At 37.6% G+C, this 122,500-nt stretch overlaps 8 protein-coding genes and 2 pseudogenes across 15 annotated transcripts in view; 6 read left to right on the plus strand and 4 right to left on the minus strand.

Annotated features, from left to right (window-relative positions):
• Positions 1-9,986, plus strand: part of LOC127654466 (synaptotagmin-2-like) — a 58,608-nt gene extending 48,622 nt beyond the window's left edge. For all 3 annotated transcript variants that reach the window (XM_052141687.1, XM_052141685.1, XM_052141686.1), the window contains 4 exons: positions 1,147-1,314; positions 1,488-1,605; positions 1,951-2,084; positions 5,276-9,986. In XM_052141687.1, coding sequence (XP_051997647.1) covers positions 1,147-1,314; positions 1,488-1,605; positions 1,951-2,084; positions 5,276-5,491 — 636 coding nt within the window. In that variant the 3' untranslated portion in view covers positions 5,492-9,986. The remainder of the gene's footprint in view (positions 1-1,146; positions 1,315-1,487; positions 1,606-1,950; positions 2,085-5,275) is intronic.
• A 3,811-nt stretch (positions 9,987-13,797) lies between these two features.
• LOC127654408 (protein MANBAL-like) lies at positions 13,798-14,920 on the plus strand. 2 transcript variants are annotated; one of them, XM_052141568.1, is made up of 3 exons: positions 13,798-13,924; positions 14,154-14,316; positions 14,686-14,920. In XM_052141568.1, the coding sequence occupies exons 2-3, from the start codon at positions 14,167-14,169 to the stop codon at positions 14,791-14,793; spliced, it is 258 nt and encodes an 85-aa protein (XP_051997528.1). In that variant the 5' UTR covers positions 13,798-13,924; positions 14,154-14,166; the 3' UTR covers positions 14,794-14,920. The 2 variants fall into 2 exon arrangements, 1 of the variants encoding a protein (XP_051997528.1); XR_007971926.1 differs by having other exon boundaries at positions 13,824-13,924; positions 14,154-14,199; positions 14,680-14,788.
• A 3,274-nt stretch (positions 14,921-18,194) lies between these two features.
• LOC127654053 (nuclear factor of activated T-cells, cytoplasmic 2-like) lies at positions 18,195-38,420 on the minus strand. The gene is made up of 11 exons (XM_052141001.1): positions 38,307-38,420; positions 35,261-36,143; positions 34,497-34,665; positions 29,154-29,356; positions 28,193-28,365; positions 27,915-28,055; positions 23,269-23,324; positions 23,045-23,177; positions 22,592-22,840; positions 21,509-21,823; positions 18,195-18,511 (listed from the first exon to the last, which is right to left on the minus strand). The coding sequence occupies exons 1-11, from the start codon at positions 38,407-38,409 to the stop codon at positions 18,465-18,467; spliced, it is 2,472 nt and encodes an 823-aa protein (XP_051996961.1). The 5' UTR covers positions 38,410-38,420; the 3' UTR covers positions 18,195-18,464.
• A 3,532-nt stretch (positions 38,421-41,952) lies between these two features.
• On the plus strand, positions 41,953-51,963 carry LOC127654325 (E3 ubiquitin-protein ligase RNF182-like). The gene is made up of 2 exons (XM_052141451.1): positions 41,953-42,224; positions 50,223-51,963. The coding sequence occupies exon 2, from the start codon at positions 50,640-50,642 to the stop codon at positions 51,390-51,392; it is 753 nt and encodes a 250-aa protein (XP_051997411.1). The 5' UTR covers positions 41,953-42,224; positions 50,223-50,639; the 3' UTR covers positions 51,393-51,963.
• A 2,318-nt stretch (positions 51,964-54,281) lies between these two features.
• LOC127653785 (regulator of G-protein signaling 9-binding protein-like) lies at positions 54,282-56,446 on the plus strand (annotated as a pseudogene).
• A 178-nt stretch (positions 56,447-56,624) lies between these two features.
• LOC127653786 (E3 ubiquitin-protein ligase RNF182-like) lies at positions 56,625-57,307 on the plus strand (annotated as a pseudogene).
• A 279-nt stretch (positions 57,308-57,586) lies between these two features.
• LOC127654191 (ubiquitin-conjugating enzyme E2 C-like) lies at positions 57,587-62,948 on the minus strand. Of its 2 annotated transcripts, none has more exons than XM_052141260.1 (7): positions 62,916-62,948; positions 61,790-61,900; positions 58,591-58,618; positions 58,399-58,485; positions 58,064-58,268; positions 57,893-57,952; positions 57,587-57,753 (listed from the first exon to the last, which is right to left on the minus strand). In XM_052141260.1, the coding sequence occupies exons 2-7, from the start codon at positions 61,888-61,890 to the stop codon at positions 57,716-57,718; spliced, it is 519 nt and encodes a 172-aa protein (XP_051997220.1). In that variant the 5' UTR covers positions 61,891-61,900; positions 62,916-62,948; the 3' UTR covers positions 57,587-57,715. The 2 variants fall into 2 exon arrangements, with proteins under 2 accessions (XP_051997220.1, XP_051997221.1); XM_052141261.1 differs by having other exon boundaries at positions 61,790-61,926; positions 62,916-62,947.
• A 980-nt stretch (positions 62,949-63,928) lies between these two features.
• Positions 63,929-71,902, minus strand: LOC127654369 (deoxynucleotidyltransferase terminal-interacting protein 1-like). Its single transcript, XM_052141508.1, has 13 exons — positions 71,598-71,902; positions 70,117-70,187; positions 69,879-69,975; positions 69,698-69,796; positions 69,547-69,615; positions 69,389-69,445; positions 67,667-67,728; positions 67,545-67,590; positions 67,392-67,450; positions 67,165-67,225; positions 67,008-67,079; positions 65,871-65,926; positions 63,929-65,765 (listed from the first exon to the last, which is right to left on the minus strand). Exons 1-13 carry the CDS (start codon positions 71,658-71,660, stop codon positions 65,648-65,650), a joined length of 930 nt encoding a protein of 309 aa, XP_051997468.1. The 5' UTR covers positions 71,661-71,902; the 3' UTR covers positions 63,929-65,647.
• Positions 71,903-80,544: 8,642 nt separating this feature from the next.
• On the minus strand, positions 80,545-102,329 carry LOC127654104 (mRNA (2'-O-methyladenosine-N(6)-)-methyltransferase-like). Its single transcript, XM_052141097.1, is given in 17 exon segments — positions 80,545-81,702; positions 81,898-82,073; positions 82,191-82,284; positions 83,448-83,632; positions 83,745-83,831; positions 83,937-84,002; positions 84,004-84,113; positions 87,421-87,583; positions 87,666-87,765; positions 90,612-90,695; positions 90,795-90,942; positions 95,043-95,197; positions 95,301-95,440; positions 99,195-99,332; positions 99,439-99,563; positions 99,827-99,969; positions 101,949-102,329. Coding segments are annotated over 16 exon segments (2,163 nt in total). The 5' UTR covers positions 99,951-99,969; positions 101,949-102,329; the 3' UTR covers positions 80,545-81,434.
• A 2,074-nt stretch (positions 102,330-104,403) lies between these two features.
• The window catches only part of LOC127654162 (phospholipid transfer protein-like), a 19,108-nt gene continuing 1,011 nt past the window's right edge, over positions 104,404-122,500 (plus strand). Inside the window, exons 1-13 of one of the 4 annotated variants that reach the window (XM_052141210.1) lie at positions 104,404-104,596; positions 113,132-113,255; positions 114,941-115,040; positions 115,151-115,276; positions 116,629-116,784; positions 116,887-116,950; positions 117,235-117,298; positions 117,402-117,493; positions 119,452-119,628; positions 119,706-119,765; positions 120,945-121,109; positions 121,219-121,286; positions 121,914-121,956. In XM_052141210.1, the coding sequence (XP_051997170.1) occupies positions 113,147-113,255; positions 114,941-115,040; positions 115,151-115,276; positions 116,629-116,784; positions 116,887-116,950; positions 117,235-117,298; positions 117,402-117,493; positions 119,452-119,628; positions 119,706-119,765; positions 120,945-121,109; positions 121,219-121,286; positions 121,914-121,956 (1,224 nt within the window). In that variant the 5' untranslated portion in view covers positions 104,404-104,596; positions 113,132-113,146. Of the gene's footprint in view, positions 104,597-108,082; positions 108,221-111,697; positions 111,825-113,112; positions 113,256-114,940; positions 115,041-115,150; positions 115,277-116,628; positions 116,785-116,886; positions 116,951-117,234; positions 117,299-117,401; positions 117,494-119,451; positions 119,629-119,705; positions 119,766-120,944; positions 121,110-121,218; positions 121,287-121,913; positions 121,957-122,500 lie in introns of those variants that run through there. The other 3 variants (XM_052141209.1, XM_052141208.1, XM_052141207.1) reach the window with 3 other exon arrangements.

A 122,500-nucleotide genomic window follows, 5' to 3' on the forward strand; every position in this document is an offset into this window, starting at 1 on the left:
GTCTGTCCATCTTTCTGTCTGTCTTTTATCTATCTATCTATCTATCTATCTATCTATCTATCTATCTATCTATCTATCTATCTATCTGTCTGTCTGTCTGTCTGTCTGTCTGTCTGTCTGTCTTACAATCTCTCTGTCTGTCTTTTATCTATCTGTCTGTCTGTCTTTTATCTGTCTATCTGTCTATCTATCTATCTGTCTGTCTGTCTTTCTGGCTGTCTGTCTTACAATCTCTCTTTCTGTCTTTTATCTATCTGTCTGTCTGTCTTTTATCTGTCTATCTGTCTATCTATCTGTCTGTCTGTCTGTCTGTCTGTCTCTCTCTCTCTGTCTGTCTGTCTTTTATCTATCTATCTATCTATCTATCTATCTATCTATCTATCTATCTGTCTATCTGTCTGTCTGTCTGTCTGTCTGTCTGTCTGTCTGTCTGTCTTACAATCTCTCTGTCTGTCTTTTATCTATCTGTCTGTCTGTCTCTCTCTCTCTCTCTCTCTCTCTGTCTGTCTGTCTGTCTTTTATCTATCTATCTATCTATCTATCTATCTATCTATCTATCTATCTATCTATCTATCTATCTGCCTGCCTGTCCTTCCATCTATCCATCTGTTATTAAATCTGTCTGTCTGTCAACCTATCTATCTACAGTATCCACCTGTCTGTCTGTCTGTCTATCTATATATCTATCTATCTGTCTGTCTGTCTGTCTGTCTTGTATCTGTGGAGGTGTTGTCTCTCTCTCTCTGTCTGTCTTTTATCTATCTATCTATCTATCTGTCTGTCTGTCTGTCTGTCTGTCTCTCTCTCTGTCTGTCTGTCTGTCTTTTATCTATCTATCTATCTATCTGTCTGTCTGTCTGTCTGTCTGTCTGTCTCTCTCTCTCTCTCTATCTATCTATCTGTCTGTCTGTCTCTGTCTTTTATCTGCCTTTCTGTCTGTCTATCTAATGACAATATGCTCTACAAAATAAGATCAATGACACAACTCAGCAAAAACTGTTTTGATCATCTTTATGTAGCAATTCTCAAAGGAAAATGTATTCTGCACAACAATTTATGGCACCACTCACCAAAAGCAATTTGAAATGTCTTTATATATCAGTCTCCAGAGAATTATGTAAATTTGTCTCAATGGTTCCACATTAGATCGCTTATGAGGAGCTGGGTGGGAAGACGCTGGTGATGTCAGTGTATGACTATGACCGCTTCTCCAAGCACGACATCATCGGCGAGGTAAAACTTGCCATGAACACATTGGATCTGGGTAAGCCGATCGAGGAGTGGCGAGACCTCGACAGTGTTGAGAAAGAAGAGGTAATTATCAAATCATTTTATGTTATGATCAATGAAATCTCAAGAAACTAGTTAGATTTTTAATGCAGCTCTCGCTGTTATCAGCGGGTCCGCCTGAGGAAAACAAGCCAAAGTGAAATAAAAGTAAGCAAATTTGTAGATCACTACTCTCTCTTGATATCTACTCAATATAGCCTGAGAAGCTTGGTGACATCTGCATCTCTCTGCGTTATGTTCCTACTGCGGGCAAACTCACCGTCTGCATCCTCGAGGCAAAGAATCTGAAGAAGATGGACGTGGGTGGTCTGTCTGGTGAGGAATGAGTGGAGATGAAAGGCCCTAAAGACCCTGAGACTAGCTTTGGAATGTCATACAATCTTAATTGTTTATTACTACTTTATATATTATATATTAAATATTAAGATTGTCACAAATGTTACGTTATTAATGCAAAATGACACACTGATAGTTTAACTCCTAAAATGTTCATAAAATGTCAGTTTGACTGAATCATTAGAAAGAACCGGTTCATTTGAACAATTCATCGTTATTATTTGATCGAACAAATCAGATATCATTTCCTGAGTCACCAGCAAGAAACTCAATTCAGATTCAGTGTTTCATATGTTCAAACTCGTAATGTTTGACCTTTTACAGATCCATATGTGAAGATCCAGCTGTTGCAGAATGGAAAGCGTCTGAAGAAGAAGAAGACGACGGTGAAGAAGAACACACTGAATCCATACTACAATGAGTCCTTCAGCTTTGAGATTCCTTTGGAGCAAATGCAGGTACACTATGTGGCCAATCGATCTAATATGTGGATATTTTGAGATTACCCACATTTAAAAAAAAACATATACGCGTTTCTTCAAATTCAGGCAATTTCGTGTCCCAGGGGTGGGGGGTGACTTATTCACTAGCACAGCATTGTACAGCATTCACTAGCATTGTAACTAGTCCTATAGAAATGAGGTATTAATTAAATTACATTTGTTTGATGAGTAAAAATTATGTACCAAATTTTGAAAAATAACTGTAAACAAAAAGTAAAAGGGTCAATAATGAGAAGTTCATTAAAAAAAAAAAGTCTCGTCATTTTATTTAAATTATTCAGAAATCCATAAAAAAAATAGCAATTCACACAAAACAATTACTTTTATGGTGCATATTTTCAGTTTTTGATATTTTAACATTTGTGATATTTTTTTCCTGGGGTTTAAAGTTAAAATGGTTGTGTTGTAACAGTCCGGAGACAGTAATAAAACAAAAGTAAAAGTCTCATTAAAAGCTGAAATTCTTGTAAAAATAAATGTTGGCATGAGTAGTGCAGAATAATCTTTAAAATAAGATTAATATTCAAAAACAGTTTTGTCCAACAAATTAAAATCATGTGCACTGACGTGCGGTCTGGGTAGGCAAACTAGGCACTGCCTACCCTGCCAAAATTCAAAAATAAAATGTTTATTAAATAATAAACTTGTATTTGTACTTTTTATTCTTGTGATTTATATATGCAATATGTGTGTTATTCCAATTGTTTAGACGTTATGACAAATGTAGCAGTTACGCATAATCAACTAAAAACAAATGGTAGAATAAGCAGTGCTTTTACGGTCCATTCATTGCAGACGACAAGCGGAAAACCCATGTTGCGCATGCGCACTTCGATCCTGGATTCTTTAACATGTACGGCAAAAAGCACAAATCTGCTGTGCCTTTTGACGTAAATACGTTATGCCCGTAATCATCTCCGTTACATATCAGACATGGACCAATTAAAATCGAGATATTCCTGGACATTTGCGTAGCTAACGTCATTACACCACAGCTAGCGTACATGCCTAATCCCCGCCAAATTCAAAATGACAGCACCGGCCGTAATCACGGAATTAAGACATTTTTCCAAGCTCGATTTTAATTCCAAATATGAGTTAATTGCAAGAGGGAGGTCTACGTCAGCCTTAGATGGACTAGTACAGCAAAAGGGCCCAAAAATTAGCCGATCATTTCAAACTGATTGGTATGTAAGAAAAGATTGGCTATGTGGCTGCGCTAACAATCAGCGGCTGTACTGCTATCCCTGCCTGCTTTTTTCAACCAGTCAGACTGTTTGGACTTCAGCGGGATATTGTGATTTGAACAACCTGCCCGCAGCTTTAACCAAGCATGAAAAGTCGTCAGCTCACATCCAGTGTCAAATTACACTGAAAACCTTTGGAAAATCTCGGATCGACCTTGCACTTGACGAGCAAAGGAAGCTGAATATAACCTACCACAATGAAAAGGTAAAGGTTTTGAAGGATCTGATAAACGCGTAACATTCACGGTTTACGCGCGCGCGAGAGCGCACACGATATACATCCTGATTTGTACATTTCTTGATATGCCGCGCTTGTGCGTAACGTTCACTTTTATTACGTATTATTAGCTTAAACAATAAATCAGGTAATCTGGCTTTCATAACTCAGTGCCTAGCCTCTTTAAGACATCACCGCACGTCACTGATCATGTGGTGTTACTAACATCAAGGTAGCCATTGTGTTGTTTATGTTAACAAAAACAGAGAGGACCCTTTAAGACCCTCAAAGCACATTTTGTACAAGTCCTGTAGTGTAACCCTGAAAAAACTTCTTGATATTTTTGACTAAAAGATTTATGATTTTTATTAAAAATATTTTTACCTTGAAAATATGTTCGAAAACATTAAATATTAATTTATTAAATAATATATATTAATAAATAAATAAATAAAGATATATATATATTATTTTTGTATTATTATTATTTATTAAAAATTTTTAGGTAATATCTCAGTAGCAAGAGTGCAATATGGCTCTGCTCTGATTCGGCCGCAGGCACAGCAGTGCTGATTTAGGGCCATATCGCACAATCTATTTGTGCATGAAACTACTTTATTATGCGACGGATCAGAATCTGCTGTTGCTGGTTCAAACCAAACGATGCATCAAAGCCTTCATTAGTAATTCAAAAATGTCACTTCAGAAATAGTATCACGGCTTGTGCTGTTTCGAACAAGTTATTGGATAAACAGAAATGAATGTGTGTGCGTGCGTGCGTGTGAGTGTGAGTGTGTGTGTGTGTGTGTGTGAGAGAGAGAGAGAGAGAGAGAGAGAGAGAGAGATGAAGTGTATGCGATTACCTGTTGCCACACCCAAGCAGAGATTCTGTCAGCTTTCTGAAGATCAGCTTTCTCAGTGCAACAATAGCATCCAAGCAGGTGTAAATCACTGAGATCACATGATTGGCTGATTATATAATTGCATGAATAAGTAGGTATACAGGTGTACCTAACAAAGTGCTTGTGAGTGTACACATATACTAATAGAATAAAAAAATATATAAATACATTTACACCTCAGACCCTATTTGTTAATGACCCAAAAAATAAAAGTGCAATTAAATATTTATGTTATATATCAGTTAACTGCAATTATGTACTAAAGCAACTTTGAGCATGTGGATGAAACCATGTTGATGTTTGAACAAAATATATTTTTAATTTGGAAAATATATTTCTTTCAATCATTCAATTATAATATATATTCAAATCTATTTACAAAATGTTTCAGATATGTATAAGTTTTAGACAGAACATGTGTTTTTGTCAAGTGTTGGCCCGCATAGTCCCAACATCTATCATCAGACTTGTCAAAAGATAACGCACATTATCAAATATTAGACAAATTATAACTAAATAATGCATATAACAAATGTTCATTTAATCTCAGTTATTTTATGCATATTATATTTGCTATCATTAAATTGTATTATATACTATATACTGTATATCACAGTTATTTTTGGCATTGGTCATCCTGCTCTTTAGATATCAGTTTTGCTCATTAAAAAAAACATATAGAGTTTGATATGATATCATGTGATGGGAACGAGGTCATTACAATACATTAGAACTAGCTTGCCTGAATGATTTTCCTTGTGTTTGGTCTGTTTACCTTAGAAAATCCTTGTGGCGGTGACGGTCTTTGACTACGACAAGATCGGCAAGAACGATGCCATTGGTAAGATCTTCATTGGCAGTAAAGCCACGGGCACGGCGATCAAGCACTGGTCTGATATGCTGGCGAACCCGCGCCGCCCCATCGCCCAGTGGCATCCACTCCAACCTGAGGAAGATATCGACGGAGCTCTGGCTTCCCTTTTTGCCAAGAAGTAACTTCTCACATCTCAACTTGACTTACCAACTAAATAACCAACCTGCCATTGCATGACACCCCACACCCATCTGTACACACTGTGCCAGTTTGTTTCACATAATCACCAACAAACACTCAAATATACTAAAGAATATGTACATTTTGAGGAGAAACTGACAAAAATGATACCTTTGGTCCAAAAGTACATTCTCAAATATTATTATGCCACTGAAAATCTAAGGGATAGTGGCAAACGAAGTAGAAGCGGTGTTTTACATAACATGTCCTATCTTGAAGCCAATATTTTCCCATTTCTCCCAAATCTGCTAGATGTTAAAGGGATAGCTCACCCAAAAAATGACATTTATGTCCTTTAAATTTTCAAAAGTGCACAAAAACTGGAATGGATAAATATAGCAATTTCCATTTCGCATAGATGGAACTTGTGCCATTCATGTGCCATGTAGTTTCAACTGGATCGTGAGTTAATTTGTACATTGGACGGGAAATATTATTTTCTAGGTTTTGTTAGCTGGATGTGCTGGTTCTATAAGATTTTTGTGCCTCATAAAAAGTGCAAATATCAATGAGTTTTCAATCGATATATCTAACATGATTTATACATTTGGACAATTATTAAGCAATGATCATTACTTAACCATCCATTGTGTAAGGTTTGACCAAATCAAAGTAATAAAACTTAAATTATTCTTTTTATTTTATCTTATTACAGATTACTACAGTTTATGAAATTGAAACATGTAAATCGTTTTTTTTTAAAGAGTGAAACTAGTGAAAGACGTTTGTTTACAAATGAAATTTGGGCCTTTTGTTTAGACTTTTATCCATTTAAAAATTCCAATGACCCTAAAACATGATTTTGCATTGATAAGATAATAATAAATGGCAAATCTTTGGACTAATTATTCATAATGAGAAATGCAATATGCATTAATGTTAATTTCAACATTAATCAAGCATGGTTTACATATATGACATGAAGATATGAAGCCTTTTTTTTACTGTAATGCTGCAATTACAGTGCCAAACGTATATATTCAAGATATGACAATAATATGACAAACTGTGCCCAAACTGTCAGGCATCTTATACACTAAACATGGCTGTGAATGTGTAGTGGGGTCCTACAAATGAAACTTGCACTCATATACATTTGAATATCTGCGTCACTGCCTTGTTTGATTGGAGCAAAACTTACCCAAGTCCATTCAGTAAAGTCCACTCTCTGAGATGCCAAAGTATTAACTTAGTCTCCATTAAATTAGACGTTTAAAATAAAGCAATCCAGAGTGCTTAAATCTGTCCATTTAGTGTCTACAACTTCGCCTCCAAACTATGCTTGTGTAAATATGCATTGATCAGATTTGTTTCTACAGCATGTACCTATAAATTGATGTACATAGAAGCATGTTTTAAAGATAGAGCATAATTATATGTGTATGTGTGGCATTTGTTATTTTGATAATAAAATGTAGAGGGGGGAAAATACACTGAATGCACATTTTATGAAATTTCCCGTAAAGGGCGTATAAGATATTAATAGAGTTTTTCAAAAGACTTTTACATTTGCAATGGAGAATTACATGCTGTGTGTAACTGTAAAGAGTGTTAGACTAATGCTTGTGGTGTCCTTTAGAATTGATTTGCATCGAGTTATTTTGTATTTGGCCAGTCGAGATATATTTGTCATGTTTCTGTGTTTACTCTGTCCTAGTGATGTGAAAATATGAGAAAAATTTGTTTCAAGTTGTGAATTTACAAGGAGTGTCTGTTGGGGTGAATCTCACAAAACATTTACAGGTCAATTTTCACCCCAAAAAGTTAAAGAAAATTATTTTGAATATTATTTTGCATAAAGAAACCGAGGTCTATGTTTTGCACCGGTAAGATTTTTTGCATTGTGACTATTTTTATGACAATTACCCCCACCCCCAAAAAAAATATTTTTATTATTATTACTGCCATAATGCGATTATATTGGTATTTAGGCTATTTTTAAGATTTACACATTTTAGTTTCATAACAGATTTTTAACATGACAAAATAACAAATAAAAAAACACATTAAATTAATTTAGTTAAAGATTACTCAATTCAATTTGATGGCAATTTGTTATGTTTTGTATTTTGTTTGAAATTGTAAATCTTATAAATAGCCTAAAATATATTTTTAAGTGTGTGTCTGGACATATGACTTTTTAGTTTTGTTGTTGTTGTTGTTGTTGTTGTTGTTGTTGTTTTTGGTATAATGGAATAAAGTCCATTGTTCTCAATGGTAATTCTTATGGTCTCAATTTAAATAAATAATAAAACAAATAATTTTACAACACTTACTGTGATACAGTATTGCATTAAAAAATATTTTAATATAATATATATATATAAAAAAACATTTAAGTTAGCATAAATGAATGTATGTATTTTATGCATGATGTATAATTTAATATTAAATCATATTCTATAAATCAAATAATACATTATTTATTGACACAGGAATATACAGTAAACTATTACACATTTGAATCAAAATAGTCATTTAATTGTATAATATTATTATTTTATTAATTATTTTAAGATGTTATTAAAAATGACAGTAATGAGTGTCTAATGGGATAATGTGAAATAATGTAAATGCAAATTCACAATGTTCTTAAAGCATCAAAATTTGATCTATTAATCTGTTTCCTAACTTGTGATTTTGGTCTTTGCTATATGAAGTGCCCTTGGGTTCTTGAAAGGCGCTATATAAATAAAAATCATCATTATTGTCGTTGCGTAAAATGTCATTTCTAAATTTCTTTCTTTTGATTTTGGGGTCAAATATAACCTGGACATTTTTTGACAGATATTGTGAGATTCACCCATTCATGTACAGTGTGTAAACCACTTGCTGAAACTAGAAGCCATATGCATGAGCCCTCACTTGAGCTCATCGACCTCAACAGGAATATATATATATATATATATACTGTATATATATCACATATAATAATAACCTACACGCATTTGAGTCAGTTGTGGTTATCCACATGTACAATAGCATGAGTTTATTATGGAACAAGTGTACAATTGACAACCAGCTAAATACATCTAGGCAAACGTTATTTTATTGTGTTTTTTAGATATTTTCTTAGTACATCTTATTTTGGTTGTTGGATTTTTTATTTTTGTGGTTATGCATTTTCGATAACACTTTACAATAAGCATGTACATTTTCTAAATAAAATGTAACGTGAATGAACAATGAGCAATTCCTTTAAATTACACATTGTTGTGAACTAGCAATGAACAATAGTATATTTATGAATTAACATTAACCAACACTAATATTTATTGGCTCATGACAACTAACACGTGAGCTATTGTTAACATACACTCGTAAAAATATTTTAAACTAGTTTTAAGATTTATGCATTTCAATTCAATTACATATTTGTGTAAGATTAAATTGAGTAGTTGAACTAAATGTAATTAATACAACTGAAATGTAACTTGAATACATTTTTTACATGTACAGAGCCACATTTTAAAGTGTTATCAGATTTCCTTTCTATATTTTAAATGAATACAGCTGAATGTTTGTCTACGATTGACAAAAACATTTAGAGCGCGAGATGGATAAATGTATATTTTGATAATAATGAATCAGGAAATTCTTTTGTGGCCATTCCATTTAAATGTGGTCTTTTTTATGGACCCGCGTCCAACAAGTCTTAATGAGTTTTTCACCTTTTAACTCTTTGCTTTCCAGAGTTCTCGATCTTCTTTGAATGTTCAGTCTGTTGTATTTAATTATTTATTTTTCATATATTTTTTTGCATATTTCTGTTTCATTGAAGAGCCTCGGACTGTCTAATGCTACTTAGGAATATTCGTCTGCTTCTGTGTGTTGTACTTTGCCATATAGGACCAATGTAGAATAATGTCTAAATGTTTCTTCTGTGAACGTGAAGTAAACTGCAGGGGTCTAGTATTCCTCTGCAGAGCAAGCAACAAAATCCCAGTCTTCCCTGGGACACTGTGGATGCCAGTTGACTGGCCCCGCCTTCCCTTTCCGTGTCCAGACAGTTTTCCATTTGTTACATCTTAAAATTGGAGCATATAATCACAAAGACTTTCCCAATGCAATACTGCCAACATCTGCTTACTAACATGCTCTAACACTCAATGCATCCCACTGTGAACATCGTGTAAAGACTTTTCCAAAGAACTGAAGCCTTCCTACCTTTTCTATTTGTCCTTTGTGGAGGGTCCAGTGTTGTTGATTCCTTTTGTGGATGCTTTGGCATGCTTTCCCCCACTGCAAATTAACACATTGAACCCATGAAGAAAAAAAAGGAACGCCTTTCCTATGGCAACTCTTAGCCTTTTGTCATTCTGTACAACTAACAGTGTGAAAGCATTGATGAAAAGCAACCAGTAGAAAGTCTATCTGCAGATTTATCCATGAGTTATCAATTAGTTAATCATAGGAAATAAAGATCTTTTAAATAAATATTTCTTTGGAGTGGTGTATCTTGAAGGGAGCTGACCTATCCTGCAGTGCAACAAGCTACACTCTTTTATTATTATCATGCATGACACTTTTTGACCTCAGAACTGTTCAGAATATTTGTACTTTTGTCCCACTGCAGGACCATTAATGAACTAATAAAGGTAAAAATGTACTTTAGTACCATGGTCCCGTGAAAGAAAGAAAAAGACACATTTAATGAACCAGATATATACACCGATCAGCCACAACATTAAAACCACCTGCCTAATACTGTGTAGGTCCCCCTCGTGCCGCCAAAACAGCACCAACCCACATCCCAGAACAGCATTCTGAGATTATAGTTTTCTCATCACAATTGTACAGAGAGGTTATCTGAGTTACTGTAGACTTTGTCGGTTCAAACCAGTCTGGTCATTCTCTGTTGACCTCTCTCATCAACAAGACATTTCCGTCCACAGAACTGTCGCTCACAGGATGTTTTTTGTTTTTGGCACCATTCGGAGAAAATTCTAGAGACTGTTGTGTGTGAAAATCCCAGAAATACTCAAACCAGCCCTTCTGGCACCAACAATCATGCCACGGTCCAAATCACTGAGATAAAAAAAAATTCCCCATGCTGATGGTTGATGTGAACATTAACTGAAGCTCCTGACCCGTATCTGCATGATTTTATACACTGCACTGTTGCCACATGACTGGCTGATTAGATAATTGCATGGATGATTGTTGGTAGATATATATATATATATTAGGGCTGTTGATTTGACGCGTTAATTCAGTGCGATTCATTTGACAAAAAAATAACAGGTTAAAAAATTTACGCAATTAATCGCAATGCCCGCAGACCATAATAAGTAAGATTCCTGAGCAATGCAAGCTTGTAGTACCACCTGTTTACTCCAGAGGGCAGTAAGTGAAATTTCAGCTGTATGAGCAACACACAGTTTATACAGTGAACAAAACACTTCAGTAGGCAGAACAACACAAACATGCGTTACGTTCTTGCATTCAAAACACTTGAAGGAGCGCAAATGGGATCTAAGGGATCTCAAGATGTGTTTAAAAATTGAGTATTAAACTATATTTAACTTGACACAGTGACCTAAAAATTTATGTTTATGGCGCAACGCACCTGAGATGCTACACAGGCATGTCTGATGCAGGTGTCCTTAAACAAGCCCTCATAATAAATCTCCAACTGATTGATAAATTCACTTGTGTAATGGATTACTGTGAACTGTGTGTCAATGATTGACTTATGATCAATAATATGGTAGTAAACAATACATTGTATTCTAAAGCAACTTTTTTTATTGTCTTATTAATGATGAACTCTTCTGCCACAAGAATGTAATGCATTTTAATTATCTGAATATTTATATATATATATATATATATATACTTTTTATATATTTAAAGATAACTATGTATAATTATATATTGATATTGTCACGATTCTCTTGTTGTCTGCCCTGTGTTTCACTAGTCTTTGTCAAAAACTACACTTCCCACAATTCCCGGCCCTCATCACTGCCAGCCCTGTGTCATTGTTCTCACCTGATTGTCGTTTGTTATCATCATGTCTCCTGTGTATTTAAACCCCACTTTTTCTCCACTCCTGGTCGATCGTTGCATGTTTCACTGAAGGTGAATGTTTCAGAGGTTTTGTATGTTTTGCTGAATGTTGATGTATGTTATCGTTGCCCTTCGTGGATGTTTCCCCAGCCTGTGTTCTTCTTGGATGTTTTTTCGTGTTTTTGTTTCATTATTTCCCCTCGTGGATGTTTCTTTTGTTCCTGTTTGTTTGTTTGCCTTCACTTTTGATAAAATAAAGAACCCGCCGTTAGATCCCCACTCCTCGTCTGCCCTCGTCTGCATTCATAACAGATATAAATATGTATAATCATCATATATTGAATTATTGTTATATGAGGGGCTTTCTCGGCAAATATTTGTATATGCAATTAATCGCGACTCTGTGTAATTCATTCGATTAAAAATTGTAAAAAATTCCTTTCTTAGCAAAAGACAACAATTAAACGAAACAAAGATTTGCAATATAATAATTTTGAGGGATGAAAATAAGTAGAACAAATGCACAAATAAAGGAAATCCCATAACCCAAAAATAATTCCACTAATCATAATTGACACTAGCCTTTTAATCGTATTTAAAACCTGGGATGTTATAATGGCTTTTTTTGTTTCTCTATCATTTACACAGGGACCCATTTAGCACACGTACTTTTCCGAGATGTGTTTTAGATCTTTTCATCTGAAAAGCCTCATATCACAATCTAATGAACATCTGCTAAACATCTTAAAAGATCAGATTTACAAACGTTCTTAATAATAAACATCTGAAAGACATCTGCTGAACGTCCTTTTACATCCGAGAGGAAACGACGTATTGCAGTTGTGTAAACACTGTTAAAATAAAATAATACAAAATAAATATGTCTTCCAGATGTAATCACACACATCAAATATACATCTGTGCAAGGGTGTAGATTTGGCTTGAACATTGGGGGGATTACAGTGTGAATAATTTACATATTTCCATTGATCGTGGTTTAAATATGGGTTTTGAACTTGCTTGTTTTTATTATATGGGGGGGTTACCTCCCCCCATCAACCCTGGAATCTACGCTACTGCATCTGTGTGACGTTTGTGTGCTATCAGGGGAACCATCAAAACCAAATAAAATGATTAGCCTATGAAGGTTTCATGCAATGTATCACTTAATGCAGTGGATCCCAACCCTGTTCCTAGAGGCCCCCCAACACTGCAGATTTTGTATATCTCCCTTTTCTGACACGACCAATTCAGGTCTTGGAGTCTCCACTAACGAGCTGATGAGTTTAATCAGATGTCTTTGATTTGGGAGATATCCAAAATGTGTAGTAGGAACAGGATTGGGAACTACTGATGTAAAGGATCAGGTTTGAGTCCTTGAAGAGTATTCCCTTTCTAAAGCTCCTGTTCAGCAGTGAGGTAAACACCGAAACTCTAGCGCAAGGGCCAGACAAAGTGCCAGAATGATGTGTCGTTATTCCAAACCGTAGCCCTTCTAAGCGGCCTACAAGGTTCATAGGTGGTCACATGGGCGGGACACTTAAGAGGAGACAAGAGGCTGTTCTTTTTGAATGGATGTCTATGGAGGAGATTCTGCAGAGTGCTGAATAAACTAGTTTCATGAGGAAACAGCTCATCACTTCATGAATTGACCACTTGTAAGCTCATATTCCATATGTTTTAAACAAAAAAATACTTTTGGAATTAACTGAGTGGAGAGTTTAATACGGTAAATCGCTGATTTATAAGAGAACACATGGACATTTTTGCGACAAGTCGATGTCTGTTTACGGCTCGCCTCCTTCATTTGTATGGTATCCGCAAACGGTGACTTACTGTCGTAACACGCTAGTTGACCGTTACCAGAGACAATTTGGGAAAATTGGAATGCCCAACAATGAAACGCTAGAGTCAACGGATGTAGAAAGGAAGTCTCGCCTTACAGAAAAAAGTGCCAATCACCTTTTAGAAACAGACGTACCTTGTCAATCAACTCGCTGACGCGCATTTTGCGTGTCTTAGCATAATATTAGGTAAAGAAGCACATTTTATGATTCCAGCTTTATCCAATGTTATTGCTGATCAGATTTCGGTCTTTCCCCCATTCAAGTAAATAGGAGCTGCACTGACATGACAGCAAATAGTCTCCCGAGAGCGTTCCAAAGATAGCCGACAGTGGACTGACTTGCTAGAAGACTTTCCTGTAACGCTCTCTCTTATGATAGAGCCGCGGAGGTTTCTTTAAGTAAATAATCTCTGGCTCAGAGCGACAAGAAACAGATCGAGTTATTCGTTTAAAGAGACTGTTTGACTACTTCTTAAACTATTTCCCTCAACACGGCAAAGGCGATTCGTTTTGAAAGGTAACTGGTTTGATCTATAATTGTAATTATTAGTGAAATAATTCTTTGACTGCAATACCTGAACGAATGTCTGTAAATACTGCACTAGCAAAAAGTACTATGTTATTACTATATATACATAAACACACACACAAACACTGGCGGCCAAAAGTTTGGAATAATGGCACCACCACAGCACTCTTTCGTAAGGGTATATATTGTTGAATAACACGGTATGTTTCATCCACAGACACCAGAGCATCATGTCTGCAGATCTGGATCTTTCTACTCCAGAGGTTCCTGAGCCCACGCTCTTTGAGAGTCTCTTGCATTATGGATTATTTTTAGGAGCCATTTTTCAACTTGTCTGTATAGTAGCAATAATCATACCCACATCCAAGAGCCATGAACCTGTGTGAAGTTACAGTATCACAGATTTACCATATCTCACCACCAGTCATAATTACATTGAAGTGATCCAAATGATGAATTTTACTTTTTTCTGTTTTGTATTTACATATCTTGATGTTAAATGTTTTAAAATGCTTACAAAATGTGCCATGGTATTACCATGTTTCTTTGGGCACAGTACCATATGGTAATTCCCTTGGTTTTGGATACTACAATGTTAGTAATACCATGGTAGTCTTTGCAATACCTTCATTACCATCACACCGTCATTTAAGGCCTACCATGGTACTGTTAAAGTCATTTTTGTACGGGTTATGTTAGTAAAATTATGATGTATTTGTATATGTATTTCATCACAATTCTAGATGGAGACATCAGAACCAGCTGACACTCGCAGCGCCGAGCAGAACAGAAAGCCAAAGGGACCCGTTCAACAAATCCGACAGAAAATGAAAAAGGAGAGCAAGAAAAGGAGATAGAATATATACATAGTCACCAAGTGTGTACGATTTTGTGAGTGAAAGAATAAAACTGAGAGACAAAGACTGAAGGTGCAACACTTACCTTGTTTACGGACCAGGTGTGTAACACACTAATTCAAAATATTAGGCGTTAGAGTTTGTGGATAACTTTAAACAATTGCGGTTAGCCTTTCTTACATCATATGATTTAAGTTTGGTTGCTCGGAATTTTTTTGTCTACATCGAAATAGTGTTTTTGAGTATATCTTTGGTCATATGTAACACTTGTGGGGGTCAGTCATCTAAATGAACTGTCAACCATCCTTAATGCTTGTTGTCTTCATTGATAATTATTACTAGTAGCAGTAGTTAATCAAGTCATTTTTATTTGTATAGCACTTTACACAATACACATCGTTTCAAAGCAGCTTTACAGCAAAATAGTCCAAGCAGTTCTCAAATTACGTGCAAGATTGTTTGAGGCTCTTTTAACACAAAACATACACACTGATCAGCTACAACATTAAAACCACCTTCCTAATATTGTGTAGGTCCCCCTCATGCCACCAAAACAGTGCCAAACCACATCCCAGAATTGCAGTGACAGAAATACTCAAACCAGCCCGTCTGGGACCAACAATCATGCCATGGTCCAAATCACTGAGATCACATTTTTCTCCATTCTGATGGTTGATTTGAACATTAACTGAAGCTCCTGACCCATATCTGCGTGATTTTATGCACTGCACTGCTGCCACATGATTGGATTATATTAGGGGTGTCACAGGCCTGCAGAGTTTAGTTCCAGCCCTGCTCCAAAATGCTTTCAGTAATCTTCAAGCACTCCTGAAGACCTTGATTAGCCTCTTGAGGTGTGTTTAATTAGTGTTGGAGCTAAACTCTGCTGGACTGTGGCCCTCCAGGAACCGAGTTTGACACCCCTGGATTAGATCCAATTGTTTAGATAATCACATGGATGATTGTTGGTGCCCGATGGGCTGGTTTGAGTATTTCTGGGATTTTCACACACAACAGTCTCTAGAATTTACTCCGAATGGTGCCAAAAACAAAACACATCCCGTGAGCGACAGTTCTGTGGATGGAAACGCCTTGTTGATGAGAGAGGACAACAGAGAATGGCCAGACTGGTTTGAACTGACAAAGTCTACGGTAACTCAGATAACCACTCTGTACAATTTTGGTGAGAAGAAAATCATCTCAGAAGCGGGATGGCGCTGTTCTGGCGGCACGAGGGGGACCTACACAATATTAGGCAGGTGGTTTTAAATTTGTGGCTGATCTGCGTAAGCGACTGTTTTGTTTTTAAATATTGTTCTACAAAATATACATCAATACCCTGATAGCACATGTACATTCCCCAGACATCTATGTGATGTGTGCATTTACATATGGATGGCTTTTGCTAATCTGCAATATGTCTATAGATGTATGTCCATAAGTAGGATAAGACGCTCAGCAGATGTCTAGGAGATGTTTATGATGTGGAATGTTTGTAAATCTGATCTTTTTAAAGATGTTTAACAGATGTTAATTCGACTGTGATGCTTTCCAGATGGAAAGAACTGTTTATACCAGATAGCATACCAGGTTTGTTTAAGAGCATCATATAGACACATCAAATCTGCCCTGATTTTTACATCTGGAAGACGTATTTGTAACATTGTTTGATCATCTGCAATATATGTCATTAAGTGTCTCAGATGTCAATAAAACATTCAGCAGATGTCTTAGACACGCTCATGATTTTGATTATTTGTATATGACATCTATTTAAGACATTGAGCAGATGTAATAAGATTGTGATGCTTTCCAGATGAAGACATCTGGGTGATGTACTTGTGCTGCTCTCTGGGTACATTCACTAATTTCCTGATTTCATTTTAGGGTTACACAGAAAACACGTGCATCTCCGAGATGTCTGTTGATGAGCGTTTCATCTGGAAAGCATCACAATTGAATTAACATCTGCTAAGCATCTGGGGCAGTGGTGGCTCAGTGGTTGAGGCTCAGGGTTACTGACCAGTAGGTCGGGGGTTCAAGCCCCAGCACCACAAAGATGCCACTGTTGGGCCCTTGAGCAAGGCACTTAACTCCAGGTTGCTCCGGGGGGATTGTCCCTGTAATAAGTGCACTGTAAGTCGCTTTGGATAAAAGCGTCTGCCAAATGCATAAATATATAAATATAAATATATCTTAGAAAGATCAGATTTACAAACGTGCTAACTCATAAACATCTCAAAGACATCTGCTGAATGTCGTGTGTCTTAAGCTCTCAGGGTACATACACAAATTTTCATTTGATTTCACTTTAGTGTTAGTGGCCCAAATTCCTAAAGCAACGAGCCACTCACAATTGCTTCAAAACAAATGTATTTAAAATGCACTTAGATAAATATGTCTCATAAGGATTTGTATTATAAAACATTAATTGAGAAAATTGGCAATATATACATTGGCGGCCAAGTTTGGAATAATGGACAGATTTTGCTTGTATGGAAAGAAATTGGTACTTTTATTCATCAAAGTGGCATTCAACTGATTACATTGTATATTCAGGACATTACTGATGTGAAAAATTACTATTACAATTTGAATAAAAATGTCAGATGTTATCTCACATAGCATACCAGGTCAGTCTAACTGATCCAACAAAAGCTCAATGGGGTTTAGATCCATAACACTCTTTTCCAATTATCTGTTGTCTGTGTTTCTTTGCCCACTCTAATCTTTTCTTTTTTTGTTTTTCTGTTTCAAAAGTGTCTTTTTCTTTGCAATTCTTCCCATAAGTCCTCCTGAGTCTTCTCTTTACTGTTGTACATGAAACTGGAGTTTAGCAGGTAGAATTCAATGAAGCTGTCAGCGGAGGACATGTGAGGTGTCTATTTCTCAAACTAGAGACTCTGATGTACTTATCCTCTTGTTTAGTTGCACATCTGGTCTTCCACATCTCTTTCTGTCCTTGTTAGAGGCAGTTGTTCTTTGTCTTTGAAGACTGTAGTTAAACCTTTGTATGAAATCTGCAGGTTTTTTTGGCAATTTCAAGCATTGTATCGCCTTCATTCCTCAAAACAATGATTGACTGATGAGTTTCTAGAGAAAGATTTTTTATTTATTTTTTTTGCCATTTTTGACCTTATATTGACCTTAAGTTTCGCCAGTCTATTGCATACTGCGGCAACTCAAAAACAAACACAAAGACAATGTTCAGCTTCATTTAATTAACCAGATATCTTTCAACTGTGTTTGATATAATGGCGAGTGATATTCTTGCACCAAATGATCAATTTATCATGATTACTCAAGGATAAGGTGTTGTAGTGATGCTGCTGTCTAGATTTGATAAAAAATTACTTTTTCAAATAGTGATGGTGTTTTTTTTACATCAGTAATGTCCTGATTATACTTTGTGATCAGTTGAATGCCACTCTGGTGAATTAAAGTACCAATTTCCTTCCGAAACTGCAAAATCTGTACATTATTCCAAACTTTTGGCCAGCAGTGATTAAACAAGATAAACTAGACCTCTGATATTACCTCAAGTCGAACGTCCCAACTGAAATCATTATTTACCTGTGTACAAATCATAGATATGAAAAAAGCCAGTATTTTAAGTACATATCAAGGCCATCAACAATCTTCATTGTGTCGCTTTATTTCCACAGTTGGCATCAGCGATCATTTTTAGGAACGAGGTCCTTTCTTATAACTGCATTCACTGTGGAGAGAAATGCACATAAAACTTTTTATAAGTGGTGTTTACTAAGGTAAGCATATTACTAGCTGATTGCTCATGCTTAAAATTAGGATCTTGAACAAACCCAAACACTAAATATTAAACTTCGGGTTGTTACTCGTCTCATTTGTGCTACATTAATGATAACTCTATTAGACTTTAAAAATTCTCACCTGGAAGACTAAACAATAAAATGAGCGAAATAAATCTCTTAGACTTTGACGGAGTGACCAGCGCCACATAAACACCAGAATATAAGATATGGAAAGTGAGCTCTTTGGTCCAGCTATTGGTCCAGATTATATTTTGAGCGCACAAAACTTTTCTGCGCGTGCAAGATGAAATTTTGACACACAAAAAGTTGTTTTGTACATGCTTGAACTCAGTTTTATAAAGCAATGTATCTTCTTGCAAAGATAAATTCATTTTGAGCAAATGAAAATCAATTTTGCGCTTGAATAAATTTGATTTGAATGTGAATTTGCACCGAATGCTGAAATGTATCTTTCTCCTCCTACCCACTCTGCATGCAATATAACTTTTTGCATGCTCAAAATATAATCTTGCACATGGAGAAACATTTTTGTGCACTCAAAATATAATTTTGTGCATGCAGAATTGTGGCACAAGTATAACTCCATAGCCATGAGGCTTCAGTTGCAGTCGGTCTGTGCTGTAACTATTCACTAGGTGGCAGCAGAGAGTTGTTACTTATTTTTTATTATTACTCTTGTTTCCTGTTCTGCTGAGTCTAAGTTACAGTGGGCTAAAAAAGGAACATTTCTGTCTATATTTAGATTTCGAGGACACAAGGGGTTAGCTTTCACAGGTTTAATCGGCTTAAAATAGACACTAAAGCATTGGCGTCACGCTTTGTACCGCCTACAATAGCCACCACAAATTAAAAAAAAAAAAACGTATCTTAAAATTTGGCTTACTTCAAGTATTAGCTATACAAGGCAAGCTAGCATTATAAACAACACGATTAGTGTATTCTTTGTGCTTTGTAAATGATCAATACTCCATCCTATTTGTCTCTCTGTATGTGTGGTGGTATGCTAAGGCCTTGCTAGAACCTAAGGCATTGACCCAATTAGTGTAGTCTGATGAGCGCATGCATTAGAGAGTGCAATGCTGGAACACACTGATCTACATTTTGTGGGTTCCTCCACGAGTAAACAGGCCTCAAAAAGAAAGTAACAAATGGCAGCACGATGCATCTCTTGTGTATTCAGACAATTGACATGGCTTCATAGTGTTCTGTAGTGTGACTTGCTACACTCCATCTAAAACTATTTAAACAGCTTGTTCTATATTCCTTTATAATTATTCTGCAGTTTTATGGCCTCATATTGGCTGAGAGACTACATAGAATATTTATGCTTTTAAAAACGTATTTGTCACACCACAAAACTAATTAATCGAACTGAAAAAGGGCAATGAAAGGCATATTCTAGTATTCTAGTTTCAATGCAAGTTAAAAGGATAATTCACCTAAAAATGAAAATTATCATTATTTACTCACCCTCATGCCATCACAGATGTGTATGAATTTCTTTCTTCTGCAGAACACAAATTCTGATTTGTGAAGAATATCTCAACTCTGTAGGTCCATACAATGCAAGTGAATGGTGACCAGAACTTTGAATCTCCAAAATAATCGTGAAGGTAGTGTAAAAATAATCCAGAAGGCTTCTAGGCTGCAGAAGCGATATGACAGATATGGGTGAGAAAAAAATCAATATTTAAGTCGTTTTTTTTACTATAAATCCCCACTTTCACTTTCACATTATTTTTTGGCAATTTGCATTCTTCGTGCATATTGCCACCTACTGGTCAAGGGCAGGTCATAGATGCAGATTTATATTGGGGAAAAAAAATTTAATATGTAGTTTCTCACCCACACCTGTTATATCACTTCTGAAGACATGGAGTCTTGTGGATTACTTTTATGCTGCCTTTTTGTGCTTTTTGGAGATTCAATGTTCTGGCCATCATTCACTTGCATTGTATGGACCTACAGAGCTGAAATATTCTTCTAAAAATCTTAATTTGTGTTCTGCAGAAGAAAGAAAGTCACACAAATGGCATGAGGGTGAGTAAATGATGAGAGAATTTTTAATTTTTGCATGAACTATCACTTTCAGCTCAATCGACAGCATTTGTGACAATGTTGACTACCAAAAAATAATAATAAATTTGAGCATCCCTCCTTTTTAAAAAATCAAGGTTACAGTGAGGCGCTTACAATAGAAGTGAATGGGGCCAAATTCTGGAAGGTTTAAATTCAGAAATGTGAAGCTCAGAATTTTATAAATGCACTTACATTCATTCCTCTGTTAAAACTTGTATATTATTTGAGCTGTAAAGTTGTTTTTAATCACCGTTTTTGAGGCGGACTACTAAATTACTGGTATTACAAGGTCTACGGCATAAAGCACATAACTGGTAATCAGAAGGTTGCTGGTTTGATCCCCACAGCCACCACCATTGTGTCATTGAGTAAGACACTTAACTCCAGGTTGCTCCGGGGGAATTGTCCCTGTAATAAGGGCTCTGTAAGTCGCTTTGGATAAACGCGTCTGTCAAATGCATAAATATAAATATTTATATTTTCTGATGGAAATGTGAGTGGTTGCTATGCGGTTGCTAAGGTATTTTAAACAGTTGCCAGGCAGTTCTGGGTTATTGCTATGCGTTTGCTTACTGGTTGCTAAAAAAAAGTAATTGCACACATTTCATCAACAAGTGGCATTATTTGAGGTATCAAGTCTGTGGCACAAATGGTGCAGCGTGTTACACAAAATTTAATGTATATGGTTAAGGTTTTGTTTTTTCTAATTCCTAACCCTATGCATGAGCAATAGTGAAGCTTCTTTAATAAATGCCACTAAGAAGACACTAATTAAGCACATTATTATTTATATATATATATATATATATATATATATATAGCATTATCAGAGGACTTCCACAAACCATCATCAAGATAGGCTTGATCCAGGTTCTCCTTTTTGATGGTGACTCTCACAGGACTGCTGGTTCTCTGATGCTGTACGGGCAGGTACGTCTGAAGGCTGTGGACTGGTGGAGACCTTCCTGTGGTTGGAGAAGCCCTTGAGCCGTACGCCTTCTGATGGCCCACAGCGGAGCACATCTCTGAGATATCAACAGTTGGAAACAAAGAAGCAGCCATCTGGATTGCGTCACCAGCCATGTTGTGCTGGTAAGTGTTGGGTCTGAAGGAAGACAGTGACGTAGCAGCATGTGTGGGCGCCATACACGAAGAATGACCTGGGACAGTGGTATAACAGTCAACAAAAACAAACTAAATGAGAACATTTTTGTTAACTGAAAAATGTACACAACTGGACAAACTGAAGCTAAACTCAAATAAAATCTAAATGACAACAAATCACTTAGTTTTTTTAGACAAACAGTTTATTATAAAATATAAAACCTTTTAAAACGCTCCTTCGTTAAACATGAAATTGGCATCATATAGCGGTAAAAGTATTATTCAGTTTCCAGTGTGCTGGTAGGTCTTGCGCACAGTGCAGGGTGGTTTTCAGTGCGTAATGCAAAATACGTTGTTAACACAGTACGCACACAGACTGGCACGGATTGTTTTTCTAGACATGCGGACAGTTCATGTCTATGTGTGCTTGGCTTTGACTGTGCTAGAAGAGTATCACAAAGCAGTCGTTTTGTGTTTCCAGGGTTTTTTCTTGGGTGTTCTAGGTGGTTGCAAGGTGGTTTCTAGGGTGTTGTTAGAGTGGTTGCTTGCGTGGACATTGCTAGGGTGTCCAGGATTGTTTCTAGGGTGTTATGTGTGGTTGCTAGGGCAGTGGTGGATCAGTGGTTGAGGCTCAGGGTTACTGACCAGAAGGTCAGGGGTTCAAGCCCCAGTGTATGTAGTGCATACACGTCAAACTATCCGTATGAACACTGAACATTGAAAACGTTGAAAAAACTCACACAGTGAAAACGAACAAAAATTCAATTAAATCGAAAGGACAAACTGAAAATAAACAAATTAAATAAAACTATAATGACTCTGACCTGGGGAGATGGCGTGGTCTCCTGGCAAAGCGTGATCGAGCTGGTAGTGGATTGGTTGTTGTTGAAGGTGATGTTGTGGGCCAGTAGGGTACATGCCAGGGTGAGATAGCAGGCACGAGGGCCCACTTGGCATGATGTGGCCATCCGTAAGATGTCGAGGGGGCGGAGACACCCTCATGATGGGGCGTACAGGACAGCCTAACTGTGTGTACTGATATTCTTCGACAGGCTCGGCCTTAATCAATGGCACTGGAAAATAAATTAAATCTGACATCAGACAATTTAAATTTGTAAACCAGGTGTGGTGCAACGAATCATTTGTCTGTCCACACTGAAAGCAAATATGCTACATGATGCCATACAATCACAGCCAATCAGAACATATTTGCTGTTTAATAAACAGTAGTTATGTGGAACATATTATTTCTTACATAACAGGAGCAAACGTTTCACCTGAGAGAGGTGTGTAGGTGAAGTGTTGAGGTTGGCTGTGTCTCTTCTTGCCGTTCAGCACGTGAAAGTTGACTTTAACAGGGTAGTAGATGTTGGGGTCCCGATAAGAAGGAATCTCCAAAAACAACAAGTTCTAGGAGGAATGTAACTTACATTAACCATTTAAACCTCGTGATTATAGAACACTTATCATTTCTGTGCTCCAAATAATCCAAAGTACTTACAGCCGTGCTTTTGTCTCTGTAAACTTTTGCTTCAGCATCCCAGATTTGTAAATCAACTAAAAACAAAAAAGAACAGTCATTAGAATGCAGATAGACATGCATGTTCTGGGTGCCTGCAAACGTATTGCTAAGTGGTTGCTATTATGTTTTTTTGTGGTTACCAGGGTGTCCAACTTGGTTTCTAGTGTAGCTGCGTGGTTGTAAGGGCATTGCTAAGTGATTGGGTTTGAAGGGTTGTTTCTTGGGTGTTCTAGGTGGCTGCCAGGGCATTGCTAGTTGGTTGCTTAGGTGTCTTGGTGTTCTGTGTGTTTGACAGGGCATTGCTAAGTGACTGCTAGGCTGTCCTTTTTCTTGAGTGTTCTAGGTGGTTGCCAGGGCATTGCTAGGTGGTTGCTAGAGTGTCCATGGTAGTTTCTAGGGTGCTGCTAGTGTGTCCTTTGTGGCTACTTGCACAGGTGTTACTTGGGTGTCCAGGATTGTTTCATGGGTGTTCTGTGTGGTTGCAAGGCTGTTGCTAAGTAGTTGCTAGGATTTACAGGGTGGTTTCTATGGTATTCTGGGTGGTTACCAGGGCATTGCTAGGTGGTTTCTAGGGAGTCCACGGTGGTTTCTAGGGTGGTTTGTGTGGTTGCTGGGGAATTGCTAGATGCTTGCTTGGGTTTCCATGGTGGTATCTAAAGTGGTCTGGGTGGTTGCCAGGGTGTTGCTAGGGTGTCCAAGATGGTTTATAGGATGTTCTATCTGGTTTCCATGGCATTGCTAGGATTTCCATGGTGGTTTCTATGGTATTCTGGGTGGTTACCAGGGCATTGCTAGGTGGTTTCTAGGGAGTCCACGGTGGTTTATAGGGTGGTTTGTGTGGTTGCAGGGGCATTGCTAGGTGCTTGCTTGGGTTTCCATGGTGGTATCTAAAGTGGTCTGGGTGGTTGCCAGGGTGTTGCTATGGTGTCCAAGATGGTTTATAGGATGTTCTATCTGGTTCCATGGCATTGCTAGGGTGTCCAAGGTGGTTCTAAGTTGTTCTGTGTGGTTGCCAGGGCATTGCTAAGTGGTTACTAGGGTTTCCAAGGTGGTTTTTCGAGTGTTCTAGGTGGTTTTCAGGGTGTGGTTAGGTGGTTGCTAAGGTGTCCAGGGTGGTTCTAATGTGTTCTGTGTGGTTGCCAGGACGTTGCTAAGTGGTTGCTGGCATTTCAAGGTGTGTTTTTGGGGTTTTCTGGGTGGTTGCTAAGGCATTGCTAGTTGGTTTCTAGGGTGTCCAGGGTGGTTTCTATGGTGTTCTGTGTGGTTGCCAGGGCATTACTAGGTGGTTGCTAGGGTGCTATGTGGTTGCTTACTGGCACAAGTCAAAATAGCCCACCTCCAGATCTCTTTAACATTCGGGTTCCTCTAATGTAAATTTATGGGATTTATTTCACCTCTTTTATTGCTTGCCAGGCAAGCACTTCCCGATCATAAGCAATGTCTGAGATGCAGCAATGGATAAATTATTAGTCAATCAAGTCATTTTTATTTTATATAGCACTTTTCACAACACACATCTTCAGCTTTACAGAAAATGATGCTGTAACAAAAACATTATGCTGTTAAAATCCTCATTGTGTGATTATAATGAATAACAATATTCAAAATCATGCCTTAAAAATTATCAGTCGTCAGGCCCCCAATGAGCAAGCCAAAGGCGACTGTGGCAAGGAACACAAAACTCTATAAAATGTAGATTATCTTTCATACACACTAACCCAACCCTAACCCCTGAATTCTGCATTCATAATATTTCATGTTTGAAGCCAAAGCAAATACATGACCTACAGAGAAAGTGTCATGCTTACTGGATAAGCTCACTCCAGCCTGGCCGAAAATGTCATAAAAGCAAATTGCTTCAGCAATTGCATTTTTCATCTCACATTTGCTTTAATGTCACTATCGGTTAGGTTTATGTTGAAGGTTTAAGGTAGGGAGGTCACTTTTGTTGATTTAAATGCATTTTAAATAGATTTTAATTTGTATGCGATCAGTCTCATGAACTCCCACACTCCCGCTGCGTTGCTTGTGTTCTGCAGCCAACACTCTCAGTACAGGAAAGAGTCTTTGTGCATGTAAATGCTATCTCAGCAGCGCAAAACCACATCCGCTTGCATCAAACTGCACACCTCAATGGAAAGTGGCACAAAGAACTCTGCTTGCATCAGAAAGAGTAGGCTGACTCTATAGGCTGTCAGAGTTGTTACTCTTCTATAATGTAATTGCAAGAATTGCTGTTCTGTGATATAAAATCTCTTTGCGGGATGCTATCATTCTAAATACTCTTGATATTTTGGACCATTTCTGGTGTTTTCCACAATTCATTCAAAGCAGCAGTTCACCCAAAAATGACAATTCTGTCATCGTTTACCTATACAAAACAATTTGACTTCCTTTCTTGCAGAGAACACAAAAAATGGTTATCCAGCAGAACATCCAAGCTGCTTTTTTTCCTCCATATGAAAAGTGAACAGTAACCACAATAACGTCCCTTGTCCCCATCCAATTTCATTCTATGACAGCATTTTAATTTTTGCATGAACTGTTCCTTTATTTCTCTCTTTACATTTTGCATTTTATTTACCTAATCATTTTATTTAATCTCATTCTTTGCATCTCATTCCATATGTTTATGTACATATACTGTACATGTCTTCTGTAAACACTGACAACAATGTTTTTAAGGTGCTATGTAATGAAAGTTTTACTTGCGTTTAAAACAGGTAAATGTATAAGAGCAGTTGACACATAACATGTCCATTATCAAAGTATATCAAGATTTTAGGTTCAAATTTATATGAAGTGTATATGTTTGACGGTTTTGTGAATTTTCAACCATTTTAATCATATTTTTGCCTTCACTTGTTCATTTTAAATGGTCCTGCTGTGTGACAAATGGATTAAATTACAAAGGTTATTGATGCTGCATGCATAATAATTGTAAAAACAAAGGCAAACTACAGTTTAAATTAGCTTAAGGACACAACGGGTCAACTATCCACATGCTACGTTTGGTTTGTGTAGGTTTTGGGGTTTATGGCTTTCTGTTTAAACACTGACTGACAACCCAGCGGGTATGTATATGTGCATCTGTGTGTGTTTGTGCAGGTTGCTTTTCAAAGATTGTCTCTTTTTTCACTCGAGCGCTGTTGCAAATGTTGGTCAAACCAGACTGCAGTAGACTGCAAACCGGAGCTTCACGGTTCCCGTCTGGACCACCATTTTTTCAGGATATGCAAAGCACATCAACACGACTTCAAACAAATCGTATGCTAATTTTGCTCCACAGGTGACTGATAGTGCATGGAGAGAAGTCAAATATTAAAAGCTGTATAATGGTTGGAGCAGTTAGCATGCTACAGCTAAACATTCTGAAGATCTGTTTCCATGTTTTGTTTGTCTTTCAATAATCCTGTTATTCATCTATGCAAAGTGAGATTAGGATCTGCCAGACTGAGTTTAAACAACCACTGGTTGATTTTCACTGAAACTGTAGACGTACATCCACATAGACTGAAATATAAAGGAGAAGTGTGTACTTTTTTGATGTTAAAATGCTTTCTCGTATCACAGCTTAATATGTAGAGTCAACTATTGTATATGGAAGTTCATTTCCTCAAATACTGCTCGTTCAATCAGCAAACGTGGAGAGTATTCGGGAAAGCTGTTTGAAAACAATGCTTATTTTTGCAATTCCATGTGGTGGCACATCAACTACACACTTCAGCGTTAAGTAATTATTCCCCGATAACTTCCCCTCCTCTGTAGCTTTCAAATCTCATTCCTGCATGCGTAAATGTAACACAGACTCAGGTTGATTGGGATCCATGAGCAGTCTTTTATTTAAGGGCTGGGTTCAGGTAAATAAACAGGCAAGGCTCAGATCTGGGGCAGACTGGAGTGTGGAGGCAATAGAGCTCGTAGTCAGGCAGGCGGAGGATCGGGGCAGGCAGCAGATATCGAAGACGGGTAGACTGGCGTAAGTGACAAGGGCTGGCGGCAGGTAATCGTGGTCGTAGACAGGCAGGGTAAGAACACAGGAGATCAAGTAGCAGGTTGATAATTAAATGCTCAGAAATGCAGCCGGAACAAACAAGACTTCGCAGTGAAAGCACAGACACGCGTGATTTAAATAGCGTGGCGATAATGGGAAACAGCTGCGTGCAATCGAGCCAGGTATGTGGGGTTAGGGAAGTGTGGTTAGAACTCGGGTGAATTAGATCTCCGGTGGCCGGTTGAGGAGGCGCCTTCACCGGTGTTCGTGACAGTAAACATGTCGTGTCAATACACGTTTGCCAAGGTTTGACGTTAATGACAACAAACATCATTGTTCTCTCGTGTATCGTAACCATGGTTGAATGGCGTACGTGCAAATGAGATTTTAGTGCAACATGGAAGATGGTGTTTTTGTCATTTTTTGAGCTCAACAGATTGTGGTCACCATCCACTTTCATTGTATGGAAAAGAAAGGCATCAACATTCTTCAAAGTGTTTTATTTTTTTGTTCCATGGAAGAAAGAAAGCCAAATGGATTTTTAGCAACATTAGGGTGAGTAAATGGTGATAGGATTTTCATTTATGATTGTTGCGAGTGTGACCCTCTTACTAACGCTAATTTTACTCACCATGTGCCTTCTCAAAGAAGATAACTCTGGACTCAGGAGTGAAGTTCTGGCCCCTAAGGGTCATCTGCAGTCCACCCAGAACCGAGCAGTGGTCCACGTCCTGACACTCTACCGCCGGCTGTTCGTGGACCGACCTCTGAGCTGTAACAGACCCCAAAATAATTCAAGTATTTAATAGTGAAAGTAGCATAACAAAAGCAATTAAATTAAAGGAATGTTCCATGTTTAATACAAGTAAACTTGTAAATTGTATTTCAATGAAAAGTTTTAATACTAACAGCACTCAATAGTCTGCGAAGCCACTTGGAGAGAGAGCCACTGGCCTCCGGGTTGAGGCACATGGACGCGGAAGACCAGTTTCACTCGAGTGTTTTTCCGTCCGATGTCTGTCTCTCCTTTCTTCAACTCTATGTCAGCGTTTCTCAGTTTCAGGATACCCGCACAGTCAACTCTAAAAATGCGAACACACATTTAGCAGGCTAAACTCACAAAACAATTACAAACGCAATATAAGTCGACCATTGTGTGCGACAATTGCATGGAAAAAGTCATACGGGTTTCGGTGTTTTTACAACATCGTAATCAGTGGTGGATTTAGGCATGGGCGACATGAGCATGGCCCCCCCTCGTCAACAACTTTTGGGGCGTTCATCCCCAATCACCCCCTCCCCACCCACCCCGATCGTAATACTGACATGGCGAAATCGTAAGATTGTGTGACTTGCGTGTACAAAAAGGTGCGACTTTTACTTCCAAAGAGACCAGTTAATCAACAAACAGAATTTCAAATCGATACAAAAAAGGCAATACATTTTAGTTAACCTCATATCCAACACTTTATTTTAAGAAAGGTAACATCAGTGAACAAATTTGGTTACTCGTTACATATATATTAATGCAATAAAACTGACAGATGTACTGTGTGTCAGACACCTGTAATACGCTTCCCTCGTCTCATTCCAAACCTCAATATTTCTTACTTCAGTGGTAAACAAAAGCTATGTATTAAAACCGCTAAAGTCGTAAAGGTCGTCTGTTTTTTCATGCGAGCCAGCTTGTACGATTTCGCCATTGTGTTCTACTATTACAACTTCTCACGAGACCGGTTTAGAATTACAATTTTTGACTAAACTAAATTACACTGTAGATACTTGGCCAAAAATAGTTTTCAACATTTTCCTATGAGAGAACGGATATATATGGGGATATACAGTATGTGATACATCTGAGCCCTCTTACACTGCGCGCATGTTCTCCTTGGGTTCCAGGGGCACCTCTAGAACTTTCGACCCGTTCAGTATTCGTTCTTGACTGCTGGTGGTGACGGTCTTGCCGGTGATGCGGTGGACTTGGTAGAAAGCGTGCGGTCTGAGGTTCCTGTCGTCAGACGTACCGATGAAGATCTGCAGAGCTAGCGGCTCCGTCCCCGTGTACCCTCGTAACTGAGACAGATCGTTAACCACAGTTAATATCTGCATGTATTTTACAGTACAGTTACAATCATCAAAACTGTAGCTACTAAGATATCTATCATCCAGATAGAACATATTTTATCCTTCTATCTTTCTATCATCTATACAAAACAAAAAACAAAACATCATACGACATCACATAACACTTAATGTAACACGTTATATGTTATGTTATAATATACTGTATAACACAACATCAAATTTTACATATTCTATGTTATGTTATAACATATACTACAACACAATACATAACCTAACACAACATAACATCTAACATAAAACATAACATATCATAACACTTGATATGTTGTGATATGTTATTACAACCACAACATATAACACACAGTAACATCACATAACACATTATATGTTGTTATATAACACATAAAACTACATATAACAACATATATAGAGTAACAAAAACACATAACAGAACATAACAAAACATTTAAGAGCATATAACGTGTTTTTATAATGCAACATAACATCTAACATAAAACATAACATAACATAACACATTATATGTTGTTATATAACACATATAACACCATATATAGAGTAACAAAAACACATAACAGAACATAACAACAGATAACATAACATTTAACAGCATATAACGTGTTGTTATAACGCAACATAACATCTAACATAAAACATAACATATCATAACACTTTATATGTTGTGATATGTTATAACAATCACAACATATAACACACACAGTAACAACACATTATATGTTGTGATATAACACATAAAACTACATATAACACCATATATAGAGTAACATAACAAAAACATACTGTAACTAAAAACACATAACAGAACATAACAACAGACAACATAACATTTAACAGCATATAACGTGTTGTTATAACATATACCACAACACAATTAATAACGCAACATAACATTTAACATAACACATTATATGTTGTTATATAACACATATAACACCATATATAGAGTAACAAAAACACATAACAGAACATAACAACAGATAACGTAACATTTAACAGCATATAACATGTGTTATAACACAACATAGCGTCTAACATAAAACATAACATATCACATAACACGTTATATGTTGTGATATGTTATAACAATCACAACATATAACACACACAGTAACATAACACATTATATGTTGTGATATAACACATAAAACTACATATAACAACATATATAGAGTAACATAACAAAAACATACTGTAACAAAAAACACATAACAGAACATAACAACAGATAACATAACATTTAACAGCATATAACGTGTTGTTATAACATATACCACAACACAATTAATAACGCAACATAACATTTAACATAACACGTTATATGTTATGTTATAACATACAACTCAGCATATAACATACAATAACAAAAACATAGCAAATAACACATAGCATATTATATCATATTATATTTTGTTATACAGGTGAAACTCGAAAAATTAGAATATCGTGCAAAAGTTCATTAATTTCAGTAATTCAACTTAAAAGGTGAAACTAATATATTATATAGACTCATTACAACAAAGTAAGATATTTCAAGCCTTTATTTGATATAATTTTGATGATTATGGCTTACAGCTTATGAAAACCCCAAATTCAGAATCTCAGAAAATTAGAATATTACATGAAATCAATAAAAAAAAAGATTTTAAATACAGAAATGTCGGCCCTCTGAAAAGTATAATCATGCATATGTACTCAGTACTTGGTTTGGGCCCCTTTTGCATTAATTACTGCCTCAATGCGGCGTGGCATGGATGCTATCAGCCTGTGGCACTGCTGAGGTGTTATGGAAGACCAAGATGCTTCAATAGCGGCCTTCAGCTCTTCTGCATTGTTTGGTCTCATGTCTCTCATCTTTCTCTTGGCAATGCCCCATAGATTCTCTCTCAGGTCAGGCGAGTTTGCTGGCCAATCAAGCACAGTAATACCAGGTTTTGGTACTTTTGGCAGTGTGGGCAGGTGCCAAGTCCTGCTGGAAAATGAAGTCAGCATCTCCATAAAGCTTGTCTGCTGAAGGAAGCATGAAGTGCTCTAAAATGTCCCGGTAGACGGCTGCGTTGACTCTGGACTTAATAAAGCACAGTGGACCAACACCAGCCGATGACATGGCTCCCCAAACCAACACAGACTGTGGAAACTTCACACTGGACACAAGCATCTTGGATTGTGTGCCTCTCCATTCTTCCTCCAGACTGTGGGACCTTGGTTTCCAAATGAGATGCAAACTTTGCTCTCATCAGAAAAGAGGACTTTGGACCACTGAGCAACAGACCAGTTCTTTTTTTCTTTAGCCCAGGTAAGACGTTTGACATTTGAAGCCCATGTCCAGGACCCGTCTGTGTGTGGTGGCTCTTGATGCAGTAACTCCAGCCTCAGTCCACTCCTTGTGAAGCTCCCCACACATTTGAATGGCCTTTTCCTGACAATCCTCTCCAGGCTCACGGTCATCCCTGCTGCTTGTGCACCTTTTTCTTCCACACTTTTCCCTTCCACTTAACTTTCTATTAATGTGCTTTGATACAGCACTTTGAGAACATCCAACTTCTTTTGCAATTACCTTTTGAGGCTTTCCCTCCTTGTGGAGGGTGTCAATGATGGTTTTCTGCACAACTGTCAGGTCAGCAGTCTTCCCCATGATTGTGAATTCAACTGAACCAGACTGAGAGACCATTTAAAGGCTCAGGAACCCTTTGCAGGTGTTTTGGATTAATTAGCTGATTAAAGTGTGACACTTTGAGCCTACAATACTGAACCTTTTCACAATATTCTAATTTTCTGAGATTCTGAATTTGGGGTTTTCATAAGCTGTAAGCCATAATCATCAAAATTATATCAAATAAAGGCTTGAAATATCTTACTTTGCTTGTAATGAGTCTATATAATATATTAGTTTCACCTTTTAAGTTGAATTACTGAAATGAATGAACTTTTGCACGATATTCAAATTTTTCGAGTTTCACCTGTATGTTATGTTTTAACAACATATAACATAACAACAAAACACATACAATAACGTAGTATAAAACATAATACAAACACATAAGATAGCATATAACATAATATAACACAAAATAACATATATTATTATGCATGCTATATGTTGTTATATGTTATAACAAAACACAACATAAGAAATAACACATACAGTAACAACATAACACAAAACATCATATAACAACAACATAACATTTTGCATAACGTGTTATATATTATGTTATAACAGTATATAACACAACAACATAACAGGTAATAACAAGGTAATCCATCTTTACTCTGGACTTATGATGTAGATATCCTGTTGTAGCTATGCATACCAGCAGACTGAGTGGTTTAGTCAGTGTAGGTGAAATGACGAATTGGCTGAGCGATAGCAAAGACAAAAACACAAATCCTCATTTCCCTACATGTGGACACAGCACAATAACAGGGAAATATCATAACCACAATCATTACATTATCTCTCTCTCTCTCTCTCTCCCCCTCTTTTCTCTTATCAACCTCTTCAACGACAAGGTCTCAGTTTCACCGAAACGCTTTCACGTCTTTCACTCACACTCACAAACGTTTGTGAACATTTTCACATGCAGTAATTCTCTAGAACTCTCACATTCACTCACCACGCATCCTTACAATACAACGAACAACTCCCACTGATTTTCTCTTTCTTATAAACACACAACCGCAAGTGGCTTTGTCCTAGTGTTGCCACTTTTGAAGTTTTAAAATAAGGTACACTTAAACTGAATCATGGCCCCTAACCACATCCTCCACAGTTTAAGTTAATATGCGTTATTAATAAAAATTGCATATCCTTTCTTATATGCTAAAATTAGAAATTTCCGAACCCATGAATTAAAAAAAAAAAAAAAAAACATAATTTATATGTTCAAAATATATTTATGTATGCATTTTTTTGATGGTTTATACATATGTTATTAATCATTTTTATTTATTTAATTTGTTTATTTTTTTCCTTAACCTGTACTTGTCTTTATGATTGTATTCATACATTGTTTGATCTTATTGAACATTTATATAGAAATAAATCCACAGTTTTACTGCCATTTGTGGACTTTTTAGACGGTTCCTTACCACACCCTCCACTGTATTGGCACGTTTAGCACAATGTGTGGACTTTTCAGACGGTCCCTTACCACACCCTCCACTGTATTGGCACGTTTAGCACAATGTGTGGACTTTTCAGACGGTCCCTTACCACACCCTCCACTGTATTGGCACTTTTTAGCACAATGTGTGGACTTTTCAGACGGTCCCTTACCACACCCTCCACTGTATTGGCACGTTTTAGCACAAAGTGTGGACTATTCAGACGGTCCCTTACCACACCTACCACAGTATTGGCACGTTTTAGCACAATGTGTGAACTTTTCAGACGGTCCCTTACCACAACCTCCACTGTATTGGCACGTTTAGCACAATGTGTGAACTTTTCAGATGGTCCCTTACCACACCATTCACTGTATTGGCACTTTTTAGCACAAAGTCTGGACTTTTCAGATGGTCCCTTACCACACCCTTCACTGTATTGGCACGTTTTAGCACAAAGTCTGGACTTTTCAGATGGTCCCTTACCACACCCTCCACTGTATTGGCACGTTTTAGCACAAAGTGTGGACTTTTCAGATGGTCCCTTACCACACCCTCCACAGTATTGGCACGTTTTAGCACAAAGTTTGGACTTTTCAGATGGTCCCTTACCACACCCTCCACAGTATTGGCACGTTTTAGCACAAAGTGTGGACTTTTCAGGCGGTCCCTTATCACACCCTCCACAGTATTGGCACGTTTAGCACAAAGTGTGGACTTCTCAGACGGTCCCTTACCACACCCTCCACTGTATTGGCACGTTTTAGCACAAAGTTTGGACTTTTCAGACGGTCCCTTATCCACAGTAGTCTATCAATGATAAATTGGCGATCTTAGACCGTGATGCCCTCTGAACAGCTTAAATACGTGACAACAAATTGCGTCCCATATTGATTAAAAATGGGACGCATCATTTTCCCTTTAAATACGAGACGATCCCATATTTTACAGGACGGGTGGCAACCCTACTTTGTCCTCAAATTACCTGAACAACCGGGTGGCCTCCAGAAGATGCTTTGACAGCGCCTCTACTGCCCTCTGTCTCGTAGTGGGCTCGGTGGTGTTGTCTGGGCTGAACCTCAATTCTGAGCTCATACTGATCAGCACTGCTGGGAAGAGGCCAGTCCAACGCAGGCAGGGCAGCTACTGGTACACTGAGGATTAAGATATTGTTTAATCCATCACAATAACCATCACAGTTTATTAAAGTGAAATAAATAGGTTCTGGGAGATAAACATCCGTAGGGTCATGACTAACATTTTACCCTGTTGCTATTCTGATCAATTTTATACATATTGCTCAAAGGTTTCATTGCTTATGAGGCTTAATGGAATTTTCAATAGTGTTTCTTTTAAGTATCAACTTTCAAGTATCAACGTTTCTCCTAAAATGTCTTACAAGAAAGAAAATAGACACAAATGAGACTGTTGACATACAGTAAGAGTATTGAGCTATACAAGTAATGTGAATAGCATAGCTTAGATCATGTGGTCTTGGGAGAATTTGATGAGAAATGTTCATATTGAGATCTCAAACTTTTGATTGCAGATTTTAGAGTATCAGAAGAGATCTCAAATGTGTCTCAAACTGAGCTCAGATTTGCCTGAATTCCAGAGGAGACACATGTGAGATTAGTGAGGTGTTTTTCTCAGGAGAAAGTCTGGGAAATAGAGCCACCGCTAAATGAAAAATCAAAAATGTTCTGTCATTAATTGATCTATAGAGTAATTGATCTGGTGTTTTCATACCTACAAACCCCTGTGAGAGTCTGACTGGACCAGTCAGCTGGCATGAAATAGCAAGACTGCATTGTGAATTCTTTCTTCATTTCCGGCATGGCTGTGAACTGGCCTGCTTGGCTTTCTTTGTAGACAGAATACTCTGGATTTGGCCGGACAATCTTGGTGGCAATCGGTTTTGCCAAGTTGCTACTAAGGTTGCTCAAAGAATCTTCCAATTTTGCCAGATGTCCACAAAACTCCAGAGGCTCATCTGGCCCAAAGTGTGGACTTTGAGATCTTTGGGTCTGGTACTGATCGTAGGTGCGTTTGCCCTGTGGAGAAGCCGACCTGGAACCTGGACGTGGGGAAGATGATCGGCGGTCCAGGAAGGTCTCTTCGGTGATGCTAGTGCGAGGGGACGTGTTAGGAGAACCAGACGCTTGGATGGCCTGAAGCCTCGGGCAGAGGTCGGCTTCAGTCACTCCAACCAAACTTCCTCCACCGCCAGGAGAGATGCAAGGGGAATATGTTCCAGGGGAACATCCATCCGAGTGCCAACTAGTAGAAGAGTTGCTACTAGCCGGACTGAGGCATTGGCTTTCCCTGTAGGGCATGTCATACCCGGGCACGGTCAACATGGGGCGATCGATGTCCAATGGGGTGGTGTGGACATGGTCACGATGATGATGCAGGTCAGAACAAGTGATCTCAATTCTTGGGCTGTTGCCTTGGAAGGCACCAGGGTGGGTGGTGAGTGATGGGGAGAGCCCATATGATTGTCTGAGATCAGATTGCTCGTAGGTGAGAAGGTGAGAGAGTTGGGCGACCGACTCATCGCCGTATAGGTCTTGATGAATACAGGGGGACGTTCGATTGATGTCATGGTTTGAGGGAACACCAGATTCATCAGCTAAAAAACAAGAGTGAAAACACATTAAAGGAATATTCCGGGTTAAGCTCAATTGACAGCATTTGTGGCATAATGTTGATTTCCACAAAAATAATTTAGATTAGTCTGTCCTTTTCTTAAAAAATAAAATAAATAAATAAATATATGGGTTACAGTGAGGCACTTACAATGGAAGTCAATGGGGGCCAATCTGTAAACATTAAAACAGACTGGCCCCCGTTTCAAAAGCATAGCCACAAGATTGTACACAAATTACAAGCTAACGTGATTTTAGTGTGATAAAATCGCTTACTAACCCTTTCTATGCAATGTTATATCCAATTTTACAACTTTGTTGCCGTGTCGACGTAACGCCATAAACACTAAAACCTTAAAACGATGCTTTAAACAACTCTACAGCTCAAATATCACATACGTTTCAACAGAAGAATCAATGTTAGTGCTTTTATAAAGTTATAAGATTCACATTACTGCCTTTAAACGGTCCAAAAATGTACCCCATTCACTTCCATTGTAAGCGCCTCACTGCATTAATTATTTTTTGTGGTAATCAACATTATGCCACAAATGCTGTCGATTGAGCTTGTTGAATCCTGCATATTCCTTTAACAGCATTTAATCGGCATTTTAGGTGTTTTACAATATTAGTATTTTATTCAGGTGATCATTGACATGACATTATGGATATTAAACATATCCCTGACTGAACATGTACCGACCAAATTAATGTCTGATTTGACTTCAATATTGGAGCTTCATTGTAAATATTAAACCAACACACTCTCACCGGCAGGATTCGTACGACTTTCTAAATTTGGCTAATTCGTATGATGTCGTGCGACTGCACTCGTTTGAATTCCTACGACTTTCACTACAGCCAATGACATCGCTGGACACCGTTTACATCTAATATGCGACAATTACTTGCTTCTGTCATACACAACAGCTTCCTATCATGTTTACACACTCTACTGATAGGTTAAGTGTAGATAAGGGGTTTGGGTAAGGGCATAATATTAATAAATATGTCCTTAAAGCCTCATGCGGAACTCACGCTTACTTCCGCATTAGACATCCGGGCATTTGTAAGTGATAAAATCGTACAAATTTATACGAACTAAATTGTATGAAATCATCCGAAATAGCAAACTCGTAAAATATGCATGAATGATCATGAGATCGGGTAGTTTTAAACAGACAAAAGAATATAGATTTATAATATCAACCATCATAGTGGTTATTTGCCATTGTAAAAATAATATCGCTGTCAGCCTCAAATTTCTACTGTATATTGGTGCATCAGGCACTTCCTTGCATGAATAGAAAGCTACCTATGAGAACAAAATTGAAAGTTTCCACTACATCTTTTGTTTCTCAATGTGGGTAACCAACTTTTAAATCCAATGCATCGGGTCCCATGCATAGTAACATGGTACAGTAACAGAGTACATTGGGACTAAAGGCAAACTTTAAGGAAAATTTTTAGGTGCCAAAAAAATAAATGTATTTTTATTGAAAGTTGATGGAGCAACATACTTCATTTAACATTTAAAATATTAATAAATTCAGCAAAAAAAAAAATTTCATTAATAATAATACTTGGGCAAGGGAGCCTCCACACATGGAGTAAAAGGCCTCCAGTGGGGTTATAGTGATATTGTGTGAATATAGGGACAAATGTTATAGGGCAAAATATGTCAACTTATAAGGGAAATACTTTTGAGACAGCAAGATGCTTTTGAGTAACAAATTAAGAATGATTATTCAAATTGACCACCTCAGAAAATGAACCCATTTCTGTCCATTTTAATCACATTTGGCATTTCATAACATCTTAAGTATTCTTTAAAACAAATAAATGTCCATTGTGATTGGATCAGCACACTTTAAACATTCCTCAAAACAAATCTATTCCCTAGACTTCAGAAAAAACTAAATTCGACAGCAACAAATTATTAGCATTAACATGTTAGCGCACAATTTACACCATTAAAACATCATGGTATGAATAATTAAAATTAAAAAAAAAAAATAGAAGATAGGAAAAATTCACGTTTTTGGTGAGGGAAGTACGTCAAAAGGTACAAAAATTAAATTAAAAATAAATAAACTATAATGTCGATCAAATTCAACTTTCTCAATATAATATTGAAGTCCACTTACTTGGGTCATCTGGGGGTAAGTCATTGCCGGGTTGGTTGTACAGAAAAAGTAATTGAAAGTTCAGTTCCTCTTGACCGTCAATGTTTTCATATATATTATTCATTTGGTAAATTTTCTAGCCAACGTTCCCCTAATAAAAATGAGCTGAATGTCAAAAAGTTGCAGTGTTTAATGCAGACTACAACGTGTCGCGAGCGCTGCAAATGCTGGTTTGATGATGCGCGAGACGCTTAAAGAGACACGCAACAGCTTCCTGATTGAAAAGAAACTCCCTCACAATCCTCTGCGACCGAAACTTACGATTGATCAAACATTTATACAATTATTCAGTCAGAGAGATGTGTGAAAGTGCCTGTAGTGTTATGGTTATTATAAAAGAGCTGTCCTGATGTTTTGTTTGTTTTTAATATCTAATTATTCATTTATTATAATTAAATATGTAGATTTTTAGTGGATTAAAAAGCTCTTAAAGGGATAGTTCACTCAAAATGGAAATTCTCTCATCATTTACTCACCCTCATGCTGTCCCTGATGAGACTTACTTTCTTCGGCAGAACATAAATAAATATTTTTAGAAGAATATTTCAGCTCTGAAGGTCCATACAATGCAAGTGAATGGTGATCAGAACTTTGTAGGGCCAAAAATCACATAAAAGCAACATAGAAGTAATCCATATAATTTAAGCATTTTAATCCATGTCTTCGGAAGAAATATGATAGGTGTGGGTGAGAAACAGAACAATATTTAAGTCATTTTTTACTCCAAATCTCCACTTTAACTTTCAGATGTGAAAGTGAAACTAAACATGCACTACATTTGACTAACATGTAAAAGTGAAAGTGGAGATTTAAAGGGAGAATATGACTTACATTTTGATCTGTTTCTCACCCACACCTATTCCATTGCTTCTGAAGACATTGATTACTTCTATGTTTTCTTTATGTGATTTTTGTGGCTTGGAAATGTCTGATCAACCATTAATGGACCTTCAGAGCTGAAATATTCTTCTAAAAAATTTCCTGAAGATGGGTGGCATGAGCCACAAAAAAAAAAAACATTAAGCCCATATCTTTGAGACTAGTCTCACCTTAAATGAAAAATATTTTTTATTTATAGCACAACAGAAAAAAAAAAAAAAAACATTATTTACAGAAAGGGCTGGTCCAATGCAGAGGCAACCACTTTCCCACCCTAAAGACCAAAATGCACCAAGGATATTTTTAGAATAAGAGGTGTAAATGATGCGAGCAGTCTGTTTGTTTTTATGATTCATGCTGTTTACGCCTGTCGTTCCTCAATTGTACGCGAGTGCACGTGCTTCTTGGCAACAGCAATGGCGCCATCTGCTGGAGTGTCATGTAAAAGCGACATAAAAATGGGTAGTTGACATTTCATCAGTGAACAAAGACCCTTTACTTCATCTAAATTACTTTTAACAATAATGTATAATTATTGCATAATTAATATGCTTACAGATTTTATGATCTCATACCAATTGAGAGACAGCATGAAATATTTCTACCATAAAAAATGCATTTTTCACACTAGTAGGCCTATGCTATTTGAGGGAACAGCCATAAAGAAAAGAAAGTTTAACACAATGATGACCAGTCAAAGCACCTAAAATGTAGTTTCCTTAATATATTCCGAAACATATTGATGGCCAAAAAGATTTTTATTATTATTATTATTTCATAACACACATATTTGGGTTTTCTTGGGATTAGCTTGTCATTTCTTATTTGACATGTGCAATGCATTCAGAACATGTTCTCTTATTCCAAGAGAACTAAACTGTGCTTTGTTTATTTACTGATATGCCATATCATTACAACTGTTGCTAAGAATTACAACCATTTATTGCTGTCATTATCACCAATTATTTCCGCTCCATTGTGTACAGCCTTCCTTTGAGTATTCCCACATCAACCACATTTTATTCTGATTGTAATTACCACATACAGATATAGTACATGTACATTTTTCCCTATACAGTATGTAGAGAACACATTTCTCTATATGAAAGCACAGCTTCTCCTCTACTTCACTGTAAAAAATAAAAAAATTTTATTTTTTTATTTTGTCAGATAAACTCAATTTTAAAGTTGATTGAACCATCTATTGTCGGAAGATTGGAGTTTACATAAAAAAATCAATTAAGTCAACTTTTACGCATTTAAGTCAGAGCAACTTACATGTTTAAACAGTGAGCACATGCAATATCAAGTTTTGTGGTGAAGGTAGAACATACAGGCGTTTGAGCATGCTCAGTTTGCTCACTGACCCTCCAACACACCCCTATTTGAAACTTTGTGCACCTCTGTGAAATGGAAGTTTAAACTGTACTGTTGTACGTCTATAAAGCCAGGCTCTACCACAGCAAATCAGGAAATATGTGGGAATTTAAATCTTTGATTTAGACTCCAAGGATCCAAAAAACCAAGGATCTTTAATGCAGTGGCGGAGCTATGGGGTGGCCAGTGGTGGCCGTGGCCACCATGGACCGAAGCCTGGTCACCCCTTTGGCCACCTCACTCACAATTGCAATCGTCATTTTTTGGCACAATTTCGTTCTTTAGAGGTGAAATCATCTCTGTACAAATGTACAAACTTAACATGTGCGCACACCAAGGTCGCCAAACCTCTCGGTCCCGGTGTCATTGTATCCACCCCCCACAGTCTGACGATATAAAAATGCTGCTCGAACATTTCTGTGCCACCACAGACTGATCGCTTGCCCCTGCCTGGCCACCCTTTTGAAAAACTTCTGGCTCCGCCCCCTGTTTTAAGTATATTATCCATTTGTTAAAGTCATGGGAAGGACTTCAAAATTCATGGGTCAAAATCTGGGGGAACCTTGTAAAGGCTGAGCTCTATTGTTGCATCTGCTACTGAGCATGCCCAATGGAGAAGCATTGTGGGTGAAAACACGACCCACAATCCCCATCTCTTGATTTTATTTAATTGTGTTTGAAGCGTGCCGACTTATGAGGACATGTAGAAAATGTGTAAATAATCTGTTTTGAATTAATAGTTGTTTTTGCTCTTCATTGTGTCGGCTTTGATTACGTTTCTTTATTTATAAAATGTATTTAACTTTTAAAAGTGTGATGTAACCCACACCACCATTTAAGTTAGAGTAAGTGTTTGGTCTGTTGCCGGGGTTGATGCATGATCTTATATTGAAATGGAGATCTGCTTAAAAATATTTTTTATATTACTTTGATTTCAAGAATATTGAAAATGATGGATACCTAAAGTGACAAGTTATTGAACTTAGTGATTAAACTGCTTCTATTCATTTTACAGCCTCCATTTAAGTAGTTACTTGGCTATATGGTATTTTCACTAATCCACTGTCAATATTTAAAGGGGGGAAATTGTATAGTATTACAATGTTGTTTGGACATTTACTGTGACAATACATACTCTTGGACGTATAGAATTCAGTGCCATGGTATCTAATAAATTGCCATATATTTAGTATTATCTGATAGCACTGAGCCACAGTAGGCATCACAATAAAAACAAAACTGCATTTTAGCAGGCAAATAAACAAATAAAGCCATCCAAGTGCAATGCTCAAGATCAGAGTCAAACGCGCCAGATACTTCACCGGACACCGGCCTCTCCATCACGCTGACCGTGAAGTCGGAGCTCGCGCTGGGTCCTGTTGCCACAGCAACCACGGAGGAGAAATCTGTGCAGCTTCTAATGCTGTATCATTACCGCAATGAGGGGGATGTAGCAGTTGTGGTCGGACAGATGGGACCTCAAGATTGACTGTGACTCACCACAAAAATCCCAACGCGACGGGAAGGGAAAATGTAGCGGGAATAGACATCGGACAAAAGTGTCACATCGGACCTTCGGGGAATAGGCGATGCCCGTTTTCGACCCGCAATTAAGCCTTAAAGGTGAGTGTCATTGCTTATAACCGCGGATTATAAGCGCGAACTGTTGGTAATATAAATATTTATAATAATAATAATAATAATAATAATAATATTAAAGTAAAAAAAATAATGAGAAATTTACATATAAATTCAATATATCCCCACGTTTGCACGCATTTCGTTCGATGCCGCCAAAAAGCGACTTTTCGGCAAACGTGCAGCAAATGTTTTTGTATAATTTACGCGAGCCATAATTTAAATGTAAACTTAAAAAAGCTATGTATAAGTTAGAAAAGGCGACGGGATTTTTAGCGTCACGCAAAAACGTCGATATCAAAACATTGTACGACTAGCTTGTTGTTTTGTGTGCGCGCGCCAGTTGAGCTACTAAGCTACTCTTTTCAGTACGGTACATTTGTTGTTTTTCTGTGCTTAAATGTGGTCAAATCAGATAAAAGAAAATACCTGTTGTATCTAAACCAACGAACGGCATTAAAAATAATAACAATTAAAAGCATTGCTGCAAAATTAATCTATTGATTCATTGTTGAAATGTGATTCATTTAATCAGCGATGTAGCATTATGAGGAAATGATATCTGTTTTTATTGTTTATAATATAGCCTACAGTTCATGTAATTTTAGTTGGTTGACTTTATCACAAATGCATTGCAAATATTGTCTATAATGCAATGCATTAAACTCCTCTTATGCACTGGAAAAAAATGGAAAGCAGCTCTATTGAATATACTAATCCAGTACACTTAAAATCAACCTAATACATCTATGTTTGAGATGACAATATAATTATACTGTTTAAAGTCCAAGTAAAATCAACAAAAGAATGGAAGGGGGGTGGTAACCCCCATAATAATCAAAACAAGCAAGTACAGGTTCCTGGGTAGCTCAGCGAGTATTTAAAAACACATTATTATTACAATAATGTTACATGTTGAAGAGCAGTATAATTGTCTAAAGACTCCTATTACAGCAGCTTTGATGTATGTGAAAGTGTGTTATTTGTAAAGATTTTAAGAGGACCTTTGCACCTCAACTTAATGACGTTAAGAGCGGCTTATTTATGGAGATAGTTTTCTGTCTTGGCAGTGTTCCCGATTGCACAATGGTATGTCTTGGCAAAACCCAACACTTGAGAGCGGGCTTTTGCATCTTAGACTTAGTTAATATGCACAGATAGATCTTTCGAGTAGTGGCCAACATTACAAAATATCTTTCTTGATGTCCCCCTTCTTCTTCCTGAACTAAGGGTGACTCTAAATTAGGCCACTGGCCACCTGTGTCCATTTGACTGTTGTATACCAGCGCTTGAGTGGAACAGAATGTCTTCCTCGTATGTGAAAACACCACTGAGCTGTCACACTTGATCAGGAACAACTACAAAAACAAGTACTTTTTTTACTGCAGGGAGAAGAAGAGACGAAAAAGCAAGGATATGTTCCTTGCTAGGAAACCTTGTGAGCTGCCTACATAGGCAACATTTTAATTTAAAAGATAGACCGCTTTAATATGCTTTCTATTAAAGATAACATCTCAGGCCACACCCACACTAATACGTTCCCTTTACAAATGCATTGATTTAGGGGGCCTGGGTAGCTCAGCAAGTAAAGACGCTGACAACACACCAGGAGTTGCGAGTCCAGGGCATGCTGAGTGACTCCAGTCAGGCTTCCTAGGCAACCAATTGGCCTGGTTGCTAAGGTGGGAAGAGTCATGTTGGGTTAACCTCCTTGTGGTCGCGTGGTGAGTTGTGTGTGGATGCCACGGAGAATAGAGTGAAGCCTCCACACGTGCTAGGTCTCCGCGGTAACGCGCTCAACAAGCCACGTGATAAGACGTGCGGATTGATGATCTCACACTTGGAGGTAACTGAGATTCATCCTTCACCACCCGGATTAAGGCCGGATTGAGTCATTACGCCACCATGAGGACTTAGAGCGCATGTACCAGTGTGAATGAGAGGCGTAAATGTTGCAAAATCAATGCGTTTTTTTATATATTTAATTGGAACATGTTAAGAATGAACTGTTCTGTGGGTGTTTTTTTGTTGTTGTATGAAATGTATTTAGTTCATATTGGATCTAACACATTTACATGAACCAACCACATTTACATTCGCTGTCCGTTTCTGCATATCGCAGCGCCATTTTGTGGTCCATACTGCTCATTTTAGCTTATCGTGACACATTCGGCAGGGCCCACTTGGTTCGCCCAATGGCCAGTCAGCCCCTGATCAGCCCCATAGTGTGTCGGCCCACCGGTGCATTCCCGGTATGCCAGATTACCAGCCCTGATGCCGGTTTGAATCCCTTTCGGAGCAGAGTGACCAGAGCTAGTTACAATGGTGCCTTGACCCGGATGGGAGTGAGGTTTAGGGGAGTGAGTATAATGGGAGCCAGCTGTGCAGTGTGTAAACCTCACTCTCCTGACCTCAAGATGTGCGCTAGCGACTAATGCTAGAGGCTGTAGCCTTTAGCCTCCTTGTTAGTGCACCCACCTCCCACGCCAGAAAAGCTGGTTCGAATCCCGTTCAGAGCAGGGCGACCAGGGCTGGTTACATTTACATACCACGTGAAATCTGTGTAACGGCAAACAGTACCCGTGTCGATCTGTTTATTCTTATACCATTTATGGCCTAATTAAGAATAATCGGAGCATATAAACACACTTTTGAACAGTTGTCTGTTGATAGATTGATAAAACAAGTCTTTGTTCACGTGTTTCAAATACTCTTCTGCTGGATAGATCTAAAATCTTATCCTCATTTATCCAACTATAGCACTTTATCTTCATTACTCACTTTGTTTTGCTGGACAGGCTGAAACATTTCCGTTCAGTTGTCAAGCCAAAAGTACATTTAGTGCTGAAGTCTGGATGGTTCTGGATGGATTGGGTCCTATGAGTTCCTGTCAATCTGAGCAGAAATTAAACTGCAGTATAAGAGTTATATTTTAACTGTGTTGTGCAGTCAATCGGATTAGTTTTGCACAGAAATCAACCATATTCGCAACAGCTTGAACCTTAAAAGTGGGCGCTGGTGTTTCAGGAGAACAGTAGTCCTCATCTAAATACTCGTTTTCAGATCTGGTACCTTTGACACATCTGCCTGTAATTTTGTAATTAACCTAAAGACCTTGATACGTTTGTACAAGATTTGATTTGATTAGAGTTAAACTACAAATATATAACAATACATAAAGCATCGGTTACATACATAATTCACATTCACATCTAATTGGTTGCAGTAGCACTAAAAAGTGTCTGGAATCTTGGAAGGAAATTGACATTTACATTTATGCATTTGGCAGATGCTTTTATCCAAAGCGACTTACAGTGCACTTATTACAGGGACAATCCCCCCGGAGCAACCTGGAGTTAAGTGTCTTGCTCAAGGGCACGATGGTGGTGGCTGTGGGGATCGAACCAGCAACCTTCTGATTAACAGCCCGGTGCTTTAGCCACTACGCCACCACCATTCCGAAATGACAAAGAAGTGCATTCCAATTCTACACATTAGTAGAAGAACATCAGCATGTGTTTATTTTGGCATGAGAGTGATCAGTAATCTAAAGGTCATTGCAACTTAATGTTAATCAAATATTCATGACTTGCTCAACTTAAATTTGAATGCATATGAAAAGGCAGAAACAAGTGTTTTATGATTTTACAGGTTATTGGTAGTTATGCCATGTTTTATTAGGCTTATTAACAGTTAAATGTTTCTTTATCCATTTAATTTAATCTCCTTTGGTTTGTAAACATTTGTTGTCGACCTAGAAACACCAGTTTCAATTTACCGAACAATCAGTGAGATAGTCTTTAAAGAGATGGTTCACCCAAAAAATGAAAATTCACTCATTATTTTCTCACCCTCATGATATCCCAGGTATGTATGACTTTCTTTCTTCAGCAGAACACATTGGAAGAAAAATAGAAAAATATCTCAGCTCAGTTGGTCCTTAAAATGCAAGTGGATGGTGATCAGATTGTGAAGCTCCAAAAAGAACATACAGTCAGCATAAACGTCATCCACACGACTCCAGCGGTAAAATTAATGTCCTCTAAAGAGACACGATAACTTTTGGTGTGAAAAAATATCAACATTTAAGTATTTTTTAACTATAAACCATCGCTTCCGGTAGCTTCACGAGAGGGTGGAGATCACGCAGTCTCTCGTGTTGCGTTTTTATGATACGGACGAAATCCCACGTTTTTTTCCTCAGTTGAGACATCCAGGAAAAGCACACAAGCACATCATTGTGAGTAAACAAACAGATACAAATACAGATCTAAACCAAAACCAACAAAGATTCTGTACGGCATTCCTCCACACATTTAAACAGCGCTGCTCTTCCATGTGTGATGCACGTGTGTCAGTTCTCACGTGAACATGCCAACGCGATTACGTCATCCTCGCAAACTGCTGCTGACCGGAAGCGATGGAGTATAGTTAAAAAGTCATATGGATGACGTTTATGCTGACTGTCTGTTCTTTTTGGAACATCAAAAGTGAAATCACCATCCACTTACATTTTAAGGACCAACTGAGCGGAGATATTTTTCTTCAAATGTGTTCTGCTGAAGAAAGTCATTCACACCTCGGCCAAAACCGAGGGAAATGAGGTTGTAATCAGACAAGTGGAGTTTAGATGGAGATAAAACATACCCCCCTAACCTAAAACTTTACCCTAAACCTAACCTGTTTAACAAAACAGACATCCTTACCCTTAACCAACACCTAACCGATAAGTGTTTTAAAATGCAAATTCAAAATAAAAAAAACTGTTACATTCATGAGTCTTTGGCTGGACAGGTGAGCTACCAAGCAAACTAAGACAGGAATATGTGTGTATATGTAGGTCTGTAATGCAAGTGTTAAAATGTATAGTTTTTTCAAATCATACATTAAAGTAAAAGTGTTTTGATATCATAACATAGCGAATAGAGTGCAAAATACGTTTTTGTAAAATAATGATTAAACCACACCGTTGTTGTAGCTCCTCTAGAGTTCATTTCACCAGGAAACTGCGATGAAACATAGAAAGCGGCACGTAGAAGTCATTTTGCAAAAATGTATAGAGAGTAACATTCATTCTATGAGACAGGTTGATTGTAATCCAAAAGAACGGGCTCTAAATTCAAAGTTCATTATTAATGTTGTTTTATACCCCATTTAAACTTCTAATCCATTTCAAATGAAGCAGTTGTGTACTTTCGGGATAATAATGAAAGGAATGTTCCAGGTTTAATGCATGTTAAGCTCAATCGACAGCATTTGTGGCATAGTTATTACCTTAAGTACTATTTTTGACTCATCCCTTCTTTTAAAAATAAAATAAAAGCAAAAACTGAGGTTACAGTTAGGCATTTACGGTGGAATTAAAGGGGCTTTTACTGATTGGCCCCATTCACTTCCATTGTAAGTGCCTCACTGTAACCCAGATTGTTGCTCTTTTTGTTTTAAAAGAAAAGCAGGGAAGAGTTTAAATTTATTTTTGAGCCCAAAAAATTTATAAAAATGCCACAAATGCTGTCGATTGTGCGTAACTTGTATTGAACTCTGAACAATCTATTAAATTAGGTTAACGTCTGTTCAAAATAACATTACAATAAGAATAATTTGAGAAGGGCTACTTGCTCCATGAAAGGCTGGCATGACACTGGAGCATGCAGGTGAGCTGGTATTATTTATATAATCCTCAGCCTAAGGACACAGATGGTGTTTTCCTCTTAACGCCCCTCGCAGCTTCCGCCGCTCATACAAACAAATACAGCCTACACACCGACGCAAGCGTCTCCTGCAGTTTCTGGCACTACAAGTCACCAAAGCAAGATGATGAGAAATAACAACTGATGGTTTTGAAGGAACGAGTCCAGGTCACATTTCACCCCAAACTTTTAACTATTCAAACCCAAAATTGCTTTGTGTTCCATAAATGGAAGAAGTAACTAATTCAGGGAGATGCATATGCTTGCCGTTTCAGGCTGCACTTACTGGATTCCTAGCCAATATGATGCTAAATTTGGTCCCTCACAAATTGCATATAAAAACAGCACATTCCCAATCTGAATAAGTGCCTTTATTTACAAGGCACTGAAAACTGCAGCCAGTACCAAAGTAAAACACAGTTAACATACTCACTCAGTTAAATGTAGATGTGCCTTAGCATGTATTGATTCACAGCAGTTTTAATGGGAAATGAATTCTGAATGACGGTGGCGTTCTTGTAACCTTCTCTTCCTTCCCTTCATCTTAGATGTCATGTTTGACCCACTGGCTTTTATTCAACTAAAAGTCTGCTGTCATTTATGTGACCGAGCAGAGGAACCCCAGAGACCAGCTTCCATACAGTGTCAAAGTAATAATTTCAGCGCATCTGCGCTTGTGTGCATTGGTTAGACATGAGTGTGTGACAGACCTTATCTCAGTCATCAAGGTTGGTGGTGGTTGGAGTGGGGAGTGACAGGCCGTATCCTCTAGCGCATGCATTTCTATTTATATACCAGCTTCAAATTCGAAACAATCTGCGCTTTGAGACATGGAAAGGGGGGGGCGACATTGAAATGTTTCGTTGTGGGAAATTAAATTTGCATGTTCGCTGCACTCTTGTTATGTTAACAAGCAGTTTGATCACTTGCTTGCCTTGCAGCATCAGATCAAGGAAATCAAGGAACTAATTATACAGTATATAATCAGCTTTATAAGCCCTTCCATCGGCTGCCGCTTTAACAGTTCGCCATGCTTACGGCCTTTATATCCTCTAATCCGCTTGGATACACACTGTTTTAGCTGCCATTTGTAAACGGTAATTAGGCTAATGAATTGCTAATACTCTTGTGCCATAAGCAATGATTTGAACAATGTGTGTTTGGAGGTAAAAATGTAAAGGTATTGTCGACGCCAAAATGAAAATTCTGTCATCGTTTGCTCACCCTGTGACTTTCGGTTCACAGTGGAACACAAAAACTTTTTGCCAAATAATGAAAGTGGATTGTGATTCTGGGCTGTCAAGCTCAAGACGGACAAATACACCATAAAGCTTAGTTCTTGATATGAATGTATTCCAAGTCTTCTGGAGCCATCCACTCACTTTGTGAAATGGCAATTTCTTCCTTTTATGTTCCATGGATGAAAGTAATATGTTTCGTATCAACATTGGGGTAAACGGGGCTGGACTGGGACAAATAAATAAATAAATAGGCCATGGGAATGTTCAGCCCAAGCAGCCCACATGGGTGTGGGTGTTAGGGTTGGAGGTTTGATAATGTTGTATATTGTTTAATTGCAAATGGGGGCTCGGCTCGGCTCGGCTCGGCTCGGCAGCCAGTGGATGTGCATCTCGGGAGGGCCAGTCCAGCTCGGTTCTCACACAGCGGTCTGTGGATGCACTGCGCAGGAGGGCCAGTCCCGCTCAGCTCTCATGATGCGCGGTTTAATCATGTAGTAGCGTTTCATCATACGTTTGGAGTATTTGGTGTTTTCCATGCACAGCAGTAAATGTCAGCTTTTAATAAATAAAGGTAGGGTGATTGACCGGCCCACCGGATAAATGCCCAGTGTGCCAGATGGCCAGTCCATCAATGAGGGTACATTTTCCCATTAGGTTGAACTATTCCTTTAACTGTCCATCACTGAAAAGCCCATGTTAACAGAACACTAATTTGAATATTGGGGCATGTGTCTCTGAGGGCCACAATAAATCGTACATCTCATTAACCATTTTGTTGGACGGCAGTGCACGTGCTTTCTCTCATGCACGCCCACCCCTATGTTGACACTTTTACGTGCCTCATATCAAGGGCCTGATGAATGCAAAGGATTTTTAGGGCAGAAATATGCTGGCTCATTGACAGAGGATTTGTACTCGCAAATGGTAATAGGTGGTCTAGATAGGAGTGAACTCATCTTGCTTATTATCTGGCTCTACTGAAAGTTGTTAACACAAACGTTTGTATTGTAACTAGCTGACTCTTTTTTTTTTTTTATCTGCTTTGTTTTCAGGACGGATCAAAAGAACTTTAAGGACAATACATGCATTGATTGGTGAAGATCACAATCCAGTTTTGCCCAACGGCTTGACGGCTCTGCTATGGAATATTTTGAACCTCCTTTATTTCCGTTTAGCCTCTTCAGTTTTGTCTTTCTCTAAACTAACCAGGAGAGACTCAAGTATGTCCACAAGTTTGAACGCAGAGGCAAATTTAGCATGCAGTAAATTTCTCTATTTCTTCAGCCTGTCATAAATAGATTTTATGGATATAAGTCCTTTCGGTGAAAAATTATAACGCAAGGGCCATCAAGGACGGTGCTCAGGTGCAGCTCTTGAAGCGTACTTAAATTTGTCCGATTTGAATATTTGCACCTGCTACCAGGCTCTTCCGATCCTTCCTCACTGTCAGTGCCCATAAATCTCTCAGGATGAGCCAGAAGTCTGACTCGGAGACTGAGGGCTACCAGGCACCGCTAATTTACACAGCTGAGGAACTGGAATGTAAGATCTGCTACAACCGCTTTGACACGTATGTCCGTAAACCCAAGGTGCTTAGCTGCCGGCACCGCGTCTGTGCCAAATGTCTGAAAAAGATGGTCGAGCTGGACTCTTCTCCCAGCATCATCAGCTGCCCATTCTGTCGCCATGAGACACACGTCCCTGATGAGGAGATCTGGCTGCTTCAAGATGACAGCAACATCTTGGCCATTCTCACTTACCAGGACCGGGCACGTAAAGGTGGAACCGTGACGAGTGGTGAGGTCCTTTTGACACCCAACAGTCTAAGTGGAGGAATTAGAGGGGAGCAAGCTCATAGTTCCTCCGACTGCCTTGTCATCACCATCATGGAAGTACCTGGAGAGTCGCAATCCTCGGATTCAATGAGCATGCTGAACATGATGCGCTTGTATCGGCCGGCTAGCCTGGACTCTTTGCCTTGCCACCTGCCTGTGCAGAAGTGCCGGGCGTGGACATCCCGCTCAGTCCCTCGATTTCTGATGGGTGTACTCTGCTTGGTCTACTTCAGCTCGTTGCCACTTGGGATCTACTTGCTGATGATCCAGCAGCTCACGATGGGAGTGATCCTGGTCAGCCTGGTGCCCTCCACGCTGGTCCTTTGTGTATTTTACGGCTTCTGCCAGTGTCTGTGCCATGAGATTATGGAGGCTATCGCCACATAGTACCCCGTGGTCTTTCAAGTTGATCTCTGGACAATGTGGACTTGCCAGATCTGTGAAGAATGAAGACCAAATGTCAAATCAGCAAGCAGATACCCTATCTTCAATTACACCAGCATTTACTAGTGAACTCCTTGTAAATCACCTCACATCATATGCAGTGAACACTATCCTTGACTTGATTACCAGTGCAAGCTGGAGGTATCAGATTGCTGTGGTTTTTATTGTATCCAGCTCACCCAATAAGTCTTCAAAAACCGTGATATAAATAACACATAAAATGGAATAAATTCCCACCACCCATTATCCTGGAAACCACAAGATGTGTTCAATAATACTAGATAAAATTGTTCAATATTTTAGTTACCTTTATGCATATCTGTGGAGTAATTTCAACCATTGTCTCAATGTGTTCATTGACGGTTCTACTTGTAGTTGCCTTTGTAAGGCATGGCAATGGTCAAGCTCTAATGTATATGTAAAAAAAAAAAAAAAAAAGAGAATGAGTTTGTCATTGCTTTGAGAATGGACAAATACTGTAAAACCACCTGTTAGATATTCAATAAAGATTCTACCAATGCTCTGGATTACATTGTGATTTATATTATTAAGATGACATATAGGATGAACAGGAAGATTTACAGTTTTTTTAAATGGAAAATCATCAAAAGTGCGATTTACCAGGCTAAGATTTGGAAACGAACACAGGGCTAATATTGTATTAGCCATATTACCCAGTGTCAGGTAAATATACAAAACAAATTAGTGTTATTGGTTGCGTAAGCTTTACTTCAAGAAAACTATGGGAAACATTTTCTCCTCCCTTTAAAAACTAGCAACTCAATGCAAAGGTGATATTGTTAGTCACATTTTATTATTTATATTTAGCAATATTTTTTATGTCGTCTGTAACATTTACATTTACGCATTTGGCAGACAATTTTATCCAAAGCGACTTACAGAGCCCTTATTACAGGGACAATCCCCCCGGAGCAACAAGGAGTTAAGTGCCTTGCTCAAGGACACAATGGTGGTGGCTGTGGGGATCGAACCAGTGACCTTCTGATGAACAGTTATGCACTTTAGCCCAATACGCCACCACCACTCAAGCCCTATAAGAACAGACCTGCAACCTTTAAATAACATATCTATATATAGAAAACATTGGAATCAGAAGGGACAATGGTAAATGGTCTGCACTTATATAGCGCCTTTTTAACCTTAACGGTATTCAAAGCACTTTACACTGTGACTCATTCACCCATTCACACATCAATGGCGGCAGAGCTGCCATGCAAGACGCTAGCCTGCCATTGGGAGCAACTTGGGGTTGTCTGGGCTGGGAATCGAACCACCAACCCTGTGATTAGCGGCTGACCCGCTCTACCACCTGAGCCACACCCACCCCTCAGAAAAAGATGCAAACTCTCTATTGCTTTTGGAAGTGGCATTCTATAATGATTGATGGGTTATTTTATTTGTGTATATATAAGGACAAATCAAGGGATACCCTCTTACATCACGATTTGAGTGTTAAGTGGATTAAGATGAGTGAAGTGGAGTGGTGGTGGTGTAGTGGTCTAAGCACATAACTGGTAATCTGGTAATCAGAAGGACACTGGTTCAAGCTCCACAGCCACCACCATTGTGTCCTTGAGCAAGGCACTTAACTCCAGGTTGCTCCGGGGGGATTGTCCCTGTAATAAGGGCTCTGTAAGTCGCTTTGGATAAAAGCGTCTGCCAAATGTATAAATAAAATGTAAATGTGAAGTGCTGTTTTGCTAAGGAATGAGCTAATATTACTGGTGTTGCTCAGGAGACTCGACCCACGGGAGCGTACATGTTGTATCAAGCACCACACAGCTTTCAAACAAGCCCAAGAAATCACAAGAGAGTCAGTAAAGGATCCCTGTCTGTTTCTCCACAATACCATACCAATCTCCCAGAGGACAATTAACCTGACATAAACCACTGTGCAAAGCACACACAATATTACACACACGCACATACAGACAACCACTCGTAGAAGTCATTAAATATGGCTTTCTTGATGAAAAGCACCGAGTTATGAGTTTGTCCTGAAATGTGAAGGACTCTTTATTTGAGGTTGTACAGCACAAGAGATTCTAGGAACACGGACTACAAGGTGTGGGCCTAAATTTACCAGTTCTCCCTGAAGACCAGCTTCTATGAAAGCTTTGGAAAAAAGAACAAGAGGTGAGTGTACATATACAAGGTGTTTGGAACAAAGTGTCTCAAACAGATGTATGAAACAGGACTGCTAGCTTGTGAGTTTCATGGTGGCCATGAAAGCCTGAGGATATCTTTGAGCATATCAGTTATAAGTTAGTGGGTTTTCTGTAGCTGAACATTTATAAATTCATATACAATACCTTTTTCTTTGGGTTTTATATTGTATGCAGATTCATATTTAATTATATACTGTATATTTTAAAACTGAACTGTTGCAATAGTTACAAACCCAGGAAAGGTCAACCAATAAATAAAAAGTGACATTGTAATATAAGAACAGCAATAGCCGTTTCAGAGTGGTTTTAAAAACAAATGGTAACAGAAAGCCACGCAATTGCTGCAAATATACTATCCATATCCAAAAAGGGAACTTAAAAGTTAGACATTTTCACATTTCACTCATCTTGTGTCATTTGATCTCATTGTAGATCAAAAAGAATATTCTATTTCAGAGAGATTCAGTTATGCTATTATCAATTCAGCTCATTTCATTCAAATGAGATTAAGAAATGAAAAACCACCAGCCAAAGAGCAGGGAGACTATGTACAATTATATTTGGTCCAGTTATAACTGTTCTGAGATTTAGAAACAAACTATTGTTAAATCTTCCATTAAGGTCAGTCATCACACAAGTGGTCATGAATTGCTGGCGTCAATCCGTGGTAGAGATCCAAACCAGAAAAAATCAAGTGAATGAATGCGAGGGGGCCCAGACCGCCCTGAGCAAGATGACATATTGCTTCCAACAAATGGCAATGTCCATGGGGACCAACACAGACGGAGCTGCCTTAGAGAAGAGCTGGTGGAAACCAGGACATTAGCTCATAGAATATGCTCAGGTAAGACCAAAAACATTTAAGCAAAAAGACAGTATCAGGCCTCGGAGTTTAAATTAGCCAGATTGCAGCACAACCTTGCCCTGGATCACTCAACCTCAGTTGCGTAACTTCTATTTGACAGACCATACGAGAACAAGTGTTCAGTAAACTTGTGAAAAGTGATTTTTGCAGTTCCATTTGGTGGTGCAGAAATTACACACTTCATCCTCATATTTTTCTGCAGTGCAAAAACTAGGTGGTAGGTCATATTCAATTATGATCCATTCAAACTGTAGAGAGTTTACTCGATCTACTCATGTTTCAGGGCTTCACCGGAGGAGGCTAGCTTTGCTGATAGAAATGGAACAAGGGCATGAAGACAAAGAGCAGGTCGAATGACTTTGGGTACTCTTCTTTTCAAGCTTGGAAAACTTCCAGCAAGACCTAAGGAAAGGTCACCACCTTGCAAGAATGGTCCCCCCTCTCCCAGTGTAAAGACAGGCAAGGCTCTAGGGATGGGCGATACCACTTGTTTTCTTTTCAATCCGATACCAATATTTTCAAGCACAATATCGTCGATACCAATACCGATACTTCTGTTAAATTTACTTGGGATAAAATGGGTAATCTAAAATAATATTTTTAGTAATTATTCAAGTCATTTTTTTTTTGCCTAAACAGAAAATGATTAGACATGTTTTGTTTACACTTATACTGTATAGTTTAACCATGGTATTTAGTTAAACCATAGTTACCACACAATTAACCATGGTTACTACTACAATATTACTGTAGTAAATCAATGGGTTCAATGGTATAGTAACTTAATGTTAAATATGTATTTAAATTAATAGGTGTCATTATTGTTCCGTTTATTATGCTACTATGAAAATTGTTAATACTCGATTACTATTCTAACTAATACATAATACGCAACAAACTATTAAGCATTGAGTGTAGTAATGTTCACGATAACATGTAGGCCTATTATCATATATAGCCTACATAAAAATTAATGTTTTTTTTATTTATTTGTGTTAAATTATGTTCTTTTCTGTGCAGAGTGAAATAGTTTTCCTACTTAGAAATGTAAATTATTTGATATCACCAGAAAAGGCACCACGGACAAAAGTAAAGGTACATTTAAATGTACATACAAATATTTATGTTTAGCAGGGAAATGAATATGCAGTGAAAATTAAAGCTTGTGTGTCAGACGTTGAAAATATCCCGCCCCTTACAAAACGGAAAATGTGATTGGTTGGCTATTATCCAATCGCGCCTAAAATGAACGTTCTGATTGGTGGATCAGCTCAGTCGAACTGTCTGTCTTGCCCGGGCTCCCCAGTGCATCTCCGTGCGCGTTTAAAGAATCTCTGTAAAAAAAAAATTTAAATGATAATAATAAAACACAATTTACTCAACGGTGCTGCGGCATTGCGTTATAAGATTGAAAAAGTTCCGGGTCAAATGTTCATTATTCTGGCGGCCACCTAATCCTTTTTATTTCACTTTGAAGCTTGTGATTATTGTTCGTGGTAACCAAATAATAATACCCCAAGTTTAAAAAAAATGATAATAATCTGTAGAATCTATATTTTTGTGTGAGGATCGATATTTTCGATACAACAGCAGTATCGGAAGTATTGATACTTTTAGGATCGAACCGCCCATCCCTACGGCAAGCCCTAGTAAACACCGGTTGTGCAGGTGGAACCTCTGACGTAGAGGCTCTGGCAGCAATGGTCCAGACCCCATGGTTATCGGTATAGGAGACATCAAGCCCAGATCTGAAAACTCGTGCGGAAGAGATTCATATTCTGCATGAAGAAATGCTCCAGAGAGTTTAAACATGCCACAGTGGTCAAAGGAACCAATGCAAGAAGCTTGGGTGGAAGGCCGTTCTACCAAAGATGGTGGGCAAGACTCTGGAGATGATGGAAGTAGAGGTTGTTTCTCAAAATACATCAGGATGTTACCATTAAATTATTAGCATAACAATTTGAATTGGAAAAAGTTACTTAATTATTTGGTATGTCCACCTTCTGCTTTAATTTCATCGACATTGTCAATGTCACATTATTCGTTATTTGATTAGCAACCCCAAAAATAGTGCAGACATTTACATATTTGGTGTCATAATGTGTCCACAAATTTCTCAGTATGAGCCAGAAGTCTGACTCGGAGACTGTGGGATCCCAGGCAGTAGATTTATACAGCCGAGGAACTGGAATTTAAGATCTGCTACAACCACTTTGACATGCATTTCCATAAACCCAAGGTGCTTAGCTGCCGGCACCGCATCTGTGCCAAATGTATGAAAAAGATGGTCGAGCTTCTCCCAGCTTCATCAGCTTCCCATTCTGTCTCCATGAGACACACGTCCCTGTTGAGGAGAACTGGCTGCTTCAAGATGACAGCAACATCTTGGCCATTCTCAATTACCAGGACCGGGCACGTAAAGGTGGAACCGTGACGAGTGGTGAGGACACCCAACAGCCTAAGTGGAGGAATTAGAGGGGAGCAAGCTCATAGTTCCTCCGATTGCCTCGTCAGCACCATCATGGAAGTCCCTGGAGAGTCGCAATCCTTTGATTCAATGAGCATGCTGAACGTGGTGCGCTTGCATCGGCCGGTTAGCCTGGACTCTTTGCCTTGCCACCTTTCCTGTGCAAAAGTGCCGGGCGTGGACATCCCGCTCAGTCCCTCGATTTCTGATGGGTGTACTCGGCTTGGTCTACTTCAGCTCGTTGCCACTTGGGATCTACTTGCTGATGATCCAGCAGCTCACAATGGGAGTGATCCTGGTCAGCCTGGTGCCCTCCACGCTGGTCTTTTGTGTGTAAATTCTCAGGTTTAAACTTTTATTTGCAAACCATATTATGGTCTCAAACTGTTGGACCCCTCTTTAGATTTAATTGAAAACTAATGATAAAGGTCTTGTACTAACTGCTTAGTGCAGATTTGAAAACCATTGTCCTTTTATTTTTCAAATTATCTTCTTTCCTGAGCAAACTACTTATGCACCGAAAACAAATTATATTGTAAATATACAAAATAAAAGAAACTTTAAGCGAGGCATTATTTTTTGACCCAATAATAAAAGGTATGCAAGCTTAGTTTTCAATAAGCATTTTATTCAGGCAAGTTTAATACAACACAGAAAGAATGTACAAACACAGACCCATTACTCAAATTTACATTATGAACAAGAAAAAGACAAAACAATAGGCAGAAAAGTTGAATGTTTATGGTCAATTCTTATACGTTGTACGCAAATGGGCTTTGAAGGCTGGAAAGAAAGTAATTTGAAATGTATTAGATTTAGCACAGTTCAACGAGACCAAACCAGATATAAATAAGAAAATGACGTAACATGCTGCAGTCTCAAGAAATTGTTCATTTGCACAGAACCAAGTAAGACTACCAACCTTCCTGGTTATCCCATAGTTCAGCAGCTGCAGTGTTCAGTGGACTATCATTGTTGGGTTCTAAAACAAGGAATAATAACCACCATTCCAGACAAAGAAACAAAATATACACCGTGAGATCACTGTTGTGCAAATGTAGTACACCTTTGAGAAGTCAAAAACACATCTTACCTCCTAATAAACTCTGAATAGACAGTAGTATTGAGCGGACATCATACAGAGCAGACCATTTGTCCTTCAAAATGTCTAAGCAGATAAAACCGTTCTCATCAACATTTGGGTGGAAACAAGGAGTGATGAATTTGACTCGGGGGGCGTTGTAGGGGTACCCACTGGGAAACTCCAAAGAAAGTTTGTACCTCAAACCTTCATACACCTAAAAAAATAAAAAGGTGCAGAAAAAGTACATTTGAGCAGGATTTACCTTTTGCTTAGATTATTTCAATGTTATGCATTTAAGCATCACCAATCCTGATAGCAAGAACAACTGTTGTTGCAACTCTTACCGTTGCCTGAGCGCCATCTATTGTACCAATCCATTTGAAAAGATTGTCAGACTCTGGAAACGCTGAAATCCCCTTGTCTCCTGACATCTGCATTGTCACAGCACGTGAGTCAACACTGTTGCACTTAAGTTCAAGACTAAAGTTAAAAAGTTTAAGAAACATCACAATTCCTACTGTATATAAAGAGCTCACCATTAGCGTCATCAGCTCTTGCTGAAGCCTATTGAGGAAAAGAGATGCATTGACAATGAATGTATTATCAAAAGGTAACAGTGAAATCATAAAACTATTAGAATCATGCCAATATTTGCGGTCATTCTGAAAAATGCCCAGATTAATGGTTAAAAGTTCTGAAACAAACTGAAAAAACCTTGCGCCAGAGAAACAGAGCCAAAATGGCCGATCATGGATAAGTAAACAGAAACGTCCTTGGGGAAAATGATTAGGCCTAATGGTGATCGATATCATCAAGATATTCTTCAAAATCTCAAATTTCTCTGATTTTCATGCTCTCGGCAGCCAATAATTAATTGGACAAAAGACAAACCAAGTTTATTCTCATTGTCAGGGATCATGTATTTAATGTACTCTGGGTCCGTTCCAAACTCAAAGACTTCCTTCTATGGAAATACAAGAGAAAATGAAGATTTTCTTTTCTGTTTCTCAATGTCAAATTAAAAGTTACCAAACGGTTAGCAGCAAGTCAATTCTCCTTTGACGGTTAATGTCATTAAACGAACACATCTCGCACACTTCACAATAACATTAAAAATAAATACAGCGGAGATTGCTACTTAAAAAATATTAATAGATACATTTAACATTACGATCTACCAGTGTTGAAGTACTGAATTTGTTGTAGGCTATTAGACAAGGTAACTCCATGAGCAGGCTGATCAAACAATTTCAAAGTCTTTTTATTCTTAAGAAAACATTTGAGAATTTCTTACAAATTTTTAAAGAACTGCACTTAGGAACGTTCTTATAATTTACCCTTTATTAAGAACATTTTAGTGAATCCGGCCCCTGGTCGCTAAAAACTCCACAGCAACACCATTGCGGTTTGTTTATGTACTATTTGGTTCAAAGCGTTGCCATGTCTGCTAATATAACATGTCCAAGCATTTCTTCTTCCTGTGATGTTTGTTGGTGATTGTATGAAGGTAAAATAGTACCTAAATGCTTTGCATGCGCAGACTAAGATTTATAAAAGCGTTAATCAAATTGCAAGCATAAAAATAACTTGCATGCACACAGAAAGTTTTGTAAAGGTGTAAATCAAGTTGAAAGCGTAAGAAAAAAAATATTAGCAATACTTCAATGCTTTGCATATGTGTAATTCATGTGTTGTGAATCTGTAATTGCGTATTAACACAAAGTAAATTTGGTGTGTAATCTCCTGACTTCCTTTTTACCGCACGTGCACTTTTGGCACCGTTTTTGCACCTAAACACGGCCAAAGAAATTGCAAATATGCAATCAGCGATATGAAAGCAAAGAAAGGGTGTCATGAACAACTAAACGGATTGGCCACATAGAATCAGCCTGCATGTGTAAAATAAAATACTGCAAACATGTAAATGACTTTTTTGTTTGTGGCATATTTTCAAGCAATAATCCGACATACACGGTTCCCTCTTCCCTATTGTTGCGCACACACCTTTGGCACGAATTTCACACTGATAAGAGTTTTTCAAGCACCAGGGGGAAGGCGGGTCTACCTGCTTCTAGTAACCAATCAAATGAGGATTTCCTTGACCAGTTTAGTTTAATAACGTGACAAACAGCTTCTTCATATGGCTCACTGTCGTTCCTCTGGGTATCTTTCCTCTCTTAAATATCAAACTGAAATATTAATACATACACAATTTCATTACATTTACTATTGCCTGGCAAGGCATTTTGGTGAATAGATGGAATTAACTGGTATCACAGAACTCATGCTAGAAAACCAATTAATAATGTAAGACATAAAATTAACCACTGTACATAGATAGATAATTTACTTGTATAATTTTGTTTTTAGAATGAGTTCAATGATACCAACAAGTTCCATCCATCCATCCACCCACCATGCCAATGATAACTGAAAGTAATTATAATATAATTAAAATAATGAACAGCACCAAGAGACACTTGAACACCAGATTGAGATTTACATCAATAAATGGTGTCAGCTCAACTTTACACTTGCAATAAAATAACGTGTATGTATTAATATTTCAGTTTAATATTTAAGAGAGGAGAGATAACCAGAGAAATGACTCTGAGCCATATAACATAACAAGCTGTCTGTCAAATTATTAAACCAATCAGATCAGAGTAAACTGGTCAAGGAAATCCTCACATGATTGGTTACTAGAAGCAGGTAGACCCACCTTCCCCCTCGTGCTAGCAAAACTCTTTTCAGTGAGAAATTTGTGCCAAAAGTATGATCGCAACAAAAGGGAAGATGGAACCTTGTATATCTGATTATTTCTGGAAAATACTTAACACAGTCAATCCATTTAGCTGTTCATGACACCCTTTCATTGCTTGCATATCATCACATTGCAGGTTTGCAATGTTTTTGGCCGTGTTTAGGTGCCAAAAGTCAGAAGAATACACACCAAATTTACTTTGTGTTAATATGCAATTACAGATTCACAACACATGAATTACACATATGCAAAGAATTAAAGTATTGCTAATAATTTTTTCTTATGCTTGCAACTTGATTTACACCTTTACAAACGTTCTGTGCGAATGCAATTTATTTTTACGCTTGCAATTTGATTAACGCCTTCACAAATCTTACTCTGCGCATGCAAATTTTTCTACCAGGCTTGTAACTTCAAGTACGCTTTTACAAATCTTACTCTGCACATGCAAATCATTTAGGCACCATTTTTCCTGGTTGGCAATCCAGTTTATGGTGCAATACTGCCACCTAATGAGCTGTAATGTAGAGCACCACCAGAACGTCTTTCAGTGGAGTCAAACATCTGCTGAAGACAATGAAATTAGTGAAATTTCATTCAAAAGAGAACACATTTTATGTCGGATTAAATCCTAAACCAAGTATACTTCTTGAACCTTAACTTAAAAGGTAGCTTACCCAATGGAGTCTACTTGCAAACAAAATTCACTCTTGAGGTCTAAAAAAAAAACCATGTGGAATATATTTCCTCCACAATTAACGGTGTGACATGTATATCGTGATAAGTATCGATATGTACGAAAATCGTGATTATATTTATTCTTTTTTGCATTCCATGGAAGAAAGACTCGGCTAACAGAAAAATTAAAATCGGTGTATCCAGAATCTTATTTGATCCCTATAGGATTGGTTACATTTCGAATTTCATGTATGCATACAGCCCATTTGAAGGGAATACTTTGAGGATCAGACCTTTTTGAGACGGATCCTCTGGGCATACTTCCACTGGTCTCGCTTCCTTTGAGGGCTGCCGTTGAAGAGGCCGCCGCGGGATCCATATTCTGAGAGGCCATCACGTCAGATCTTTGGTAGATGTGGAAATAATGGATCTTTTAAAAAAAATGCATTCACACTTGATTTACAACAAGCCCAAACAATGCACCGTATCCTTTTTATGTATCATATCCAGTGTTGGGTAAGTTACTCTAAAAAAAAAAAAAAAAAAAAGTAACTAATTACTAACTACCAATTACATCTTATAAAGAGTAGTTGGATACTGCACTAATTACTCTGTCTGAAAATTAATTGCATTAATTATTATGTATTACTTTTCTATCAACCTCGACCAGATGAACAATACAAGGATAGACATGAAACAGTTCTTTTAATTCTTTCAAAATAAATAATAAAATGTATTATCCATGAACTGGCCAAAGAATTTAAGGTGGCAGCGTTAAATTAAGAAACATACTTTTGAACATTAGACGTGAAATATCGATTTTAATATACGCTATTGTTTCATATAGAATATTTCTGTTGCATATACAGTATTTAATGCAATTACATTTGATGTAACTAAGTAAAGAGTAATCCCTTACTTTACTTTTCCCTAGGAAAAGTTCATTTAGTTACAGTAATGCATTACACCCAACACTGTTCATGTCCAACTGGTTAAGCTAACTAGTACATTGAAATCCACAGTCTCGAGTGACTAGAATTAATATTTATAGATTTTCAAAACTAACCAGACAAAAATAGCATCGATTTCATGCTTTAAATTGAGAGTAACCGATCTGGCATCGATCAAAACATTTGAATGCAGTGTAAATAGTCACAGGCCTATTTAAAAGTAGATACTACTAACCTAGACAACATTAAAAAGTGGATGGGATTAGATAACTAGATACAAATATTAAGACGACGAACATCTACGCATACACATATACGTTACCTACTGCTAACAACCATCTCGCGTAAAAGTATATAAACAAAAATATCAAGTCAAATCATTTATAATTCATTAAAATGAATATATGTTTATAAACCATTCTTAAGTATCCAATTTTAACGTAATTATTTGAAGTGATATGCATATTACCGGTTGTGTTTAATGCAGTCGTCAACAGTAACCGACCCCTGAAAGAATTTTTTAAATCATAGCCCGCCCACTTATTTAAACATTGTTTTCCAAACCGAAATCCCCGCCCACTTACCATTTCAACCAATTGCAAGAACAGATTACGAAGGAAGCGATCGCATAACAACCAATGAGGACTGACGTAAAATTACAAAACACTTCGATTTGATTGGTCGATACAACCAGGTAGGTGTGTCTATAACCGTTGACCAGAGTCAGTCATTGATTATCTTTCTAACAAGTCAGTCCACTCTCGGCCATTTTCGGAACGCTTTTGGGGAGTATAATTCCAGTCATGCCAGTGCAGCTCCTACTTCAGAATCAGAATCAAAATGAGCTTTATTGCCAAGTATGTTTACATATACAAGGAATTTGTCTTGGTGACAGAAGCTTCCAGTGCACAAACAATACAACAATAAAAATAGAATTATATATATATATATATACACACACACACACATACAAATACAAATCTGTTATATACAGGTAGTGCAAGGCGTAATGGCAGAAGAGGTAGGATATGTTGGAAAAATATATAAATATGAATGGAGAAAGACCAAAATCTCAAAAACAGTTGGTCAATATTACGACCCAAGAACACATTTCAAATCAGCAATACGCTGCAAACATACTTTTCCCGGCTTGTATAGCTAGTGCGCATGCGCATTCTTGAGTTGATTGACAGGTGATGTCTGTATCTAAAAGGTGATTGGCTCTTTAAGCTGTAAGGCGGGACTTCCTTTCTACATCCGTTGACCGTAGGGTGCTCAGAGCTCCATAACTGAGCGTTCCAATTTCTCCCATTCATTTTAATAGAAGTCGCCCGTCTCTACTAAATACTCTCTGCAGTGATTCAATAGTTTTAAAGGGGGAAAGGAAAGCAGTGATTGACAAACACGATGTAGCAGAAAACAGTTTAATGGTAAAATACATCTACATGTATTTTTACGACATAAAAAAAAGAAATCTTTATTTTCAATGATATATCAAACAGTAAGTCAGGTTAACAACAATACAATACAATTCATTTAGAAAATATATTTTTAATATTTCTCTTCAATCCCCTTTACTTTTAACAAGCTATAAAATGAGTCCATGTAAAAATGATCATATTTTTTTAAAACATCTTAAAAGATGTATACTATCAGGTATGTAAAGTAATTGAGTAAAAATACTTAAGTATTATTTTTGAGGATTTGTACTTTACTCGAGTGCAATTTAAATGGAATACTTGTACCTTTAATTAATTACATTTCTGAAGAAAACAAGTACATTTTACTCCTTGTATTTTTATTTAAACTTGAAATGTACTCATAAAAGTTTTTGCAGATGATTTCCTTTGTCTCACTGGATTGAAGTCGCCTTTTCACTGCATCCAACAAACGACATATTTCAAATGGAGTGTCGCACAGTGGCTGTGTGGAGTAGCGGCCATCTGCAGAGGTGGAATTTCGGATCTGATTTGAGCTTCGGATACATTGAAATATTTGTGCGAGTAGACCGACCGAATCTCAGCTGCCTCCGCGTCTTTGACGTCAACCTGCGCATCTTATCACGTGGCTTGCTGAGCGCGCTGCCATGGAGACATAGCGTGTGTGGAGACGCTGTGGAGGTGTGAATTTGACCACACTTGAACAAGCTTGTAAATGTAACTGGTTATGTAATACAAATGTTAAAATGAGTCATGCGCTATAGTAAAATTGTTTAGATGTCATAAGATAGCATTGTGTGAGGAACAAAGCGAAAGGTCAGCGTTTATGAACTGATAATCTACACCTGGACACTTTCGCGATACGTACAGCAGGTCACGTAAAAATAATTTAGCAAAAATGTAGTTATTGTAAGATTATTCTTTGACAAGGTTGCAAATGCCAATGGGGGAGAAATATGACAGTCGTCAACGACAGTAAAAAGGCAACTTCACAAACCAATCGAATTTAACAAAATCTCCTATTTTGATTTCATTCTAGATAAAAGTTACTTTTTTTAATAATTTAATATGAATACTTTTTGACTTTCACTCAAGTATGTTTTTGGCTAGATCCTTGGGACTTTGAGTAAAAGTTTCACCCAGTGTCCATACTTTCACATAAGTATACTTTCTACAAATATAATTCTGCTGATAGAGGAAGTAGCTTTATCGTTTTGTAAGACATTAAGCAATATATCTTTTAAAAAGAAATGAGAGAAAAATATAAATGACTAAATAAATTCCCTTTTTAAAGCATGACAAACAAAATTCATATTTTGCGATACAAGTCATTCTAGCTACACGGTATCATATGCACTTAAAAAGCAAGAAAGAAACAACATCATGACAAATTGTAAAGAAAAAAAACGAATCGTAAAAAAATTGTCTAAAATCCACAGCATTCAAAAAGTCATTCAGGCTCTATTTGTGCCTCAGTAGATTTGTAAGTCTTTTAAATCCATGAAAAAAAACAAAAACCACTTTCGTTTGACAGAGAAAATCGGAATTAATATATTTTTACCCACTTTGTGATGAATACCAGTTAATGTGAATTGTGAAAATTCAAGTAAAATTTCTGGGCAATTTCACCATAAACGCTGCTTAAGTCTATTGTGAAGATCCCATTCAGCGTGTAAAACAAACAAAACAAAAAGTCACAATTATTTTAAGTAGATAACACTCAAGAGTCCGCTGTCCAATGACTTGCCTGACGAGGTCGGCATCAAACGGCGAGGTCATTTTCTGATTTCTGAGCATCCATTGCCTTCTGCATCTTCTCCACCATCCATATGGGCACTTCAAATGGTTTCAGTTCATCCAGCTTCAATTCAGGAGAGTCCCTAAGAATTTAGAGAGAGCATCATTATGCATGTACGCTTTACCGTAATGGCTCATTCATTAACCTTTAAAGTGGTTTGATTTAGTAAGAAAACGTGTTGATTTACTTGTAGTCTTCACTTTGGGCAAGATCAAGAATGTCTTCCTCTATAAGCAGATAAGCCTGAGAGAGGAAAACAGAAGAATCATTATTTAACGGCCAGTGGAATTTCACAATCCCTTTAATAAAAATACAATGGAAAAAACACACGTTTGAGGCGGAAACATACTCTACGCAAGTACGTACGATGCATGTTCTTGGCCACCGCGCGTTCCAGCTAAACATGCGTTTTAACGTTACCATGGCGATAACAAACCTCATTCCTAAAGGGGGCGATAGAGTTACCTTCAAACATCTGCGCTATTAAACTGGATGTGTTATAACTCAGGTAATTTGTTATTAATGTATTGACTTTAAATGACCTGTTCAGTAATATTCTCTTCAAACAAAGTAGTTGAAAGAGAAAACACCATAGAAGCAGACAGTTCACACAAATCTCACTATAGCACCCCTAGTGGCAACGTTGAGAGTGCAGCGTGTAGTTGCGCTGTGCTATTAATTGCAGTCTTAAACATGGCAGAACACAACGATGTGTGAAATTGAGCATGCGTTGCAGGATGAGCCTCATGTAGAGTATGTTTCAGGCCTAAAGGCCAAATCATACTTTGGTTGTCCGCGTTGCTGATCGTTGCTACACAGTATGCGCAACGTTTTTTCATCATCAGGTCAGCTGCCAATCGCAGGGTTGGTGGTTCGATTCCCGGCCCACATGACTCAACATGCCGAAGTGTCCTTGGTCAAGACACTGAACCCCAAGTTGCTCCCAATGGCAGGCTAGCGCCTTGCATGGCAGCTCTGCCACCATTGGTGTATGAGTGTGTGTGTGAATGGGTGATTGGGAAACAGTGTAAAGCGCTTTGGTAACCTCTAAGGTTAAAAAAAAAGCGCTATATAAGTGCAGACCATTTACCATCAGCACAACCGTCACGGACCAGATTTTCTCGAGACTCACATTCCTTGTCTGTGCGCATCGTTGGCACATGCCCTTGACTATACTAGAAGAGCACTAGCAGTTGTAGTGTGCATGCGTCAAACGCATTTGAATTCCCTCGAGTCAAAAAAGTGTGCTTTCAAACACACAAAACGGCCACGGTCCAATCCAGAACGCAAAAACTAAGTAAACCCAAGCCTTTAGTTTCCTCACCATCTTTCCGCCTGTTGCTCTCATGTGTTGTCTCTCTGAAAGCCAGTGTTTGTCCTGAGCATCAGCTGCATACTGAGAAATAAACATATATTTCTTATAACCACCGCATAAACACAGAAACCGAATAATTAGTACTCAGAAAAATGCGAAAACATACCTTGAAGAGCTCTGAATGTTTAATGTAGATTCTTCCTCTTGTACCGCCCATTCCCAAAGCCCTGTAATGATCCACTATTGGTATTCATTGAACGTATACAGCAAAAAACGCAAAACAAAACCATTTAAATGTGCACTAACATAAAGCAGCAAAAAATGACTAAGTGCACCCCGAAAATGGTCTTTTTAATGTAGCATAGTGAAAAAATGGCAATGCTTGTCACTTACTTATTTGCCCTGGATCCTAGAACAAATGTGCTCTTCTCTGTCAACCTAAATGGGTCCCACTATATACAAATCAACAGACATATTCAAAAGCAAAGTCAACATCATGTCAAAACTTCAATATCCATAAATATGTAAATAAGTCATAATCATTACCTTGGGTCCGTCTCGCTTTATTGGCTCTGATGCTTTAGTTTTAGCTCTGCAGAAAAAAGGTTTAGCAAATTTCAAAACCTCGAAACTAGAATCGTAATTATGTCTAAACTAAGAAAACTTACGGAGTGTTGTACTGGACCACCCTGTCATACGATACGACTTGCGCAGGGGGGCGACCCTTTCTCTAGAAACAGATGTCATGTTTGTATATTTATTCAAGTATGCTCAATACAAGTTAAGGTCAATCCACACATTTGTGGCATAATGTTGATTTCCATTCAAATTATTTTTAACTATTTTAGTTTTTAAAAAAGCAGAAATCTGGGTTGCACATTGAGGCACTTACAATGGAAGTGAATGGGGCCAATTGGTAAACTTTAAAATACACATAGATTTGAAAGTATAGACACAATATGTAAACAGTATATATGTTTACATGATTTCAGTACGATAAAATCACTTACTAAACTTATCGGTAGCGGTCAACCGATATATCTCCGAGGCCGATAATTCGGACGATATTCTGACTTTATAAAATGTCCCCTTTGGCCAATTTGTTTCTTGAGGGCACCAAAAATTGCCTGCTTGCATGTAAAGAGACTGAGACATGTAAACGACCAGTCACGGTTCATGCCATCTTGTTATTACAATAACAGTGTATGCAACACAGTGTCATTTAAACAGTCCGCATATCAGAGCCGCGGCAGACACATTTGCGCTCATAATGTTAAAGTGCTCACGTGTTTCATTCTCCCTCTCTCTCCCTTATTAAATTAATGTTCATTAACTTTAATATGCATGTAGACAAGATGACATGCAATGTCCACGTTTGCCAACATTTTCACATTATTGTCATGTTGATGAGACAAACTCCTGGAAATGCTGCCGAAAGTTTTGTCTGCATTTCAGCACCTAATGGGGCTTTTCCACTGCACGGTACAACTCGACTTTGCTTTTTTGGGGGTTTTCCACTGTGGATAGTACCTGGTTCCTGATACTTTTTTTAGTACCACCTCAGTCGAGATTCCAAGCGAGCGAGCCGATACTAAATGTGATGTAAAAATCCTACAGATCATTGATTGTTCAGGGAGAATCGTCACTACCAGCGTCACTGGATTTCCGACACGCGACATAAACCCGCTAGTTTTAAAGTTAGCAACAGCGATAACAGTATCATTTGTTCACGGGACTTTCGAATTGTGAAAAAAGAAATGGCTGTGCGTAAAACCACGGCGTGGTCAATAAACGAGGTGCAGACGGTCCACTCGTTAGCGACGAAGGAAAGACGCGAAACTAAAAAGTTTTCCAGGAAGTTTCTTGGCTGTTGGACGCACACGGCTACCAACAGAACCATCAAGGAAATGTGGAAGTGGTTTGAGCAAATGGACGCTATCTAAACCGGCGAGCAAAGGGAGGGAGAGTGCCCTGGACTCAGCCATGGCTAGAGTCCACGATGGAGGATGTTATGTTTTGTTACGTTATCTCTATACTCCGCTTGAAAGCTTCACTTTATTTAGTCGACCAGCTACTGGAAGCTTCTGAAATCAACCAGGCCAATTTAACTGTTACACTTGTGTAAAATCACCATGCAACTGCTTTATGCAGCACAATGAGCTAGTAGCTAACAGCTAGTGGTTGTGTTATTGTTTTGGACAGTTTGGGTCGTGTTTAAGATGATGTCACAGCAGTAGAGGCGGCAGTAGAGCAGTATTATACTACATAAAATTGCATGTTTAAAATGACAATGTCGAGCATATAAAGCAGTGCTAAACAATAACAAACACCTCTAAACATTAATATTTTATAGTGTTCAATCTCAAACATTGCAGATGTCACTGGTCCACCTTTTTGGGGATGGGACTGTCTCTCTGGCCAGTGTTGTCGTCCGGCTGTCGTGAACGCTGTGGGATAAAACAAACTCTTAGTTCTCCAATAATATAAGGTAGAACAGAAAAACGTCTCTTGCATGCCAGATATATTTGTAGTTTATCAGACAATGCACCTTCACTGTGGGGTCAATACTACTTGGTTTCGGAGCAGTTTTCTCTGTGTCAGGAAAAAGCAGCTTTGCCTGAAACAGAACATTTTACAAATGCATTTAACACCGGTTAATTTGCCACAAATTTTCAGCATACTTATTTGCATAAACATACATGTTCCAGGCAGTTTCGGCAAGCGTCTCTGATCAGCTGATCTGGCTGGACGTCCCCGCCAACGTTCTCTTTCACGTTACTGGCTGCCTTCTCAAAAAACTGAGCCACAAAGAGAGAAGAAAACAAGCAGTCTTCAGACAGGATCAGAATAAGCAGGTAGTAAATGTGGTCTTTCACTCACCTTCATATATTTTCTGAACACAGCAAGGATGTCTTCATTGAAGCTGGGCTGCAGTACCGTCCGCAAAAGATCCATGGATATGACAGGATCTGTGTAACTACATACAACAGCGACAGCACATTAAAAACAACCTGAATAGCTGTTTTGTGATCTTTTAGGTGACAAAATCTTTCCATTTTGCCTATATTTTTAGTACACAGAACACCTGATATAAAGTGAAATACACATGTGGACTTACCTGACAGTCATCTGTGAGCGGCGTCCCCTGCGATGCACCTGTCTGTGTTTGATCATAACGTTCCAGGGATTCTGTAATTCAGGGAAACAATATATTTGCACAGCGTTCACATACAGTGCATGAAGATGCCACAAATAAAGATGCAACACACAGGAAGTGATTTCATCAATTGATACATTCTTACACAGTACATCAATGTACAGCTACTGAAACATTTCTGCATTTTCAATTCATTTACAAATGACATTTTTATTATGATATGAATGTGGCTCAATGACGAGACACAATTTGTTTTTTTCAGATCTATTATGTTATTTAACAATACATTAATAATGTAATTCACAAAAAACAATTACTTGAATACAACTCTATGATGTACTATGGTGCTTCTGAGTTCAAAGTCAGTTTAATATTTGGTGTAACCATTTTAGCAAAAAAATTTAATAAATATAGTCTTATTATTTTTTCTTTAAAAAAACATATGCAGTAAAACAAAATGTTTTTAATATGTTATTAACATTTGAAAAATTTTTGTCCACCAAATTAACGTCAGGTGGTGCAGATAGCTATTGTGTTGTCATGTGACAAAATACATAAAAAAAAATAAACCCCTTTAGACCCAAACCTCATAATTGTGTGAAGTAAATTACATTTAAATGAAAATACATATTTTGTTCAGCTCAAATGGAGTAACCCTGAGGAAATGTCTTGATATTCGTGACTCAAAAATTAATAATATTTGTAAAAAAAAATTTTTTTACCTTGAAAAATATGTTTTATGTTTTGTATTAATTTTATAAATAAAGATGTGTACACTCACATCCATAAAAGGCAAGTTTTTTAATACATTTGTACAGATGGTAACACCATTTTACACATTTTTGTGATAGAAAATGTTATAAATAATTTTCAAAAGTTTATAAAACCAACACAGAAACAAATATTACATTTCAAACTTGACACATACGTTTTAATCTACTGGTGAGCATGACTGTATCTGTCAATAAAAGTATTTTTAATAGTTTTTTTTATATTATTGTTAATCTTTGCCACATTTCTAATGTACAAAACAATTATTAATCTGTACTACAATATATTGTAATGTTTTCACGGTTGTTATGAAAACAAAAAACAAAGTAATACACTACATATTTATAATATAAAATTTTATTGAGAATTTGTATTAATTTTAAGTATTTATACATACGTAGTGTTCATCAAAACAAATATTGTTACCAGACAGGAGGATTTTCATTACTGTACTGCGTCATAGAAAAAATGAGAATGTCATACAGACTTAAAAGTATAACATCCTTACAGGAAGAAAATAGGAGTGTGGTTATGAAAATTAGAAATTTTTCATTCAGATATTTAAAGATCTGAATATAATAAAATATGTAAACAAACGATTACAATATAAACAAATAGATAACATTTCTTCATGCAGCCAGTAATATCATGATGACACGAGTTTGACTCACCTGCTGCTCAGTGACATCCTGCTGCAGCCAATCTCTGCGTCCCTCACTCCTATGAGCACCCATCACTCACAATCAACAGATTCTCAATGTAGATCGATCAGTGTTTCTGTGACACACTCAATGCGGTCCCTTTAACTTTTACTACACATCTGCAGTCAATTGTTGATCTAACGGCATATTCTTCTATGCGGAGAAATTGTTTAAAAAGTCACTATTAGTAAAAGTTAACGGAGGAGCTCGACGAACTGTTTGTCGCATCCTCAAGATTGCAATTTTGAAGTGACGTAAACAAGATTTTAATCGCACTTTCTGTCGCGAATTTCAAAATAAAAGTCTGCGATCGATAGTGCGCATGTGCACGTGTATTACGGGCGTGGCCACACTGCTGACTCATTTGCACAACTCGAGCGGCCATTACTGTTGTGGCACTGAAGCTGTCTGTCAGAGAGCGGTGACATTTAAACATTTATTTATTTCAAATTTGTTGAACATTTTATGACAATATGTTAGTTCACTTAGGCACTACATATTTATTCATTCTTATTTGTGTTTTCTCTCTGCGTTAATTTTGTAATGTGACTAGGCCTACTGATTGTACAATGATTATGTTTAACGTCTTCATTTACTTGTCAAGCACAATCTTTTCACAAAGCATTATGCAGTTGAACAAATTAATTATTATATATTCATTATATATAATTTGTGTCAGGGCCAACATGTGGTGCCTTGATTCAACCATGGAGCAGGAAATTTTTTTTATATATATATATATATATATATATATATATATATATATATATATATATATATATATAATTGAGACTTTATTTCTTACAATTGTGACTTTATCGCAATTGAAACTATTTTTTGCAATTGAGACTTTATTTCTCACAAGTGTGACTTTATTTCTCGCAATTATTACCATTCCTCACAATTGAGACTATTCCTCACAATTGAGACTATTCCTCACAATTGTTACTATTCCTCACAATTGTTACTATTCCTCACAATTGAGACTATTCCTCACAATTGAGACTATTTCTCACAATTGTTACTATTCCTCACAATTGAGACTATTCCTCACAATTGTTACTATTTCTCACAATTGTTACTATTCCTCACAATTGAGACTATTCCTCACAATTGTTACTATTCCTCACAATTGTTACTATTCCTCACAATTGTTACTATTCCTCACAATTGAGACTATTTCTCACAATTGTTACTATTCCTCACAATTGAGACTATTCCTCACAATTGTTACTATTTCTCACAATTGTTACTATTCCTCACAATTGAGACTATTCCTCACAATTGTTACTATTCCTCACAATTGTTACTATTTCTCACAATTGTTACTATTCCTCACAATTGAGACTATTCCTCACAATTGTTACTATTCCTCACAATTGAGACTATTCCTCACAATTGTTACTATTTCTCACAATTGTTACTATTCCTCACAATTGAGACTATTCCTCACAATTGTTACTATTCCTCACAATTGTTACTATTCCTCACAATTGTTACTATTTCTCACAATTGTTACTATTTCTCACAATTGTTACTATTCCTCACAATTGTTACTATTCCTCACAATTGAGACTATTCCTCACAATTGAGACTATTTCTCACAATTGTTACTATTCCTCACAATTGAGACTATTCCTCACAATTGTTACTATTCCTCACAATTGTTACTATTTCTCACAATTGTTACTATTTCTCACAATTGTTACTATTCCTCACAATTGTTACTATTCCTCACAATTGTTACTATTCCTCACAATTGTTACTATTTCTCACAATTGTTACTATTCCTCACAATTGTTACTATTTCTCACAATTGTTACTATTTCTCACAATTGTTACTATTTCTCACAATTGTTACTATTCCTCACAATTGAGACTATTTCTCACAATTGTTACTATTCCTCACAATTGTTACTATTCCTCACAATTGTTACTATTCCTCACAATTGTTACTATTCCTCACAATTGTTACTATTTCTCACAATTGTTACTATTCCTCACAATTGTTACTATTCCTCACAATTGTTACTATTCCTCACAATTGTTACTATTTCTCACAATTGTTACTATTCCTCACAATTGAGACTATTCCTCACAATTGTTACTATTCCTCACAATTGTTACTATTTCTCACAATTGTTACTATTTCTCACAATTGTTACTATTCCTCACAATTGAGACTATTCCTCACAATTGTTACTATTTCTCACAATTGTTACTATTCCTCACAATTGAGACTATTCCTCACAATTGTTACTATTCCTCACAATTGTTACTATTTCTCACAATTGTTACTATTCCTCACAATTGAGACTATTCCTCACAATTGTTACTATTCCTCACAATTGAGACTATTCCTCACAATTGTTACTATTTCTCACAATTGTTACTATTCCTCACAATTGAGACTATTCCTCACAATTGTTACTATTCCTCACAATTGTTACTATTCCTCACAATTGTTACTATTTCTCACAATTGTTACTATTTCTCACAATTGTTACTATTCCTCACAATTGTTACTATTCCTCACAATTGAGACTATTCCTCACAATTGAGACTATTTCTCACAATTGTTACTATTCCTCACAATTGAGACTATTCCTCACAATTGTTACTATTTCTCACAATTGTTACTATTCCTCACAATTGAGACTATTCCTCACAATTGTTACTATTCCTCACAATTGTTACTATTCCTCACAATTGTTACTATTCCTCACAATTGAGACTATTTCTCATAATTGTTACTATTCCTCACAATTGAGACTATTCCTCACAATTGTTACTATTTCTCACAATTGTTACTATTCCTCACAATTGAGACTATTCCTCACAATTGTTACTATTCCTCACAATTGTTACTATTTCTCACAATTGTTACTATTCCTCACAATTGAGACTATTCCTCACAATTGTTACTATTCCTCACAATTGAGACTATTCCTCACAATTGTTACTATTTCTCACAATTGTTACTATTCCTCACAATTGAGACTATTCCTCACAATTGTTACTATTCCTCACAATTGTTACTATTCCTCACAATTGTTACTATTTCTCACAATTGTTACTATTTCTCACAATTGTTACTATTCCTCACAATTGTTACTATTCCTCACAATTGAGACTATTCCTCACAATTGAGACTATTTCTCACAATTGTTACTATTCCTCACAATTGAGACTATTCCTCACAATTGTTACTATTCCTCACAATTGTTACTATTTCTCACAATTGTTACTATTTCTCACAATTGTTACTATTCCTCACAATTGTTACTATTCCTCACAATTGTTACTATTCCTCACAATTGTTACTATTTCTCACAATTGTTACTATTCCTCACAATTGTTACTATTTCTCACAATTGTTACTATTTCTCACAATTGTTACTATTCCTCACAATTGAGACTATTCCTCACAATTGTTACTATTCCTCACAATTGTTACTATTCCTCACAATTGTTACTATTTCTCACAATTGTTACTATTCCTCACAATTGAGACTATTCCTCACAATTGTTACTATTCCTCACAATTGTTACTATTTCTCACAATTGTTACTATTTCTCACAATTGTTACTATTCCTCACAATTGAGACTATTCCTCACAATTGAGACTATTTCTCACAATTGTTACTATTCCTCACAATTGAGACTATTCCTCACAATTGTTACTATTTCTCACAATTGAGACTATTCCTCACAATTGTTACTATTCCTCACAATTGAGACTATTCCTCACAATTGAGACTATTCCTCACAATTGTTACTATTTCTCACAATTGTTACTATTCCTCACAATTGTTACTATTTCTCACAATTGTTACTATTCCTCACAATTGAGACTATTCCTCACAATTGTTACTATTCCTCACAATTGTTACTATTTCTCACAATTGAGACTATTCCTCACAATTGTTACTATTCCTCACAATTGTTACTATTTCTCACAATTGAGACTATTCCTCACAATTGTTACTATTCCTCACAATTGTTACTATTCCTCACAATTGAGACTATTCCTCACAATTGTTACTATTCCTCACAATTGTTACTATTCCTCACAATTGTTACTATTTCTCACAATTGTTACTATTCCTCACAATTGAGACTATTCCTCACAATTGTTACTATTCCTCACAATTGTTACTATTCCTCACAATTGAGACTATTCCTCACAATTGTTACTATTCCTCACAATTGAGACTATTCCTAACAATTGTTACTATTCCTCACAATTGTTACTATTCCTCACAATTGAGACTATTCCTCACAATTGTTACTATTCCTCACAATTGTTACTATTCCTCACAATTGAGACTATTCCTAACAATTGTTACTATTCCTCACAGTTGTTACTATTTCTCACAATTGAGACTATTCCTAACAATTGTTACTATTCCTCACAATTGTTACTATTCCTAACAATTGTTACTATTCCTCACAATTGTTACTATTTCTCACAATTGAGACTATTCCTAACAATTGTTACTATTCCTCACAATTGTTACTATTTCTCACAATTGTTACTATTCCTCACAATTGAGACTATTCCTCACAATTGTTACTCTTCCTCACAATTGTTACTATTTCTCACAATTGTTACTATTTCTCACAATTGTTACTATTCCTCACAATTGAGACTATTCCTCACAATTGTTACTATTCCTCACAATTGTTACTATTCCTCACAATTGTTACTATTTCTCACAATTGAGACTATTCCTCACAATTGAGACTATTCCTCACAATTGTTACTATTCCTCACAATTGTTACTATTTCTCACAATTGAGACTATTCCTCACAATTGTTACTATTCCTCACAATTGAGACTATTCCTCACAATTGTTACTATTCCTCACAATTGTTACTATTCCTCACAATTGTTACTATTCCTCACAATTGTTACTATTCCTCACAATTGTTACTATTCCTCACAATTGAGACTATTCCTCACAATTGTTACTATTCCTCACAATTGTTACTATTCCTCACAATTGTTACTATTCCTCACAATTGTTACTATTTCTCACAATTGTTACTATTTCTCACAATTGTTACTATTCCTCACAATTGAGACTATTCCTCACAATTGTTACTATTCCTCACAATTGTTACTATTCCTCACAATTGAGACTATTTCTCACAATTGTTACTATTTCTCACAATTGTTACTATTCCTCACAATTGAGACTATTCCTCACAATTGTTACTATTCCTCACAATTGTTACTATTCCTCACAATTGTTACTATTTCTCACAATTGTTACTATTCCTCACAATTGAGACTATTCCTCACAATTGTTACTATTCCTCACAATTGTTACTATTCCTCACAATTGAGACTATTCCTCACAATTGTTACTATTCCTCACAATTGAGACTATTCCTCACAATTGAGACTATTCCTCACAATTGAGACTATTCCTCACAATTGTTACTATTCCTCACAATTGAGACTATTCCTCACAATTGTTACTATTCCTCACAATTGAGACTATTCCTCACAATTGTTACTATTCCTCACAATTGTTACTATTTCTCACAATTGTTACTATTCCTCACAATTGAGACTATTCCTCACAATTGTTACTATTCCTCACAATTGTTACTATTCCTCACAATTGAGACTATTCCTCACAATTGTTACTATTCCTCACAATTGTTACTATTTCTCACAATTGTTACTATTCCTCACAATTGAGACTATTCCTCACAATTGTGACTATTCCTCACAATTGTTACTATTCCTCACAATTGAGACTATTCCTCACAATTGAGACTATTCCTCACAATTGTTACTATTTCTCACAATTGTTACTATTCCTCACAATTGAGACTATTCCTCACAATTGAGACTATTCCTCACAATTGTTACTATTCCTCACAATTGTTACTATTCCTCACAATTGAGACTATTCCTCACAATTGTTACTATTCCTCACAATTGGGACTATTCCTCACAATTGTTACTATTCCTCACAATTGAGACTATTCCTCACAATTGGGACTATTCCTCACAATTGTTACTATTCCTCACAATTGTTACTATTCCTCACAATTGAGACTATTCCTCACAATTGGGACTATTCCTCACAATTGTTACTATTCCTCACAATTGAGACTATTTCTCACAATTTTTACTATTTCAGGCAATTTTTACTATTTCTCACAATTGCGACGTTATTTCTTGCAATTGAGACTTTATTTCCCACAATCTGAACATTATTTCTCGCAATTGTGACTATATCTCGCAAACTCGTAATTACGAGACATTAAATCACAATTGTGAGTAAAACTGAATTTCTGAATTTAGTTTTTTATTTAAAGGCAGGGTCCGGCTATATACTAATCAGCTATATTGGAGAGAAACTAACAGAGTATATAAAAATAATAAAATGGCAAAAATGGTTTCAATGTTTTACTGAGATCTTTTCTGATTGAGAGGAAAATCTTTATACCACTTCATCAGGTGTTTGAAATGCCACAACACTGATAATATACAGGTAGAGGAAAAAATCATATAAGCACAGACATATTTACATTCACTAAATCTTTGTCTTTATCAGAATAAGATTACTGGGGAGACATTCATGGCATTTTAGAGGACACAAGAAACAACAAACATAATGGCAACCAAATATAAATCAATCAACATGACTGATAAATGCAAATCGGTTAAAAGCCTAGTATGGCAAAGCTTACAACTAATTTAACAATTACAGATCTGTACAATTTATATATATATATATATATATATATATTTTTTTTTTTTTTGTACTGAAAAATATCAGGTCATGCAAAAGAAAATAATCCAGACATACTTTTGTAAGAAAGCAAAGAACAAAAAAGAAATATAAAAATAAATGGATGGATAAATGGATGTTTTTGCTGGTTACACCTTGTGTTACTGATGCAATCGTACACAATTCTAGATCAAGATAAGATTAATAACACTTTGGTTTAGTTTAAAACAACTTCTATAATTCATAAACAGTTATTTAGAACCAAAAAGTTCAATGTAAAAAAAAAAACAACATGTAGGAAAAGATATATTTTTTTCTTTTCAAATAAACTCACAATAGCCGTGTAGGAAAACCACAAACTTCATACCCATGTTCTGTACAACATCTACAGTTGTGCTGGTGAGAGAAAACACTCCGCAATTAAGAAATCCAACAAGTGTCCGATGCACAAGTGAATAGTAAAGTTGGATGTTTCAAATGGTGAACTGGGTGGTTTTAAACTTAATATAAAAGCTATTTCATAGTCTTTGCTCAAAGACTGTGTAGTCAAGTGGAAAAAATAAAATAAAATCTATATTTATATACAGACAGAAGTGAAAGGGTTTAATAAAGTGACAGGACGCGTAACGAATTTCTACATACACATTAGCATGGCAAAAAATCCACCATTGTAGTGTAACGTAACTGCAACATTTAAAGCCCAATTGTAGCAACAAATTCAATAAATCTAGAGGATTAGCAGAAATAGTCTGACACCTGCTTTACTTTTCTTCCATTTTTAAAATGTACATTCAAAATGCTGCCCAGTGATACAATTGAATCTCGCTCAAATGTAAACAAATTTGTATATTTACAATACAACAGCAAAACTCAACTTTGAAAGCACTTTTCACATATGCTAAACCATGAAGTCAATAGCACCCAATTTATAAAAGGTCTTCGCTCTCAACTCGTTAAACACCCAAAACGAGAGGTAGACTAGCGGGAGAAAAAAATATAGGGGTGTACACCATTTTTAGGAGCTAATTCGTTCAATAAAACATCAATGACGAATAATGCTTTTACAAACGATAACAAATTGTAACTGAGCTAAACAGATCTCGGTTCAGTTGACTAAGAAGTTTTCCTCTTGTTAGACCTAAACGCTACAACTGAAGTGACCCAAAATGCCACAGTGTGACTGAAAGATTTACACAGGCATTTAATGTACAGAGAAAAGAACGCAATAAAAGGTACAAAATATCTACAGATCAACCATTGTAGATTTGCTATTGATTTCTGTACAATATTCTGGAAATGAATGAATTTAAATGTCTTTTACGGCATGACTAGGTGGAAACTAGATTGTAAATATTTTTTTCAGCTCATTTACTGACCTTTTTGTTATTTTATATAGTTTTTGGTCAAAGAAAAACCTAACTTGAACGCGAATGCCGCGGTCATTATGGCGTTCTCTAAAAACAAATGGGTAAAACAGGAACCAACTAATGCTTCAAGAAGCCCTAAATATTAATGCATGTCATACTAAAAGGCTTTTAAACGTAGCTGCCTGATCACTGATCATCTCCTCACACTGAATCATCTAAAATAAAAATACAACAATATCGCTGACCCTAAAAACTCACGTGTGCCAATGACAAAAGCACAAGGTTATAGGGTGAATCTCACGAAACCAGTCGAAAACATCCGCTCATATTTCATGAATAAAAGGATGTAAAGAAAAAATACAAAATTTACCTTAAAATATATTTTTCTTCTTTCTTTTTGGATTATATTCATGACAAATATGCACATTCCCTCAATTCTCATTACAGTGCCAAAAAAAAAAAAATAAATAAAAAAATTCTAAATTATGTATTTATAAAAATAAAATGGAAAAAAGGAATTATTTTATATAGAATTCCATTGGAAACCATGAAATGTATTTTTGCATTATCAAAAACAATAATGCAACAATGCAAAAAATCTTAAATGTCTTAAAATTCTTTTGATAGTTTTATGTATACAAGTGTTTTTGATAACTTAATGTATTTTCACAGATGTAATGCAAAATATATACATTTGAAAAATAAATAAAATAAATGGTATTCATAAGAATAAATACACATCATGATAGTATTTGTTATATTGACTTTAAGTCATGCATTAATGTATGCCAACTTTAAAAACGAATCTATTAAAATTCTCCATTGAATATAATGGGAATTAAAAAAAAAAAAAAAGGGTCAAGACTCGAACGTGTTAACGCTTCACAAAACGTGTCCAGACCAGATTATGGTAATAAGAATTTTGCAGGGAAATGAGCTAAATGAAAAAAAATTATACAAATAAAATACTCTTAAAAAGGCACTAAACATTTATTTTAAACAATACATCAGTATTATGCATAGAAGTTATTTTTGATAACTTATTGTCACGACTGTAATGCAAAACAAAATACACATAAATCCATTTATATAAAAAGACAATAAAAAAAATGGTATGATAGTGTTAGACTGCCTTTAAGTTATGTATATTAGTTAATGTATGCCAACTTGAAATACAGTAAAAAAAAAAACAACGAATAATAATCACATGGCATGACAAACGATTTAATTAGCCCGTTAAAAAGTGGAAAATAATTAAGGGAAATGTGCTTAATTGTCCAAAATCCATTTTTAGTAAGTTTCATACATACAAATCATTTGTTGCTTTCATGAGATTCACCCTAAAAAGGTCAAAACAAGAATAACAAATGTATATGTATATAATTGTATGAATGTATAGCTACAATTACCAGCTCTTAAAAACACAACAACAAAAGAGTGACCGAACTATCAATACACTGATATAAAACCCAACAATTATGATAACATAAGTTCAAAAACCTAACACATTAAATAATAGAGGTGGAAGGAAGTAAACATGTATGGATCTCTCCATTTCTCATGGAAACATTTATATGCTCAGTGCTAATCTGAAGCCAACCGCACGATATGTTACCTCTCATACAATCAAAGACTCTTTCCCATGAACATACGTACACTTTGCCACACGCCCTGCACCGCGGTCTAAACGTTTGTTGTGTCCGGTGCAGTCTTTTCAACAGGACTGCTGTTGTCTTCGCTCTTAGTTGAGCTTTCCTGGGCCGGTTTGGAGTCTTTGTCTCCGGCACTGGTGGAAGAGGGACCGGGTGATGGTAAAGAACGCACGGAGACCTTATAGGCCGACAGGAGCTCCTGGATTCTCTCCGCGGTGGGCTCCCATTTGGCAAAGCCAGCGTTATTTTGCAGGAAAATGACCGCCGTTCCATGGACGGCCTTGTAGTACATCTCTTCTCTGAGGGATCCAAAGAGGAAATCGATATTAATGAGAATCAAAGAGTGCAAAGACTTACGGTCTCAGAAGTAAATCAATTCAAAATTGACTTTCGCTAAATATCCACTAATGTGTTCAGCAGTAAACAAAGGACTAAAACCGCTAAAACAACACATCTTTTGACTGCTGGGAATGCCGCTCAAGGGAACAACTGACCTTTTGCAGAGGTGCTGCGAGCCACTGCGGTACTCGTGCTCAAACGCCGGCACGATCATCTGGTGCCTGCGGAAGCGACTGGCCTCCATCCGTGTCAGAGCTGGGGTCGGGGGGTCACGCCACTCTGGCACGAAGATGATAAAGGACAGAGGCTCGCTGGAGCGTTCAAGAAGATCCTGAGAAAGACGATGGACAAAAAAAACAGACAAACTTTGTGATATTCATCGCAAAAAACACTCAGGTGCTCTCAATGCTCCAGAATTAGCAAAAGCGTGACATCAGAAGTTGCTCACCTCAAAGTGTGTCACCATGGCATCCATGAGCTCCTCACAGAATGGAGGGTTTGCCTCAAATGAGCCACTGGCTGGAGAGAAGCTGAGGAACGGCCTGTGAAGATGGTATAGAGGAATGACTCGCTTTCATGAATATATGGCAACAGCTACATGATAAAAGCACCAATTTAACATTCATTGAAAGAATCACTCTTGGGCAAATATAGCTCATAGCTTAACTAGACTATTTACAGTTGTAAAGCAATTGGCTGCATTCATAGACAATTCAACTGATGTACAGTAACATGTGCGGCATGAAGTCATTGCTAACACATTTTAATGTCATATTAGTTGACGTTTTACATATAGTCTTAAATGCTCCTCTAAACGCCTACCCCAACTTCTTTCAAGCACTTCGCCGCGAGTGTGTCAGGGCCTTTTTTGTTTGTTTTAATCATGTTTGTATCATGTACAATGAATAATCACAATTAAGCACAGAAAAATGTGTGATTAATTAGTTTAATTTGTTTTTTTTAATCGATTCAGAGCACTATTAAATTGCGTAATTTTTTTACACATTATTTTTTATATAATTAAATCGCACTAATTAGCACTAGTGTTGTCAAAAGTACCGACTTCGGTACCAAGTCGGTACTGAAATTTAAAAAATGTGACGCTTTGAGCGCTGTTGAGCGGAATCGTAAACACCTCTGATTGGCCATTGTGTTCACGCGCTCATCGGATATGTCTGTGATTGGCTACAATGATCAACGCACGGGAGCTTTTGAAAGAACAAGCAGCCGTCTATCAGCGGACCGGTCCTGCTTTCAAACGCTCCCGTGTGTATCTGTGCAAGCGCTCGGTGAAGAGCGTCATTGATGTATATTTACAACATGTTTTTGAAGCGCTGATCATTGTAGCCAATCACAGACATATCCGATGAGCGCGTGAACACAATGGCCAATCAGAGGTGTTTACGATTCCGCTCAACAGCGCTCAAAGCGTCACATTTTTTAAATTTCAGTACCGACTTGGTACCGAAGTCGGTACTTTAGACAACACTAATTAGCACATAGTAATAGCATGGTAACATCATAGTACATACTGTATATTCAGTATATATAAAAAACATGGTAAATTCATGTTATTTTCTGGCAAATGCAGAAATTTTACAACATCTTTGAAACTGCCTTGGAACTACATAACAATATATGTTTAGAAACCATTGAAATTTTAAACGAGATATAATATTTCAAAATTGGTTTTAAACCGATATACCCTCGAGATCCAAAGAAGCCGTCAATATCTGGAAAAGCGGAGCAAAACTGCTTGAAATAGCAGTTGAGAGGAGATGCGAAGCACTCGAATGTCACTCCAAACTTTTTATTGAGAGCCTCGAAAACCGGAACGGGCAGCGCCCCCTGTAGACCAGACCCCTCATTCAGACCAGACCCAAACATTGCCTGAAATACAAAGAGACACGATTTGACCATGATGTACAATCAATACTGACTCTAAATTGATTACTGGTTGTCAAATTTAAAAACAATACAGAGATGCTTATTTGAATATTACCTGGTATCTTTTAATAAGGCACCACACACGAGACAGGAACTTGTCGAACCTTAGGTCATCAATACAGCTATATCGATAAAGAAGCTCCTGTTTATGATACGATTTGGAGAGAAAGAAATATGACAAATAAGATATGAAAATATAATCCACATATTATTTTTAGCTTGTTTGATTGTGTTAAAATGTACACACTAGTTTGTTGAAATGACCGCGGTTGACTTTAACCATTTCTCCTTTATACCGCAGACAGGCGAGTGTCGTTCTCGAAGTGCAGCTCCACGCGGGGTTGAGGAGGGGACGGGATGGACAGTCTGACTGGATAACAATACACCAACCTGTCCTGAACACCTGTCTTCTCTGTGCCGTCCACTATAAACACAAGGACAATATTATTCAAGGTGGCTCTAAATTACTTCAGTCTGGTGCACAAGAGGGTCAACGTGAATCAGAGTTCGAAAACCCAATTACTTCCGTAATTTGTAAATCTCAAAAGAAAATGGGTTTACCCATCAGTAATCGATTTGATCATGAAAAGTGGGTGTTATTTATCAAAATGGGACCAGACCAGAATGCAAGTTTGGCTATTGGTTAACATTAAACAACAGGCCTAGGTGATGTTAGCTGGAAATCAAAGTTGTTTCAGAAGTGAAGCAAGTTGGGGGTCTGGGTAGCTCAGTGAGTATTGATGCTGATTATCACCTCTGGAGTCGCGAGTTCTAATCCAGGGCGTGCTGAGTGACGCCAGTCAGGTCTCCTAAGCAACCAAATTGGCCCGGTTGCTAGTAAGGGTAGAATCACATGGGGTAACCTCCTTGTGGTCATGATTAGCAGTTCTCGGTCTCAATGGGGCGTGTGGTAAGTTTTGTGTGGATCGCAGAGAGTAGCATGAGTCTCCACTGTGTCATGCACAATGAGTCATGTGATAACATGCGCGGATTGACGGTCTCAGAAGCGGAGGCAACTGAGACTTGTCCTCCACCACCCAGATTGAGGTGAGTAACAGCGCCACCATGAGGACCTACTAAGTAGTGGGAATTGGGCATTCCAAATTGGGAGAAAATAGGGTTTTTTTAATCGAAGCAAGTGTGTTGTATATACATATTTTTGTTTATAAAGACCAAAGACATAAAATTGTGTGACATAATGAACACAATTTAAATAATGAAGCTTTTATACTATTATTGCACTAAAGCCAAAATAAATTAATAAAATATTATTTGTCAGGATGCACCAATGTCTCGGCTAAAGCAATTGTTTATTTATAATTAATTGTGTAAATGTATTAAGTTTACAAACATGTTTCTGTGTGTAATACAAAGTACCTACCAAAATAAATGAAATCCGAAAAAAGACTTGTCGAATATAAGTGAGGGGTACTGTACAGTCAGTCGGTTGTTATTGGACCCCGACGTGAAGTGGCTTATTACACGGCTACAATCCAAATAAATATGTACATGGACATGAAACATTGATTTGCATTGGAATTATGTATTTACATGTATATGCGAGAAGAAATGAATCGCTGAACTGCTGAAATCCGGTTTGCATGAGAGTTCTCTTGATGTTTATTTAGTAATGAATGAACTTCTGTCCGCTTATAGACCATTTCAAGGACTGTTCATTGGTGACGTATTTGTTCAATGTACATTACCTGCTTGTCAAAACAAAGACTATTTAGCAGAGATGGGCCACTTGTATTAAAATGTATGGGAGGCAGCCAACGCTCAATGGATATAGAAAGGAAATTTGCTATACAAAACGGTAAAATTGCCATTTTTAGCGTAATCGGAGTTAGAGGCACAATTTATTATACCATTTGTGATGGAATGACACAACCATAACACTGATATGAGTTTCAATTATTTAATTGGCTCACTTGTAGAGAACACACAGTGATCTGAGAAGCAGGAAAGATGGTTCGCAATACCCAGATGTGCGGTCTGATGCATGGATGTGCAGTTGTTACTGAGCAATATCAGACCACTAGATGGCGTCAATCAGAATCAAGTAATCCAGAGAGCCGTGTAATAATAATCAATAATATGAATTTTTAAAATGTGAGTTAATTTGTTTAGAACAAATGACCCCCCACCCCACCCCACCCCACATGTTATACACTCACCTAAAGGATTATTAGGAACACCTGTTCAATTTCTCATTAATGCAATTATCTAATCAACCAATCACATGGCAGTTGCTTCAATGCATTTAGGGGTGTGGTCCTGGTCAAGACAATCTCCTGAACTCCAAACTGAATGTCAGAATGGGAAAGAAAGGTGATTTAAGCAATTTTGAGCGTGGCATGGTTGTTGGTGCCAGACGGGCCGGTCTGAGTATTTCACAATCTGCTCAGTTACTGGGATTTTCACGCACAACCATTTCTAGGGTTTACAAAGAATGGTGTGAAAAGGGAAAAACATCCAGTATGCGGCAGTCCTGTGGGCTGAAAATGCCTTGTTGATGCTAGAGGTCAGAGGAGAATGGGCCGACTGATTCAAGCTGATAGAAGAGCAACTTTGCCTGAAATAACCACTCGTTACAACCGAGGTATGCAGCAAAGCATTTGTGAAGCCACAACACGCACAACCTTGAGGCGGATGGGCTACAACAGCAGAAGACCCCACCGGGTACCACTCATCTCCACTACAAATAGGAAAAAGAGGCTACAATTTGCAAGAGCTCACCAAAATTAGACAGTTGAAGACTGGAAAAATGTTGCCTGGTCTGATGAGTCTCGATTTCTGTTGAGACATTCAGATGGTAGAGTCAGAATTTGGCGTAAACAGAATGAGAACATGGATCCATCATGCCTTGTTACCACTGTGCAGGCTGGTGGTGGTGGTGTAATGGTGTGGGGATGTTTTCTTGGCACACTTTAGGCCCCTTAGTGCCAATTGGGCATCGTTTAAATGCCAAGGCCTACCTGAGCATTATTTCTGACCATGTCCATCCCTTTATGGCCACCATGTACCCATCCTCTGATGGCTACTTCCAGCAGGATAATGCACCATGTCACAAAGCTCGAATCATTTCAAATTGGTTTCTTGAACACGACAATGAGTTCACTGTACTAAAATGGCCCCCACAGTCACCAGATCTCAACCCAATAGAGCATCTTTGGGATGTGGTGGAACAGGAGCTTCGTGCCCTGGATGTGCATCCCACAAATCTCCATCAACTGCAAGATGCTATCCTATCAATATGGGCCAACATTTCTAAAGAATGCTTTCAGCACCTTGTTGAATCAATGCCACGTAGAATTAAGGCAGTTCTGAAGGCTGAAAGGGGTCAAACACAGTATTAGTATGTGTTCCTAATAATCCTTTAGGTGAGTGTATATATATATATATTTTTTTTTTATATATATTTATTTCATCTTTCACTTTGGCTCTTTCAAAAATGTGGCCTGTCATGTGTTCAACAGATCCAATCCATGTTCCATGAAAATTATTTATTGTTAGCATTTATACATTTTAAAGCATAATTCCCAAGCAAAACAGTGATCTGATGACAAAATAAGGTGCCAAAATATATTAGCCTATGCTTTTTTTTTGTTAAATTGTGATATTTTAATGGCCAAATATTTTTATTCATATTGCATGATATTAAATGTTCAAACCTGCAAAGAATCTTTTTGATTAAACTGAAATGGCAATAATGTTAAACGTGGTCCTACCAGAGATGTTGCACTCTTTGAGTAGAGTGAGGTGAGCTTGGCGCATTCTGCGTACATATTCTGCAGAGATGTGATGGATCTTCGAACAGATGCCTTCAACGGAATCCTTCGCCACGCCTGTGACATGAGGGCCACACTGCTTCCGTAAGTGCTCGAGTCGATCCTAAAAAGATCACAACGAGATCAGTGAGTCAAGATATTGCACAGGTGTGGACATGATAACATAAGAGTCATTGAGAATGTACCATGTAGTCCTCTTTGCTGGCAGAGTGGTCTCGTCTCAGCCAGTTCATGGTGTCCTCAACGTTCCATTTGACCACCTTTCGACTATCAGGAGTTGCGTTTCTGTGGGATAAATTCTCATTTATTTCTGTCTTTGAATCTTTGTTGACAAGAAATGGCATCATAACTCATTTTACTTCCATAATGTGACACATTTCCAAGTGAAACAAGATAGATAGCTCAATCAACAGATTTTGTGGCATAAATTTGATTTCCACAAAAAAAATTATTTCGATTCAGGGCCTTGGGAGCTCAGCGAGTATTGACACGGACTACCACTCCTTGAGTTACGAGTTCGAATCCAGGGGGGTGATGAGTGACTCCAGTCAGGTCTCCTAAGCAACCAAATTGGCCCGGATGCTATGGAGGGTAGAGTCAGATGGGTTAAACTCCTCATGGTCGCTATAATGTGGTCCTCGCTCTTGGTGGGGCACATGGCGAGTTCTGCGTGGAAGCTGTGGAGAATAGCGTGAAGCCTCCACGTGCACTACGTCTCCGCGGCAACACACTCAACAAGTCACGTGATAAGATGTGCGGATTGACAGTCTCAGACGCGGAGGCAACTGAGATTCGTTCTCCACCACCCGGATTGAGGAGAGTCACTACACCACCACGAGGACTTAGAACGCATTGGGAATTGGGGAGAAAAAAAATATAAATATATATTCTTCCATCGATTCTCAAAGCAGTTACAGTGAGGCACTCACTAAGGAAGTGATTAGGACCAGTCTGTAAACGTTACACCAACGCACACCATTTCAAAAGTATAGCTACAAGATGTAAACATTATGCATGTTAACAAGATTTTAGTGTGATAAAATCACTTACTAAACTTTTCTGTGTTAAGTTATATCCGCTAACGGAATTTCAGGGTTTTGTTGTCATGGCAACAAAGTTGTAAAATCGGATATAAATATACACAGATAAGGTATGCTGCTATGTTTATGTCTTGTGGGTATACCTTTAAAACTTATGTATTTTTTTATTTTATCCCCTTTTCTCCCAATTTGCCATGCCCAATTCCCACTACTTAGTAGGTCCTCATGGTGGCGCTGTTACTCACCTCAATCCAGGTGGTGGAGGACAAGTCTCCGTTGCCTCCGCTTCGGAGACTGTCAATCCGTGCATCTTATCACGTGACTCGCTGTGCATGACACCGCGGAGACTCCGCCGCTTGTGGAGGTTCATGCTACTCTCCACGATCCACGCACAACTTACCACTTGCAAATTCATTATTAAAACTTAAAACAATTACTTTTAAACAAACAAATGCATTTTTTAAACAAATTTTATTCAGTACAAATGCCCTCTTGCTTGAGATATATTGCTTTATTATTATTAATATTCATTAATCATCATTTATTATTACTACAGTGAATATGACATTCTAAAATGCAGTTGTAATACATTTCTTATGCAATTTCTTCAATTTCAGGCGCTTGGCTTTTATTTTGATGTGCGTTTTTGACGGAAACTTTGCTTCTTCAGACGGATGGACAGTTCACTACATGGCCCAGTGTGATGGTTAAAGTGCAAATACTGTGATTTAATTATATAAATATATTGTCTACATTAGCTACACACTTCACCGCGGATCTGCTCGGTCATCTCTCATACAACGTAAATGTTTCTCAATGACTGTGGAGTTTCCAGTGTATAAGCGGTCGAATTTATACATTCATTTAAAGTACACAGCTCGAATGCAGACTAACTGTCCGTTCACACCAGAAGCGGCGAGAGCGTCAAAATTCGCTCTGGCTGCCCTGCCTTCGGCGCTCAAGGACGCTCGTGGACGCTCTGACGTAGTTGAAATAGGCGGCAACGTTTGTTCAGAATGATTTGTTTTGTGAACTATATTTAAAGGGGCCGCAATTTAAACATCCAGACATGTCGACCATTTACTTTTTGCCGACCTATCACAAGTAGCGTATATCCTCATGAACTCTTTAAAATGTGAAAATAAGAAATTGATCGATGGCAGAAAGTAATTAAAATTATAGTTGTTTGTTATCAAAATAAAATACATTTGTAATAATAACTGTGGTCTTGGTTGTTTTATATCCCTGTAAGCAAACAGGGACATATCATATATTACTTGGAAACCCGCCACGGCAATAATTAGTTTCTCCTCCATTTTATCTTCGGAACGAATGTTTGGTGGGACCCAAAGTTTACACGGTTGTGTTCTCTAGACTTCGCTAGAGCGGAGCACTTCTATATTCCAATAGGTTGCCGCCGAACCGCGTCACAGCTCATTACCATAATGTTGACTGCACTTGAACTTCCATCTGACGCCCACGCCGCCCAAGACTCGCCGCGCCGCTTCTCGCCGCCAAGAGACACTGGCTGTCATTGAAAATGAATGACTTCCGGTCGATTTGACGCTCTCCCCGCCTCTGGTGTGAACGTACGGTAAGATTGCAGCTTTTCACGGTTTAATAATCACACTAGGATACATCACGATTTTAATTTGATTAATGGTGCATTTCAGTGTAAAAGGAGTAACAGAGTATTTGGAAGCAGTCCTGTGTCAGTCCGACAGTGCCCTGTACCACCAGTACTGTAGAAACACTGGTATCGGTTGCATCTTTTTTATTTTAGTACCGACCTGGTACCAAAGTATCAGTTCTGAGTTCTTTGCGCATTTGCTATACAAGATGGTATTCTCGAGTTGATTGATTTCAAAAGTTTCTAAAAGGTGATTGAGGCACATAATGGTGGACCTTCTTCAACCAAATAGAGTGTCACTTGAGAGGCCTACATTTTGATGCAAGACTACAAAGACAAACTATTGTTTCCCTTAAAAATAAGGAACATGTACTCCAAAGTAAATAGGGTTCATTTTGATTTCATGTTGATATGAATGACAATTTCTGTTGGCTCTTTGAAGACCTAAAAACAACATTTACCTAGAGTCTATCATTTTCTTTGCTGCCTCTGCATATTTGAACAAGAGTTTTCTGGCCTCTTCCTTATACTTGATACGGGATAGCCTGTAGTACATAGAGGAAAGTTAGAAAATAATATCACAGAATCACTTGAAATATACTAATGGGCCATGGTAGTTTTAAAGAACACAGATGTTATATGACCTGATGGGGATGTCATTCATGATCTCGCGGAACATGGATGGAGAGATGACCGGGTCGCATTCGCTGGGCAAGAGCGGATCACACCCTTTATCCACCACCTTCCTCTCTAAGAGCCAGCGGTTGAAGGATTCCCGTGGTGGCTCTATACCTGCAAACAGAGAGTCGAGTTCTAAGATTCTGACACCATCGCATTAAAATTATCTCTGTAAGACTTCCTAACAAATGTGCATTCCCAGTCTCAGATGCCTAATTTTTATCATGACTACATAACATAAAACCTTTCATTTTCTGAAGGAAATGTGAGTGGGACGTGACTCAGTGAAACTCCATGTGCATTTTCCATGTGTTTTTTTTTCATCCGGCTGGTGATTTGAGGTATCGTTCATGCCTGTAGCACAAACAGTGCATGATATACAACGCAATGAATTTTAATACTTAAGGTTTAAGTTTTGTTCAAATCAATAAACCTCAGAATAAGCAATAGCTATAGTGATGCTGGCCTTGGCAAACATCTTTAATAAATGATCAAAAATAGGCCTTGCAGTTTCACAATTTACAGTACAATTCGCAGTAAATGGGTCACTGAGAAATAAGAACAATCTTTTTTTTTTAAATCACTGATATCATCATCGTTTAAACAAGAAAAATTATTTACAGGCTTCCCAGTGCAATTTGAGATGGACATAATGTACTGTTGAAGAGAGCGCTTAAAACACTTGCACATGCAATTCACTTGCACATCCTTTATTTACATGTAGGGCCTACACAAGCATAAAATAGAGCACAAATTATGATTAAAACTTGCATAAAAATAAGTGTACAATACAAAGATTATGCATAGTGGCAATCTAGTAGCTTCTAGACATTTTTTTATCATTACAGCGATGCGGCCCGCGGCACCTGATTTATTTCTGCATTTGGCCCCCCCGACCAAAAAAGGTTTGGACACCCCCTGACATTGATTAACTATGGTTAATCGGGTTTACTACAAATACTTGTAATCACAAATTAGATTTAGTCTCCCTGTATTATTACTATGGTTTTACCACATATATGGTTAAAATATGGAGTAAAACAATTGTAAATTTATTGCGAGGGTACGCAAACCTATTTCAGAAAATGTTACTCTAGTAAAATCATTGTTTCCACCAAAAAAACTAAAAACATGGTTAATAATTTATAATTTTGTGCTTCCTCTGAATACATTTTCCATTATTTTACTCAAGTAATTTAGTAGTAATAGTTACTGTAGGAACCATGGTTTTTTTTGGGCAGAATTACAGTTTTAATACAGTTTACAGTGTCCATATAGTAACCTTTACTATAGATTAACTATGGTTAATCTTGTTTTTACTATATTTTTACTACAAATACTGGTAGTTAAACCATAGTAAATCACAAATAACAATTGTATTACCATAGTTTTCATTTTCCTGTATTACATGGATTCACTACAAATATCAAGGTACAAATATGGCTACTGTAATAAAACAATGGTAAATTTATTGCGAGAGCGCGCAAAACTTTTTCAGAAAAGTTAGTGGACGGCTGATATTGGGTTTTTGATGCGGATATCGATAACTTGTCTAGAGAGTATTATGGTCTTTATAAATGCCAATAAATATAATACATTTTAACAACAACAAATCAGATGTAAACTACATTTCTTAAGTGAAACAAACATATTTTCTCAAATTTGCATTATGTTTTCAAGGCTTTTTCTTTTCAAGTTAAAGTGTTGACTATCCATTGACAAACCCATTGGTAGATTTTGGAAGTATCACAAGGGAAAGTAAATATTCTTGTTAATCGGACAAGCGGACATGGTTATCGGCCAAAAATCGGATCGGCCACTATATCACTATATAGTGAATATAAAAATGTATTATAGTTTTTTTAAATGCATGCTCCATACTTGCAAGCACATATCACTTAACCTGTCCTCAGTTAGAGGATACATTGTTAAACTGCCAAAAAAAAAAACTGTTTAAAAATGCAACAAATTCATAAATATAAATATCAAATGAAAGGTAGGGGTCTGTAAGATATCAAACAATACATAAAGTAAACTTTAAATAATATTTTCCATAAAAACTGCCTATCAAAGTTGTGTCCTAACTTGTCGTCAACTCCATCAGATTTTGGTGGATGCAACAGTAAGACAAATGTGACCCGTCTGTGAACACCCAGCTAAAGTTATTTTTTTGCGATTCAGTTTTCAAGATAAAATCCTCCTACATAATGTAAAGAACGTTCCGTGAAAATATAACCTTGAGATCTTTAATATTGACGGAGTAAGGCTATGTCAAATATTTGCTGAATTTCAGGCTCAGAAAATCATGTTTTTGAGAAATTCCAATGTTTGTTTATTTGTTTTTAACGCCATGCCAGCTTCTATGGCTATTTCCATGGCGAGAAATGTGAGAATTTCCCATGTAAAAACAAGCTTATTTTTAAAACTGCAACACATTTGAAGCATAATTATTCTGAATATGTGCCATAAACCACATTAAAGCTGAGATAATCCCATTTTCAGTGATATATGACACATTTACAGGAAAATTCGTAGTTTTGTAAAACAGGCCTATTTATTATGATGCGCATGTCCAAAAAGCATAAAAACATTGAAACGAATGGGGGTCCCACAAGAGCTTGCTTTAGCAACAATTATCAAGTCAATTCAGTGGAATGATTTACTTTATTAGTCAAATGAAATATCATTAGAAAATGTAATTAATATATAAATTAATTATTATAGAAAATCTAATTCTCTTACTGGCCTATTGTGTAACATTTGGAGTAAAAAACAAAACACACACACACACACACACACACACACACACACACACGTTCAAGGGATAGTTCATCCAAAAATGACAATTTTGTCATCATTTACTCACCCTCAAGTTGTTCCAAATCTGTATGAGTTTCTTCTGTTGAACACAAAAGAGGATATTTTGAAGAATGTTGGTAATCAAACAGTTGAAGGTAGCCATTGACTGCCATAGTAGGAAAAAATAAATACTACGGAAATCAATGGTTACCATCAACGGTCTGGTTACCAACATTCTTCAAAATATCTTTTGTGTTCAACAGAAGAAACTCATACAGAATTTTCATTTATGGGTGAACTATCCCTTCAACAGGTTCGTCTCCAACTTTGTAGACACAGAAAAACACACTCTAAAACTGTCAGAGCAAAATATTTGATAATCTGAGAGACTCTATTCACAAAAATATGTATATTTAATTTTGGTATTAAAAAAAGACTAAAATTAGTATAAAAATAATAATAAAAAAAAAAATGGTTATATCATAATGTGGGGCAATTCCACTGAGATTAATATCATACAAGCCGTTTAAGTCATCAGCTAGTTTCTGATAGCTAAATCATCAACGCGACGCATCAGCGTCCAGAAAACAAATTACTTTGACACATAGCAGGCCTAAAATGTCCTTAAAATAAGCTGATTATAATTGACAACGTTGAGCTACAAAACAAATAAGATGTTCTTAAAATATTGCCGATGACTCGGAAAAATCTCCAGACATCGGAACCCAACTGAAGTCGCTTTTTGTTTGCCTTAACTGCCGTTGACCTGATTACCGCTTGTGCGGATTGATATTAAAGTCTATTTACACATTCTAATGGTAGAAAAGAAGTTCCTGAACCCAATGATACAAGAATCAGCACGTGATTCTGCACCAAAATAAACCCAGAGACGATTGAAATCAATGTTTAGGAAGCTCACGTTAATAAAATCATTTATCTCAGTATTTATCATGTTATAAATGAAAATGTGAGTATTGGTGTAATACATCATTTACAGCAATAAACACACATGACCTATTTTCGTCATTTTTATGGCTACTTTGATGCTCTTAATCTCATAAATAGATGATGCGACTTCAGCCGGGATTTCACAGACGGGGTCACAAATGGTCTGGTAAGTTTGATATATTTAATCACCGTAAGATGCAAGTAATGAAGTGAATAAATATCAATTTTCAGAAAAAAGCATTTTTATAAAAACCTGTTTCCTTACATGGTTTGTTAGCTGAGAGTTTTGTCACAAATATACTGCATCCATTTCAAATTAATTTAGTATTAAAAAACAAAAATGAATATTTAAAGCATATTTTGTCCCATATATCAAGAATCAGTGAGTAGGTTCATTCCGGTAGCTTTGCAGTGCACTCATAAACATTTACGGTTAACCCTGACTGTGGAGGCGGGTGCAGACATACCCTCCCGCTGAGCACATAACTCATGGTAGTGCTGCCGCAGTTTGGTGGCGAGTTGAGCCCTCTGCAGTTCAATCTCAGGGTGGGGAGGGAGATGATCTGCTGGGGCTCTCTCGCGGATCACGGCATTGGTCTGAATGTCCAGATCCCAGTACACTCTGAAACACAATAAACAGCGTTCTCTTCCATGAGACAAAAAAGCTCATGAGTCATACAGGTTAGAAACAACATAAGGGCGAGTAAACATGGTCCTGTACTCACACAGAGGGCCGGTATGGAGCCGGTGCAGGTGCGCTGGGCTGGGCTTGTTTATCATCTGTGGTGGAGATCCAGGGTTTGACTCCTGGTGTGCTGGGAGAAATAGGGACTGTAGGAGTTGTCGGAGTGACCGGAATCTCAACCTGAATTTGACACATTATATATCAACAAACTGTTGCCGATTTAGAATAATTAAATCAAATAATCACAATTACCCACTTGTGAAAAATCGATTACAGCAGTCCATGTAGGTCTACACTCATGCGGTGTCAAAACCTTCAATGTAATTTTCTATTTAACGTGTTTTGGCAGCAGTTGAGCATTATAACCAATCACATACAGGCCCGTTGCTTGCTTCGGTGTATAATTTAGTCAAAACTATAACAGGTTTATTTTTTGTAGCTGCTAACTGTGCCAATGTGAAGCTGACCGTTAAGGCACAGACTTCATTTATTGATAAACTAACAAAGTCATTCAGAAACAGTTATTTTAATTAGGTCTGTTGATTTAACACGTTCATTCAGTGCAATTATTTATATAAAAAAATAACACATTCAAAAAATGTATGCAATTATTCATAGGTAGACCCATTTATCGGTTTTAAGGATTAATCTGTCCCAATATTTTTTTATTGTATTCCTCCATGTTACAATGTGACCGGTGCTGAAAGATTGTACAGTATATGATATGATGTACTTTTATTAATCCCCACAGGAGAAATGCAATCAGACAGCATCAATAACAGTGGCCTCTAGAGGTGAAATAAAAATGTGGGGATTTGCTACATGTAAATCTGTCCATATTGACAATTTTCATCCATATTTTTATCCTAACTTCAATTCATTTTTAGTGATCCAAATTGAAGTTGAGGGTATGCAAAGAAAAACGTGACTATATAGAAACGTGCATCTTCAGCGCTTACATTGCGCTTCTAACTTCAAATCTTGTGAATAATAATAAACCTTATTCCTTATGAAATCTCATCTAGTGAAATATATATTTATAAACAAACCCCTTCACTTGGTATATATAAAGGCTACAAAAAGCTTAATTTGGTAAATATCATTGTAATGGACCCAAGTCTCTGTCTCTGGTGTGTTTTGGGTTTATGGTTAAAAGTCCCACGTTACGTACCAAATGTTCACTTTTTTTCTGGGTAGTAACGGGATTTTGGTTGAACAATAAACTGCATCTGGGATTTTATTTATTTTTGACTCTGGCAATGCCAATGTACGTGCCCGCCTCTGAAGGGAAACCATATTCGTTTTTTTATATTCTATAAATCGATTTTAAAAACTATCGACTAGTTAATCGGTTACCTGCCTTTTTACATCACCTTAGCTATCAGTATTGGCAAAATCCACTATCGTTTGACCTCTAGTCCTCAGTCCATAACCAGGAATATTCCTACCATAAGAGATTAAAGTTTAAAAGTACCACCTGTTTTCAGCAGGGGGCAGTAAGAGAAACTCCAGCTTTATATGCAACATGCAGCTATACAGACAATAAACCACAATTATGCTTGCTTGACACAGACGGCATGCCCACGTACTGCCCACAGTCCATGCTCTAACCTCTTGCGGTTTTTTCCATCATCCGAAAGGTCTGGTGATTTATTGCCCGAAACGACTTAACGTAAATTAAATGCAATTGATTAATCTTCACAATCAAACACACGAGCGGAGACTGCAGTGCCATTATTTCTATCTCCATGTTGGGCTTTTATAATGGTGTGATATATCTCCGATAACCTCCCCCTAACCGGCAAGTAATGACAAAACGGACTATGTCAGTTAGAAGGTTTTTCCTGTCTAAGTCGGCATTCATGGCCAATTTAATCTGCTATACAGACCTTGAGATTTTAGTCAAAGACCTGGCTATGCAGGACAAGTTTGGCACTAGTGACATCACAAGATGCACTCAAAAACAATTCCACAATATTATACAATTATTATTTTATTATATTTCAGATATACAGAGAAATAATATAATTATTTAATCAGAATAATTGCAGCTCTCTCTGCAAATATTTGTCTGTTTAATTTAGTGCTGCCAGTCGATTACAGTTTTAATCGTGATTAATCACATAATTATTCAAAGATTTTGAAAGTGCTGAAATTTTACTCATATATATATATATATATATATATATATATATATATATATATATATATATGTATCTTCTAGCAAATTGCTTGCTTGCTTGCTTGCTTGCTTGCTTGCTTGCTTTCTGTCACAGGTATCACCAGTGTTTTTGCTGGTTTATGCTTTATTCACGGTAAATGCGTTAAATGTTTGCACCTGACCGAAGTATGATTTGGGCTTAAGTTGCACTATCAGAGGTTGCATCCATCAGGCATTAGGACCCGGGAGCAGTCGCCCAACATTTTTTCAGGTGCTCAACATGTCAGATCAGCTCCATGAAGATTACCTCAGGATCTACACATCGTATCAATGTGTATCTTTCAGGGCTTGTTTTAATTAGTAATTATTTGAAACAGTTTTTCATATTCGGTTTAATGGGGGGAAAAAAATGCAACAAATAGCCACATTTGTTCTTAACGTATGTAACTAAATAAACAGCTTTTAGGATATTTCTGATAATTGGAGCCCTCTTTTCTATGCACTAATTATTCAGTTTTCACAAGGAGCGTGATGAAAAATCTAGGGCTGTCAATTTAACACGTTAATTCAGTGCGATTAATTTGACACAAAAATAATGCGTAAAAAAAAAAAATCTACGCACTTAAATAGCAGTGCCCCCCGGACCATAATAAGGAAGATTCCTGAGAAATGCTTGTAGTACCACCCGTTTACTCTAGAGGGCAGTAAGTGAAATTTCAGCTTTATGAGCAACACACAGTTTATACAGTGAAGAAAACACTTCAGTAGGAAGACCAATACAAACATGCGTTACGTTCTTGCATTCAAAACTATATTTAACTTGAAACAGTGACCTAAACCTACACAAGCATGTCTGACGCAGGTGTAAATTGACGGGTCCTTAAACAATCCCTCATAATAAATCTCCAACTGATTGATAAATTCACTTGTGTAATGGATTGCTGTGAACTGTGTGTCAATGATTGACTTATGATCAATAATATGGTAGTAAACAATACATTGTATTCTAAAGCCGCTTTTTGTATTGTCTTATCAATGATTAACTCTTCTGCCACAGGAATGTAAAGCATTTTAATTATCTGAATATTTTTTATATATATATAATTTTTAAATATTTAAAGATAACTATGTATAATTATATATTTATAAAAATAAGTATAATCTTTATATATTGAGTTATTGTTATATGAGGGGCTTTCTCAGCAAATATTTGTATATGGGATTAATTAATCGGGTATTAACCACGTAATTAATTCGATTAAAAATTGTAATCGATTGACAGCCCTAGAAACATAATTTTGTTGGCATGTGAGGAGTTGCGTTTGACAGCTCTCTAAAGTTTGTTCGAACAACAATGTTATAATGGGACAGAATATTTAAATAGGTTGCAAAAAGTACTTTTTAAAAGCAATGCACTCTGGTCTAAGCTGCTTTAAAACGCTACTATCGTTTGTATGACTGAAGTCTTTTCTGTCTGCGTGTAAGCATATGTGTTTTGGTGTGCAGCATGTTTTAATTAATTATGGAAATAAGTTGCTTCGGACTATAAGTCGCAGGACCTTTCAGATGATGAAAAAAACAGCGACTTATATTCTGGAAAATACAGTAATCAAAATAAATTGCAATTAAAATTTAAAGGAAATAATTGACAATTTTTTTCGTGCAGCCTTATTTAGAAATATAGTAATTCCAATTTCCTTACATGTAAAGCTAAACCTAAACAAATATGCATGCAACCTCAAAGCTATTCTTACTGTTAGAAAAGCAACTTACCTTTGGCCTCTTGAAACAGTTTGGGCCCCCTTGAGATGCATCTTCTGATGGGTGTCTCTTACGCTGGCCGTTGCCCAGTCCCGCTTCACCCGTTGCCTCACCAGAGGCTGGAGCTGCGTTCAACCCCAGAGGGTCCGACTAAAACGGGTGCGAAAAAAGAAGATATAAAATAATTTTCACCAAATAAAGAACCTTTTCAAGTCCTAACAGAGATTTTCCCAAAATGAAATGGCTCTGAACTTACAATGACATCATGTTGTCCCAGGACAGGCATCTCCCACAGCGATTGGTTGGTGAAACGGTTGAAGTAATATGGACGATTTTCCCTCTTACTCCAACATTTTGACCATCCAGCCTGAATCAACTCATCTGAAAGAGAAACTCACAATCAACTTGACATGGCACAGCAGTCCAAGATGCAAAATCTGTCTTATACAAGGTTTTTGTTTTTAAAGACATATCATAGACTCCTTGCACTGACCAAAAACACCCCCATTCTAACGTATGGTTCAAGAACAACATTAAGCATTGTGTAGTAATTAGCCAAACATTAAGTCCAATTTAAGTGACAAGGAAAGCCTACTTCTTGAAGAGGTGCTCTGAGAAACATATAATTACAGTCCATATATTACCTGGCAGCTCTTGGACGGATTTGCTGGTAGAGGGCGATAAGGAAGCAGACTGCGAAGTGGACCCGGTGGGCGACATGACCAATGCCGAGTCTGCCTTTATTGTTGCGTGGTTTTCACTCATCATAGCTCCTCATCTGTCCTGTCTTTAGAAGGAAAGGGAGCCATCTTGTCAAACCGTAGCATTTTCGGGACTACTAACAAGACTTAGCTTGGAGTTTGAGAAACCCCAAGGCCCAAATATGTGATTTTCCTTCTTCTGCAGAACATAAATTAAGATTTTTTTAGAAGAATTTCTCAGCTCTTTAGGTCCATAGACCTTATTCAAGCAAGCGCAGTCTTTGATTTCTAATGGGAATGACAACAAGGCTGTGAGGGATAGATTTACGGTACCATCTCTTCAATGGGATGAATGTTATTTAGCAGTATAAAGCTCCTAGATCATATCTGATTTTCCATAACTCATGTTTTCTGGAGTTCTTTGTATACTTCATGTTCTTGGACAGATATTTTATCAATGTTTTGTCAGTGGAACGATCCAAAAACATTTTAAACTGCAGTACAGCCATTACAGAGACAGTAAATCTATCCCTCTCAGCTTTGTTGTCATTCCCATTAAAACTCAAGTATGGCGTGCACCTGGGTAGCTCAGCCAGTATTGACGCTGACTACCACCCCTGGAGTCGTGAGTTCGAATCCAGGGTGTGCTGAGTGACTCCTGCCAGGTCTCCTAAGCAACCAAATTGGCCCGGTTGCTAGGGAGGGTAGAGTCACATGGGGTAACCTCCTCGTGGTGGCAATTAAGTGGTTCTCGCTCTCAATGGGGCATGTGGTAAGTTTAGCATGATAGCATGAGGCTCCACATGCTGCGAGTCTCCGCGGTGTCATGCACAGCGAGAAAAGAGGCGCGGATTGACTGTATCAGAAGCGGAAGATTGAAGTGAGTAACCGCGCCACCACAAGGACCTAGTATGCAGTGGGAATTGTGCATTCCAAAATTGCAGAGAAAAGGGCATACGATTAAGAAATATTAATTTAAAAAAAAATTAAATATGGCGCTAGTGTGAATAAGGTCTTAGTGTTCAAAGTTAATGGTGACTCGAACTTTTAAGCTCCAAAAAGCACAAAAAGAGGCAGCATAAAAGTAATCCATATGTCTCTGGTGTTTACTCAATGTAATCAATTGTGAAATTATCCAATTGTTTTTGGGTGAGAACAGACCAAAAGTTAACTCCTGTTTAATTTACTGTACATCTTGCCATTGCATTCTCTAGGCACCAATGATGTCATACCATGTCCTCGATACCAAAACCAAAGCAAAAATATGCTAATGTGGTAATGTTCATTTGAACACACTCCTTTGGCCCATTTAAAAAAAATAAATGTCGATTTAAATGATAATTTAAAACAAATGCATGTGTCCTTCAAGCGTTTCTCAATGGTATTCATTCAAGTACCCAGAAGTACATTGTAAACACCACGGTACGTGAAAATAGTAATCATTCAGAACCATAATACATAAAATACTACGGTATTTTCATCTGATACCATGTCCATAAACTATGGCATTACTACGGCACTTTTTGTTCAGTAAAACCACGTATCTGACAATAACTCGCATATCTAAATGTACACGAAATGTTTACTGCGTTTGTTGTAGGTAATAAGAGCGCAAATGAGCGAAAGAAGGGCACGCATGCGCCGCCGCCCGCCTGAACACAAACCCGAAGGAGGAGGAGAGAAAAACATCCAACAAAGAGCTGCGGCAGCACGAGCCGACGTGCTGCGAAAAACCAAGTAAATAAATACATCATTGCGGACCAAACGGCTTCAATCAGGCAGAGAGAGGACGAGAATACACCTGGCCATCACTAAAGTGTGCTAACGGGCCATTTGTGAAGTTTAAATACTGTTAATCATCGACCGTTGCGAACACAAAATTTACGCGCGCACTTTCGCTTCGTGGAAACAACATGATGGCGCGCGCGCTCCCTGCGCACTAAAATGTCTGTTTATTTCGTGCACAGCGCGCGCTTGCTACATCTGTGGGGATATTATTGTGCCCCGTGCATTCCGCTACCCGTGCATAGGTCTACTGCTGCTCTTTCATAGCTGAAACCCTTACCTTGGAGAAGGTTGTTTGGAGTCCTCAATTGGCTTTGCGTTTCGGTTCGGACCCGCCTCCGCCTCTCCCTCCCCACCGACTCCGCCATCTTGTATCGGGCACTCGGACCAGGTTAATGCGCATGCGCGGGTTTACTTGCAGTCTGTTGGGAAAGCCGTCAAAACAAAGCTTCCATTTGCAGAGAGGCAGCCGCTGTTGTGAGCTGAACGTTGATGGGGTTTGGCGCTGTTAAATTAATATTTTATAAATTGTATTATTTATTGTGTAAAAGTAGGAATGCACGAATTTGCATTTAATATTATATGTATATAATGTTTGCAATGAGCAAATTTGGAGAGCCACACTAGTTAAATGATGTTGCAAAATCTGAATTATTTATAAATAAAGACTGTGCTTAAATAATGTCTTGAGGATTTATTGTGAAAAATGTTGGCTTTTTTTTTGCATTTTGATAATTGAACCATATTTCTCATTTAAATATCAGATATAGATATTTAAAGAGATAGTTCACCCAAAGATGAAAACTGTGTCATTATTTAGTCATCCTCAATGTTCCCCCAGTATTAGTATCATGATCAATGGAAACATGTAAATGCATTTTTACAGTGTGATTAATCACTGCAAATCTTGCTTAACTGTTCACCTTTCACTGTATGTTAAAGAGCAGATTGGAAAGTCATGATTTCGAAACAATGATGACTGGGGGGAGGGTGGGGTGGTCAAATGAAGACAACCTATCACATCCTACTACTGGCCCTGGCATGAAATCATTTTCACTACATATTTAAATCACAAGTCAGTGCATTCTAGACATCAAAGCTCATCTCACGTCATTCTTAAAGGCTGGTGGTTTTAAAAATCAGCTTCGCGGGGTAGCTCAGGGAATATTGGCGCTGACATCCACCCCTGGAGTTGTGAGTTTGAATCCAGGGCGTGCTGAGTGATTCCAGCCAGGTCTACTTAGCAACCGATTGGCCCAGTTGGTAGGGAGGGTAGAGTCACATGGGGTAACCTCCTCGTGGTTGCTACAATGTGGTTCGCTCTCAGTTGGGCACGTGGTGAGTTGTGCGTGGATGCCGCAGAGAATAGCGTGAAGCCTCCACACGCGCTACGTCTCCGCAGTAACGCGGTCAACAAGCAACGTGATTAGAGCCGTGGATAAGATTCGTCCTCCGCCACCTGGATTGAGGCGAGTCACTACGCCACCACGAGGACTTGGAGCGCATTGGGAATTGGCCATTCGAAATTTGGGAGAAAATACAAAATAATTCAGCTTTGTGCACCGCTTTTGACCACTTCAAAATAATGAACTTTCACTATTGTCAGTTTTACTCTATCCTCCAATGTTCATATTACAAAAAAAACTCCCACTGGTCTTTAGTGGGAGCCAGAGTTGTGTCTAAACTTGTGCTACTCATCTTTCTATAGTACAAAGAGCATACTCAACCCACTCTTTTTAAAAGCTTAAAACCTTTACTAAACACCATAATTGGTGGTCAAAAACATTAAGTATGATTTGTCATGATCTTGTTCCTCTAAGGTCTGCTCCTCCAGGTGTCCTATGTGGTTTCAGCTTAATCTGAACCCTGCATTTGTTATGTCATGTGATTCTATGAAACCTTGCAACATGGACTTCTAAGAAGTCATGAACTAATTTAAGGTTTAGTCTCCAAAAATGAAAGGGCAGACTGCTGGGATCTGTTTTAATGTCGCCTACAGCACTTCACAAACTCTACTGGCATTTATCTGATAGCTTAAAATATGTGCAGCAGCCATAAAAACATGTCTATGGACATGTCTGTTGAAAATTGTATATTTTAGGTGCCGTGAGATTGGTCACCATTTTAAATTCCCTTTTTGCCTTTGCTAGTACCATTTAGTTAGTCCTGCAGCATGATAAATTAATGTCTAAAAGTAAAAAAAAAAAAAAGGCCATTAAAGCTAAACGCATAATAATAATAAAAACAAGCAAAATGCTTTTTAAAAGTCTACACTATAAACAGTCCCATTCGTAATGAGTCATTTTGTCTCCGTTTTCAGAAATATATTGACAAATAAGTACATTTATCTTGTTTTAAGGATTGTAAAATGGAAAACTCAGTTGAAATGGAGTATAACATGTCAACTTCCAAAATGTACATCGTATCAACCATCCATAATAATGTGGATTTTAAGAGATGCGGCAAATTCAAGGCAGTTTTAAGACAATGAAGCAAAATTTAGATGCCACAATTCATTGTTGCATTTTAAATACTTTCTTCGTACAGCAACACACTTAGTATACTGGCTTTATTGTAGGCATAAAGTTAAAGACATCACACAAATTGACGAACACACATACTCTCAACCTGCCCTTATACACTTTGACTATGAGGTGAGAACGAATTGAGCCCAAGCCAAGAGACAAGAGAGAGGATTAAAAATGAGCCATGCATTTGCTTTCTATTTAAACCTGAGAAACAGTGCGGTTACCCAGCCTGCATTTCCACACCACTGTAAGTATTTTATTATTGTGAAAGGCTTTTGACAAACATAATTTGGGAGGAAAGAATTGGAACAGGCTGTTATGCTTGCACAAATTGTGTACAAAGTTTATAGTTTCATTCATTGTATGCCACCGCTCAAAGGGGACAGTTGCTCAAATGAAGGTACGTTTACGGTTCTTTAAAGCTAATTTTGACATTTGCATTGGTCAGATTGACTTTGCATCCCTCATGAGTTCCAGGACCAAGATTTTGACTTTTTATTGATCAAAGTGTGTAACTGTGTCAAGAAAGGGAGATTTTATAGAGAACCAATTGTGAAATCAGATTACAATTGTAGATTGTAGCTTGTATGTTAGTTTGACTAAATCTGCAATGCAAAATATTTATGTAATGCATTTATTATCATTCAGTGTCCAAAAGTCTGAGACCACTATTGAAAATAGTGAAAAAATACTCAAATATATACATGAATGTAAATTTTTTTACTAAATTGCACATTTGGTTAGCTTTAATAAGTGAACCTAAAATAGTCCAGAACCTAAAATATTTCTTAATCATTTAAAAAAATGAGAAATGTCTCTGTTTATTTCCAGGTTTTAGTGAAAAATGATGTGGTATATATATGTATTATTAAATATGACTACATTTATGGTATTTATATTATATGATTAACTACATAATGTTAAATAATCAATAATAACACAGTCATTGCAAAAAAATATATATTTTCTTGTTTTTCAGTAAAAATATCTAAACACTCTTAAAACAAGATACATTTAATTAAGAGGCTAAATTACATTGGGACCTGCATATCTCAGCGAGTATTGACGCTGACTATCACACCTGGAGTCGTGAGTTTGAATCCAGGGCGGGCTGAGTGACTCCAGCCAGGTCTCCTAAGCAACCAAATTGGCCCGGTTGCTAAGGAGGGTAGAGTTGCATGGGGTAACCTCCTCGTGGTCACTATAGGCCCTGTTCCAAATGGCGCACTTCATGTGGACTTGTGGACTCATGGCCTTCAGTTACGCATTCTTGTGACGTATACAAGTCCATAGTGTGTCCCATTTGTGATTTTAGGGCTTGCGAGTGTTCTCGCGAGTGCCCTCAATGTGGTCTTCATCGAAGCACGCACTGCTTCGGGCTCACGGCGTTGCGACAGACCAATCAGAAGGCAAAAACATGGCCGACAAGACTTTTTCCTGATTGTCAACGACGGATCACTTGCTTTTTATGGGTATATAGAATCACTTTTAAGTCTTTTTAATTTTCCAGAGATATGGAATAACTCATATTCAATTAATTGTTATTGTTGTTTCAAATAAGGTTTTAGAATCGTTGTGAGTCTCTAAAATATCAAGACAGGAAAGAATAATTTAATGCACATGGCTGTAGCTTGTAAGATTGCTTGTAATTATTGATATAGCAACAGTCGTTCGAACAGTGCTATTTCTAAATGCAGAACTGTGGCGGTGTGTATTTTATAACTATTTTTGCGAATATATGGTGGTATGTTCTATCTATACATTTGAACGTGTAAGCTGTAACCATCCATCTGACTGAATAATGTTTATTTGTTCTCTAAAGATATAAAACAATGAATGTTTGTTGCTTAAGTCTAATGTGCACTTTGTTTTTCAGAGGTTCTTTATTATCTGTTCAATTAATGCTGTATTGTCAGTGTGTTGCTTGAAATTATTTAATAAAAACAAATATTCAATAGTTAAAGTGTGTTCCTTTACCCTTTCTATCAATGCCATGACTTTTTTTTAAATAATAATTTGTAAAACTGCATGTAAATAAAAACATGTATCCACACTTTTACCAATCACGCCCCCTCATGGACTTGCTGACTAATGCCACATCGGTCTGCACTCTTTTACATCATCAAAGTCTGCACTCAGAGGAAGACCACAAAGTTGAAGTGTGCTATTTGGGATAATGTGCTCGCTCTCGGTGGGGCAAGTGGTGAGTTGTGCGTGTACACAGCGAAGAATAGCATGAAGTGTCCACACGCGCTACGTCTCCGCGGTAACGTGTTCAACAAGTCACGTGATAAGATGCGCGGATTGATGATCTCAAACGTGGAGGCAACTGAGATTCTTTTATTTTATTTTTTTGTAATTTTTTATTGTTGCTCAAAACAGTACAGTAAAAAGTAACAGTCAACAACAAAATACATTAAAAATTAATAAATAATAATAAATAAAAGCTGGGGGTGCACATAATATAAATTGTACATATTGAGGCAACTGAGATTTGTCATCCGCAACCCGGATTGAGGCGAGTCACCACCAGGATTTAGAGCGCATTGGGAATTGGGCATTCCAAATAGGCAAAATTAAATAAGAAATATTTTATTTGTTTTCAGATAAATCTAACATCATTTTGTAACGTTTATGCATATAACAAGAAAATAAATTTGCCAGTGGGGTAAGACAAAAACTGATTCAAATAGAAAACAAGTTTATTTTTCTTATCCCATTAGCAAATATATTTTTCTTTTTGTAAATATAAACCACACAAAATATGGTTCAATTTCTCTGCAAACAAGACTTAATATCTTATGCATTCTGCTTCTCATTATTATTATTATTATTATTATTATTATTTTTAGGAAGTTTAGAATCTAAACTCTTTGCCAACGGGGTAAGAAAAATAAACTTGTTTCCCCTTTTAATAAAGCTTTTTTTTCCTTACCCCATTGGCAAATATTTATTTCTTGTTATAAGAATAAACGTTTCTAAATTTTGTTCCATTTCTCCAAAAACAAGGCACAATATCTAATGTACTGTAATTGTGTTTCTAAATTAAATATATCTTGTTTTAAGAATGTTAACATATTTTTTTATGTAAAAAAAAAAAAAAAAAAACTATTTAAGAAATTTATTTTGGAAGTTAAATTATTTCCTAAAAATAAATACATTTAAACACATGCTTGCATTGCTGTATTATGTAGTTTGAACAAAACATGTTTTATAACAAATTACTTGAACACGAATGCAAACTTTGTCTTTTTTGCTGTATTTTGTAACATTGTTTCACCAATTTGGGGTATTTTGGGGTATTGACCTAGAGAAGCAATCTTGTGTTGGTGAACTATAGTAACCTGCTCCATTCTCAAAGCAAACAGCACCTTGTGTCCGAGAACACTTGTTAGGAACAGTCTAAATATAAACAAATATTAGCACAGGGAAGTAGCATGCACTTACAATGGAGAATGATGTTATGATTATGTCCTTGATTTATGTTAAAAACATTTATGTTTCACAAAGAACTTCTTCATCCTTCTTGAAACGTAAAGACTTCATCGAGCTTCATCGAGCATCATTTGTGCCAAAGGTCACCGATCGGTGTTGGACAAGAACAATGCATTCACTAAAAGATATTTACAAGATTTGTGTCCGAGCTGTAATTACCTCTGGATGCTTAAAAAGCAAACCGCAGGGTTTTGTACAAAATTAATGAGGCATTTGTGAAATCTTTCCGCTTGCCTGAGAGCATCTTTTTTGAAGCATGGCTCTGGGGTCAACGACCTTAAGAAACCCATTTGTGGGACAGTTTGTTTTGGTCCTGTATGTTCCCAATGGTTATATCTGGGTGACTAAAGACAGCTGCCTCGAGCGCACTGCACACACACATGTGATCTCCAAGAGAGCGGCCTCTTTCATGCTGTTGACTACATTTACTGCTTCTCTATGGATATTATTTTTGTTGGATGTGCTCAGATATTTTGTAGTGGTGTTTGCATCACTTGAACTATTTTTCAGTTTTGAACAAACTCAGACCGTAAGTATTAATATTCAGCTCATAATTCGTTCCGTACTGTTTGTGGACCGTATCGCTATAGACATGAATGATCCCTCATATCATGTGGCTTGTTGAGGAGAGGAGTGCTGTGACTTTTTAAAGCAATGAGTCTCATGATTTTCACATTGGTGGATGTTAGCAATGCCCTAAAAACGCTCAAAACCTTTAGCAAAGCCCTAGCAACCACCGAGAGGATTCAAGGAACCACATAGCAACGTAATAAATACATTCCGAAACTTTAGCAACCATCAAAAAACCATAGCAATGCCCTAGCAACCACTGAGAGCACCCTAGGAACCACATTACAATGCACTTAAACACTGTGAAAACTTTAGAAATGACATAGCAACCACTCAGAATACCCTAGCAACCATTCAGACAACCCTGGGAACTTTAGCAACCATCAAAAAAACCATAGCAATGCCCTAGCAACCACTGAGAGCACACTAGGAACCACATTACAATGCACTGAAACACTGTGAAAACTTTAGAAATGATAGAGCAACCACTCAGAATACCCTAGCAACCATCCAGACAACCCTGGGAACTTTAGCAACCATCAAAAAAACCATAGCAATGCCCTAGCAACCACTGAGAGCACACTAGGAACCACATAACAATGCACTGAAACACTGTGAAAACTTTAGAAATGACATAGCAACCACTCAGAATTACATAGCAACCATTCAGACAACCCTGGGTACTTTAGCAACCATCAAAAACCATAGCAATGCCCTAGCAACCACTGAGAGCACCCTACCACATTACAATGCACTGAAACACTGTGAAAACTTTAGAAATGATAGAGCAACCACTCAGAATACCCTAGCAACCATCCAGACAACCCTGGGAACTTTAGCAACCATCAAAAACCATAGCAATGCCCTAGCAACCACTGAGAGCACCCTAGGAACCACATTACAATGCACTTAAACACTGTGAAAACTTTAGAAATGACATAGCAACCACTCAGAATACCCTAGCAACCATTCAGACAACCCTGGGAACTTTAGCAACCATCAAAAAACCATAGCAATGCCCTAGCAACCACTGAGAGCACACTAGGAACCACATTACAATGCACTGAAACACTGTGAAAACTTTAGAAATGATAGAGCAACCACTCAGAATACCCTAGCAACCATCCAGACAACCCTGGGAACTTTAGCAACCATCAAAAAACCATAGCAATGCCCTAGCAACCACTGAGAGCACACTAGGAACCACATAACAATGCACTGAAACACTGTGAAAACTTTAGAAATGACATAGCAACCACTCAGAATTACATAGCAACCATTCAGACAACCCTGGGTACTTTAGCAACCATCAAAAACCATAGCAATGCCCTAGCAACCACTGAGAGCACCCTACCACATTACAATGCACTGAAACACTGTGAAAACTTTAGAAATGATAGAGCAACCACTCAGAATACCCTAGCAACCATCCAGACAACCCTGGGAACTTTAGCAACCATCAAAAAACCATAGCAATGCCCTAGCAACCACTGAGAGCACCCTAGGAACCACATTACAATGCACTTAAACACTGTGAAAACTTTAGAAATGACATAGCAACCACTCAGAATACCCTAGCAACCATTCAGACAACCCTGGGAACTTTAGCAACCATCAAAAAAACCATAGCAATGCCCTAGCAACCACTGAGAGCACACTAGGAACCACATTACAATGCAATGAAACACTGTGAAAACTTTAGAAATGACATAGCAACCACTCAGAATACCCTAGCAACCATCCAGATAACCCTGGGAACTTTAGCAACCATCAAAAAAACCATAGCAATGCCCTAGCAACCACTGAGAGCACACTAGGAACCACATAACAATGCACTGAAACACTGTGAAAACTTTAGAAATGACATAGCAACCACTCAGAATTACATAGCAACCATTCAGACAACCCTGGGTACTTTAGCAACCATCAAAAACCATAGCAATGCCCTAGCAACCACTGAGAGCACCCTAGGAACCACATTACAATGCACTGAAACACTGTGAAAACTTTAGAAATGATAGAGCAACCACTCAGAATACCCTAGCAACCATCCAGACAACCCTGGGAACTTTAGCAACCATCAAAAAACCATAGCAATGCCCTAGCAACCACTGAGAGCACCCTAGGAACCACATTACAATGCACTTAAACACTGTGAAAACTTTAGAAATGACATAGCAACCACTCAGAATACCCTAGCAACCATTCAGACAACCCTGGGAACTTTAGCAACCATCAAAAAAACCATAGCAATGCCCTAGCAACCACTGAGAGCACACTAGGAACCACATTACAATGCACTGAAACACTGTGAAAACTTTAGAAATGACATAGCAACCACTCAGAATACCCTAGCAACCATCCAGATAACCCTGGGAACTTTAGCAACCATCAAAAAAACCATAGCAATGCCCTAGCAACCACTGAGAGCACACTAGGAACCACATAACAATGCACTGAAACACTGTGAAAACTTTAGAAATGACATAGCAACCACTCAGAATTACATAGCAACCATTCAGACAACCCTGGGAACTTTAGCAACCATCAAAAAAACCATAGCAATGCCCTAGCAACCACTGAGCTCACCCTAGGAACCACATAACAATGCACTGAAACACTGTGAAAACTTTAGAAATGACAGAGCAACCACTCAGAATACCCTAGCAACCATCAAAAAAGCCATAGCAATGCCCTAGCAACCACTGAGAGCACCCTAGGAACCACATAACAATGCACTGAAACACTGTGAAAACTTTAGAAATGACATAGCAACCACTCAGAATACCCTAGCAACCATCCAGACAACCCTAGGAACCACATAGCAATGAATTAAAATCATTCGGAAAACTTTAGCAACCACCCAGAATACCCTAGCAATACCCCAGTAACCATCCAGAACACCCTAGGAACCACATAGCAACGTGCTAAAAACAGACAGAAATTTTTAGCAATGCCCAAGCAATCACCCAGAATATGGGAAACACATTGTGATACACACAAAAAAACACTGCGAAAACTTTAGCAAGGCCCTAGCAACCACCCAGAACACCCTAAAACCAAATAGCAATGCACTAAAAACACTCAAAACGTTAGCAATGTCCTTGGAACCACAAAGTAGCATGCCAAAAAAAAAAAAAAAAACACTTCAAAACCTTTAGCAATGGCCTAGCAACCACCCAAAACACCCAAGAAACCAGAAAACAGCACACTAAACCTACTCAGAACACCTTAGAACTGCATTGCAATGCCCTGACAACCACCCAGAGCACCCTGGCACCATTTTAAAAAACAATTTTTTAAGTATTTTTGTTTTCATGGAGGATACCGTGAGTATACAGCATCCATCCATCCATCCATCCATCCATCTCTCTCTCTCTCTCTCTCTCTCTCCCTCCCTCCCACCCTCTCCTCTGTTGTCCATTCAGACGACAGGCAAACCCTCTCTTCTATGCACCATAAGCACACACGCACATAGATACATACTTCACACACACTGCAGAGACGAGAGAGAACACGCTTGGACTTCTTGAGCTGTATATTTTCGAACATACACCTGAAAGGCAAGACAATTCTCTTATATGCTTTGCTGTGCAAATATATTCTGCCATCAGCATTTATTTGACTGTTGTTGCACTAGTGAAGCTTTTTGGTGCAGGACTGTGCAGGGAAGCAGAAATTGGGGGTAGAAGCCAGAGAGACAGAGAAGCTGCGACCTCACTGGACTTTATTTGTCATAGGATCAGTTAACTCTGATGTGATCTTTTAAAATGGATAAATGCAGAAGGATTTTCAAGTCCAGTAGTTTTAGATTTGCATTGCACTACATTATTTCAAAAAAAAAAAAAAATAAAAAATGTTTTTTAGAATTTGTAAAATTCTCAGATTTGTTTACAAATTTCTTACACTTACATTTCTTAATTATTTCCAAGATCTTTAAAAAAATATACAAATCAAATATGAACTGGGACAATATGAACTGATAATAAATTGATATTAATAAAAACATTTGCCTTGTCTTCACTAGTTATGGTCAGTCTCAAAGATTCATTTTAAGATTTTCTCAAAATGTCAATTTCTCAAGAGAATTCCATCAAACTGAATTGAGTAATCTTTAATTAAATCAAATAAAGCAAAATGGAAACGATGTAACTCTTCCCCCCTCAGAACTTGGAGAAGTTCAGTTTTTAGTGAATTTAAATAATATCTTAAAGCTTATCTTTTCCGGGAGGCTTTTTGAATTAATTGAAAATATTGTACTCAATTAATTTATTACTTTAATTTTATTTAATGTGTTTTATCATTAGTTGTTTTGTGCATGTTTTTTTCTATATGTATTAAGCTCTGTAATAATTTTTTTGAACATTTAAATTGTATTTGTCCTTTCTATCTAAAGTGCCTTGATAGGCTTCCTTAAAGGCGCTATAAAAAATAAAGTGTATTATTATTATTATTATTAAATATTTTATGCTTTATTAATTTACATTTGTTAAATATTACACAGTTCAATTTGACAGAATGATGCAACTTGATGCAATTTGTTATGAAACTAAAATGCCTAAATCTTAAAAATAGGCTCTTTTTTGAGAGATCAGGTGTGATATTTAATGCCATCACTCTTTCACATGTTGACAATGAAAAATGAGAGAATAATTTATTGATTTTTCAATGAGTGAGCCAAGAAATGAGGAAAAAAAAAGTAACTTGTAAACTGAGTTGGATATAGAAACATATAGAATATCTACTATACTATATATCTGTCTAAAAAACATTATTATTTGACAGAAAATTGCATTTGTTCTTGGCCTTTTGGTCTGTCTAATTCCTTGCATCTCTGTTTTTTCTCACTAGGTTAAATTTATATTTTCAGGTCTACTGAGGAATCATGGGAGTGTTTGAAGTCTCTGTCATCTTTCTACTGTCTCTCGTCACAATGACTTCAGCAGAACCGCCTGGATGCAAGATACGTATTACAGCCAGAGGACTGGAGATGTGTAAGACATCTGACAATACTCGAACTTGATTGATTATAACAGTATTGGTTTGTGAGTGGCATCAGTTGATTTGTCAGTTGATCATTTGCATCTTTATACACTCACCTAAAGGATTATTAGGAACACATACTAATACTGTGTTTGACCCCCTTTCGCCTTCAGAACTGCCTTAATTCTACGTGGCATTGATTCAACAAGGTGCTGAAAGCATTCTTTAGAAATGTTGGCCCATATTGATAGGATAGCATCTTGCAGTTGATGGAGATTTGTGGGATGCACATCCAGGGCACGAAGCTCCCGTTCCACCACATCCCAAAGATGCTCTATTGGGTTGAGATCTGGTGACTGTGGGGGCCATTTTAGTACAGTGAACTCATTGTCATGTTCAAGAAACCAATTTGAAATGATTCGAGCTTTGTGACATGGTGCATTATCCTGCTGGAAGTAGCCATCAGAGGATGGGGACATGGTGGCCATAAAGGGATGGACATGGTCAGAAACAATGCTCAGGTAGGTCGTGGCATTTAAACAATGCCCAATTGGCACTAAGGGGCCTAAAGTGTGCCCAGAAAACATCCCCCACACCATTACACCACCACCACCAGCCTGCACAGTGGTAACAAGGCATGATGGATCCATGTTCTCATTCTGTTTACGCCAAATTCTGACTCTACCATCTGAATGTCTCAACAGAAATCGAGACTCATCAGACCAGGTAACATTTTTTCAGTCTTCAACTGTCCAATTTTGGTGAGCTCTTGCAAATTGTAGCCTCTTTTTCCTTTTTGTAGTGGAGATGAGTGGTACCCGGTGGGGTCTTCTGCTGTTGTAGCCCATCCGCCTCAAGGTTGTGCGTGTTGTGGCTTCACAAATGCTTTGCTGCATACCTCGGTTGTAACGAGTGGTTATTTCAGGCAAAGTTGCTCTTCTATCAGCTTGAATCAGTCGGCCCATTCTCCTCTGACCTCTAGCATCAACAAGGCATTTTTGCCCACAGGACTGCCGCGATACTGGATGTTTTTCCCTTTTCACACCATTCTTTTTAAACCCTAGAAATGGTTGTGCGTGAAAATCCCAGTAACTGAGCAGATTGTGAAATACTCAGACCGGCCCGTCTGGCACCAACAACCATGCCACGCTCAAAATTGCTTAAATCACCTTTCTTTCCCATTCTGACATTCAGTTTGGAGTTCAGGAGATTGTCTTGACCAGGACCACACCCCTAAATGCATTGAAGCAACTGCCATGTGATTGGTTGATTAGATAATTGCATTAATGAGAAATTGAACAGGTGTTCCTAATAATCCTTTAGGTGAGTGTATGTTATGAGCCAACGCGTTTTTGGATGTGGCCTGTATCTTGTAAGCGCAACATACAAATATAACAAAACTAAGTACACATGGACAAGACGAGATTCTGAGGGCACGTGCCAAATTTCATTAATTTCTGTTGCACGAGGATGCTGTAACTGTCATCAAAGTAGGTGAATGTTGACACCAAAGCAACTGTATCCACAAGATCAATTTTTTTCAAATTTGGCAAGTTTGGTCATGTTCTCTTCACATGTGCTTGGACCCCGATAATTGCTGTTTGCGGTTATGTATATATAGTTGTGATGGTTATTCAATATATAGTTGTGCTAGTTAATTCAAGTCTCAGATTGACCTCTTTTTGACCCGTTTCAGTGAAGTACCAGACGAAGAAGTTTGTAGAAGAAGAGTTGAGTAACATCAGTATCCCAGAGATGAGTGGAGCCGAGGGCCGTTTCCAATACACCATCAAAGAGTATGTTAATTCCTCACACTTAATACCTGACACCAAAATCATCTATTCTAGCGATATAGAGTTAAGAGTTCATATATCAGGCCTTTAATTCTAATCAAATTTTGGTTTAGTGTGAAGATAACCAAGTTGGACCTGAATTCTGACCTGCGCTTCCAGCCTGATGTTGGGCTGATCTTCGAGGTCCAGAACTCCTCCATCACCCTAAACTTCCAGAGACGCATCCTTTACTGGCTCTTGTGAGTCTAAAATGTTCATCTCTTCAGATTTGGTTATCACTCTTGGTTGCAAACAGCTGCTCAGAAAACTTGTGCGTCTACTAAATGATTCCCCTCTGCTGGGATGATGTTTGGCCTTTAATGTAGACCCTTGAAAACCCGAAAATGGACTTGTTACGGGACTTTTTAAAGACTCCATGAAATGGTCTAAAGCACAGATATTAGCGCAAACAAAGACACACGAATGTCGGATTGCCAACTGTCCCATATGAGCTTTTATGTCCCGTATTTTGGCCGAAATGAAGACATCCTGGCAATTGACCTGTGGAGCGGAGATTATTCAGACGACCATGTGACACTGCATTTTAGAAATGCATTAGACACTTTCAACATAAAAGGCACTAACATTGGAACCCATTGATGGTTGGAAAATAAAATAAAATATGAGCATTAATATAACTGAAGACACATGGAAAAGCCTTGTTGTGCTACTTGCTATTACTAGCCATAGGTAGAGTTTTTAAATTAGGGGACGAGATATTCTCATTCTAGAAAGCATTTTATTTGACCAAAATTGGTATACACCCTTGCAAAGAAGATGAGTCATCAAAACTTTGTGCCAATTTTAAATATATCTATATGCTAATGGTTAGCGGTGTCAGTTTTTAGGAGTACCCTTTGGGCAAATTTGCTGCAAACTTGCCACTGTTTGTTTTCACATGCTAAGGAGCTTTGGAGGAAACAATTAATTGTTGCCACGTTTGCCACAGAAGTGTTTGTATGTAGTGGCATATTGTCGATTGCTGCCAAAGGTTTGTTGCAATATCACCAGTACTGGCGAAGAGCTGCACTCAGTAGCATTTTGTTCGTGGCATCTTGGACTTACAGTGACACCTAGTGGTGTGGATGCAGCACCAGTCAAAATCAATTGTTTTCAGTTACAGATGCCATTGTAGAAATTCACTATTCACAATCAGCCATGATTGATATAATTTAACGTGTCCAATAACAAGACGGTTACTGATATTAAGCAAGTAGTATTCAGCTGGTCATGTGATTCTAAAATGGCAGCCTCCACGAGGGCACCCCTCCCCCATGTAGAATAAAACAGCTTTTATAAGGTTACTGTGAGTGCTCGTGATTTTATCCATATGTTTAAAAATTACAATTAATATCTTTAGGAGTAAAACTTTTTTAATCACTCACACAAGAGTGGCAAATTAGCGGCAAATTTTCCAGAACTCTAGACTATTTGTAAGGGTACACAAGCATATCACCTCAACGTCAACGTCAATGTTTCGAAGACACTTTTCTTGTCTCTCACCTCAACAGATGAGTTGTTCTTCCTAAAGTAGGTCTTTTCTCTTCATTAGTTATGATGAAGGAGCGATCAATGCCTCAGCAGAAGGTGTTAACATCTTCACAGCTCTCCATCTCAGCCGAGACCAGGAGGGCCGTCTGAAGATCTCCAACATCACTTGTGACGCGACCATTGCCAAGATGAGGGCAAGATTTAGCGGGACCCTTGGGTACTTGACTCCATATGCAGACTGAACTTTGAGTTTGATTTGCTTTGTTGAGAACATCTCTGTGATAGGTTCATATTCTTATGTACCACAAAATGTTCACAGGAGGGTTTATGACTTCATCGCAACGTTCCTGACTACAGGAATGCGCTTCATCTTAAATAAACAGGTTTGTTTTGTTTTTCCTGAACCCCACCCCCACCCACCTTAAACCAACTTAAGATGGTTTGTTGGTCTGGCTTGATGGTTTGAAAGGAGTTTTTGGCACTTTTCAGCTGGTCTGGTTGGGAGACTAGGTGGGGACCAACTAGACCAGCCAAACACCAGTATCGCCATACTGAGAGACAGACTAAACCAGCAAACCACCATTGATGTATTATTTAATGTATTTTTTAACAAGATTGTACTCTTAACATAGCTTAAAAATTAACTTTTTGCATATTTCTGTGCCAGATTTGTCCTGCCTTGGATCACGCAGCACTGGTTTTGGTTAATCAATTCCTGGAAACAATCCCAGGTTCGAGAACTTGTTAAAATGTTGTGACATCATGATCTGCCCGAGTTGACATATCGAGACATATGAGATGTGTATTTGACGGAATGTGTTTTCTCTCGTTCAGTGCGCTCAGATGTGGACAATTACGTTGGAATCGATTACTCACTGTTGAGTGACCCTGTGGTGACAGAAAGTAGTCTTGATATGGATTTTAGGGTGAGTGGCAGATGACCAATTACTGAATTTAATGTGTATTAAGAAGTAACCTTTAATAAAGTGCTATGGAGTGATGGAGTCAGATGGTAAGGATTATGTACCATGGTATTTACATTTACATTTACGCATTTGGCAGATGCTTTTATCCAAAGCCACTTACACCGATCAGCCGCAACATTAAAACCCCCTGCCTAATATTGTGTAGGTCCCCCTCGTGTTGCCAAAACAGCGCCAACCCGCTTCTCAGAACAGCATTCAGAGATGTTATTCTTCTCACCACAATTGTACAGAGTGGTTATCTGAGTTCCCATAGATTTTGTTAGTTCAAACCAGTCTGGCCATTCTCTGTTGACCTCTCTCATCAACAAGGCGTTTTCGTGAACAGAACTGATGCTCATTGGTTGTTTTTAGTTTTTTGTTGTGTCTATATATTCTAGAGACTGTTGTGTGTGAAAATCGCAGGAGATCAGCAGTTACAGAAATACTCAAACCAGCCCGTCTGGCACCAACAATCATGCCACGGTCCAAATCACTGAGATCACATTTTCCCCCATTCTGATGGTTGATGTGAACATTAACTGAAGCTCCTGACCCTTATCTGCATGATTTTATGCACTGCAGCCACATGATTGGCTGATTAGATAATCACATGGATAATTGTTGGTGCCAGACGGGCTGGTTTGAGTATTTCCGGGATTTTCACACACAACAGTCTCTTAGAATTTACTCCGAATGGTGCCAAAAACAAAAAACATCCCGTGTGCGGCAGTTCTGCAGATGGAAACGCCAAATGCTTCGAATCGACAAAGTCTACAGTAACACAAATAACCACTCTGTACAATTGTGGTGAGAAGATTTGTGCGGCTTGGCGCCATTTTGGCAGAACGAGGGCGGCACGAGAGGCAGCAGGAGAGGCAGATGGTTTTAATACTGTGGTTGATTGGTCTACAGTGCACTTATTACAGGGACAATTCCCCCGGAGCAACATGGAGTTAAGTGCCTGGCTCAAGAACACAATGGAGGTGGCTGTGGAGGTCAAACCGGCAAACTTCTGCTTACCAGTTCTGTGCTTTAACCCACTATGCCACCACCACCACTCCAAGGTACTCCAAGATGCTTCAAAGGATACCATGGGTTTACCATGGTTAATTTACCAAAAACACATGGTAATACCATAGTACTTTTGTATATACTGTGGTGTTGAATTGAATATTGAATGCTGTTTACATGGTACTCCAAGTTACTTCATAAAATACCAAGATATTACCACAGTACATGTCCAAAAACATGGTAATACCATGGTAAAATGGTAAATGGTCTGCACTTATATAGCGCCTTTTTAACCTTAACAGTATTCAAAGCCCTTTACACTGTGACTCATTCACCCATTCGCACACCAATGGCTGCAGAGCTGCTATGTAAGGCGCTAGCCTGCCATTGGGAGCAATTTGGGTTCAGTGTCTTGCTCAAGGACACTTCGGCATGTGGAGTCCTGTGGGCCAGGATTCAAACCACCAACCCTGCGATTAGTGGCTGACCCGCTCTACCACCTGAGCCACAGCCAGTTATATTATCATTGTACTCCACGGTACTTCAAAATATGGAATGGGATTACCATGGTACATGTCCAAAAACATGGTAATACAATGGTACATTGATTTATACCATGAGACTGATTGATTACCGTGCTGTTTACATGGTACTCCATGCTACTTAAAACAACACCATGGGACTAACATGGTACATATGCTCAAAAACTTGGTGAAAGTATAGTACTTTTATATTTACCATGACACTGAATGATTATCATGTAATTTACACGGTTCTCCAAGGTACTTCAAATGATACAATGGGATTACCATGGTCCATGTCAAAAAAACATGGTACTTTTTGTTGTACCATTGAAACAAGCACACAGTTAAATGTTTTATGGCTTTATCTACCTCTGGTCTATTCAGGGCATGTTTTACTATCTTAAAAACGAGAGCGATACACTGGTGAACTACGCAGTGAATCCTGTCGTGAGAGAGTATGACCGTATGATCTATCTAGCACTGTCAGAGTACTTCTTCGACAGTGGACTCTACTCTTACTACAAAGGTGGACTGTTCCAGATGCAGATAGCAAACGAACGGGTAAGAGCAAAACTTTGCTAACAGGTTTCAAATGAATAAGTAAAAAATGCAAAAAGCTATTGTTTAATTAATTTCAGATGTCAAAGGATTTGGAGATGCTCCTCAGGACTACCTACTTTGGCACAATCATGATTCTGGCAAGTAACATTTATGATATTTGTTTGTATAACTTTAAAGGAATGTTCCGGGTTCAATACAAGTGAAGCTCAATCGACAGCATTTGTGACATAATGTTAATTTACTCCAAAAAAGTTTTCGACTTGTCCCTCCTTTTCTTTAAAAAAAAAGCAAAATTCGAGGTTACAGTGAAGCACTTACAGTGGAAGTGAATGGGGACACCTTCATTGTAATTTTGAAACAAATGGCTAAAATCATGAGCACTCACAGTAACCTTATTTACATTTACATTTATACATTTGGCAGACGCTTTTATCCAAAGCGACTTACAGTGCACTTATTACAGGGACAATCCCCCCGGAGCAACCTGGAGTTAAGTGTCTTACTCAAGGACACAATGGTGTTGGCTGTGGGGATCGAACCAGCAACTTTCTGCTTAACAGTTTAGTGCTTTATCCCACTGCACCACCACCTTATAAAAGCTGTTTTATTCTACATGGGGAGGGGTGCCCTCATGGAGGCTGCCATTTTAGAATCACATGACCAGCTGAATACTTCTTGCTTAATCTCAGAAAGTGTCTTGTTATTGGACACATTCAGGGCTATTTTCCCGGTGGGCCGATGCACTTTGGGGCCGATCAGGTGCAGACTGGCCATCGGTAGAACTGAGCGTGCCAGTGGGTCAGCCGCGAAACGGGCCGAATGGGCCACGATAAGCTAAAATGAGCCGCTGCGTACACAGTGCCAGCTACTTTGTCACTGCATGTCGCCAGTGTCTGGCGGTCGCTAGCGGTGTGTATGGAGTCTAAACAGCACTGTTTCTTTACAATGAATGTTATTATTAAAATATTAGGATCAAGTGAGCTCTTCCATCTTCTCTCATATTGGCTGTCGCACCACTCTTCATTTACATAAAGTTAAACATTTCTAAACTTTGTCGCTGGACATGGCCAAATCCGGTCGCCATTGCTCGTGTTGCCAGAAGTCGCCAGCTCTCATTGAAAATGAATGAGATGAGGTCGTTTTGTCGCTGTGTGTGAACGCAGCTTTATGCAGAATCAGTAACTGAAATCTATTGGCTTTGAATGATGCAGCATCCACACCACTAGGTGTCACTGTAAGTCCAAGATGACACAGTCATATATATATGATAGAATTAATTGGATATTCCTTTCTTTGTGTTTTCTTTGCTTTGTCAGGACCCGGCTCTAATCGAGCATCCTATGTCACTGGAGTTTGAAGTCACCGCTCCCCCTCGATCCACCATCAAGACATCTGGTGCCAGCGTGGCCGTCAACACTAATGTCAAAATTTTGGTTCTCCCGCCTGGAAAAGCACCAGTCCAGCTCAGCAGCATGACCATGGTGAGAACAAACAACAATACACCCGCTTTACACAATCCAACGAATAGTGTCATCATGAAGCGTTGTTTTAAACTTTCACCGTGTATATAAGTATTTTGCCTTGTTTTAGGAAGCCAAATTCAATGCGAAAGTGTCCATGAAGGGCAAGCGCCTGGCCATCCATTTAGATCTGAGGAGGTAAAAATAACACATACATCAGTGGCTGGTCTGTTGCGATAGGGTCGTGGACAGCAGAGAAAAACAATGTTTAATGCAAATAATCGAATGCAATGAAATGCATAATTGACATCCTGATCTCCCATGGTGGCTGCATTACTGCTAAATTATATCACGTGGGTTCTTGCATGATTGCAGGTTGCATTACCGAGGTGAAATGTCCACTGTGTGGCGCTAAAAGCGAGTTCAGTATTCTACCAAACACATGAGGTTAAGCTTAATGACCTATTGAGTTTTCAATCAACAAAACCGACCTCTGATAGTGTCAGAAAACAAATGTGAGATGAATAACACAATTGATTAACTACCACGTCATTATGTGGTGCTGCTATGACAATTTTAGCTTAAATAGGCTCATCAATTTTTAAACGCTTAAACGCAAAGCAGTATTTTCTCGCATATTCTGTCACTTGGTAGAAGCTAGCCAAATTCGACAGAAGCCAATATGGATAGGGTGTGTCATGCCCTCATCCGTGACCAAAACTAGCAAAACCAGTTGAAACCCACTGATGTAAACATTAAACCATATTTGACATCAGATTAGCATTTAACGTAGACATTTATTAAAAACGGCTTTTCTTTTTTCAGGTTCAAAATCTTCTCCAATCAATCCGCTTTGGAGTCTTTAGCTGTAAGTGCCATTTTTAATGAAAAATTAAAAGTTATTTTAATGCAAAAATTATCAAGGTGGATAGCAAATGAGTTTATATATACATATATATATACACATACACACACGCACATATATATATATATATACACACACACACACACATATATATACATACACCCACACACATACATACACACACACATACATACACACACACACACATATATATATACACACCTACACACGCGCACATATATATATACATACACACGCGCACATATATATATACACACATACACAGACGCGCATATACACACACACACACACAGACGCGCATATATATATACACACACACACACACAAACGCGCATATACACACACACACACACAAATGCATGCACACATATATACACACACACGCACATATATACATACACACACACACACACATATATACATATATATACACACACATACATACACACACACACATACACACACATATATATACACATGCACACACACATACATAAACACACACACACATATACATACACACACA

The sequence above is a fragment of the Xyrauchen texanus genome, chromosome 13, assembly GCF_025860055.1.
Source record: "Xyrauchen texanus isolate HMW12.3.18 chromosome 13, RBS_HiC_50CHRs, whole genome shotgun sequence".
NCBI lineage: Eukaryota > Metazoa > Chordata > Actinopteri > Cypriniformes > Catostomidae > Xyrauchen > Xyrauchen texanus.

What these genes read in the sequence shown, in the direction of transcription:
- LOC127654408 (XM_052141568.1), top strand. Translation starts at nt 14,167, where the DNA reads ATGTCTGCAGATCTGGATCTTTCTACTCCAGAGGTTCCTGAGCCCACG. An exon ending in CATCCAAGAGCCATGAACCT is followed by an intron (nt 14,317 to 14,685) that starts GTGTGAAGTTAC and finishes TTCTAGATGGAG; the next exon opens with ACATCAGAACCAGCTGACAC.
- LOC127654053 (XM_052141001.1), bottom strand. Translation starts at nt 38,409, where the DNA reads ATGAATAATATATATGAAAACATTGACGGTCAAGAGGAACTGAACTTT. An exon ending in CTTACCCCCAGATGACCCAA is followed by an intron (nt 36,144 to 38,306) that starts GTAAGTGGACTT and finishes CTTGTTTTTTAG; the next exon opens with CTGATGAATCTGGTGTTCCC. An exon ending in TCAAGCCTATCTTGATGATG is followed by an intron (nt 18,512 to 21,508) that starts GTTTGTGGAAGT and finishes TTCTCTCCACAG; the next exon opens with TGAATGCAGTTATAAGAAAG.
- LOC127654325 (XM_052141451.1), top strand. Translation starts at nt 50,640, where the DNA reads ATGAGCCAGAAGTCTGACTCGGAGACTGAGGGCTACCAGGCACCGCTA.
- LOC127654191 (XM_052141260.1), bottom strand. Translation starts at nt 61,890, where the DNA reads ATGGCCTCTCAGAATATGGATCCCGCGGCGGCCTCTTCAACGGCAGCC. An exon ending in TAGATGGCGCTCAGGCAACG is followed by an intron (nt 58,269 to 58,398) that starts GTAAGAGTTGCA and finishes TTATTTTTTTAG; the next exon opens with GTGTATGAAGGTTTGAGGTA. An exon ending in ACTATGGGATAACCAGGAAG is followed by an intron (nt 57,754 to 57,892) that starts GTTGGTAGTCTT and finishes CTTTCTTTCCAG; the next exon opens with CCTTCAAAGCCCATTTGCGT.
- LOC127654369 (XM_052141508.1), bottom strand. Translation starts at nt 71,660, where the DNA reads ATGGGTGCTCATAGGAGTGAGGGACGCAGAGATTGGCTGCAGCAGGAT. An exon ending in CTAGGATCCAGGGCAAATAA is followed by an intron (nt 67,226 to 67,391) that starts GTAAGTGACAAG and finishes GGATCATTACAG; the next exon opens with GGCTTTGGGAATGGGCGGTA. An exon ending in AACATTCAGAGCTCTTCAAG is followed by an intron (nt 67,080 to 67,164) that starts GTATGTTTTCGC and finishes TTTATTTCTCAG; the next exon opens with TATGCAGCTGATGCTCAGGA.